Source organism: Anomalospiza imberbis, chromosome 14 (genome assembly GCF_031753505.1).
Source record: "Anomalospiza imberbis isolate Cuckoo-Finch-1a 21T00152 chromosome 14, ASM3175350v1, whole genome shotgun sequence".
Lineage (NCBI taxonomy): Eukaryota > Metazoa > Chordata > Aves > Passeriformes > Viduidae > Anomalospiza > Anomalospiza imberbis.
In genome coordinates, this window is record NC_089694.1 from 15,522,925 (window position 1) to 15,639,968 (window position 117,044).

General features: G+C 56.3%; 10 protein-coding genes and 1 long non-coding RNA gene across 22 annotated transcripts; 8 read left to right on the top strand and 3 right to left on the bottom strand.

The window, feature by feature from the left end:
* The first annotated feature begins 8,720 nt into the window (after positions 1 to 8,720).
* On the top strand, positions 8,721 to 33,881 carry BCORL1 (BCL6 corepressor like 1). Of its 4 annotated transcripts, none has more exons than XM_068205079.1 (14): positions 8,721 to 9,794; positions 17,088 to 17,231; positions 19,529 to 19,619; positions 19,870 to 22,422; positions 22,704 to 22,878; positions 23,342 to 23,422; positions 23,578 to 24,027; positions 26,027 to 26,256; positions 26,319 to 26,549; positions 26,628 to 26,794; positions 26,919 to 27,064; positions 27,930 to 28,007; positions 31,270 to 31,423; positions 32,481 to 33,881. In XM_068205079.1, the coding sequence occupies exons 1-14, from the start codon at positions 8,776 to 8,778 to the stop codon at positions 32,755 to 32,757; spliced, it is 5,796 nt and encodes a 1,931-aa protein (XP_068061180.1). In that variant the 5' UTR covers positions 8,721 to 8,775; the 3' UTR covers positions 32,758 to 33,881. The 4 variants fall into 4 exon arrangements, with proteins under 4 accessions (XP_068061180.1, XP_068061181.1, XP_068061182.1 ...); XM_068205080.1 differs by having other exon boundaries at positions 8,762 to 9,794; positions 26,343 to 26,549; XM_068205081.1 differs by having other exon boundaries at positions 9,657 to 9,794; positions 17,088 to 17,226.
* Positions 27,498 to 31,275, bottom strand: LOC137482612 (uncharacterized). The gene is made up of 3 exons (XR_011004165.1): positions 31,059 to 31,275; positions 30,334 to 30,908; positions 27,498 to 28,793 (listed from the first exon to the last, which is right to left on the bottom strand). It is a non-coding gene; the product is annotated as an uncharacterized lncRNA (long non-coding RNA).
* Positions 33,882 to 34,650: 769 nt separating the features above from the next.
* On the bottom strand, positions 34,651 to 36,558 carry LOC137482623 (uncharacterized). Its single transcript, XM_068205099.1, has 2 exons — positions 35,328 to 36,558; positions 34,651 to 35,187 (listed from the first exon to the last, which is right to left on the bottom strand). The coding sequence occupies exons 1-2, from the start codon at positions 36,055 to 36,057 to the stop codon at positions 35,162 to 35,164; spliced, it is 756 nt and encodes a 251-aa protein (XP_068061200.1). The 5' UTR covers positions 36,058 to 36,558; the 3' UTR covers positions 34,651 to 35,161.
* Positions 36,559 to 36,931: 373 nt separating this feature from the next.
* On the bottom strand, positions 36,932 to 51,963 carry AIFM1 (apoptosis inducing factor mitochondria associated 1). 4 transcript variants are annotated; one of them, XM_068205092.1, is made up of 17 exons: positions 51,830 to 51,963; positions 49,671 to 49,798; positions 47,878 to 47,971; positions 47,246 to 47,275; positions 46,700 to 46,812; positions 46,478 to 46,608; positions 45,820 to 45,910; positions 45,120 to 45,204; positions 44,264 to 44,340; positions 43,768 to 43,876; positions 43,038 to 43,145; positions 42,127 to 42,215; positions 41,906 to 42,046; positions 41,091 to 41,233; positions 38,947 to 39,071; positions 38,234 to 38,430; positions 36,932 to 37,157 (listed from the first exon to the last, which is right to left on the bottom strand). In XM_068205092.1, exons 1-17 carry the CDS (start codon positions 51,894 to 51,896, stop codon positions 37,086 to 37,088), a joined length of 1,800 nt encoding a protein of 599 aa, XP_068061193.1. In that variant the 5' UTR covers positions 51,897 to 51,963; the 3' UTR covers positions 36,932 to 37,085. The 4 variants fall into 4 exon arrangements, with proteins under 4 accessions (XP_068061193.1, XP_068061191.1, XP_068061194.1 ...); XM_068205090.1 differs by lacking the exon at positions 49,671 to 49,798 and adding an exon at positions 50,587 to 50,729 and having other exon boundaries at positions 51,830 to 51,962; XM_068205093.1 differs by lacking the exon at positions 51,830 to 51,963 and adding an exon at positions 51,633 to 51,752.
* Positions 51,964 to 52,019: 56 nt separating this feature from the next.
* On the top strand, positions 52,020 to 55,616 carry MARS2 (methionyl-tRNA synthetase 2, mitochondrial). The gene is made up of 3 exons (XM_068205098.1): positions 52,020 to 52,221; positions 52,374 to 52,708; positions 54,379 to 55,616. Exons 1-3 carry the CDS (start codon positions 52,020 to 52,022, stop codon positions 55,579 to 55,581), a joined length of 1,740 nt encoding a protein of 579 aa, XP_068061199.1. The 3' UTR covers positions 55,582 to 55,616.
* Positions 55,617 to 57,096: 1,480 nt separating this feature from the next.
* RAB33A (RAB33A, member RAS oncogene family) lies at positions 57,097 to 60,587 on the top strand. Of its 2 annotated transcripts, XM_068205084.1 has the most exons (3): positions 57,097 to 57,262; positions 57,303 to 57,572; positions 60,087 to 60,587. In XM_068205084.1, the coding sequence occupies exons 2-3, from the start codon at positions 57,348 to 57,350 to the stop codon at positions 60,543 to 60,545; spliced, it is 684 nt and encodes a 227-aa protein (XP_068061185.1). In that variant the 5' UTR covers positions 57,097 to 57,262; positions 57,303 to 57,347; the 3' UTR covers positions 60,546 to 60,587. The 2 variants fall into 2 exon arrangements, with proteins under 2 accessions (XP_068061185.1, XP_068061184.1); XM_068205083.1 differs by having other exon boundaries at positions 57,098 to 57,572.
* A 244-nt stretch (positions 60,588 to 60,831) lies between these two features.
* Positions 60,832 to 63,090, top strand: RBMX2 (RNA binding motif protein X-linked 2). Its single transcript, XM_068205085.1, has 6 exons — positions 60,832 to 60,869; positions 60,951 to 61,066; positions 61,146 to 61,197; positions 61,265 to 61,394; positions 61,495 to 61,675; positions 62,225 to 63,090. The coding sequence occupies exons 1-6, from the start codon at positions 60,865 to 60,867 to the stop codon at positions 62,638 to 62,640; spliced, it is 900 nt and encodes a 299-aa protein (XP_068061186.1). The 5' UTR covers positions 60,832 to 60,864; the 3' UTR covers positions 62,641 to 63,090.
* Positions 63,091 to 63,418: 328 nt separating this feature from the next.
* SLC25A14 (solute carrier family 25 member 14) lies at positions 63,419 to 70,577 on the top strand. Its single transcript, XM_068205086.1, has 9 exons — positions 63,419 to 63,573; positions 63,665 to 63,812; positions 64,565 to 64,659; positions 66,362 to 66,447; positions 67,275 to 67,370; positions 67,761 to 67,885; positions 68,975 to 69,110; positions 69,475 to 69,555; positions 70,149 to 70,577. The coding sequence occupies exons 1-9, from the start codon at positions 63,510 to 63,512 to the stop codon at positions 70,188 to 70,190; spliced, it is 873 nt and encodes a 290-aa protein (XP_068061187.1). The 5' UTR covers positions 63,419 to 63,509; the 3' UTR covers positions 70,191 to 70,577.
* Positions 70,578 to 73,154: 2,577 nt separating this feature from the next.
* GPR119 (G protein-coupled receptor 119) lies at positions 73,155 to 77,445 on the top strand. The gene has a single exon (XM_068204491.1). The coding sequence runs from the start codon at positions 73,317 to 73,319 to the stop codon at positions 74,355 to 74,357; it is 1,041 nt and encodes a 346-aa protein (XP_068060592.1). The 5' UTR covers positions 73,155 to 73,316; the 3' UTR covers positions 74,358 to 77,445.
* Positions 77,446 to 85,699: 8,254 nt separating this feature from the next.
* ENOX2 (ecto-NOX disulfide-thiol exchanger 2) lies at positions 85,700 to 100,875 on the top strand. Of its 2 annotated transcripts, XM_068205088.1 has the most exons (14): positions 85,700 to 85,837; positions 87,240 to 87,371; positions 88,957 to 89,112; positions 89,804 to 90,010; positions 90,589 to 90,822; positions 91,665 to 91,877; positions 93,348 to 93,454; positions 95,564 to 95,678; positions 96,075 to 96,256; positions 96,812 to 96,919; positions 97,712 to 97,768; positions 98,746 to 98,854; positions 99,115 to 99,200; positions 100,501 to 100,875. In XM_068205088.1, exons 2-14 carry the CDS (start codon positions 87,275 to 87,277, stop codon positions 100,630 to 100,632), a joined length of 1,803 nt encoding a protein of 600 aa, XP_068061189.1. In that variant the 5' UTR covers positions 85,700 to 85,837; positions 87,240 to 87,274; the 3' UTR covers positions 100,633 to 100,875. The 2 variants fall into 2 exon arrangements, with proteins under 2 accessions (XP_068061189.1, XP_068061190.1); XM_068205089.1 differs by lacking the exon at positions 85,700 to 85,837 and having other exon boundaries at positions 87,224 to 87,371.
* Positions 100,876 to 101,013: 138 nt separating this feature from the next.
* On the top strand, positions 101,014 to 114,676 carry ARHGAP36 (Rho GTPase activating protein 36). Of its 4 annotated transcripts, none has more exons than XM_068205094.1 (11): positions 101,014 to 104,374; positions 105,915 to 106,084; positions 108,147 to 108,209; positions 110,043 to 110,299; positions 110,840 to 111,035; positions 111,561 to 111,616; positions 111,774 to 111,924; positions 112,392 to 112,540; positions 112,906 to 113,076; positions 113,523 to 113,620; positions 114,538 to 114,676. In XM_068205094.1, exons 1-11 carry the CDS (start codon positions 104,289 to 104,291, stop codon positions 114,674 to 114,676), a joined length of 1,536 nt encoding a protein of 511 aa, XP_068061195.1. In that variant the 5' UTR covers positions 101,014 to 104,288. The 4 variants fall into 4 exon arrangements, with proteins under 4 accessions (XP_068061195.1, XP_068061196.1, XP_068061197.1 ...); XM_068205095.1 differs by having other exon boundaries at positions 101,014 to 103,688; XM_068205096.1 differs by lacking the exon at positions 112,906 to 113,076.
* The last annotated feature ends 2,368 nt before the right edge of the window (positions 114,677 to 117,044 follow it).

A 117,044-nucleotide genomic window follows, 5' to 3' on the forward strand; every position in this document is an offset into this window, starting at 1 on the left:
TATATAGTTTTTTAAATCTTGGCCAAAGGGGCTTTCTCCCCACCTTGTCATGCTTGGCTTGGCCTTGGGGGTGTTTCTCAGGTCCACCTGCACTCCCAGAGTACCTGCTCAGCCCTAATAAACCTGATCACCTGGAACTGGCTCTGTCAGGTGCTTCTGCTGCTCTGCACATGCTGGGAGCTGGCTCTGTCCACGGGCAGCCCCCACTCCTGCTGCCCACCTCCAAGCCCATGCTCTGTGCCCGGCCCCCCCTCGGAGTGTGACGGTGAGGTGCCTCTCGGTTTGGTTGGTGCATCCAGCACAAGTGGAGGGATGTACCAGAGCTTTACGAACTGGGCAGGGATCTCTCCAGGCCTCTCCCCCCACTTACAACGTGGGGTGTGCTCAGTGCCAGTTGGAGGAGCACTTCCCAGCCCCAGCACAGGAGCTGGAGCTGCTGCTGATCCCAGGAAACGTGTCCCTCGTGTCAAGGACGCCTCCTCCCACCTTGCACTGCAGCCTGCCCCGGGCACGGCCTGTCCCCAGGGCCACCCTTCTCCCTTGCAGCTGTGTCAGACCAGGAAACAGGGGTCGTTCTGAGGAGTTGGGGTGCAGACACCCTCCGTGCTGACTGCCGGTATCTGTGATTCCCCAGGGCCCTCCCTAGGCTGGGAGGGGACTGGGTGCTGGGTGCTGGCTCTCCCTAGGCTGGGGGGGGACTGGGTGCTGGGTGCTGGCTCTCCCTAGGCTGGGAGGGGACTGGGTGCTGGGTGCTGGCTCTCCCTAGGCTGGGAGGGGACTGGGTGCTGGGTGCTGGCTCTCCCTAGGCTGGGAGGGGACTGGGTGCTGGGTGCTGGCTCTCCCTAGGCTGGGAGGGGACTGGGTGCTGGGTGCTGGCTCTCCCTAGGCTGGGGGGGGGACTGGGTGCTGGGTGCTGGCTCTCCCTAGGCTGGGAGGGGACTGGGTGCTGATGTGGGGCAGGTGTCGCAGCTTTGCTGGGGACCCATCCCGAGTGTCTGTGGCCCCTGTAGCACCCGGGACCGGGGAGTCAGAGGGCGCTGGCCCGTGATGGGGCCACGACAGTGTTGCTTGCGGGAGGGGAAAAAAAAAAAAAAAGAAGCGTAGAGCATTTCTGTGCCGTGACACCGAGCCCCCCTCGCGAGGCTGGTGGCCCCAGCAGAGCCTGCGGCCCTCTGCCATGGGAATCCTTCGCCCCGGAGACGTCGTGAAGGATGGGGGGGGTCGTGTTTGTTTCAGTAAAAGGTGAAGCGCCCTGAGGAGGGGGAGGCAGCGTCCCCTGCCAGCCCCTCCACCTGCCTGCAGTCCCCCAGAGCCGCCCCCAACCCCCGGCTACTGAGGCCGGGAGATCCCTCCGACGCTGCTGATCCTGTCCTTGCCGGGACCCTCCCTCGCCTGCCCCGGCCAATGGCTCTGCCTTCCTCCTCCCCAGCCCAGACGGTGTTTGGCTGGACGCGATGGGCTGTCCCCATCCAGCCCACCTCCTGAGCTCCAGCCCCGGGACGCTCAGGGCACCCGGGCAGGGAAAGGTGCGGGGGGGCTGTTACAGCACAGCTGCTTCGGGCTCAGCAGGACCTGCGGGGTGCTGTCCTGCTGTTTGCCTCTCTGCAGGGAGGGGGAACCCCCCACGTGCCTTCAGCCCCCGAATTTGGCCCACCCCACGGCAAAGGATGCTGCTGCCGTGCATGGTGTCACCTGTGTCCCGGAAGAAGGGAGCACTGCCCCGCGAGGGGCACTGCCCCAGCCTGAACTGGGACCTCCCCAGCTCCGATGCGATGCTCCCTCCAGGGCCAGGAAGATGGTGGCATCAGGCCAGTGCTCAGGTGCAGATCCTGCAGAGGACCGAGGCCAGCAGGTGTAACACCAGCTTAGACCGGGAGCAAGCAGATCTGCAACTGTCACAAGCTGGAGCAGCGGCAGGACCTGCTGAGGTGCAGATCCCTGTATGGATCCCTGCCTCACGCAGAGCTGCTGGGTCTGGCAGCCTGAGTGGGGGTGATACTCAGCGTGGGAGAGAACAGCTGTAGCCACAGCTGGATGTGCTTCATCCTGTGAGGAACGGCAGCACTGGACTGGACTGGCTTGAACTGGGGCTTCCAGTACCCAGAGATGCTTCAAAAATAAATGGGGACAACATTAGCATGAACTGGTGGGTTCCGTAGGAGGAACTCTGGTGCGGGGTGACGACTGGTGCTGACATCCTCGCCCCTCCAGGCTCCTGCTACATCACAGGCTCCTCTGGAGCCCTCACATCAAGGCAACGCTTGGCCCTCTGACTTCTCTGCAGAAACGGATTTGCTGGGCACAGGAGCTTGGGGTTTTTCAATTAATAACCCATTCCAGGTCTGCCGCAGGAAAGGGGGACGCCAGGGATGCCCACTGGCAGCCTCCCGGGTCGCCGGGGAAGGGGGTGAGAGCCCTTTGCAAGGGGACAGAAACGGGCCGGGGAACCCAGCACGGCTGCGGGCTGGGGTGGCTCCCTGCGGGGACTTCCCCAGCCTGATCGTCGTTCTCCCCATGACAGCAGGGCCGGCTGCAGGCTGCCAGACAGGATGCGAGTCGAGGAGAACCTGGCAAAGCCCTGTTGTCGCCGGCCACGGCGTGGGCCACGGGAGCCCCGGTGCCGCGGAGCGAACACGCAGCCCTCCCTCGGCCGCCTGAGCGCCGCGTCCCCCGAGAGCCGCGAGCGGCTGCGGTTGCTCTTACTGGCCTACTTTCCGGGCTACGTCAAAGCCGGGCTTACGGAGCAGGGAGCCGCGGCAAGGGCGGCCGAGCTGCTCCCGGTGCCAGCGGGGAGCGGGGGCTAATCCGGGCCCGGGGCCGCCCAGCCTGGCTGGCACACGGGCGGCGGGCAGCGGGGCAGGGCCGGCGGCGCTGCCGTGGGGCTGGGGACGAGCACGGCCACCGCGACTTCTCCCGGGGCAGGGACCCACCCGGGAGCAAGGGCCGCTCCAGCGCCGGGGAGCTGCCGGTGCCGCCGGGCTCCTGCACCCGGCGTCCCGGGAGGCCAGTGGGAGCGGGATGGAGTAAAAGGCAGAATTAAAATCAACAAACAAAAGGCTTTTGGTCGCTGTTTTTTGGGGGGGTTGGGTGGTGGGTTTTTTTTTTGTTTCTTTTTTATCTTTTTTAAATGCAGGCTATAAATAACCTGTAAAATATTTCGTCTGGGCTGTTTCTGCAGCTGAAATCTTGTCCCTCTGGCTTCCCAAGCTCAGGATGTGAATGCGAGCACTGCGGCCGTCATGGAGCCCCCCATGGTCCCTGGGGTGGATCCCTGGGATCCTGCACCTTTGCCCACTGGGATCGGGGAATTTCCGTGTCCCTGAACACCTCCAGCCCCCATGGGCTGGAAACGCTCCTCCCCAGAATGGGCCCGAGCTCCACTCCCCGGGGTGCGAGAGGGGCTGAGCACCGCCCCCCGACCGGACGGAGGAGAGAGGCTCAGCCTGGCACAGTGCGGGACAAACAGGACAGGGGAGGCAAGTCTGAGGTTGGAACGTCAGGCTCAGAAATGCTCTCCCCAGCATATCCCGTGCCGGGGACAGGGGTGGTCCCTGCTCCCCGAGTCTCTCAGCCTCCATCGCCCCGCACCAGGGGCGCGCTCACAGCCCGTTCCTCCCGCCGCGGTACCCGGTGCCCGGCGCATCCCGGCCGCATCCGGGCGCCGCAGCGGTTTCCGTGGAGATGGCATCTCCCAAGCCCGCACCGCCCGAGCCGGGGGTTTCCATGGAGATGCCGTATCCAGCACGGCACAACCTGAGCCGGAGATTCTGCCGAGATGCTGTAGTCGGGACCCTCGCCCCGCAGCGGGGCCATTCCCAGGGACGTGGGTGGCCGGGGCCCTCTGTGGCTTGGGGGTGCCTGTGGTGTTACCCACTGCTCCACACACCAGTTCGGTGACAGCACTGGGACACCAATACCTGCAGCTCTGAACATCCTGGAGGAGCTGTCGCCAGCCTTGTCACCCTCCAGAGCAGGAACCCACTCACTCAGGCTGTGTTGTCACATTCTGTCAGGGTCTCCAAGAGATGGCGGGTGCCTGCCTGTACCCAGCTGCCTGGAGAGGAAAGGGGGAAATCCCCGTGTCCCCCGATGACTTTCTCCCAGCTGCCACCCTGCAGCTCCCACAGAGACACGTCAGGGTGGGATGTCAGTGGCACCAGCTGGGAAACGGGCACCGTGCTGCACTCCTGCACCAGGGGATAAGGTACCCAGCCCCAAACCAGCAGCATCCCAGAGCTGAGGGACACCTGGTTGAGTTCCAGCACAGCCAGCGCACCAAAAACTTCCCAGGGGGACATGAAGGGCCTCAAAGGGCAGGACTGAGGCCAAGCTGAAGGGTGAGCAGAGGCAGATGTCCTCCTGACAGGCAGCTGTGTGAGTGTACGTGTGCCCTGGCCAGTGTTATAATAGCAGCTTCGTTTGAGCACAGCTGCCGCAGAGGTGGCACCTTCCATTCTGCACACGGCAGAGCTTTGGCAAACCCCAAGCTCCCGCTGTAGAAACGGGGGAGAAGCACGGGAATGCCCCTGGGGCACACACTGGGACACGCTGGGACACTCTCCTCCCCACTTGGTGCCATGGGAGATGTGGGGCTGGTTGAGCCCCCATGTCCATCCTTGCCTCAGCCCCCTCCATGCTCCTGCTCCACCTCTGCTCCCAGCTGGACCTTCCTTGGCCACCCTTGTCCTGCCCAAGCCAAGGCCATCTGGAGCCTCCATGGGGGCTTCTCAGCTGGCAGAGCAGCAGCAGCCAGGAGCCTGGGGATGATGCCTGAGGCTGGGCATAGCTAGCCATTCCAGCCTCCAGCTCCTGGGGGGCCTCAAGCCCCCACACAGCCTGGCCACTGCCAGGACTGCCAGCAGCACTTCCAGCATCCCCAGGCACAGGCTGTCAGATGCAGCACTGCGGTCAGAGCTCAGCTCTTTGTCTGCTGTTATAATTAGGAGCCCCTTGGTGGCTACTGAGGCCAGACCTGGGAAGCTCAGGGCTGGGGGACAGACACTAAAGGAGCTGAAATTTGGCATGGCAGCCTGGAAGCAGGGGCAGGCCCTGTTCTGACCACAGCCAGCTACTCTTCAGAGCCTCATACTGCATTGAAAAGGGCTGGAGTGTAGCCAGGGCTCTGTGTGGTCACCCCTCTCACCCCTGCCAGGCCTGCCCTCACCTGATTTCTGGGGCTCCCCTGGCACCCCAGCCTCTGCTCACCCACTGTATTCTCCTCCCCTCCATCACTTTGCCCTTGCCCTGGCTGCCAGCTATTCCTTCCCTTGGCTCCCAGGGACAATGTGTTTCCTCCCTGACTTATCCTGGTGATCCCACATTCTCATCCGTCAGCAGTGCTCTCCCAGCCCAGGGCTTCTCCTGGGATGTGGAGGAGGAGGAGGGCAGCAGAGACAGCGTGTGGCTGCTGACTGCTGTCTGTGCTGCTCAGCATGGGCAATACACACTTCTCCAGCCAGCGTGGAGGCCTGCAGTGGATAAGGAAGGAGAGGCCAGTCCCAAACTCCCTTGGATGGTTCAAGAGGAAGCCACCCAAAATCTCAATCCATGGAATTCCCTTCCCGAGGCAGGAGCAGCCTTGTTTTGGCCCCAGCAGCTGGGTTCAAAATGTCAGCCTCTGAGCTCATAACAGATCCAGTTTCTCACGGAGGAGGTGGGACTCTGTCCCATGTCCCTCCTGAGCGCCGTGTCCCCTGGGGAGCAGGGGGAAGAGGGGCTGCACAGCAGGACAGCAGGCAGCAGCCTGGCCTGTCATGTGCCCCGCAGCACTTGTGGCCTCCCTGCCCACCATTCCCTGTCCCCAACTGCCAGCAGAGAGGACAAGGCAGCCACTCTGACACCGTCACCTTCTATCTGCACTGCCACCCATGCTTCCAGTGTTTGTTGTCGGAGTGGGACAGCCCATGGAATGCGGGAGGATGAGGGCTGCAGGTAGAGGTGGCAACTCTCCACAGTGTCACTGCACCAGCCAAACCCAGGTGAGCTCTGCCCACCTCAGAGGGAGCAGAACGGAGGATCCTTCTTCAGAAAAGTCCCAAGAAACTCAGTGAGAAATCTCCAGACTCCACAGAAATGGACACACTGTTCCTCCCAATGGGACACCCATCCTCTGGCTCCGCAGTCACAGCCCCACCTTCCCAGGGGAAGCTGAGGTGTCCAGGGCAGAAGCAGCCCTGGATATGGAGGTGACATGGAGCACGTGAGGCTGAATCACCTCATTCCTCTTCCTCTGGTGCCAAGAAATACCAGCCACTTTTGCTGCCACCAGCTGCCACCACTCTGCCAGAGGAGAAGGTTCCGTGATCCCAGCTCATCCAGAGACGCCTGCCAGCCCAGCTACTCGACCATGGCTGGCACTAACGTGATCCCCAGAAGGGTCAGGGTCTCCCCACAGCAGCCTGGCAGGAGCAGAGTGTGCCATGCCCAGCTGGTTGTGTTAGCCAACATGTTCTGGTTTCTGGTCAGGGAGGGGGCAGTGAGGTGGAGTCTACCCAAAAAACAGTGGGGAGAGGAGAAATAAATTTTAAAAAGGACACAAAATGGAGCAGTAATGACAAAAGCAGCAGCAGCAGCAGTACTGCAGGCCAGGTCAGAGCTGAGCGCTCAGGCCCTGGTGGCCCAGGGGAGCAGAGCAGGCAGGGGACACACATGTCAGGGGCTGCCCTGAGCACTTGGAGGGTTCATGCGTGCCCTTGGACCTGTGGAGCTTGGCACATGTCCTGCTGCCCAGGAAGGTGGAGAGGAGCAAATGCTGAGGTGAGGCAGCAGCTGGGGTTGCCCACAGCTGGGTGTCCTGGGGGTTGTGTCCCCAGGATGGAGGGGAGGTAAAGGAGCCCCCAGCTCCCCCTGCAGCACAAGGCCCGGCTTGATTCCCTTGAGGAATTACTGATGAGGGCTCTTTATCATATTTTTGCTGCAACAGATCATTCCCATTGGCATTTCTTCTACTTAGTCCACGACTTGTGCCTGATTAGTTCCACTCCCTGATGGAGAATGCCCCTTAATCCCCAGACTTTTCCATTTCCCTGGAACACAAGAGCCACAGAATTTTTCACCACCACCTTTTAAAGTCCTTTGGTGCAAATTATCCCATCCTGAAGATTTTAAAAGTTCTAATTAAATGGGGCAGGAGCAGTGGCGTGTCAGAGGATGCGATGGTGGGATGCAGGGCTCTCTCAGTCAGCACCATGCAACCCTGGGTGCGATTCCTGCAGGGATGGGGTGAGGCAGCTGCACGATGAGGCTGTTACTCAAACTGTCTGTTTTTAATTGCACCAGGATGCAAATAAGGCAGGTCTTTATGAACCTGGGGTCATGTGCCTGTCTCAGGCTGTGCCAGCCTGACTTTCTGACCATCATCCAACCAGAAATGCCTCTTGGAGCACCTCTTTTACCCACAGTCTACCTGGAGGCAACTGTGGGAAAAGGTTCAATATAATGTGGAGAAGTGGAGTAATTCCTCTCTGCAGGAAGAGCTTCCTCCCTCATGGCCTTCCTCCGTGGAGCCCTGGCTCTCTGCCTTCCCACGGTCCTGGCAGCCCCATGTTTCACCCTGCCACCCCTCACAGTGCTGCCTACAATTCCCGAATCTGTTGCCCCACAAGCTCAGCACTCTTCTGCCCACAGACCCCTGCCCCAAACTGCTCTCCAAGCCCCCACAGCCCCAAAAGGGGGACAGGCCCTCTCCTGCCCCAGGCTGCTGTGGCCTTTTCTGCAAAAAAGAGAGCTCAATCTCTGTGTAAGATGTTTTTCTCTCTCCTTAGGCGCTGAAAAGGTTTGGGCTGAGGCTGCAGAGGACTCTCCCGGCAGGTGACACCAGGGTGTGGCCGCCAACCCAGATGTGCCATCTGGGGGTGGCCACACCCTGGAGCCCATGCCGACCTCCTGGAGGCCCCGGCCATGGCAATGCTGAAGAAGAGACTTCGCTATCGGATGGACCAAACCGGGGGAGTAAAAGGGTCCTGCAGGGGCGAGGCCAGCACGGACCCCATGGAGATCAGCAACGGAGCCCACCGGGGTCCGAGCAGCACGCCACGGGCGCGGGACGGTGACATCCTCCAGCCCCCCCCCGCGGTCACCACGCAGGATCGCGGGCCGCGGTCACCGCAGCACCGCCCCGTTCCGAGCCCACCCCGCAGTCCTGCGGGGCCCGGCCCCGGGGAGCCCCCGGCCCCTGCCCGCCCCCGGGGCCGCTCCACGCCGGAGCGCGGTGCCGCCGCACAGGGACGGGGGACGCCGTGGCGGCACCGCGCCCCCCGCCCCGGGACCAGCCGGTCCTGCCCGTCCCCGTGCAGCCCCCGCGCCGCGGGCCGGGGGGGGGCGGGTCCCGCCCTCCCCTCCGGGTCGTGCAGGAGCAGGGACCCCCGCGGCCCCCCCCGGCTGCCGGTACGCGGGGGCCGGGCGGAGGGGGGCGGCGGGGCCAGGGCGAGGGGCCGCGGGAGAGGAGCGGGCACGGGGCGGTGCTGCGCGGGGCCCGGCACAGCCCGGGGCGGCGTGGCCGGGCAGGGCCGGGCCGGGCCGGGCAGCCGGTGCCCGCACGGCGGGGCCGCGCCAGGGCGCTGCGAGGCCGCCGGTCTCCGAGGCCCGTGCGGGTGCCGGGGGCGGCGCGGCCCCGGGCCGGGCGAGGCTGTCAGCGCCGGGGCGGTGCGGGACGGTGCGGAGAGGGCCTGGCCGGGCACCACGGGGGGTGCGGCGGCCTCCGGGCCTGCGGGCCCCAGTGCCGCGGGCGGGGACCGGTGACAAACTTGCGGCCGCCGCACCGTGCCGTGCCGCTCGATGTCCCGCATGGCGCGGGGGAGGCGCCTCGACCCCCGCCCCGCAGCGCTGCGCGCCCCGCGGGGCATCGAGCCGGAGGGGGGGGCGGGCCCGGGGGATCACCCAGCGGCAGCGTCGCCGGGGTGGGGGCCACACGCCCACTTGGGCTGGGCAGGCGGGTCCGCGTTCTCTCAACCGGCCGGCCCCGCTGCGTACGGGGACACCCACCCTCCCGCGGCCGCGCCCGGCGGTGGGCACCGGGCGGGGGGTACCGGGCGGAGGGCAACGAGGCGAAGGGCAGCGGGGCGTCGGGGACCGGGGCTGAGGACTCTACGGCTGGGGACATCGGGACTGCGGGCAACGGGGCTGCGTGCGCCGCGCTCGCCGTGCGCTGCCCGTCCGGCTCTGCCCGCTGTCGGGCGCCCGGCGCTGCCCGGGCGTGGAGCGAGCGCCCGCCCCCGCTGCCGCCTCCTCCTCCATCCTTCTCCTCCCCCCGGTGCGGAGCGAGCGGCGCTCCCCGGTGCGGGAGCCGGTGCCCCGGCGCGGGGTCGGGCGGGTGTGTGTGTGTGTGCGGGGCGTGTGCGCGTTGGGCTCCCCCCGTGCCGAGCCACTCCGCCCCGTGCGGTGCCGAACCCCGGGCGCGGCGGCCTCCCGACCCCCGCCCCTCCCGGGGCTGCGCCGGGCGCGGAGCCCCCTCCTTCCCTCCCCGCGCTCCCTCCCTCGTTCCCTCCCCGCGCCCGCCCGTTCCCTCTCCGGACCGGCCCCCCCGCGCGGGCCGGGGCGCGCGGCACGCCGGGACCCGCAGTCCGCGGGGCGGCTCGGCGGCTCCCGGCCCCGGCGGACGGACTACGGCTCCCGGCAGCCCGCGCGGCCGCGGCTCGCTCTCGCCCTCACACTCCGGCTGCCGCTGCCAGTGTCTCCTCCGCCGCCGCCGCTGCCGCCGAACCGCCGCTCGCAGCGCCCGGGGTCCGACCCGCCGCCTGGGGCAGGGGCCCGCCCCGGCCCGCCGGCCCCCGCCGCCCGCCCGCCTCGGGAAGCAGGTGCGTACCCACCGCCCCGCGCCGCCCCGCGCTGGACCCCGGCCCCCGCTGCCCGGGCACCCCGGGCCCGCGCCGCCCCGCACCCACGGCACACGGGGGCAGGCGGGGGGGAGCGGGTGGCCCGACCCCCGCTCCCGGCCGTCCGGACGGGATCTCCATGGAAACGGTCCCGGGACACCCCCGGGGGCGGCGGTGGGGCGGCGCGGGGGGGGGGGTGTGCGGGCTGGGGGGACCGGCGACGTCCTGCGGCGGGACAGCGGCGGGGGCGCGGCGGGCACTGACAGCGCCGGGCGGGGGGCAGCGGGCGGCGGCGGCGGCGGCGGCGGCTCCGCTCCCCGCCCCGCGACGGCGCGGCGGAGCCGCTGCCCTGCCCGGCACGGCTGCTCCGGCTCCGGCACCGGCGGCACCTGCCGCTGCCGGGGCGGTGCGGGGGGTCCCGCGGCGGGGCGGGGCGGCCGCGCAGCGCGGCGCTCCCGGGGCGGCGGTGGGACGGCGGCGCCGGGCGCTCGTGGAGTTTGGCGGCGTGGCCCGAGCCCGCCCCGGCCGCCGCTGTGCCCGGGGCCGGTTCGGCTGCGGGTGCTGGCCGGCCGGGTGCCGGGCGGTGGCGGAAGAGCCCTCCCCGGGGGCAGCGCGGCCGCCGCCACCTCCATGTCCGGGGCTGCCCCGGTGCGGCAGCGCGGGGGCCCGGCCGCAGCTGCCGGGGCTGCGGGACGCTCCGCCGGGGAGCGGCCCCGGGGGCAACTGTTGAGCCGGGGGCTGCGGGAGCGGGCGCGGGGCAGCACGGCGGGGCCTAGCCCTCGGCAAGGCTGCGGGGTGCGGGGCGAAGCCCCCGGAGCGGCCGCGAGGCCGCCGTGTCCCGGGCGGGGGGGGCTGCCCGCCCCGCGGGGCCCCGGCGGCGGCGCGGGGCCGTGGGCCGTGCCGTGGCCTCGCGGGGCTCGGGAGCGGGACGTGCCGCGCCTCGGGCGGGGGGCTCGCCGGGGAACCCCCGCGGTCCCGGACCCGGGGCGGGCTGCGGCCGGGGCCGGGGCGGTGCCGCTCCGTGCCGACGCCCCCCGACGCCCGGGGCGGGGCGGCGGGGGCGGCCGGTCCCCCGCCCGTGCCCACGGTGATGGCCGGGCAGCGGCAGGACCGGGCGAGGGAGGCGGCGCTTCCTGCCGCCCTCACCGGGGAGGAAACCAGCCCTCCCGCGGTAGCGTGTCGGTACCGGGAGGGGTCCTGGTTCCTCGGCGAGCGACATCGGTCCCCTCATCCCAGCCTGGGTGAGGCCGGTTCAGAGCAGCTCCGGGAGAAGGTCTATCAGGCTAAAATAGAGACGAAGTGAGTTTCTCCTGTCACAGAGCATCCGCTCTCTGGCACCCTCATCCCCTGGAGTCTGGGGATGAGTGCTAGGGCAGGGCCGGTGCATCCCATGCCCTTCGCAGCTCCTCTGCATCTTTTTGGCCCTGTCTGTAGCAGCCTTCCCTTCCCTGTCTTCTCTTGCCTTCCTTCCCTCCCCTTTCCGCTGTGATGCTTCCACTGCCCTGGCCACCCTTTGGGTTTAGGTGGTCCCAGTGCTAGCGCTGGCTGGAGGCTCCGTGGCGCCAGTCGAGGGCACTGGCTGCATTGCTGTCACCTGGGTCTGGAGGCACGTTCCAGGTGTCAGAGCCCAGGCTCCAGCAGCGTTTGGCCTTCAGAGCTGCCCTTGGGACCTCTGGGCTCTGGAGCACCAGTCTGGCTCCCAGGCATGGGAGGCTGCATTCTGCTTTTGGCGTTTTGGATGATGTGCACCTTGTCAGAGGCATTTTTGAATATTATCATCCCTTAATGGCTCTTTTTCAGTCCTTAAAAATTTGTGGGCTTTGGTGGGGGCAGCCTGGTTGTTGCAGACAAGCCAGGGTTTAGTGACACCAGTTGTCCAGCAGCTGGGACCAATTATCACAGCACTGCCCAGTGTGCAGCAAACTTTTATTTTTTTTCTGAAATAGGGAGGGATTTTTTCTTTTTTATTTCCAATTCATCGTGCCGAGGATCTATAATTACGTGCGGTGTTACTGTGTCTTTAAATCAGCTTAAGCAAATGCGTGTAGGCAAAGCCTGGCTCAGCTCTGCAGCGGCCGGGGCGGCTGTGCAGGCAGCGGGGACCAAACCCGGCTCGGGGCTGCCCTCGCTGGGCACTGCTCTGCCCAGACAGCCCCAGAGGTGGCCTGGCCCATCCTTGCTGGATTTTGTGCCACTTAAGTCATTCCTGGTCCATTCTCCTACAGTTTCTGACCTCTGCATGAGTGGTAACATAACATAAGATAGTCTGTTCTCTTTTTTTTAGTTTTCTTGTTTAAATTTTTCCCTCACTGCATATCGTGCCCACTGTGAGTGCTGTGATAGGGCCGTCATAGGTTTTTTGATTTGATTTTTGATTTAATTTTAAATTTTTTTGCCATCAGTTTACTCCACTGGGTTTTCCAAAGTGGTGCTTGGAGCTGAGGTGCTGGGGGCATCAGTGCTCACTCTGGCCCTCTGCAACTCCAATGGACACCAGACCATCCCATATCAGAACACACAGAATTCCTTGCCTGCGTTACTAATGGCAGTGAAGAATTGCCAAAGTGAACAAACTCTGACAAGGGAAGGAGACCTGCCTGTCGCTGCAGACCGTTCCCTTCTGGCCCACCTGACCCCCCGAAGAGCTGCAGGGCACATTGCACTGCATTCTGCTGCTCCCGCTCCTGTCAAAGTGGCCAGCTGTGCTCTGAGCGCTGAATCCCACCCGAATTTCCTGCAGCTGACCTTGTTTTATATTTTGTAGCCATCCAGGGGATAAAACCCCCTTCCTTACAGGTTTTGCTGCTCTGGGAATGAATGTTTCAAAGGTGTCTCCCGCGGGTGTGTTTCCAGGGTCAAAGTGCATTGCTCCCGGCCTTCCGCAGTGTCCCCTGGCCACAGGAGCCACATGGTGCTGTGGGAGGGCACCCAGAGCATCTTTCCCATCTCCTGCTGCTGAGAGATGTGGTAGTCTTTCTCCGTTCCACACCCTAGGGCTGGGAAGTCCTTTTCCTTCCTCTGTGCTGCTGGCCCACTCAATGCTAGCATGGATAGAGGCACCACCGACTGGGCAGCATTTACTGTGTCCATAAAGGCTCTGGAGCAGCTGAGCTGCACCAAATGACCCACACTGGGATTCCTGGAATCAGCTCATGCTGCCACTCATGCAGGGGGAAAGGCAAAGCTGATGTGCTCCCTGGGTGAACTCGTGCCATTGTCTGAGCTCTCGTTGCCAGCAGCAGAGCAGGTTGCTGCCTCTTGGGTCTTTGCTTGGTGCTCTCCCACCTATGTTGGGAATGATGTGCCTGCCAGAGCAGGCAGAGGGGAATCCTTGTGCTGGGGGGGCTGCTGGTGTTTCAGTACCTGTCAGCTCCCACCTGCCTAGGCAGGGTGCAGTGGGACACTGTCCATCTCTTGGTGCGTAGCTCATGTGCTGAGGCTGGCACAGAGGAGAGGAAGAGTAAGTGCCTTGAAATCCAAGTGATTTCAGTACTTGGAAATGCACAGAGCAGGAAAACAGAGCGGAGAGCCTTTTGTGGGGGATCAAGGCAGCATGGTCTCACAGAGGAATGTGTTTGCTCCATGGAGAAGTGATTGGCACAGGCTTTCTCTGGGAGGAGCAGGGAAAAGCCCCTTCCTGCACTGCTAGGCCTGGCTCCACCACAGGTGCCATAAGGTGGATGCTGTAGGAGGTCATGGCTCTGGGTAATCTGATCAAAGTGAGTTAGACCAGGTGGCAATGTAGTTGGAACATCTGTGAGGGCAAACACCAACAGCACCAAACTCCCCAGTGAGAAGCAAACCCTTGGCTATCCATGACTGGCAGGTCGGTGCCAGCCCGAGAAGTTGCTTTATGTGTTTGCCAATGCAAGTACTTGAGGAGCTGAGAGTTGTCAGGTCGGGGACCCGATCGAGCCAAGGGATTGCTGTCACCGGGAGAAGAGGATGGCTTGCAGTGGGATGGCTTCAGAATCTACTTTGGAAGTCCTTAGCTGCATTAACGCTGGGGTGGGAGATGTGACTGTGAGCGGCTGTGGGAAACAGTTAGGCAGCCTCACTTCAGGCAACTCAAGCTGGGATCCCCAGGAGCCAGGGAACAGACAGGGTTTAACAGGGCTCAGCGTGGAGATGGCATGGGCTTAATTCTTGTCAGCAGTGGGAGCTGGTAGGTGAATGCTGGGGGAGCCTGTCCTGGAACCTTTGCTCAGCCTGCCCTGAAATGATGGTTGTCTTGGTGCTGTTGGGGTTTCATTGCAAGGAGGACTTGTCAATAGATAATGGTTAAAAATGTCCATTCCTGAAGAACTTCATCTCTGGACACTTGTTTTATTATTTAGCAATATTTCAGAAGAGTAATTTCTTAATCCAAGGGAGCTTCCACGGGTAGCCAAGTCATCACTAACCTGAGTAAAAGCACACTTTCACTGCAAGGAAAACATCTGCTTTGCTTTTCCTAGAGCCTGGAAGAGGCGGGTTTGCAGAGCAGCATCGTTTCCTTTTGCGAAACGATGAGATGTATTGCCTTAATGAACAAAATCCCCTTTTAATTCGCCATAGTGGTTTCACGGCAACCCTCTCAGAGGGTTTGTCATTGGAGGCGAGCGTGTTCAGCACCTTCCTTGCTCACAGTTCTTGGGACACGCTTTGTTTCGGGAGGTGAAGGAGCTTTAATACCGTATGAGCTTCCCCACGCAGAATGCCTCAGTGTTCTTACTTCATTCTACACTCGTTTTCTTTGGCGTTAATTAGAATTGGCTGAGCACCTATTTAGCTAAATCAAAATAAGACTGTGGTTTCGTATACACTTCCTTTGGCAGACATTGTGGATTAAGTAGAGTCTGTGCCAGGCTCTGCCCTCTCTCCCTCTTGGTGAAGCTGATCTTAGAGCTGGTATGGGTTAAAACCAGTCCAGCCAGGGAAAAAAAAAAAAAAAAAAGAAAAAAAGTGTTTTAAACAGAGATCAACTCCCTGGTCAGGTTTACTGGGATACTGCAGGGCTTCAGTGACATGACTGAAGGGGTGAGGGGAGTGAAGGGCTTCAGCAGTTTCTCAACAGCTTCTTCTGCTTGAAGACAGGCATGTGAAGCCATGCCCTAGTTGTGTTCTCCAAGGGTTTCCTATGAGTTTAATTACATCCCTTTAATGTTGCTTCCAACTGCACCAGTGTAGATGGGAGATCTGCTCGTTTTCCTTGTGCCGACTCGGCTAAGAGTGTTCTGACCCAGGGAGGCTGCAGTTGCTCTCTGTGGTTCAGTGTTGCATCGGGAGGCTGCTCATCCCTGCATTTCCCAATAAACTTCCTGGTCTGCCTTTTTAAGAATGCTGTTGCTCCACTGGTTTGTGCTTGAACCCATGTCTGGTGCTTGGCCCCTGTTTTATTCCTTCTCTGAGTTCATATCTGGATTATTTTTCTTTTCTGTTCTTCGTTCCCTGTGAAATGCCTGTCTTTGGCATGTGTCCCACTTCGTCTGTAGAGGATAGAGGCCAAGAATCCATGAAACAGTGTTGATCTCTGTCGCTGTGTCCTCCCAGCTCTCCTCCTGTGGCCGTCGTTCTGGCCCTTTTGACCAGCTCTTACTTGAGCACTCCAAATGTGCTGTTTCTTCCAGCTCCCCATAGCACCCTATTATCACTCCTCCCTTGCCAGACCTATTCCGGGGTCACGCCTGATCTCTGCTTGTCCCCAGCTCCACATCGTGCAGCCGCATGCATCACCTTCCCCTGTTGCACAGAAGGTCCCTTTTGATTCCTCCTGGAACATCTGTCCTGCTGCTGTGCTTGGGGGCAGAACGTTCCTCCTCCCCTTCTTTCAGTTTAGCCTAAGATGGTGAAATCCCCGCAGATTGTTTGTTCCCCTATTTCCTTTATGTTGCATTTCTCTCCAAGCATCGAAAGACTCCTCCCCTTCCTGCTCCAAGCCACCTCGGTCTCTTTGGGTATGACCTGCTCTCTGCCTTGGCGTCTGCCCGTCTCCCCCATCGCTACTGAGGATTTCTCCTGTCTCACAGTGTGTGTTTTTAGCAGGTTTCCCTCTTCCCCTGACCTCTGATTTCCGTGCACTGTTTGCGCACTTGTGCCCTCACACGTGCAGATGGGTCCGTCGGTTTCTCTTTGGCACACCAGCTGCCTTGCCCCCGTTTCTACCGTGCGCCTGGCCCCTTTTTCCTCCTCCTCCTCGGATCCCCATCGGCACGTTCAGGCTGCAGCGAGGACACCCGGCAGCAGCTGCGCTTGGAGGAGCCGCTCAGCCCCGTGGCTCGTCCCTTGAGCTGTGGCTGGCAGGTCCCTGTGTGGCTCCTTTCATGGCACAAGATGCTGCTTGTCCCGGGCAGAGCTGGTGTCGCCAGGAGTTTGTCAGGCAAAAGACAGCCGACAGAGATTGTGGATCACGTGCTGCTTCCAGCTAATTCCCACTCCCACCGCTGCACCGAGAGCGTTGCCGTGGCTCTGTGCCTGCTTTACCTTCAGGGTTTAGTATTTCCCTGAACCTCCTTGACAGTATCTCTCTCCCTTTTGCAGTCAGTCCTGCTTGGTTTGGCTGAGTCCACTTGTTAGCACAGGAGATCCTCTCTTCCTCCTCTGCCTTTTCCCTGGAGCAGCAGAGCTTCTCAATGCTCCAACACCCAGCACTGCACGATTGGCTGCAACGCTCTCCCCTGAATGCTCCACCCAGCCGACAGTGCCTCATGGATGCTCCTGAATCTCTGGATTCCCTCATGTTTTCCACCCATTACTCCAAAGAAAACCAGCACCTTCCTCATAGAAGGAGGGGATAAACCCTTGGCAGCACCACTGGCAAGCCTCTGCTCCCTCCAGGAGCCCTCAGTTGTGGAGAGACCCTCCTTGTTTGAGCCTTTGCCCCTAGGACCTGCCATGGGCTGCTTTAGGAGAGTCCTGTGCAGCCTTGAGGTTTCAGTGCTGTAAATGACCATCACCTTGTACAGCTCTGCTTGCCGTCTTCTAGTGCTGGAGGTTCCTCTAGAGGGAGAAGAAAAGTGGGGGGATTGTTTCAAAGGATATGTGAGTGTGTGAAAACACTTGTCTGAAACTCTCATGGTAGCCAGTGGCAGTAACACTGTTTAATGAGAGGATGCGTGGATGGTGGATTCTGTCCAAAGGCACTGCTAATTCATCCTAGCCCTCTTCCAGACCTGTGGCATCCCAGGGCGTTGTTCCCCATCTGCCTGGCAGCAAAGCTGGGGATGAGTTTTCTCAAAGGGCAGTTGAATCGATTATCCTGAGGAGAGTTCCCAACCTTCTGTTTCCCTTTTGCAGGCAGAGTGGTCCCTGGAGCCCCAGCAGATCCTGGAGGGTGAGGAGTAGCTGTCATGATCTCTACAGCACCTCTCTACAGCGGGGTGCACAACTGGACCAGCACAGAGCGGATTCGCATGTGTGGCCTCAACGAGGAGAGGTGAGGTGCGTGGGTGGCAGGCAGGGGAAAGGAGGCACAAGAAAGCCACTTAGGGATCTAGAGAGGCTGTAGGAAGGGAGCTGGTGCTGACTCAACCCCGTTTTCACTGGGGTCTAAAATGGCCTGAAGTGCAAACGAGCCACATTTGGATGTACTGGATATGTTGGCATTCCAGGAGGGTCGCCACATCCCCTGCTCCAGTGAGGAGTGTGCTGGAGGTCTCAGCAGAGGATCTGTTGCCCATGTGTGGTTATGTTACCTCCACAGCTTTGATGCTGACAAGGCCAACTTGTCTGCATGTGCTATTGGCTTCAACAGACCTGTGCTCTCAAGGGAAAGAGCTTGAACTAAAAGCTTTTGGTGACCCAGGAGGGTTTGTGCCAACCAGATGATCAGATGGGAGGGTTGTGACTTGCCACCAAACAGGAGATTAGGGAGGATTAGGGGCTGGGAGGTAGGATCGATCAAACCAAGCTCTGTCGCTTTGCATCGCCTGTTCATTCCCATGGCTCGGGGTCTTATTCTCAGAACGGACTAGTCTGTGGCTTCCTCAAGACCACCGCGTCTGTTCCATGCTTTTGCCAAAGCCAGGGAAGTTTAATGTGCACAGAGGCAGCGTGTGGCTGTCATCGCTGGACGCGGATGCCGAGGGTTTTGGCGGGCGTCCCTCGAGGCCGGTGCAGCAGCGGTGGGCAGGGTCGAGCCCCAGGTCTGGCTCGGGCAGAGCCGATCTGCCGCCCGCAGCACCGCCGGGCGCTCTGTGTCCCGCAGATAAGGGCTGCGATGGCGACACCCGCCGAGCGTCTCGGCGCTGCTCCGAGCTTACAATAGGCGTCAAATTTTGAGATGTTTGGGCAGGCCGGGGGGGCCTGCGCCCGGGCGCTCTCTCGTCCCCGATCCTCATCTCATTCCTTGGGCCCCGTCTGTGCGGGGGCATCGCGCACTGCCCCGGGAGGAGCCCCGGCAGGGAGACCACGCACCGCCCTCAGGGCTGCTCCGGGACAGCCGAGAGGAACTGGGCAGGGGGGTCCCGCCGGCTCTGCCGGTAGCGGCGGGCGAGCTTCGGACCGGGAAGCGCCGCGAACCTCCGGGAAGCGCCGGGAGCGCCGTGCCCGGGCGGGCCCCGCGGGGCCGGGCGGCTGCGCTCGGGCTCCCCCTTGCGCTCGGCCCCGGCCCCGCTCCGCGCCGGCCCCGCGACCCCGGCATCCCCGCCCGCTCCGGCCTCTCGGCCCGCTCGCCGCCGCCCGCTCCGGCCTCTCGGCCCGCTCGCCGCCGCCGCCGGCTGAGGCGGCTTGGCCCCGGCCGCCGTCCCCGCCCCGCGATCTGTGACGCCGGGCCGGGGAGCCCCGAGAACGCGGGAGCCCCTGGAGGGACCGACCGGGCTGTCACTGACCCGAAGGTCGGTGGGGATGGCACGGAAACAGCCCCAAGCAGGGTCCCAGCAGCAGGGGTGCAGAGCAGCGTCCTGGGGCTGAGCATGCGGAGCCGGTTCCTGGCGCTGGGGGTACGGAGCGGAGTCCTAGGGCTGAGGCAGCCCAGAATGAGGTCCTGGTGCTAGGCGTATGTAACAGGGCCCCAGCACTGCGGGTACTGAGTCCAAAGGCAAATCGTGTGCCCACAGCTCTGTGTCTGTGACTGCTGTGAAAGCCCAGGACATAGGAAGCAAATCCGTCTGAAATTATGTCATCAACAAAATCCAAACTTGATCTGTTTTGTGCTGGCACTAGCAGCTTGTCCCAAGCAAAACACGGGAGAAATGCTGTCTGGTGAATACCACCGGGGAAGGAGTGTCCCAAAGAGGTCACAGTCCTTGTCCTTGTCCTGTCCAGGCTTTCCACTGAGGAATCACATTCCAGAGATGAAGGGTCCAGACACTGGCCAGCAAGACATGGCACATTGGGGTGGCCCACTGCTCCTATCCAGGCTTCCTGGGCCCAGAGAGCTTTGGCACCAGAGGGAGGTCCCCACTGGCAGCTAGGCTGGGCTGGGGGTCTCAGGACAGGGAGGAAACAGAAGGAATGGGAATGAGGAGGTGCCTGTTGGGGAAAAGACAAGCAGGATGAGACTCAGGGGAGGATGGAAAGGTGTGGTGGGTCAGAATGAGAAATGGAGGGGACAGGAATAGGTGTGTGGCACCAGGCTGTGACACTGGGGAAGGCTAGGCTGGCCCATGATGAGGCTGGGTGGCCATCGGTAAGGAAGGTGTACAGCTGCTCCACTGTCCCACACGGGGACAGGGAGGGGTGGGATTCTGGGAGGGTATTTTGGGGTTTCGTAATGCTGTGTCTTCTTCTTCACCTAGGAGAGCCCCCATTTCTGATGAGGAGTCAAAAACGAGCAGCTCCCAGCATTTGGGGTCTCAAGAGTTTTGTGTCAGCAGCAGCCTTTCCGAGGTGAGTTCTTTGCCTGCTTAGCTGAGTCCAAGAAGGCCATTCCCTGGTGGAATAGGCCAAGCAGAAGCATTTTCCCTAGTGGATTAATCGACTCCTTTTTGAGAGACATGCAGTGAAGCAAAGCCATGCTCTCCTTTGGGCAGAGCTGTTTGCTGCTTTTCCCTCTGTGTCCGGGGTGGGCAGATCCTTCCTGCTTCCCTGGGTGCCCCTTGCAAAGCTCCCAGGAGCACCTTTTCCCTTCTTGCTGCAGGTGGAGCTCACAGCAGTCAGCGGTGGTGGCAGCAGTGCCCAGGGGCTGGATACTGATGGCAAGGTGGAGGAAAAGCTTGGACCCAAACTGGAGGAGCAGCCACCCGATCACAACCCAAACCTGGAGTGTGTGGGAAAGACTGTGACAGATGATGCCCTGGGCCCTCTGGCAGGTCAGGGGGATGGCAGAGGGCAGGAGCCGGCGACCCCCAGAGCTGTGGAGCAGGAGAGCAGTGGTGCTGATGCTGCCTGGACACCAGCAGATCCTCCCAGCGACAAGCAGGCTGATGCTGCCCCCGCCTGCTCCGTGGCTCCAGAGAGTGAGCCTGCTGGGAATGAGAAAACCCCCCAAAGCACTGCAGCACAAGGGCCAGGCGTGCTGGCAGAAGGGACGTTGTCTGTGGTTGTCTCCAGCTGCAACACCTCTGCCTCCAGTCCCGCCACCTTCACATTGAACAGGGTTTGCTTTCCCCCCTCTCAGGCCCCTGCTATGCAAAAGCTGCCCCTGTCCTTCCAGGCTGGGGCTGTGCTGAGCCCGAGCCAGTCGCTGGTGTACATCCCCCCTCCCAGCTGCGGGCAGCCGCTCAGCGTGGCCACACTCCCAGCCACTCTGGGGGTCTCCTCCACACTCACCTTCCCCGTCCTGCCTTCCTACCTGCACGAGCGTTGCCTACCGGGCATTATCGCTTCCCCAGAGCTGCGTTCCTACCCCTACACCTTCTCTGTCACCAGGCCCTTGGCTTCGGATGCCAAAGTGGTGTCTGTGGAGGTGAATCAGCTCAGCTGCCCCCCACCCTCAGGTGGAGGTAGTGCCCAGGCTGCTGCTGAGAGCGCTCCCCTGTCCAGCACCGGCCTGGCCCTGCCCTCCAGCCAGGCTCTGCCGGCAGCACCAGCACCAGGTGGGAGCGCTGCTCCCTCCTCTGGCACGGCTGTGCAGGCCAGAGCCCCGGCAGCTCCCGAGCCACATGCACCGGGGGCTGCCACTTCCCTGTCTCCTCTGAAGTCCCCTCCCCAGCTAGAGCGTGAGATGGTCTCATCCCCGGAGTGCAGTGAGATGCCTCTTGATCTCTCCTCCAAGTCCAACCGCCAGAAACTGCCTCCACCCAGCCAGCGCAAGACCCCTCCCATGCCCATCCTCACCCCCGTGCACACCAGCGGCAAAGCGCTGCTCACCACCGTCCTCTCCAAGTCCCAGCGCGCGGCACAGGCCACGGGCAGCAGCGTCACCTCGTGCCTTGGCACCACCCCACCCTTGGTCATCTTTCCTGAGTTCCTGCGCAACGGCGAGCAGGGCTCCTGGGTGAAGAACACCACGCTCATCAGCACCATTCCCGGCACTTACGTTGGTGTCGCCAACCCGGTGCCGGCCTCGCTGCTGCTCAGCAAGGATGTCGGCGTGAGCCTCAGCAGGGACCCACGCCACCTACCCAAGCAGGAGCCCATCTCCATCATTGACCAGGGCGAGCCCCGCAGTGCCGGTGTTCCCTGTGGGAAGAAAGCCAACCAGGTTGGCACGGAAGGACAGCAGGATCCTGCTAGGAGACTTCTTCATGGTAGAGTTGCTCCAGGAGCTCCTTTGTGTCAGTCCAAGGACATCGCCACCTGGAATCCTGTCCAGGGAAGTGTGTACCCGCGATGCCCCGTCAATGGAAAACCTTCCAATCCTCAACTTCTGCCTCTGGGCTGGTCTCCGTACCATCAAACCCCGCTGCTTTCCATCGGCATCTCCACGGCAGGACAGCTGCCCCTGAACCAGAGCAGCCCCTGCAAGACGGCCGGGGCAGGCAAGCTGCCGGCATTCCCGAGCCTGCAGCCCGCCGAGCCCAGCGCGGCCGCCCAGAGCCTGCCGGAGGGCGAACAAGATGCTGTGGCCAAGAGCAAGAGCTGCCAGGCCTTGCCCAAGCCCTGTGAGGAGCCAGCCAACCCAGCACCACCGGAGGCAGGTCCAGCTTTCCATGCCAGCGCTCTGGATGGGAAAGGGGGAAAGGGAAAGCTGGACAACGCTCCGAAGAGTCAGGAGTGCACTCAGCCAGAGGCTGACTCCGGTCAGGAGAGCAATGCACAGACTGAGGCTCCCCAGGGGAGTTGTAGCCTCAAACAGCCAGATGCAAAACCCAAAAACCAAGTGTTAGCGGCGTATTTGTCACATGACCTGCCAACCGCTGGGCAGCAGGGCCTGCGGATGGTGCCAGAGGTGCCCACAGATGGCCAGCGCAAGGAGCTGGCCTGCAAGGGCTCCCAGGAGCCACCGGCCACGGAGCCTCTCCCGTGCACGCAGCAGGTGGATCTGTGCAGGGTCAAGAAGGAACGAGTGGAGTGTGATGTGTCCTTTCCCTCGGTGACCTGCCTGCGGGCCGGGGCGGCTCCCCAGGCCTTTGCTGAGGCCAAGCTCAAAGGAACGGGGCAAATCAAGCAGGAGGGTGGCACACGCTGCAAGGCCAAGCGGCAGCATAATGGGGACACCAGGCAGAGCCACAAGAGACTGAAGTGCCAAGGCCTGGACAGCGAGGAGTCCCCAAGCAAGTCAGGAAGCCGGAGCGTGCATGGCCGGAAGGTGCATGGGATGGGCTGGGACTGCTGGGTCAGGGGAGAGGAGGGAGCTCTCATGGGGGGACAGCTGAAGGCACGGGGCTTTCTACCTGTGCTCCTGGGCATTGCCTAGCTGTGGGGGAATGTACCTGTGCTGCAGGTTGTCCAGGGCAAAAATGTATCTGGATTGTCAAAAAACCTGTAGGGGACCAGCGTAATCAGTGGAGATGGAGTTTTGTCCTTTTTGTGCTGCTCCAGCTCAGTCAGTGGGAAGCTCCAGCTTCAGCTCTTGTTCTCCTTTCACAGTGGCAAAAACACCACGACAATCCACATGAGCATGGCAAGCAGGAAGGCCGGGAAGGCCGAGGCGGCCCGGGTGCCATCACAGATCACAACAGCCTCGGGGTAAAGCGCAAGCGTAGGAGGCCAGCGAAGACGGAGTGCCTATCTCCGGCTCACCACGGAGACAGCCATGAGGAAGGTACTCTTGGGAATGGCAGTGGGTTCCTGCAGGATCAGGCTGCCCTAGGGGCCAAACTACTGTTCTCCTGAAGCCAAATGGCCTCTGGAGCTGGGTTGGGATCCAAAATAGAGCTCTGCAGCATGATCAGACTTCCAGAATGGAGAAGGTTGGGAGGAACCTTAAAGCTCATCTTGTTCCACCCTGCTGCCATGGGCAGGGGCACCTTCCACTAGACCTGGCTGCTCCTGGTCGAGCCTGCCCTTGGATGTTTCCAGGGATAGTGCATCCCCTACCTCTCTGGAGATCCTGTGCCAGTGTTTTAGCACCCTCATTTTCAAAAACTTCTTCCCTATGTCCAATCTAAACCAACCTCCGTTCATTTAAAGCCTGGGGCCATCACAGCAGCCTCTGCTATGGTGACACTGCACTGCCCTTCCCACATCAGCTCTGTGATCGGCTCACAGTTTCATTTTCCTCACAGGTTACTTGGAGAAGAAGCCCAAGAACAACTTCCGGGATTTCATTCCGGTGGTGCTGAGCAGCCGGACGCGCAGTCAGTCGGGTGAGCTGGTGCCCAGGCTCCCGGTGACAGTCCTGGTTGGACTGGGAGCATTCCCTTTTCACGTCACCTTGTCCCTGCATTTTGTCCTGCTTTGAGGCTTTGCCTTGTGGATCCTCTTGGCTTTTTTGTCAGCTAGAAATCTCACTTTTTTGCAGGAAGCATTGCTGGCTCTTCTGCTGGTGTGACAGGAGAGTGTGATGTGAGTGGTCAGGAGATGTTACCATTGCTGGAGGAGGATCAGGAAGAAGAAGAGGAGGAGGAGGAGGAGGAAGAGGAGGAGGAGGAGGAGGAGACATCCTTGAAACATCGCAAGCTGCGCAAATCCCACAGGACGTCCCGCTGCCACAGCCGCAGGGACAGGGACAGGTCTGTGTCTGAGAGGAGCAGCTGTCACACGAGGAGGACCCGGGAGCTGCCCTGGAGAGCAGAATCACCCAGGCAGGTGTGGGAGCCCAACGAGGAGGAGGAGGAGGAGGAGGATGGCCACATCAAAAGGAAGAAAAGGAGACGGCAGAAAAGTCGGAAATACCAGACAGGGGAATACCTGACTGAGCGGGAGGAGGAGCAAGTGGGATATCCCCACCGGAGGCGGAAATCCAAAGCAGGTACAACCTGGGAAGGGGGTTTGGGTACTAAACTGGGGACCAGCATGAGAATTTTTTGTTTTGTTATGTCTGGAATTTTTGGGGGGAATTGGTTTTTATTATTTTTTTTGTAATGATGAAACTCCCTCACTTTTAATGACTTGGTGGCTGTAGCATGGGCTGCTTCAATTGATCAGCTCTTCTTTCAAAAACATTTACAGTAAATTCCAGAGCAGTAAACAGCAATTTATGTGGCTAATTAGACACTGATCTTACCCTTGGATTAAGACAGAGGGCGTGGGAAAACGAGAACAGGATGAGGTAGCACAGTGGAATATTTCTGGACAAGCAGGGTCCCTGGGAGCCATGCTCGGCAATCTGTGCTAATGCAGGAGGATGTGGAGCCATCCCAATCCAACTAGGCTGCTCTTGGTTTTGTCTTGCTCTGTGAGGGCCACTTGCAGACTTGCACCAGGGAGCACAAGGGCAAGAGGATTAGCAGGGGTGCAGTGTTGGGGGATCCCCCTCTGTGGTTTGTAGGCATGAGGAGGAACACGCTGTGCCTGCCTGTGCCCACCTCTGCTCTGCCACTGCTCCTGCACCTTCCCCTGCCACTGCCAGACCCTCCGTGAAACCTAAATCCATGATGAGCACATCCCTGAGGACAGCAGTCTCTGCGGTCCCCTCTCCCTGTGCAGGGGCAGTCGAGGCTGTGGGACCTGTCCAGCCGTGCACGGTGGCTTGGTGTGTGCTGGAGCTGGGCTGTGGCTCGTAGTCCAGAGTCACACAGGTGACTTCAGGGGGAAAGCTGTCATGAGCAGCACTTGTGCCAGCCTTCTGCATGCTTGGGCTGTGCTCTTGGAGGGCATGAAGTGGCCACAGCCCTGTTGCCTTCTGCCACATTGGAGCTCAGATTGGCACTCCTCAGGTGCTGCTGGGATGCTGTGGGGAGCAGAGGTGGCTGCTGTCCTCCCAGAAGCTGGTATCTGCTCCAGCATGGCATTACACTATCCTGTAGTGTCTGGGAGACTCTGTCAGACCAGGAACAAAGTTTCGAGTCAGCTTCCCGGTCTTGGCAACTCAGGCACTCTCAGGATGCCTCCTGTTCAGGACAGGAGCCTGGAAGGAGCTTTGCAGTGGCATTCAGGAGGGTTTGCCAGCAGCTTTACTACATATGTTAAGCGTGTCTGTCTGTCTGTCCAGCTTCCCTCAGAGGCTGCTCATTCAGCCCTCAGGTAGGGGACCTGCTGTAGTTTGGATTCAGAAGTTGTGGCCTGGAGCCACCTGCAGTGGCAGTAGAGTCTTGAAGTTCTCTCCCTGCTGTGCAAAGTCCTTTCCTCTGTCTCTTTTAAACTGATCTCTTTCTCATTTCATGGAGTGCCTGTAAGTCTCGTGCTGCAGGATTAGGTGAGCAGGATTCCTCCATTCAGGGAAGACAAGGTTGGATTTCCCTTGAGGAATCCTGGTGCTTCCTAACTGGATGCGTGTTAATGAAAACTTAAATATGCTCCTTAAATTCAGGGGAAGAGGGCAAGGCAGGCCTGTTATGTTTAGGCAGCAAGCTCTGAATGTTCACAGACAGCTCCTGCTTGTCCTGCCACTTTAAGACATATCCCAATGAATCCTGCTCCCATCTTTCCTTGTGTGTCCCATGAACATGCTGAGTCCATCCCAGATGGGAGAATCTGTGTGTTCTCTCTGCTTCTCCTTCCTGCAGGGCCCCTGCCCTGGGGCTGGATTTAGACTCATGGAACCCCAGAAAGGTTTGGGTTGGAAGAGACCTTAAAGCTCATCCAGTGAGCTGGCTGTCATGGGCAGGGACACCTTCCAATATCCCAGGGTGCTCCAAGCCCTGTCCAACCTGGCCCTGAACACTTCCAGGGATGGTGCAGCCACAACTTCTCTGATTTCAGTGCAACTCTCAGAGATGGGCAGATTGTCTTGCCTGGTGGCAGAGGTCTGGGTGACCTTCAGTGTGGTACCTACAGAAGCTCCACACTCGTTCACATTTCTCCTTTAGATTGCAGGCACCGGAAGCAGAAGGAGTCTGGGAAGGGCAAAGGCACAGAGCTGCAGCTGAGGAGCAGGCTATCCCCATCCCCCCGGAAATCTCAAGGACGCACGGACTTTCGGAATGGCTTCTTCCTGGAGCACTCTGACAGCTCTCCTGTCCAAGAAGAGCTAGAGAAACCATCAGGAAAACGCAAATGTAAAACCAAACACCTGGCAGGGATCTGTGACGAGGGGAAGGTATGGCTTGAACAGATGAGGGGAGAAGGAGGCTCCCATAAGTCATGACCACATGTGCCAAGGAGTTGTATTCCTTTCTTTCACAGGGGAAAGGCTGCTGCAACCAGCCCAAAATGTGCTCTCCGAAGAAGCCCCAGGACTTGTGGACACTTTGTAAGTCCCATCGGGCCAGCCCGGGGAGCTCCCCTGAGCTGCCCGCAGCCCAGAATGTTCCCCCTGGAGCTCGGCGGCTGATTGTGAACAAGAACGCAGGGGAGACGCTCCTGCAGCGAGCAGCTCGCCTGGGCTACAAGGTGAGTCCTGTGCCCTCCTGCGTGTGCCTCTTCTGCCCCACCCAGGCTGGTTGTCACAGCCGTGCTCTTGCCATGCAGGACGTGGTGCTGTACTGCCTGCAGAAGAAGAGCAGTGACGTGAACCACCATGACAACGCGGGGTACACGGCCCTGCATGAGGCCTGTGCACGCGGCTGGATCGACATCCTGCACATCCTGCTCCAGCACGGCGCCAACGTCAACTGCAGCGCCCAGGATGGCACCAGGTGAGTCAGCACAGCGTGGGGCAGGGAGCAGGGTGGGTTCTTCAGATTGGTCATCCCTAAATTGATCTTAACCCAAACCAGAGCATTTCCTTAGCGAACTCCTGGTCCCTTTCTGCCCTTGCAGGCCTATCCATGACGCAGTAGCGAATGACAACCTGGAAACCATGTGGCTTCTCCTTTCCTATGGTGCTGATCCCACTCTGGCCACATACTCTGGGCAAACAGCAGTGAAGCTGGCCACCAGCGATGTGATGAAGCGCTTCCTCTGTGGTAAGTGGCAGGCCTGGGGTCACAGTGCTCCTGACCTTCCCCTCTGGCAGCATACAGGGCCAAATCTGGGTGTGAAAGGGCCTGAGCAGAAAATTACTCAGTCTTCAGCTCTGTCCTGTCACACAAGCATGTTTTTACCACCCAAACTTTAGTTATAGAATTGTATGTGTTTCCTGTATAAGATAAAAGTCAGTTTTCAGTTTCAGTGTGCAAGGGGATGGTTGCACTGTGGTTACACAACTAAAGACAGTGCTCTGCTTGGAGATGCTGTTCCACAGTCCTTGGTTCTACTTAACCTAAGGGAACAGATTTTTGTGGCCAAATAATGCTGCCTTCTATGGCAAAAGAGCCCTGCCCTAATACTGCTGCTGGCAGAAGGGGCCGTTTTGGATCCCTATGGCCGTGCACGGTGCCATTTGTGTACACGCAAGAGGAGTGTTGTGGCTTCTCCTCAAAAGCAAGGAAGGGACAGCCAGAGGTGGCTCCCAGACAGAGACAAGACAGAAAATCTCCAGTGTTGAAAAAACTCTCTTTGCCCACTGCTGTGTGAGCTCCTCCAGGGTCAACTACTCACACAGGTTTTGGGGATGGTGATTTGGAACTCAGGACTGTTCTACAAATCTTTCTTCCTAAGTCACTTCACACTATCTGTTGTTTTCCCTTTTTGGCTCCCATTTCCTGGTTGGGGGCCTGGGGTGATGCCCACTCCTGAGTGGTGACACCCTTCCTGCAGCTGTGGTTCAGCTTTTGCCATAATGCCCAAGTGGGAAAAGCAGCAGGGGTGAAGCAGCTCCCGCTGGATCTGTGGGTGTGCACATTGGGAAGATGCTTTGAGCCATTAACCCTCTTGATTTTCTCTCTCTAGATTACCTGTCAGATCTGCAGGGCCGCAGTGATGGAGACCCTCAGACAGCCTGGGATTTCTACAGCAGCTCCGTGCTCGGTGAGTGCAGCGCAGGCCGGGTTGGTGGCAGCAGAGCAGGAGGTGGTGCTGTGGAAAACATGTCATTCCCTCGGGTTTGGCCACATCCCTCTCTACTCACGCTTTGGGTAGAGACCTTGCCGTGGTGATACATGCTGGGAGTTGCTCCTGGGAGGGACTTCTTTGGGAAGCTGAATATATGCATCCCTTCGAGTGCTGATTCCTGAGGGTCTTTGGTTGTTGATTCCAAGCGTGTCATTCTTGCAGAAGTTCTTGTTGCTCCCCTGCTAACTGGTCACCAAGCAAGGTGAAGGACACACTCATTCCTTCAAGGTGTAAAAGTCTTCAACTTCCAGGTTCCCAGAGCTGCCCATCCCTCGCCCCTGCTTTGGAGGGGAGATGTTGATCCAGGGGAGGTCCTGTCCTTACAACACCAGGCATTTTTCACGGTGAAGGGCTGACTGCTGCCTTTACTGTCACTTCTTCAAAACTGTGGTTACAATGGAAGATGTTCTGTATCTTGCATGGGTACACTGGAGTCCCTCCAGCCTCTTCCAAGTTCAGTGCTCCCGAGCCCTCCGTAAGGACTTGGAGCATTTACGCTGGCTGAGAGGCTGCTTGTTCATTGTAGTTGTTCAACTCCATAACTTCCAACATCCTTCTAGAAACAAAAAAAAATCTGATACATTCAGGAGGGTGCTCTTGGAAGAGGACTTGTCCTTGGAGGACCCTGATGTCTTTCCATTCCAGAACAGGAAAAATTCTGCACTCCTGAGAGCACTGTTTGTAGGCTGCTGCACCTCAGCCCTGCCAAGGGAACAGTTCAAATCTCAGCCTCCTTCCTCAGAATTTCTCACTCTCAAAGCTGTCACAAGCCTTTACAAAGAAAAATAGCTGTTCTTTGCGATATTTTTAAAGATACTACCCCTTTAGATTTATCACTGATTTCCTGCTGCCCCATCCACGGGGCATTCCCAGTGTTGCCTTTGGGAGGCTGCCTGGCAAGGCAGGAGCTAACCCAGCTGGGAAGTGATCCCTTACCCTGCCAGGTGTGTTTCCAGCAGGCACAGGAAGGGACCCTCCTCCCCATCCTCCTGGGATCAGTTTACAGCAGCAGCAGCTGCGGTGCCAGCCCCGTGTCACCTGTGCTGTGCCTGGCACTGCTGCTGGACACTGCCAGAGCCACAGGAAAAACCAGGGAGCCCAAGCCTGAGGCATGGGCTGGCTTCTTTACAGCCTGTTTACTGTGTGTCCTGCAATGTCCCTTTCTGGCACAGGTACCTCAGCAGTCACCTCGGGTCACCTGAACAGGTACAGCCCAGGGCAGGGAAGTACCTGGTTCTGCTCTGGAATAACGGAGATGCTCTCAATCATCACAGGCAGCAAACAACTCTCCTCCTCCTGTGGATCAGTCCTTTAAAATCTCCCTTTCCATCAGCTCCAGCAGCTGAAGCACTGTATGTCCCTCAGGATACAGGAGAAATCCCAAGCTCTGCTTGAGCTGTTCCTATTCTTTGAGGAAGGAATGCTGTCCACATTTTCCTTGAGGTCTGCAACTCTCTGGGGGCAGAAGGATAATGAAGGAAGCCAGGGTGTGGGATATCTGAGGTGTGGAAAAGTCATCAGTGTCCTGCACTCGGTGCTGCTGGAGCTCCAGACACAAAGTCCCAGTCCGGGGTTTGTCTCCACCTGGGACAGGCATTGTTGTGCCTGATTGTCTCCCTCAGTGGTACAGAATGTTCCTGTCCTTGTCCCAGCCTTTGCACAGGCAGATGGACAGGACTGAGCTTTCAGGACAGACAGTGAGCCCTATTTTTGCCACATTAAATGCATTTAATTTTTTTTTTCCGAGTTGCTCAGGATATCTGAGGTTTTTCAGTGATGGCATCTGAGCTTTGCTAGCAGCAGCGTTGGATCAATACTCACATCACTTATTTTTGTCCTATTCTACAGCAAGTTTGGATGATTTCAACACCCTGTTTCTTAGGGAATTTTTTTCCCTTGGCAGCACTAGGAAATAACTGGTTTTCCCCAAGACCCTTCCTGAGCCAGTGTCCCCTGTCATCTGCTGTTTTCCTCAGTTGGAATCCCACTCGTGTTGGGTGAGCAGCTGGGTGTGTGAAGCTTCCTCGTGCAGTACACCAGAAGATTTGCTTTTTTTCAGCCTTTTCTCTTGTTCATGGGATGAAACTTTTGCATGATTTTGGAGTTCTCCTCACTGAGTATTATCTCAGTGGGACAACACCACTCTGCAAACTTAAGACTATTCACACCTCTTCGTAATAAAATCTAGGCAGCAAGCTTCTCTTCAACTGGAGCTTTTCAGATTGGTAAATAGAAAAATTACCTGGTTTTAAATGGTTTTGGATCCAGCCTGCTGTTCTCCATCCCCTCTGGACACAGAGCCTGCTGGAGCTCAGATGCCTCCTGGAATACCCAGGCAAATTCTCTAAGTCATGGAATCATGCACTGGTTTGAGTGAAAGGACCTTAAAGACCATCTTATTCCACTCTTCTACCATGAACAGGGACACCTTCCACTATCCCACGTTGCTCCGAGCCCCATCCAAACTGGCCTTGGACACTTCCAGGGATGGGGCAGCCACAGCTGCTCTGAGCCCTGTGCCAGGGCCTCACCACCCTCACGGGGAAGAACTTCTGTATATCCGCCTTAAATTCCCCTCATGCTTGTTGCTTGGTTGGATTAGTCTCTGGTGGCACAGCCTTGCTGTCCTCACTGAGATGGGTGCTGGCTCCCCTGGATCACCTGCCAGAGGTTCTGAGGGTGGGATCTGGGTGGAGAAGCTCTTGAGGAGCAGAGTGCTCGCTGTGTCTTCCTTGGTAGGGCCTGTGCAGGCAAAGCCTCTCTACATCCACCTCCCTCCTCACTGTTCCAGGCTCTTCCATGCTGAGGATATCTCTGCTGGCATGGGAGAGGGGCCAAGGTCATTTGGAGAGAGTCTGGGGTCTACCAGTGGGGTGGCTGATGGTGCAGGCTGTGTCCTGTCCCACCTGTGGGACCAGAGCACACCTGAGCTTCCTGCCATGACCCGGGATGTTCTCCTCACCTCACCTGGCCAATGAGCAATCTCTCTATGCAGAGCAGCCAGCACTTGCTCCATGTTCCTCTGGGATGAGGGGCTGGAGGGGAGCAGGAGGGGCGCAGTTCTCACGTGGCTGTGGGAATGTTGTGGGAAGGTGCCCGTGGGGTTGTGGCAGTGGCCAGGGAGTACCAGCACGGGCTGGTGTGTGTCTGAGCTGTGCCAACCTCTGTCCTGTTGCAGAGGGGAAGGACAGCATCGGCTGCGACCTGCTGCTCAACCCTCCAGGGAGCTCAGACCAGGAGGAAGAGGAGCAAGAAGCAGATAACTTCATGTTTGAGTTCTCAGACAAGCCGCTGCTTCCCAGCTACAACCTCCAAGTGTCCGTCTCCCGGGGGTGAGTGCCTTTCCCTGGAGCACCAAGCGGGACCACGGGTGGCTGCAGCCCCGGCAATTGGTTGTTCCAGTGGGGTTAATATCTGCTCGTGTATCTCAGGTGTTGTTTTTTTTTTTTCATAGAATCATCACCATTCCTTGCGAATGGTTTGGGTTGGGAAGGGCCTTACAGCTCATCCCATTCCACCCCCCCTGCTATGGGCAGGGACACCTTCCATTAGACCAGGGTGCTCCAAGCCTCATCCAAGCTGGCCTTGGACACTTCCAGAGATGGGGCAGGCACAGCTGCTCTGGACAGCAGAGGGAAGTTGTGGCTGTGGCACTGGGGAAGTTGGGGAAGCAGTGCCTGGCTTGGCACAGCCTGGAATGTTCTCAGGGAGTAAGGAAGGCTCATCAGGGCTCCTCCCACCCTCTATGGCCAGGCACATCCTGCTGCCCTGAGTGTCCCTGTGCTGTGCCTGTCAGGAAGCTCCCCTCTCTCATCCCTGTGATCCCGCTAGTTCTACCCATGTTTCTTCAGCAACAGCTCACATTTATGGCTCTGAGATAGTTTCCTTTCCATCATGGCTAAATCAGTCCCAGCACTGGAACAACACTCCCACCTGCACCCCCTGTGAAACAGTGGTTGTTGCTGGAGCAGAAGGGTGACTTGGAAGAGGCAGCAACCAAAGCACCACTCTTCTCTGCAGCAAGTTTCTGTGCCTGCCAGTGTTTGCCCATGCAGAGGGACACATGCAGCATGCCCTCCAGCAATAAACCACACAAGAAGCTCCATTTCCTGACCATGTGGCTTATTCCTGGCAGGGAAGCTGCCAGGACCTTGTTGAAGGCAGCACTTTCACGTCGGTGTCCCTGCCTGGCTGTGAGTGTTTTAAAAAGCTGTGACCTGTGAGGCTGTGATCAAACTGCAGTCCGTGGGCTCCTGAGGGGAAGCAGCGCGTGGACAACAGGGCCAGGGCCAGAGGGGAGAGCCAGCATGCCAGGAGGCAGGGGGGAGGGCAGCATGCCTGCAGCCCCCTCCACCCCTATAACCCACCGTGCTCTTGCCATCTTTGCAGGCCCTGCAACTGGTTCCTGTTCTCTGATGTGCTCAAGCGGCTGAAGCTGTCCTCCCGCATATTCCAGGCCCGCTTCCCGCACTTCGAGGTGGCCACGCTGCCCCGGGCAGAGTTCCAGCGCCAGGTGTCTCTCAGCCAGGTGCTGGCACAGGAGGAGGTGCCAGCAAGCCCCGAGCTGGCGCCGGGCACGGCAGAGACTGTGGAGCTGGTGCACTACGAGCCCGAGCTGCTGCAGCTGCTGGGCTCGGTGGTGGAGTACCAGGCTTGGAGCAGCTGACGGGGACAGGCCACTCCCGGCATCACGAGGCAATAATAAGGACCAAGGGGAAGCAGCTCTCTCAGCGCCAGCAGCAGGGACCCGAGTCTTTGAGCAGCCGCTCCTCCTCTCCTCAGGGTCTCCGCCAGCTGGGGAGGGAGGACCCTCGCCTCCAAGGCATTCCCGAGGTCCCCCGCCCACGAGCAGCGGCGGTCGCTGCCGCCGCCGCCTCGTCCAGCTCCGGTGGGAGATGGAAGCCCCTGCACGGGGCTCAGCGAGGGGTGGGAGCCGCCGCCCCTCCCCACCGGACCTTACGGAACTGCGCCTCTCCGTTTGCCCTCCCCGCCCCAATGTCTTCCATAGTATTTATTTAATTAGTATTTAATTTGTAATGTTTTCTTTGTTTTTGCTGAGTCTGTATCACTGTGATGGTGAGCTCCGGGCTGTGGGATGAGGCCGTCCCCCCGCCCCTCTCCAGCGTGCCCCGAGGCCAGCCAGGCCCAGGGATTCCCGTCCCTCCCTTGCCTTTGGAGCTGGCTCCTGCTGCCAGCGCTCAGCCCCAGCCGGGAGCCAGCCCCACTGCTCCATCCCCTGCCGTGCTCCTCCTCCATCTCATTCGTGCTGCTGCTCCCTGTCCCCGGCGGCGCCGCCCGGGCAGGCGCAGCCCGCGGCCCCCAGCGCGTCCCCCGCTTCGGCAGCTTGTGCCCCGCCCCAGGCTGTGTCCCCTGGCAGGAGCCGCCCCCGCGGGGTCCCGGGAGCGGCCTGCTGTGCGGCAGCGGGTGCGGGCGGGCTGCTCTGCCTCGGGGCCGGTACAGTTTTATTGTACAGGTGCTAACAGGACTGAGGTCGGGACAGTCGGGGGATTTCTGGCTCTCCCCGCTCCGCAGCGGGAGCCTTGGGTGAGGTTTTTTTGTTGGTTCGTTTTTTCTTTGTGTTGTGTTTCTCCCCAGCCAGGGCAGGCGTTTCCCCCCTTGGAGCCCCGCTGCCAGCCTTCCCCCGAGGGCCCGGCAGCACCTTCTTTAGGCCAAGGGTTTTTTGCCTTTGGGTGTGTATTCTGGTTGCTCTTTCTGATTTCTGTTTTATTATATGCAGCAACAGGCTGTGGTGTCAAAAACACTGATGTACAGAAAAAACCTGCATCAGGCTCCCTGGCTCCTGCCTTTTTTTTTTTTCGTGTCCAGGCAGATTTCTGTGCATGTCAGCCTGAGTGTATGGCTCAGGGAAGGGAGAGGGGAAGTGGCCTGTGGGACCTGCAGGGCCCATGTGTCTGCACAGCTGGAAAAACAGGGAGACTCCACTGCTCCTCCCAGCTTCCTGCCTGACCCTGGTGCTGGGAGCACTGCAGCCGAGCCCAGCGATCCCCAAACACACATGTCGGGGGAGCCCTGTCTGATCCCTGCACCCCACAGCCTGTCCGTGGGGCAGCCGATCCCTGGCTGGCTTTACTCACCCCTGTGGGAGCAGAGGGAGCTCAGGGCAGTGCTGTAAGCTTGTTATTTGTTTCCATCGGAAGGGCAGCAGGAATGCCATGATGGCAGGACTAAGAGGAAAGCTTTTCCCACACACCACCAAGAGGAACTCCCCAAAGTGGTACAGGAGCAGTCAAGGCAGGTCTTAAAAAGAGAGAGGAGAGGTGCTCCCACACTGGGGGAGGTTCCTCGTGAACCTAAGGAGGTGCAGCCATAGGGAAAACTCACCAAATGAATGATCTGAAATGTTCACTTGGAGGCAGGTGGGTGGGAGGGAGCTGACAGGGTTCAGCTGGGGCACCAGCCCAGGGCTCTCAACCAGAGGAGCTGGAGCACCTGAAGCCTGGCTGTGCTTGGCTGGAGGAGCTCAGGGGCTCTCCTGCTCTGCACGGGCCTCACCTGCAGCTGATTTTCCCCCTGATACACCAGGCACAGGTGGGCACGATTAGAGGAATGAAATATTTTATTAAAACTGGTTCATCTCAATGAGCCATGGCCAAGAGTAGGGCGGCAGTGCCGTCCATCCCCACGTCTCTGGTGTGCTGTGCTCAGGCCGTTGTGGCTGCCTGGAGCAGCGGCTGTCCCTGAGGTCCTGCAGGGCGCTGGCAGCATGAGGCTGTCCAGCCGTGCGGGAGTGCCAGGATGCCCTGCAGAACAGGGAGGGCGGCTGCTGCTGAGCCAGGGCATCAGTGCCTGTGGAGGGGGCAGAGCTGTGGGCCTTGGTCTGTGTCCACTCATCAGTGATCTGAGGAGAAGCTGAATTCTTCTCTTGTGTTGGAGTCTCAGTTTCTGTCTCCTGGTCAACCATGAGGGGAGCAGCTGAATTTTTCTCCTCTTCTGCCACACTATCTGTCTGTGTCCCCTGCTCAGCATAATGAACAGCTGAATCCACCTCTTGTGCCCAGGTCTCAGTCTGGGTTTCCTGTTCCACACGGTGAGAGGCCTTTCTCTGTGGGTCAGGAATTGCTTTCCTCGTGGAGGCCTGGAAGGAGAGTTGGGGATTTGTAGAGGTCACTGGGCTTCCCCCAGCAGCAGCCGCTGGGACAGGAGTGCAGGAGCTGCTGGGCCTGCAGCGCTGTGGGCAAGGAAGGCCTCGTCCGGCCCTCTGTGCTTGGCCCTCACCGGTTCTGGCCCCACCGGGCCGCTGCAGGCCCGGCGGCTTCTCACGGGTCGCTGCGGGCCACGGGCTGCGGCTCTGCTGGCCAGGATGGCCGGCTGCAAGGAGCCACCAGGGCGGGACCTGCGCCCCTGCGGGCCTTGTTCCCGGCCCCCCTCGTCCCGGCTGAGACGGCTCTCGGTACCCCCCCGAGCTCAGGGAGCTGCGGGACGATGTCAGCCGGGACACGGACCGGCCCTGGCTGCCCTGGGAGCTGCGGGGCGATGTCAGCCGGTGCAGGGACCGGCCCTGGCTGCCCTGGGAGCTGCGGGGCGATGTCAGCCGGGACACGGACCGGCCCTGGGAGCTGCGGGGCGATGTCAGCCGGGACACGGACCGGCCCTGGCTGCCCTGGGAGCTGCGGGGCGATGTCAGCCGGTGCAGGGACCGGCCCTGGGAGCTGCGGGGCAGTGTCAGCCGGTGCAGGGACCGGCCCTGGGAGCTGCGGGGCAGTGTCAGCCGGTGCAGGGACCGGCCCTGGGAGCTGCGGGGCAGTGTCAGCCGGTGCAGGGACCGGCCCTGGCTGCCCTGAGGCTGCTGCAGCTGTGGGCGGGAGGAGGAAGAGGTGCGGGATGGAGGCAGCTGCCTGGGCAGGGTGCTGGTACAGCCGGTGCCATCCTCCCGTTGGCCTTTCCCTCTATCTCTCAGCTGGTGCCTCTCCTTGGGGCTCTGGGGACTGGGGTTCTGCTCCTCCATGGCTCCTTTTCCACAGGTGTCCTGGGAAGCTGCCACTTCCTCAGCAAGGTGTTCTGCTTGAGTTGGAACCCCAGAGGGGTTCCTTAAACACCCCACAGGCAGGATGTGGCCCTGCTGTGTCACAATGGCCCCTTGGTGTCATGAGGCCCTGCAGTGTCACAACGGCCCAAGGGCACCATGAGGCCCTGCATCACCCAATGCAGTTTTCAGGTGTGTTGGGTTTGCATGGCCAGGTTTTGGCAGCAATGGGGCTACTGGGGTGGCTTCTGTGAGAAATTGCCAGAACTTTCCCCATGTCCGACAGAGCCAATGCCACTGGCTCCAGGATGCACCCACTGCTGGCCAAGGCTGAGCCCAGCAGAGATGGTGGTGACACCTCGGGGATAAAAGATTTAACTGCAGCCCATGGGAAGGACTCACGCTGGAGAACTTCATGGAGCACTGGCTCCTGTGGGAGGGACCCCACACTGGAGTAGGGGAAGGACTACAACCCCCCTCCCTGAGCAGGGACAGAAACAACGTGTGATGAACTGACCATGGCACTCATTCCCTGTCTCCTTGTGATGATGGGAGGGAGGATGGAGAGCCCAGGAAGGAAAGGGAGGGAGGGGAAGTGTTTTTAAGATTTGTTTTACTTCTCATCATCCTGCTCTGATTTTGATTAGTAATTGATTTTCCCAAGTTGAGTCTGTTTCGACAGTCTGGAGAACAGGCAGAGAGCCTGCAGGCCTGCTTGCTCACCAGTGGGAATTCCTGCAAGGAAAGATGGAGTTCTGCAGGCTTCTCCAAGGCTCACACAAGGGAAAACTGACCCCAGTGGGGCAGCATGCTCCCCTTTCCTCACCAGCCAGGCAGTGGTGCAGGAAGGAGCAAGTGACTAGAACAATCTGACTTTTATTGGTGCAAACACTGGGCTTGGGTGAGTGGAATATTCCCAAGTGCTCCCAGGAAGCTGCCCAAGGTCTGCACCTTGGGCTGGGTGCACACAGCCAGCAGCCCACTCCCTCCGGGTGTTCTTGTTGTGGAGTTCAGTCTTCGTGGATGTTGAAGAGCTTTGCTACTTCGTTGAGGTCCTCATGCTCCTCCCCGTCTTTGATGATCTGGAAGAAGGAGAACTCATTAAAATCCTGCGCATCCTGTAGAGAGCCAGTGCTGCAGGACTGTCACAGCCAATGCCAGGAACTCCTTGGATTCTCTCTGAAGCACCAGACTGAGACAGCCACAACACAACAGCACTTTCTACACCCAAATTCACATGGGAGTCTTAAATGTACCATCACCTGCCTACAGGAACAGCAGGAAAACCAACCTCCTGTCCCTGCGGGATTTGTTTCTGGGTTTCCCTTTACAGCCAGGGAGAAAAAGTATTTTAAAAAGTGATCGAGCTCTGCAAAGATGAGCCTGGCCCTGACTTGGAGCCAGGATTCCTGGCTTGAACCTGCAACTTTTAGACAAGATGAAGAGACCACAGATTTAGGGTAAGGACTGCTGAGGGAGGGAGGGAAGGAAAGGAAAGGAAGGAAGGCTCTCCCACAGGGACGGCAGAAGCAATATGTTTCAATTGCATCTTCAGATTAGATATCAACAAACATTTCACCATGAATAGTTTGTCTTGGGACAGATCATCCAAGGGTAGTGTGGGATCACTCCCATGGTTCAAACAACCACAATTCTTCAAAGGTGTTAAAACCTGACCTGGGTCTGGCTCAGCTAAGCTGAGAGGTCTGGGCCAGGCCACAGGGGTGGGGACACACCAAGCCCCTGCTCAAGGCTGCTCCAGCCCAGCCATGGTAGCTGTTTCTGGGATGGTGACATTTGAAACTTTTTCAGATGCTTGGACATGGGACAAAGCAGCACAAAAATAGGACACTTTGCTCCTGTGTTGTGACTCCAGCCTGTACTACAGACCTGGAATTTCAGCCATGCCAAGGCAAGGCTTAGAGCACACATCTGATTTGAGTTATTTCTGTAAAAAGTTTGCAAACATTCAAAAAAGCACAGGGACAGTTCCCCTAATTCACCCAGAACAGTGCTCCTATTGGATATTGCCCAGCTCTGCACCAGACAGAGCATCTGCCTTTATTTATCCTCACTTTGAATTGACAGATTGATTTTTCCACAAGAAAAGCCCCGCTCTAACACACCCTCCTGTCAGTCATCCTCGCCCTGCACTGACCTTCCGAGCAATGGGCATCCTGTTGAAGATGTTCCACAGCACAATTCCCACCACGACTTTATCCCTGAGGTAGAAAATGACACCTTTGCCGTAATCTTCTCCTTGCTTTGGGACTTGAGGCATTGGTGAAGAGCTTTGAGAGATCTGAACTTCTGAGGCTTCCGCTTCTGTTTCACTCTCAGATCGAATTCCAGTCCCTAGGGCAGAAATAGGAGGAGTCACACACCCAGCGCAGGACATGTGATGATGAGAGCAGACAAAAGAGCATGTTCTGCAGGAGCCTGACGTGTTTCCCTTTGAGTTGTGTTCCCCAAAAGTTAAGTTTCATTAACAAAAGGATGAAACAATCCCAGCATGGAGCATAACACCAACAATCCCCAACTTCCACCCCCAAATGCAAAGGAAAGCAAGGTCTGCTTCCTCCAGGCAGCGGATACAAAATAAACATGCTTGGATCCAGAGTCTCTGTTGTCCCAAACTGATCATTTTGTTGCCTTGGAGGAGATCAGACTTCCCTGAGAGAGTCTGCATGGCAGTATAGGTGTTCCCTGATACCTTCTTGGAGGAATTTTTAAATCACATTTTAATATTAAAGCCAGCCTTTAAAGCTGGGTGGAGAAATGAGACAGCAGACTGCTGTTTCCTCGTGCTCTCAGAGGTCAGGGTGACTGTGGTCCCCACACCAGCACGTGCAGGAGCTCCCCAGTCCCTACCTGACTGTTCTGTTGCACTTTTTGGCGTGTCCTTCTCTGTCGCCTTGGCAAACACTCCCACTGTGGGCAAACTGCTGTCCACGAGGCCAATGGCTTCATACCCCACGTTGGGGCCCAGATCACTCCTAGGAATGAAGTGGGAATAAAGTAATTTGTAGCAGTAGTGAGACAAATCCAAGGCAGTCCCATCCATCCGTGCTCCACTCCTTCCTCCAGCATGGCGTGGGCAATGCTGGACACTGACACACTGAGACACGGAGTCTCCTCTGCACACACAGGTGGAACAAGGAGTGAAGACATAACAAGCCCATGGCCACAAGCTTCAAAAAAACCAGCTCACTGGCCAAAACTTTGAAATCCTTCAGGTCTGCTCCCTGGGAGGCAGCCGGAGGCTTCCCAGCTTCTTGCAGTGCTGTTACCCACACCAGGCTTGGCAGCATGGACAATCATTCAGTGAATATTTTTGAGAGCATTTAGGAAGGACTAAAGAGAAGAAAACCTTGCCCTAACACCTTCTTGAACTGGGCACCTGGATCTGAACCAGGGTGCTGATAGTAGATAAAGCAGATGTGGTTTGGGACCAGTAAGTAGCAGGTGTCTGAAGTGATTCCCAGGATGCTGAGGAAACAGGTGCATCACGAACCATGAATCTATGTACAACACGACCTCCCTGGCCAGAATCCTCCAGCACAGAGTGGGGTTAATGCAAGCAACACCAGTAACATGGCAGCTGTGATCAGCTGGAGCTCAGGAGGGATCATGGAATGATTTGGGTTGGAAGGAACCTCAAAACCCATTTCATTCCACTCTTCTACCATGGGCAGGGACACCTTCCACTATCCTAGATTGCTCCAAGCCCCATCCAGCCTGGCCTTGGACACTTCCAGGGATCCAGGGGCAGCTACAGCTTCTCTGGGCACCCTGTGCTAGGGCCTCATCACCCTCAGAGGGAAGGATTTCTTCCGTATATTGCAGCTAAATTTCCCCTCTGTCAGTTTGGAGCCAGTCCCCCTTGTCCTGTCACTCCAGTCCCTCTCTGGTTTCCTTGCAGCCCCTTCAGACACTGGAAGATGCTGTGAGGTCTCCACACAACCTTCTCTCCAAGAGGATCAGGATCCTGAGCACTCTGACAAAATGCATGAGGAATTCCTGTCATTTCCCAGCTTTGCAGCACGGGGGAAGGGAGTGTCAGTCTTTGAGGGCTGGCACAGTGTGACACCTGCCAACAAACACGGGGCTGCAACTCACAGCCCTTCACCTGCATCTGGTCCTGGCTGAGAGCATCCAGGGGGAAAGCACCCCTGGGAAATGGCTGTCTCTGTCCTTAGCTGCACTTGATGACCTCTGAAGTTTTTCCCAACCTCAAGGATTCTGTGGCTTTATGTTTCTTTTTTAAAAGTGAAGTGAGAAATGCTCTGGGCCCTGAATCCAGGCAGGACAGACCAAGAGTTCAGATAAGTGACAGCAAGTCATAAATAACTATTGCTGTGGGAATTTCCCTGAAAAAACTAAAACTCTTTTACCCATATTTGAAATCCTGTTAATAAACAGGATTTGGGATTTTTAATTGGGCTAACAGCCTTTTGGATTTTAATTTTTGTGAAGCTTTTTGCTTTATTTTTCTGTTCTCATTCATTTTATTTTAAAAAGAACTTCAGGAAAATATAGCAAAATTGCCCATTTTCCTGATACCTCTCTCTGGAAAACAACTTTTCAGTACACCTGGATGCAGCAATGCCTTGCCACTAAAACATCAGTTCAGCAAAATGCAATGCTCAGACCCACAGACTGGGCTGGGGAACTTCAGGTAATCATAACAGAAAAGCTGCTGCTAAATTCAACCTGTAAATCAGTCTGCTCTGAGGAAAGGGCTGTTCTGTATTGCTCCTTGCTCTGCGGAATGGGACTCGTTCAGGGAGAAACTGGGATCTGCAGGAAGGGAAAGCACTTGAGAGAGGTGAGGGCAGAGCAGCAAATGCTCAAACACCTCCCTCGCCCTGAGCTTTAGGAACATGAAGCTGTACAAGGTGTTTGCTGAGGTGATTTCACTCCCCTTGGGAAACAGACACTTCTCAAGGTGTATTCTGTCCAAGCTCCTGCAACGTGGCCACACAAGGAACCCCCAAAGACGAAAGGACTGTTACCAGAACATGGACTGGTGCCAGTAGGGCTTTGCAGCTCCTGTCATGTTTTCTCCAGCCAGTCTCCCGCTCACCACGGCGTGATCATGGTGCTCCACACGCCTGCGGCCCAGTTTGATGTCATAAAAGCAGGCAGCATCCCCTGCCTTGGAGAGAACCAGCCCGTGAGCACCGCGACAGGGAAAGCTTCCACCAGTGCCCGAACAAAAAACATCGGGAAGAGAACAAGTGGAACAAGGAACTGAGTTTTTCTGACAAGCCCCAAACACCAGCACTACCTCATTCCACTCTCTGGACTACACAACTCCCAGTTTCTCAGCATTTTTCCCCAATGTTTGGCAAAATAAACCAGCATGAGGTACGAGGAATCAAAGTATCAACGCCCACCAAGGGACTCTTATGCAAGCAAGTGATCCAGGCTATCTTTAGGTTACCCCAACTCCTCTTACACAGCATAAATATTCCAAACTTGCAGTGGTTACCACGGCAACGAGGTGGCTGCAGCGCCTGACCAGGCTCTGGGCCTGCGCTACAACTGCTCTCCTTGCTGGCTCCTGTTCACCTCCTTCACCTCCTCCTGTCACTCTGTGTGTCCCACTACAGCAGCAGCAGCACTGGGAAGCTGTGCCCACACTCACCACCCAGATGTTGTGGGAGGCTGTGCCCACACTCACCACCCAGCTGTTGTGGGAGGCTGTGCCCACACTCACCACCCAGCTGTTGTGGGAGGCTGTGCCCACACTCACCACCCAGATGTTGTGGGAGGCTGTGCCCACACTCACCACCCAGATGTTGTGGGAGGCTGTGCCCACACTCACCACCCAGATGTTGGAGCGTGCCTGCAGCTCTGCGTTCACCCGGAACCCCCCAAAGTCCGAGTCCACCTCCAGCCCCGCTGACTTGGCCAGTTCCACATTGGGCTCCAGCCCCACTGCGGCCACAATGTGATCTGTCTCCACCTGTTTGGGAATGCATAATTAGGATGTTAATTCCCTGTGTGGCCTTGCAAACATGACCCTCTCCCTGCTTTCCCATTTACCTTCCGGCCGTCCTTCAGTTTAATCACCAGCCGGTTGCCGGAGACAGAGACGGATTTGACCACGGCATTGGGCAGGACATTGACCCCCTCTGGAAACAAGCACAGGACACCTCACCGCCTGCTCAGGGCTGGGCAGATCCCACCTGCAGCAGGTGGTTGGTGCAGACAGATGACAGGTGAGGAACCAAGACAGAGCCCACCCGAGCTTTGCTACATGTGCTAGTGCAGCTGTGGGGGAAGCATGAGGAGAAACCCAGCTTAAAAGTCTGAAAGCTGCTTAAAAGACAACCCAAAGTACATCTCATGTGATGACAAGGCCACATCCAAAAGAATTCCCTAAAACAGGTGTTCAGGAACTGAGGACACTCAATTACCTATTGCTGTGCCACAGCCAGACCCAGAGGCCCAACAGCGCAGCTTCCAAAAAAGAAAGTAACTCAGACCTGTGGGTTATCAGGCCCTGCAATCCACACCCCAGTCACATTCCTCCTCTCTCTCTCTCTCCCTCTCCACTTCCCAATGCACAGGATTATTTTGCACTTACTGCAGGAAATGGAAAAAGGTGTCTTGGATCTTACTGACTTTATCAGCTAAACACTACAGCACCTGGCCTGACCCAGGTGTGTGCATAGACACAGAGATCATTCCAGGGAAACAGCCACAGGGAAGGAAAGCCTCCCTGACATCAGCAAGCCTGTTTGCTCAGCCTTCCCAGAGAAACTGCCAAGAAGCCCAGGATTCATGGCAGCTTTGTGCTGCCCAAGCTCCCTGAACTGCAACTTCCCCTGTGCTGCACCCGGGCCACTTTGCAGGGCACAGCCCTCCCAAGGCTCCAGGGACAGAAAGGAACTGGATGTCCCCAGGAGCAGCTGCCCGGCAGCCACAAGCCCAAACCCGCTCAGCAGCTTCACCTCTTCTGACTTTCTCCGTGGTCCAGTTGCTCAGGTATTCGGGCAGGACTTTGCCCATGTTGCCGTTCTCTGGAAACAGCTGGATCACCTCCAGGCCTCGGGTTCGTGCTGGAAGAGAAGCACGGAGCAGCAAGATGTTGGAACACACAATTTACTTTACACGAGGAGCTTGACAGAAGTTTCCAAATCTGGGAGTTCTGACTCCCAAGGAGTCACAAAGTGACTGACTACTGTTTCACATATACCTGCGAAGTCCAGATAACAGACTTTTAGGGAAAATGCTTGGTATTTTGGCAAAAACTTAAAAAAATTACCATAAAGGCCCTATGCACACGCTGACAGTTAGAATCCAGCTGCTCACCACCTCTTTGAAATCACAGAATTATGGACTGCTTTGGATGGAAGGGACCTTAAAGATCATGCAGTTCCAACCCCTAAATCATAGTTTGAGGGTGGCATTGAGCACAGAGAACAAATGTAACTTTTTAGAGTGGAATGACTTTGCAGCTAGCACTGGCCCTCAGAGCTCCCACCTCTGAGTCATCAGGGGGCTGCTAATGAGGGAGAGACTGGAAAAACCTTGGCCACACAGGCAACAAAACACCCGTGTGTTGTTTCCTTTAGGCAAACACAGAGGCTGTGCAAAAACTGAGCAGCTGGGGACTGAAAAGAAGTTTCTAATGTGAGGCTGCTGCCACTCAGTGCCTGTCACAGCTGGCGACATGCTCACCTCTCCTTCCCAGAGCGCAGGCCAGCTCGCTGCCGAGGAAACCACCACCAATAATTGTGATGGACTTGACTTCCCTGGAAATCTTCTCCAGCCTTCGGAAGTCCTCGATCTGAAAGAACATTTACCCCCATTTCCAATCCTCTCTAACAGGAATGGCAGCATTGGTCATACTCAATGGCTTTTATTCACTTTGGAAGGTGCAACAAAGTCACACAGGAGGGAAAATTTATAAAAATACCTAAACCCCATAATCCCACACACTGTTACAACTCTCAGGCTGAGGCAAGCAGATGAGTGGTTGAGTAGACTCTACCCTGGTTTCCTGCCTGGGAAAAAGAATAAGCAGGCGATGGATTCCTGGGCACCATCTGAGGGAAGCATCTGAGCCAAGGCAGGACCGTCCCAACCCAAAGCAGAAGAGTTTAAAAACTGAAAAGAGTGGTAAGTGGCTCTGATTTATTCAGCCTCACTGGGGCTGGCAGCACCTGGAGGTTACCTTTCGGAACAGGGTCAGCCTTTTCTGCACGTCCTTTCCTGCTCTTTCGATGGCAGGCAGGTTCCTTGGGGATCCCCCTGCGCACAAGAAGGAGAGAAGGGAGACTATTGACACCACAGCCATGGCACTGAATATCCAGACAGTGCAAAGCTGTCTCGGATCTCAAACGTGCTTCCCAAACTGTTCCAGTATGGGAATATCCCAGTATGCTGTTGCTGCCTGAATGTCCCAGAAAATCTGATGATGCAAGGCAAGTGAAAAACCCAGCATGGCTGTCTGCACATCTGTCCTTCATGTGACTGCTCCACATCATGTTCGACACTACAGAGACTTCTCAAATACACGGAACATCACCCCATGTCCTGGCAGAGCATATTTCTGCTTCTAACTGCTTTCATGGAATGGTTTGGGTTGGAAGGAACCTTAAAGCTGATCCAGTTCCACCCCCTGCCATGGGCAGGGACACCTTCCACTGTCCCAGGCTGCTCCAAGCCCAATCTAGCCTGGCCTTGGACACTTCCAGGGATCCAGGGGCAGCCACAGTTTTTCTGGGCAACTTGTGCCCAGGAAGAATTCCTTCCCAGTATCCCACCTAACCCTGCCCTCTGGCATTCCCCATTGTCCTGTCACTCTAGACCCTTGTCCAAATTCCCCCTCCAGCTCTCTTGGAGCCCTTTTAGGCACTGAAAACCTCAAAGATCTCTCGAAAGCCTTCTCTTTTCCAAGCTGGACTCCCCCATCTCTCCCAGCTTGACTCCACAGGGGAGGTACTCTAGAGAATTTATCTCTAGCTAAATGTCACTAAATAAAAAGCCTGGCACAAGACCAGGAACAAGAGAAAAAACACAGCACTTACCAGTGGCAATGAGACATTTGTTGTAGGATATCTGGGTCCCATCATTAAGCTTCACTGTGTTCCCTCTGACATCCATGTGCACAACCTGCAAGGTGAACCCAGCTGAGCTCAAGCTCTTCACTTCATGGACTACTGAGCAGAGGTACAAACTTGGAATTAACATTCTCCCACCTTTAGGTTTAGGGTGGGGGCAGGGGTGGGGAAGTGAGAGGACTGGAAGTGGGAATTGAGACAACTTCTTTGGGAGTCACCGTAACTCAGGTTGATCTTCCCAAGGTCTGAGTGTGAAATGGGCTCAGACACAGCACAGCTCAGCAGGAAGAGGAATCACTGACATTTATCATAGCAACATACAAACAACCGAGGATATAAGTATTTTAGAAGGTTCACCATAAATTTCTCCACCTTCCTGCTGCTTCAGCACAGTGCTCTTGCTCACCTTATCACCCACTACCTCGATCTCTGTGCTCTCTTCACCTCACCCTCCAGCCCACACAGCCCAGTTTCCACTTGTCACACCCTGTCTCTAAGGTCTGCGTATTTTTGTCCCATGCCCAGACCCCAAACTTATCCTTCTCTCTTCCTCATCATCTTCCCTCAGCTCACTGCTATTCCTCCAACTCCAGTGGTTCAGTACCAGCTGAGAGTGCAGGTTCTTTTCAGGAAGAGCTGTAGGAACAACAGCCAGTGCTGTACCCACCTTCTTGCCAGGCAGAACTGCCACCCCACCATTCTCCACAGAAGGCAGGTCCTCGACAGGCACATAGAAAGACGGCGGCTGGAAATAGATACTGAGAAAAGCTCCATTATCAAACAGGTTCCCCTTGCTCTGGGATACCAGAAATCCAGCTGTTCAGCAACTCCAATGAGACAAATACAGCTCTGTGCATCCACAATCAGCTCCACAATTATTTACCTATTTTTAAGAATTAGGGTCTTCACATTGTTGAAGTTCTAGGGTTTGGATCACAGAATCATAGTATCGGTCAGGTTGGAAAAGATCATAAATGCCAACCACCAAGTAAGGCTTAATCACAGAAGTCACAAAAATAAAGTGTGATCCCATGTCCTTGGACCTCTTCTCTAACCTGTGGAGCTTCATCTTTATTAACTGTTTTCCAAGGACTCCTGCCCATAGAGGGGCATATCTAAGGGGAATCAACAGCAAAGTTGAAGAGGTATTAAGTACTGAGCGAGCTCTTGTGGGAAGCAGAATTCCTCAACCCCTGCTAGCACCAACACACCCTTCCCTGCCCTCAGTGCTCCACTGGCTGATGGTTCTGTCCCAAGAACAGTTTGGCCATTGTCACTTTGTCACTAACCACTTCCTTTGCCCCGTCACCCGCAGTGCCATGTACCTTCTCTCCTTGCCGTTCCACTGCTTGAACCGCAACGTCTCTGTCACGTCGGGATCATCAGAAAACCACAGTTCTTTGGAAAGGGGTGGACGCATGTAGGGCAGGGCGGGATCTTCAGACACAATCAGCACCTTTAATTGGCCAGGAAACATCAGCTGGAGCGAGAGCAGGCAAACGGGAGCACACACAGAGCAGGACAGGAATGAGCGGGACAGCTCTTACCCGTGCGCCGGGGTCGCGGGCCCGGATGGATCTGGCAGCAGCGAAAGCAGCAGTTCCTCCCCCAATGAGCAGGAAAGGGACGTGGGATGGGACCTTGGGATGAGTGCCCGGATCTGTAGGTGACAGATGGGACAACGTACTGCAAATACAGGCACACAGCCCAGCCCCATGGCACCGAGTATGTCACCAGGGGCCTTCCACATCCAGACTTCCTTTGGAAATTGTCCTCCTTCTGCCCCAGTACCTTCCCAAGAACCCCGCTGCTGCTTCCCCCAGAGCTGCTCCCTGCAGGAATCAGTCACATTTCAGCAAAATGGTTTTAAAATGTTTTTTCTAAGCAAGCCCAGAAGTCTGCACTGGCCAACCCATAAGCAGCTTATAAGAAAGGGCAAGGCACATTTTTTGGTAATTTTGTTCAAGGAGACAACTTTTGAGTTGCCTGCAGAAGGCACCTCCTCCCACAGGCAGGTCCTGTTGCTGAGAAACATGCGGTTAATCCGTGGGCAGGGACAAACCAGGCAGTTAAGTATTGGCACCAGAACTCACCTGCTGTGCCCTGAGGAGCAGCACCTGCACCTGAAAGGGAAGAAAGACATGGCCTAAGTCAGCGAAGCACAGGCTGTAGTTTGGGAGCTGCAGTTCAGGGCTCACTCCAGGATAACCAGGCTCTCCACCAGCCAGGGAAGGAGGCTCTCTGGAATCAGTGTCCTTGCCAGACTATGCAAAGGTAAAAGCCAGAAGCAAGGCTCACTTTTTTCCTCTTTTTACCACAGAAGGAATAAATGGCAGAAATCAGCCCCAGGAGATATCCTACGTCATCCTCAGGATGGCCTGTAAAACAGCCTCTTCTGGGTCATGGAACCTCATGGGTCACTGTCTTCTGTGCTGGGAAGTCACAGAACAACAGAATCCCAGAATGGGTTGGGCTGGGAGAGATGTTAAAGCTCATCAGTTCCACCCCCCTGCCATGGGAAGGGACACCTTCCACTAGACCAAGTTGCTTCAAGCTCTGTCCAACCTGGCCTTGAATGGGAATTTGAAACAATGGCACACACTGAGAGGTGCAATCCTACAAAGGCACATCTGTCATTCCAGAGAGGCTCTGTTCTGTTTGTTTTGGAGGCCTCAAGCTCATGAAGAACAGAGCCAATCCCCCGACCTGGCAGGCTGGTACCCACCTGAGGCAGAGGACTGATCGTCTTGGGATTGCCTGGTTGTCCTCGCGAGCCGGCTGGCGTATCGCTCTTTGCTCTCCTGCAGTGTTTTGTACACCTGCAGACAGACAGGAGACATTTACCTCCTGCACCTTACAGCACCAAGGCACCATCCTGCTGCTGCCCCTGACAGGCTTTTGTCCATCCCACGTGCTGGAAAGGCCAGTGACAACAGGTGGGGCAAAATACACCTCCCTGGACAAGGTGCCCATTGAGAATGTGCTCAGAAAATGACCTGCTCCACCAGGTGTAATGAGCCTTGGATGTCTGGCTGCTTCCCAGAAGCAATGAACCTTCCTGCAGGTGTTTGGCTGCACACCTGTTCCAAGGGGAACCAGCTCCAGTGAAGGAAATGCAGCCAAACCAGCCCCAAGACCACATGCAAGCTGGGCCATGACACAACACAAGGCTGCAGAAACAGAAGACAAATCCAAAGAAAAAGCATCTCCCAGCTTCCAAAGCCCAGAGCAGCTGGGCAGAGCCAACAACCTGACTGGCTTTCTCTAGGCACACTGGTGGCAGGACAGCCCTGACATCAGCAGGGCCTTGAGCCACGGGAGCGGGGCTGTTCCAGGCACTGGCCCTTCGATGTGGAATCTCTTCCAGCTGAATGCTGACCTGTTTGTTTGACTGTGAAACTCGGGATACAGCATAAGCAGAGACTGCATGTACAATTTACTGGTACAGACAAGGAGGGAACATCTCTTATATCACATTAACTTACAAGAAAAACTGGTAATGGAAGGAGCTGAAGACACTGGGAGTGCTGGGAGCAGGACAGAATCCAGTATTTTCTCCCAAGGGTAAAAAAAATTAGAGGGAAGCAAGGGAAGCAAACCTTTCTTTGAGGCAAAACTCAGCCTTGCTAATAATCTCTATCATGTGCATGACATCAAATTTCATTTGCCAATCCTCACAAGTTGGTGTTTTATAGCAAATAGTTTTAAATAAGAGTGGAGGAATTTAATACCAGGCACAAAAAGGAGCACAGGACAAAAGCCTGTCCAGGGAACTGGAGAAATGTTGGAAATATTAGAAAACAAGAACTTCTTAGTGTTTAGAAGAATTAAGATAAAGGTATTTTTAAAGCCTTTTGCTCAAAGACAGAAAAGCCAAGGTTAACAAACCACCTCTGCTTTTACAGGCAGAATCAGGAAGGTTTTAAGTGAGTCCAAAGGGCAGCATACAATAAATTAAATCAGATCCTTTAGGAAAAAACACTGTTGTGCACAGGCAAAACATCAGATTGGGCCTTAAGGATAAATATTTCCAATGGGACAGTGTCAAGTTCTTTCTAGTTAGAAGCAGAAATATACTCTGCCAGGACATGGGGTGACGTTTCAGTGCTCTTCCATGAGGAAATCACCAAGTTGGACAAGTTTTCTTTCCTTCCCTTTAGCACAGTTATATTCAGGTATTATTTCCTTTTCTTGCCTGCCAACATTACTGATATCAGGAGAGGTGCACTAATTAATAATTTGTGCCCTTACACAGTCACAAAGATGGCTGGTTTGAGTTTAGATTTACTCAATGTGACAAGGTTAATTCTAAGGCAGGTTTCTCCACTAAGAACTGCACCACCTGAGAATATTCAATTTGTAACCTTAAATTATTTGGCAATGTCCCTTGAAAATGAAGTACCTGAGGCCAGGGAGTACAAAGAGGGCTGGAAGTGAAGGGCTATAGGGTGGGAGGTACAGACAGGTGCCCACCCTCCGCCCTCCCAACCCACAAACACCTTTAGTGAAGCATCTTACATAAACTCCTGTCCCAGTGACTGCTCCTCCCATTATTAAGTATAACAAGAGGTTGTTGCCAGCTTTGCCAGGAACACCTGAAGACGTCAGGGATCTAGAAGGGCATCTTAGCTGATGGCATTGCAAAACTGCAGGGGAAGACAGGCAATGGAAGAGAACAGGGAAAGAGCTGAATATTAGGAAGGATTCTTGATTAAACAGGTCTTGGGAAAAGCCGAGTGCGCTTTGTAATTTCAGCTACCTTGTCTGCCAAAAAAAAAACGGGCAGCTGGGCACAGGAAAGAATTATATTTAAAGGAAATTAGAAGAATTATAGTTAAAGGAAATAGGAAAATATTTTTCTTCCGTGCACTGTTTTGAATTTTTTTTTTTCCTCTTTCCCAGGAGCTTCCTTTGGAGAAAATTGGGATTTGGAACTTTTAAAGAATATGATCGTCCTAGAGAAAGAGCTTGGAAACAAAGATTTGTGTGGTGTAAACTTGGGATCTATCTTGTAATTTTCTCTTTCAGTGACACTGCAAACCATTATCTGTTTTAACTAGAACATAAATGCTCCCCCAGCTGGGGGTTGATTTGGTATACTTACACAAGTCAAGCAAATGTTCTGAACTGAGATTTGGCAAGGAATTGTTTGTCCCATACAAGACAACAGATAGAGCTGTGCCTGGTCTTAACAAAAAAACCCAAGAGTGCCTTTAAGTTTAAAAAAAACTTAAAAGGTAACTGAAATTACAGTTAAAACCTAAGTAATCATAAGAAGTTACTTTCCATTTGGCTCCCTTTGAAGTTTTCTGAAGGAGGAAACAGAGATAAAGCTACAGAAATCAAAAGCTGAGTAAAGAGAGCTGGAATACAGCAAATGCTCGACAGGAGAGATGGACTGCAGCTTCTTCCCAGGAACCACCTTTCTACTTACATAGGCACCTGCTCCTAAGGTGGACAAGCCCATAATAAGGACAAAAACCGAATTACTGCCCTTTTGCCCAGGCACGCCTGTGCCAGCCACTTGTCTGCTCAGCTGCAGGTCTGGGGGCACATTCCAGCGCTGCAACAACGTGCCTAAAGAACACAATTTATTGGAGAAACAACACAAAAACACTGTCAATACAAAGGTAAGTCTGAAAATTTAGAGATTAAGTCAGTTCTGAACCCAAACAAGCTCCTTGTTTGGAAAACCCAGCCCCACATCTGAGCGACTGCAGGGCATTATCCTGAGGCACAACAGTGTGCTCCGGGCAGCTGTGGAGACCAAATTATCTGTAAGATCAAGGGGTAACTGAACTAACTGATAGCAGGGGCATCTCTAGGCAGCTGGAAAGGCTGTCTGCAGCTGGAGCCTCCAGGCGCTCTGGGCTGGCCGAGCACAGAGATGTGTATTGGTGGTTCCAACACCTTCTCCAGGCCCCTCCTGTCCGAGGATGCACCTGGCTCCAGCAAAAGCAGGAGCCAGGCCAGGGCGGGCAGCAGGGATGGTGACACCGGCACCAAACTCCCTCTGCTCACACAGCTCATTCCACCGGGATAAACCACCAGCAAGCAACGGGGTTTTGGTGGCAAAAAGGGCATCCCCGGTGGAAATGAGCAGATCCAGGTGCAGGCACGTCCCGCCGCAAGCCGGACGAGGCGCACCCGCGGCTGAGCCGCTGCACCGCGTTTGATTTCTCTATCACCAAATCACAGCCAGCGGCCGGCCCAGTTCATCCCCGAATGGAGCGATGGCGAGGACGGCTCCGAGCGCTGCTCCCAGCGCGGCCGATGCTCCGGGGAGAGGTTTGGGCTCTCTCAATCCCCACCTCCGCCTGCCCCCGCCCGGTGAGAGCAAAACCCGCCTCACCCCTGCCTGAAGGCACTTATTTGTGACAAAAACCGCAGCAAAGCCAGCAGCACCCGAAAAGAGACCCAGGTCCCAAGCAGCTCCGGGTCACTCACGCTGTCCCAAACACGTTCCCGAAGCATCCGCACCTCCGCCGCCCGCGCCCCCTCCCGCAGCGCCCCGGGCGCGGCCGTGCCCGCACCGATCCCGCGGGATGACCGCCCGGCCCGGTGCCCTCCGCAAACCGCGCTCCCGGCCGGGATCGGCCCCGGGCCGCGTGCCGCAGCGGCGAGAATCGCGCCCGGTGCGCCCCGGTCCCGGTCGCGGTCCCGGTCCCGGCACTGACCCGCGTGGGCGCGTCCCCGCGGCGGGGGGCGCAGGGCGCGCGCCAGGCCCGCGCGGCAGCGGAACATGTCGCCGGTCGCCGGTCCCTCGGTCGCGGCGCCGCCGGCCCGGCCCGGCCCCGCCGCGCACGCGCCTCCCGCCGCTTCCGGGCGGCCGCTCCGCGCCGCCGCATCGATGGTGCCGCTGCCGACATGTGGCGGCCGCCCCGCCGCCTCCCGCGCCCGCTCCGCCGCGCCGCCGCCACCGGGCCCGGCCGCCGCCTGCTGCTCTCCACGCCCATCTTCTACGCGAACGGGCCGCCGCACATCGGACACCTGTACTCGGCGCTGCTGGCCGACGCGCTGCTCCGCCACCGCCGCCTGCGCGCCGCCGGCCCGGCCCGGCTCTGCACGGGTCAGCGAGACCCCCGGTCCGAGCCCCCTCCCCCGGGGATGACCCCTTCTGCCGGGGCCGGCCCCCCTCCCCGGGTCCCCAGGCCCCTGTGTCCCCGCGGGGCTGCGGGCTCCGGCCTCTCCCCACGGCCTCGCGGCCTCTCTCCGTTTCAGGGACCGACGAGCACGGGCTGAAGATCCAGCAGGCCGCGGCCGCGGCGGGGACCTCGCCCGCGGAGCTCTGCGAGCGGGTCTCGGGGCTCTTCCGCCAGGCCCTGACCCAGGCCGGCGTCGCCTACACCGACTTCACGCGCACCAGCGAGCCCCGGCACCAGCGAGCCGTGAGGCACTTCTGGGGTGCCCTCCGCGATGCAGGAGTGCTCTACAAGGGCTCCTACGAGGGCTGGTACTGCACGCCCGAGGAGAGCTTCCTGCCCGACAGCCAGCTGGCCGAGGGCACGGACGCCCAGGGCCGGCCCTGCAAGGTGTCCTTGGAGACCGGCCACGAGGTAACGGGCTGCGGGAGCACTGCGTGCTCACCTGCTGCTCTGCTCCAGCCAGATTTGGGGTGTTTAATGCTTCCTGTAGGCTTTTTTAATTTGTGTTGGCTGAGACTCACCTGTATTTCAGTGGAGTGTCAGCTGCCAGACCCCGCCTGGCAGGTGCACATTGCAGATATGTGCAGCGGGAAGGATTCAGCCCCTTCTGAGTCCACAGGCTGTTGGGCTGGGAATGGTGTTCTACAGGAGTGATGACAGAAGTTAGCTGAACAGGAGGATAAGGGTGTATTTTACTGAGGGGTTCTGACTTTCAGACCTGTTTTGTGAGACAGTTCAGTTTGGCCTCTGGACATTTACCCATCTCTTAAATTAGTTTTGGCCCTGCCTAAAGCACTGTAACATCACCTGCCTGTGGTCAGCCAGAATGGGCATGCCCAGGTGTGTGGTACCTTCCCAAGCGTCTCTCTGCCACTGTTTTCTTAGAAGGTGTGCAGTTACGTGATTTAATCCAGCAACTACAGATAATACTGCTCAGAGCTCAGCACAGGTTATGCTCCTGTGCTGTTTGTATGAGGCTGGGATCTAGGAGCATTGGCCCACACAGAAAGGGCTATATTGGCAAATAGTAACTCTTGAGAAAGCACCTAAGATACTTGGGGAAAAGATAAGTTTCCAGGCAAAGTAATAATTCTTTAGACTTAAAACAGTCAGCAGACTTCAAAGTCAAGCATACCCTGAGAACAGTTCCTGGCTTCGCCTGTGTATTGAACTGTCCAAGGAGACAGGAGTGTGCATGCAGCAGAGAAGCTCTTGCACTGTGGTGAGAAAGGATGGGAGGGTTTATTTCCAACCTGAAAGAGGCAGTTGGGCAGTTTGTTCCTTGGATAATTCGTGAAGGAAAAGGGGGAGTTTGCACATGCCATAAACTCCAGACTTCTGGTGAGTGAGTGGGTTCTGGCATCCAGTGGAGCCTGGGGCTGAGGATGTACAGCTTGTCTTTGATGATGCTCTTCAGGTCTTCCTTGTACACTGCAAAATTGCTGACCCAGCCATGGATGCCTGAGTGCCTTACACAGCTCACTCGTACCACATCCACCCACCACGTTTTCACTGGTTTAGCTAAATGTGTCATTTAATGGATTTAAGTGTGGGGGAGAAGTGCTGTCAGTGCTGTAAGCAAACAAAGTTAGTGACTTAGATGCATTAAAGCATAAACTGAGGAAAAACAGGAGTATGGCCCCAGGAGAACAAAGGCAGGCACTAGGAGTGGCAGTAGGGCAGGAATTACAGTGTCATTTTGTCTTTTCATGATTTTCCACTATGATTGCAAAACTACGTTGTCAAGAAGGTGTATTCTCATCTCCCTAACTCCTTTCTGATGTCACATCAGCCTGGCAGGTGGAAAGGTATTCCTTCCCACGGTTACCAGTGTTTTTAGAAGCAAGATGCTTAACCATCCCAGGTGCCCGAGTCCTCAGGTGTGTTCCTGGGGATCCCAAGGAGGCACTGTCTTGGGTAAGAAGGTTGCTGCTAGTCATGGAAAGGTGCTGACAGCTTCCCATGGCATGGGAGGACACGCAGACACGGGCAGTGGGCATCAGCCTCCATGCTGAGAACAGTGCATGTAAATTGTCAGCCTGTTCTTGGGGCCATAATCCTTTCCTGTCCTGCTGTCCCAGGTGCACTGGACCAAGGAGGAGAATTACATGTTCAGGCTCTCAGCATTCCGGGATCCCTTGCAGAACTGGCTCCGGGACAACCCACGTGCCATTTTTCCTGACCCTTTCTACCAGTGCGTGCTCCGCTGGCTGGACGAGGACTTGCCAGATCTGTCGGTGTCCCGTGAGCGAAACCGGCTGCAGTGGGGCATCCCCGTGCCCAGTGACCCCACACAGACCATCTACGTGTGGGTGGATGCCCTGGTGAACTACCTGAGCGTGGTGGGGTACCCCGAGAGCCACGGCGCGTGGTGGCCGGCCGTGCACCACGTCGTGGGCAAGGACATCCTCAAGTTCCATGCGCTGTACTGGCCAGCGCTGCTGCTGGCGGCAGGGCTGGAGCCCCCTGAGCGCATCCTGGTGCACTCCCACTGGACTGTGCGGGGCCAGAAGATGTCCAAGAGCCTGGGCAACGTGGTGGACCCCAGCGTGTGCATGGGGCAGTACGGCGTGGACGGGTTCCGGTACTTCCTGCTGCGGCAGGGTGTCCCGGAGAGGGATTGTGACTACTATGATGAGAAGGTGGTGAAGTTGGTGAATTCAGAGCTGGCAGATGCGCTCGGGGGGCTGCTGAATCGCTCAACAGCCCCCAGCATTAACCCCAGCAACACCTACCCACGCTTCTCACAACCCTGTTTCCCAAAGGTCCTGGATTCCAGGGAGGCAAGAGGCACAGGCAGGGCGTGTGTTGAGGACTACAAGCTCGTGGCAGCAGTGGCCTCGCTGCCTGCGCAGGTGGACAGTTATTTCGAAGGCTTCCATATCTACAAGGCTTTGGAATGTATTGCCCAGTGTGTGAGGCAGACCAATGGCTTCTTCCAGAGGCACAGGCCTTGGAAACTTGACCAAAGGGATGCTGCAGAGCAGCTCTGGCTGGACACCATCCTCCACGTCACGCTGGAGTGCCTGCGTGTGTATGGGACGCTCCTGCAGCCTGTGGTCCCACACATGGCAGACAAGCTGCTGTCCCGGCTGGCTGTTGGGCCAGGAGAGAGGGGTCTCTCTGGTCTGACATTCCTGGCACGCTATGATGGAAAGCCATGTCCCTTTGAGGGGAGGCAGCTGGGACCTGACACTGGCATCTTGTTCCACAGGCTGGGCAAGTTGGAAACTATGAAGAAGAGAAAGCAAGAAGCTCAAGTCCCTGACAAACAGCTTCTGTGAATAAAAACTTCCAGGAATTCCTGGAAAACATTGTTTCTGTTTAAAAGTACTTTCCTCCCATTCCTGGTGGTGGTGTGGAGGGGTGGGAAGCCAGCCTGAGCAGGGAGGATGAAGCAAGCCCTGAAGACAGACAGGCCTCCTTGGTGTTGTGTCCTTGCACAGGGAGATGGATGAACAGTTGCTCTGCAATGTCCTCATCTCACTTTTGGTCCACAGGTTTTTGGCCAGGTCAGAAGTAGCTGGGGGTGGTCAGAAATGGTTCTGTGGGCCCATTGGGTCTCTCAATTGAGCTCCCTTTGTGGGCCAAAACTAGTCTGAGTGAGCCTCAGTGGGGACAATCCTGTGTGGCTGCTCTTTATTCCTAGGGGAGGACAGTGCCATGGTGGGACAGTGTGTCTCATTCAGCAGTGCAGGACCTGCAGGTGTGACCAGAATGGGAAAGGGGGGTATGTATTTCATGAGACTCAGCTTTCTGAGGCTTTTCCACCTGTTGCAAGGCTTAGTGCACCCTGTTTCATGTCCATGCTGCTGGAAGCAGATGAGCACTGACACTCTGGGGTGGTGGTGACCACTGGGGGTCTCTGGTAAATCCTTCCCAGCCTCTGGCTCCTGCAAGTCCCATCAGTGCTGGCACTGGAGGAGTCATCTTCCAGAGGCCTATTTTGGGGGTCTGGGTTATTTTGGGATCACTTGGGCTGTGTGAACAGGAGCAGTGCAACCCCTGGGGTTCTGCCCCATGTTCCCATCGGTCCCCGTGCCACTGTTGCTGTGCCACTGCCTGATGTTGTCCCAGTCCAGCTGACCTGAGTCCCCCCATCCCCTCCTGCCATGGCTCTCCTCTCCTCCTGCAGATTGTCACTTGCTCCCCTCACTTCTGCAATCCTTGCGTGCATCCTTCCTGCTGCAGCCCCCGTGCCATGGGTGCTGGCGCCCCATTGCCCTTTTTCTTGGGGTAGGAGGGACATATCCCCTTCCCCGTCTCTGTGATGCTGGCACACGGGTGCTGTGGCTGCCCAGCTGGACATGGAGAGGGTCATTCTGGCACCGGCGGTTGTGATCCCACTGGCAGCTCTTGGCACTGGGAACGTGTGGGTGTTGGTGTCCCCCGGTGTCCCCCGGTGTCTGGTCCCGCCTCGCTGTGCCCCTGGGTCTCTTGCTCCCTCCCGGGAGGGGCCAGGCCCGCTGCCCGCAGCCTTGCCGGTCCCTGCCGCTCCGCTGGGAATGCCCGCGCCGGCCCGGGCTGAAGGCACTCGGTCCCCGGTCTGTGGCTCGGCGCAGGGCTGGCCCGGGGCCGGAGCTCTGAGCCGGGTCAGTGCCGGTGCCAGAGCAGGGAGCGTAGGGCGGAGCCGCGCGGTGCCGGTGCCGCTACGCGGGGCGGGGACGGGCCGTGCCTTAGCCGGTGCGTGGGGCGGAACCGTGTGGTGCCGGTCCCGGTACGTGGGACTGTACCGGTGCCGGTACGCGGGGCGGGAACGTGCAGTGCCGTAGCCGGTGTGTGGGGCGGGGCTGTGCCGGTGCCGCTACGCGGGGGCTGCGCCGGTGCCGGTGCGTGGGGTGGAGCCGTGTTGTGCCGGTGCCGGTCCTCGGGGCGGGGACGAGCTGTGCCGTAGCCGGGGTGCGGGGCGGAGACGAGCGGTGCCGGTGCCGCTATCCGGAGCTGTGCCGGTGCCGGTCCGCGGGGCGGATCCGGTGCCGTGCAGTGCCGTAGCCGGTCCCCGGGCCGACGCGCCCCTATGAGCCGGTGAGGCGGCAGCGGTGCGGGAGGGATGGCGGCGGGCGGCGGCGGAGGGCGACCGCCGGGCCCCGACCCCGCGCTGGAGCCCTACGTGCAGACCCGCATCTTCAAAATCATCGTGATCGGAGACTCCAACGTGGGCAAGACGTGCCTGACCTTCCGCTTCTGCGGGGGCACCTTCCCCGGCAAGACCGAAGCCACCATCGGCGTGGACTTCCGCGAGAAGACGGTGGAGATCGAGGGGGAGCGCATCAAGGTGGGCCCCGCACCGGCTCCAGGCCGGCTGATACCGGCCCCGGAGGGACCCGCTAAGCCCCCGGTGGGTCCCACACCGTGCGGTGGCCCCTGGCGGGCCTCGCTCCGCCCTCTGTAGGTTCCACACCGGTTCCAGTGGGCCCCGCTCTGTCCCCGGTGGGCCCCGCACCGGCCCCGATCTGGCCGGCAGCAGCCCCAGCAGCGATGGCAGCCGGTCCCCATCCCTGCCTCTTGCCAAACCCCTCCTGGGGGCTTTTCCTTTCATCCCAGTTGGAGGGAGGGAACAGGGCCAGGGAAGAATTCTTGTCCCTGTGTTGCAGAGATGGCCCTGGACCAGTCCCTGCTGCCTTGTCACTATTTCTGGGGTTGGCTTGAGCATGCAGAGATCAGAAGTGATGGCTTGGGGTGAGTCACCGTCACTCTTGCGATGGGCACAGCTGGATCCTCGCAGCATTGGGGTGGCTCCAGCTCCGGACACCGACCAGCGGAGGGGTAGAGCTGTGGTGGGATGGGGGACAGGAGTCTGTGCCACAGCCAGGGGTCTGGGGGACAGAGAGCAGTGGGCTGGCAGTAGCCACAGTGGAAGGTTGAGAGCTCACATGGGCCAGCGGCAGCGGGCTCTGTGGTGGCAGCAGCAGTGCAGGAACCTGCTCCCAGCTGCACCTGGAGCTGCGATTGCAGCAGGATGAATTTTCTTAGGAAGGCTGGTGTGGCACCTGTAAAGAATGATCAGCCCAGACCTGAAGAGCTCTGGCTGGTGTGTCAGAGCAAATCTGCCACTGGTAGGAAACCACCTGGGAGCAGAGTCTGTGGTGGAGCTTGGCCTGCCCAGCTGTGGGGATCAGCACCCACAGCCCCTGAGGCTGGTGCTGGAAGAACAAACATCGCTGCTGTACTGACAGATGGCTGATTGAAAGTTGAACTCACAATGAAACCCGACCTTGTGTTGGTGGGTGAGAGCTTTAGCTGTGCTTCTAGGCTGTCTATGAATGTTTTTCCCTCTCTCCTTTAGAGGTGCTCATTCTCCCTGCCCTCCCTGGCTCTGTGCAGCCCCACGGAGCCGTGCCAGTGTGAGCTGTGGTGCAGACTGGCATGGAGCCTGTTTGCTGCCACTATCCAGAAAATGTTGCCAGGTTTTCTACCTTTGGATATTATTTGAGCTCCAGTGGGCAGGAGTGGGAGGTATTGCAGCAAACCAGCCTTTTCCTGGGATATGTATCCTAGAGAAGAGGTGAGAGGTGGGACAAGGACCCTCCTTCTCTTGCTCTGCCTGGGAGAGACTGGCTCTGAAAGGACTGAGCAGCAGCTCTGCTTTGCCAGCATTTTTTCAGTTGGAAAGACTCCGAGGCAGGTACTGTCTCCATGGGTACAGGGCAATTTGGATTAACTTGGAAATTGTCACTTCCAGGCTACAAAACATTACCAGAACCCAGACTGACCCCTGGGGCATTCTGCTGGTTACCAGTGTTCAGCCAGACTTGGTGTCACTGGCCAGCACCGTCTAGGAGCAGATGACATTCAGCCAGTTCCCAGTCCACCTCACTGTCTGCTCATCCAGCCCAGAGGCCTCCTTGCATCTCTGTCACTTGGGTCAGGAAGTTGTCATCGATGGTGTCCTGGAATGTTCTGGATTGCCTGTGCTCTGCTGTGCTGTCCTTCCATGAGATATTGGGGTGGCTGGAGTTCTCTGTGAGAACCAGGGGCTGCAAACACAAGGCTGCTGTTCACTGCCCACAGAGCACCTCATCTGCTTGCTCTTCCTGGCCAGGTGATCTATAGCCGAGACCCCCTACAATGTCATCCGTGATGTTTGGTTCTTTAATCCTCCCCCATGAGCTCTGTTGGCTCCTCACCCATCCCCACAGAGCTCCTGGCCCTCCCACTGTGCTCCTACATAAAGGGTGGCTCTCCCGCCTCATTTTCTCTTTTCCTCTCTGAAATCGTCAGCGTTCTCATTCATGGCGTAGGATTTGGTGCACAAATAGACACGGATCTGTTGGAATGAGTCTAGAGGAGGATGCAAAGATGCTCTGAGGGCTGCAGCTCCTCTGAAGTCAGGCTGGGAGAGCAGAGGTTGTTCAGCCTGGAGAAGAGGAGCTTTAGACCCCCTTCCAGTGCCTGAAAGGGCTCCAAGAGAGCTGGAGAGGGACTTGGGACAAGGGATGGAGGGACAGGACAATGGCCTTAAACTGAAGGAGGGCAGGTTTAGATTAGATATTGGGAAGAAATTCTTGGCTGTGAGGATGGGGAGGCCCTGGCACAGGTTGCCCAGAGCAGCTGTGGCTGCCCCTGGATCCCTGGAAGTGTCCAAGGCTAGGCTGGAGAGGTCTTGGAGCAACCTGGGACAGTGGAAAGTGTCCCTTCCCATGGCAAGGGGTTAGACTGTATGATCTTTAAGTTCCTTTCCAGTCCAAACCATGCTGGAACTCTCTGAAACCCAGCGAGCAGGAAGCCCTCCTGCATGGCCACGCTCCACACTCCTGTAGCGTCTTTTCTTGTCTGCTTCGCTTCCCAGGTGCAAGTGTGGGACACAGCTGGCCAGGAGAGGTTTCGGAAGAGCATGGTGGAGCACTACTACCGCAATGTGCACGCCGTGGTCTTCGTGTACGACGTGACCAAGATGAGCTCCTTCACCAACCTCAAGACGTGGATCGAGGAGTGCAACGGGCACGCGGTGCCCCCGCTCGTCCCCAGGGTGCTCGTGGGGAACAAGTGTGACTTGAAAGACCTGATCCAGGTGCCATCCAGCCTGGCCCTCAAGTTCGCCGACGCTCACAACATGCTTTTGTTTGAGACCTCGGCCAAGGACCCACAGGAAAGCCAGAACGTGGACGCGATTTTCATGTGCCTGGTGTGCCGGCTGAAGGCGCAGCGCTCGCTGCCCTGCCGGGACACGGAGGGCTGGCCGGCGCAGCCCCAGCCGCACCCCCGGCGGCTGGACGAGGCCAGCGGGAAAGGCTCCTGCCCGTGCTGAGCGGGACCCGCCCGGACCCCAATAAAGGCTCTGAGCCCCCTGCGCTCCGACTCTTGCTTTGCGTTATCGTCTGTGCTCGGCTCGGCTCGGCCACAATCGCTCCGCTTCGGCCTGTAGCGCTCGGCTACACTCGGTCCGATTCGGCTACACTCGGTGCGATTCGGCTACACTCGGCCCTGTTCGGCCGTGCTCGGGCTATCGCGGTAATTATTGCCCTGACTCGGTTACACTCGGCCCCACTCGGCTGCTGTCGGCTACGTCCGCCTCGGCTCGGGGCGGGGCGGTGCCGCGCGCAGGCGCAGTGCGCGCTGCCGCCGCCATGAAGTAGGTGTGAGGGGTGTGGGGGCGAAGGCCGGGCTCGGTCCTGTCCCGCCGGTGCCGGTGCTGATGGTGCCTCGCCCGCAGCCCCCTGACGAAGGTGAAGCTGATCAATGAGCTGAACGCGCGGGAGGCGGAGCTGGGCGTGCAGGAGACGGTGTCGTGGCACGCGGAGTACAAGGACAGCGCTTGGATCTTTGTGGGTACGGAGCGGGCTAGGGGCGGGGGCCGGTGCCGGTGCCGGTGCCGGTGCCCCGTTCCTCCCCTCCCCTCTCCCCGCAGGCGGGCTGCACTACGCGCTGACGGAGGGTGATGTCATCTGCGTGTTCTCGCAGTAAGTGCCGCGGCCCCGGCCCCGCCGCCGCGGGCGCTGCCGCGGTGCTGACGGTGCGTGTGTACAGGTACGGCGAGGTCGTCAACATCAACCTCGTGCGGGACAAGAAGACCGGGAAGTCCAAGGGCTTCTGTTTCCTGTGCTATGAGGACCAGAGAAGCACCATCCTGGCTGTGGATAACTTCAATGGGATCAAGGTGAGTGGAGCTCAGGTGCTGCCGTGGCTCCCCGAGTGCTCGGTCGGGTCGGCAGCGGCCCTGGGAGCCGGGAGCTGGCGGTGACAGCCCGGCCCCGCAGATCAAGGGACGGACCATCCGCGTGGACCACGTGGCCAACTACCGGCCCCCCAAAGAGTCTGAGGACTGGGATGATGTGACTAGAGCCCTCCATGCCAAGGGCTGCGGGGTGAAAACGCCGCCTCACACCTCGTCCGACTCCCCGTCTGAGGATGAGGAGGTGCCTGTGAAAAAGCAGAAAGGTGAGGAGTGTTCCTGGCAGGCTGGATCCCGGGTGGGTGTGCCCATGGTAGGGTTTGGGGGTTGGAGTCTGTGTGGAGGGAAGGCTGGAGGAACAAAAATGGGCACAAAATGAGGGTGGGAATAAGGTGTTGCTAAAGAGTGCTGAGGAGATGCTCAAAAATGAGGGAGAAGAAGGAGAGCCGTGAGGGAAGAGTCCTCAGGTCTGGAGAGGTAATTTCCACAAAGTGGATCACAGTATTACTGAGGAAAGGGAATGAAAGGGAAATTGGAAGAAGTTCTCAGCATTCCAAGTAGTGTGGAAATGCCCAGCTTTGCTGGGAAGAACATGATGTGTATGTTAAAGAGAGAAGTGGGGTGGCTGCAGCTGGAGGAGAAAAAGTTGTGATTAGAAGTGGACTGGGATCTCCCTGAGGTGGAAGCAGGCTGGGAAATTGGGTGGAGGGGGAGAATTTTTAGCGGAAGAGGAGTTGGGATGGTGGCAGGGGAGCCATGGGGAGCAAGGTGCTCCTGGAGTTTGGTCCATCCCAAAATGTGAACCCTAATTCCAGAGAAACAGCGGAGCAGAGCAGAGCGGTCGAAGTCGAGCCCACAGGCTGGGAAGCGGGTGAGCACGGAGGAGCCCCTTCCCAGGATCAAGATCAAGAAGGAGAAGGAGGACCCCGGGTACGAGCGCTATGCTGGCGGGAGCGCCGACAGGAACGACAGGAGCGCCGGGAGCAGGACGCAGCGCGATGAGGAGCAGCGGCGGCACCAGCGGCACTCGGACAGCAGGGGGGACAAGAACTGCCGCGAGCAGAGGGGCCAGAGCGGCTCCTGGGAGGAGCGGGAGAGGAGGGAGGAGGCTGGCAGGAGGGGCGACGGGCACAGCAGCCGGCAAGACGCGTCCCCCAGGGGAGGCAGATCTCGGGAGCCCCATTCCAGGCACAGGGAGCGGGGCTCTGGCAGAGACTCCGGCCGCTGCTGAGCCCTCGTTGAGCGTTTGGGATGAGGGAGGCTCTGAGCCTGCCTAAACCTGCTCCAAGCTCCTGGGATGCTATGGCTGGATCTTTCACCTGGGAGCTTCCCCTTGCCTCTCATCCTACCCTGGGCCAGGGCTCTCCACGCTGCTCGTGCTGCTGGCTGGGACAGGGGTTTGTCCTTTGACCGGGGAGGGTGTCAAGCAGTGAAGGCTGGGAGCAGCAGCAGGATGCTCCCCTTCCCTAAATCCCTTGGGGCGGTGTCCCCCTCTTGCACTGGGGGCAGAGGCTGCTGGGTGTCTTGTCTGGCCTCGTGGGCCAGGTTTGGGCCCTGTGCCCACCCACTGTCATCTGGGATTCCACGATGTATCCACAGGGATACACCGCTGTGTTGGGGTGATTTATCATGGATTTGTTTAAAGGTTTCTTAATAAAAGTTCCTGTTAGGGAGAAGCTGGTCCCGGGAGCAGCGTTCCTGTCTGTGGGCCAGGGAGGTGTCATCTGTTTTTCTTACGCTGATTTCAGGTTTATTTGTCTGGAGAACCGGGAGCGCTGGAGTGTGGGATTCGCAGGGTGGAGAAGGGAGGGGCTTTAGCTGGGTTTGGTTCCTATAAGGGTTAATCCCTGCAGTCCGGGTCCGTGCCGGTTCTACGCGCAGGGGGGAATTTCCTCCCCGGAGCGGCCGGGACCGCTCCCAGAGACAGCCGATGGGGGTTGGTGCGGAGGCGGGCCCTGCGGCTTCCACCGGCGCGGTGCCGCCGGGGCCGGCAGGGGGCACGCGCGGCGCGCCGGTGCAGAGCCCGGTTCCGGTCGCGGTTCCGGTTCCGGTCCCGGCCCGGTGGCGGCGGCGCGCGCGGCGGTGTCCGCCCGCCATGCGATGTCCGCGCTCAACTGGAAACCCTTCGTGTATGGCGGGCTCGCCTCCATCGTGGCCGAGTTCGGTGAGGCGCAGGGGCCGGGCGGGACCGGGCCGGGCGGGACCGGTACATGTGCCGGCGGGCGCTGAGGCCGCTGTCCCCGCTGTCCTCGCAGGCACCTTCCCCGTGGACCTCACCAAGACGCGGCTGCAGGTGCAGGGGCAGAGCACCGACGCGCGGTTCCGCGAGGTGCGGTACCGGGGCATGTTCCACGCGCTCTTCCGCATCTGCCGCGAGGAGGGCGGACGGGCCCTGTACTCGGGGTGAGCACCGGAGCCGGGCCCCTCGGGGCCAGGGCCCATCGGCAGCGGGCCCCGCTTCCTCCGGGGCCCCATCCGTCCGTACCGGGACACCCACCCATCTGCCACGGGTCCTCCCCCCTGCCCGGCGCCTCCTTGCACCCACCCGGGCCCCCCCGGTGCCTGCCCCGGATCCTTCCCCTCTGGCTCGGGCGCTCCCACCGCCTGTGCTGGGCTCCCTCTTCGGCCGCAGCCTCGCCCCGTCTGCCATGTTCGCCCCTCCATCCCGGCATCTCCTTCCGCCCACCCCGGGACCTCTCCTGTACCCCGGCATCTCCCCCTGCCTTTTCCGGGTGTCCCCCACCCATCCCGGGTTCCTTCACTCTGCCCACCCCGGCCCTGCCCCGCCTCTGTCCCGGCACCCCCTCCCCAGCCCGGGTCCCCTCTTCCACCTTCTGTCACGGCATCCCTCTGCTCCCGTGCTCCCTGCCCGTCCCGGGTCCCCATTTCCTGTACACTCCCGTGACCCCCTGGATCCCTCCCTGCCTTGTCCCCCTGAGTGGAGTCTCCCGGTGTTCCCGAGGCGGGGAGCCAGGCCAGGGCTGCGTGGGTGCCATCCCCTGGCACTAGGGTGCGTGGGGCAATCCCGGATAACCGGGGCAGAGCTGCACTTCTCGGAGCCCCAGCGGGGTTGTGCCTAGCCCCGGCAGTTTGAGGGCGGGTGGGGAGTGGCCCGGGCTGGCCCGCAGGGATGCTCAGGGTCCGTTCCCCCTCAGGATTGCCCCAGCACTGCTGAGACAGGCGTCCTACGGCACCATCAAGATCGGGATCTACCAGAGCCTGAAGCGTCTCTTCGTCGATCGCATGGAAGGTCGGTGCTGGGGAAGGGCAGCATGGGCACCTCCCAGCTCCCCCCCTCACACTCTGGGCTGTGTGTTCTGCTTAATCCTTGCTCTGTCCTTCCCATCCCAACATTCCCACAGGAATGGAGCTCCATTACTGGGTGCTGCGGTTTTGTTTGCCAGTGAGAGCAAGGATTGGATTCAATCCCGATGGGAACCTCTCTGTGCTCTGCACTGCCTGTGGTCCCTACCCAAACACCTCCTTCCAGCCAGATTCCTTCCTTTCATGAATCATAGGAGAATCACAGAATCCTTTAGGTTGGAAAAGATCTCCAAGATCACCTAGTCCAACCTGTGTAAAATCCCCACCTTGTCCCCAGCCCAGAGCACTGAGTACCACATCCAGTCCTTCCTTGGACACCTCCAGGGATGGGGACTCCAGACCTCCCTGAGCAGCCCTTTCTAATGCCTGACCACCCTTTCCATGACGAAATTCCTCCTAATGTCCAACCTGAGCCTCCCCTGGCACAGCCAGGCACGTTCTGGATAGGAATTGTGCAGTCCAGCTCTGTGGCTTTGGCCCTGACTGTAAAGGTGAGGTTCCACCAGTGCCCTTGACCTGTGCCCTCTGCAGCTCCTGCCTGGAGAGTGGAGCAGCAAGAGTCTGGTGGATATTCCCTGAGGGAGCATGGAGATGTGCAGGTGAGATTTCCATCCCTGCTGTGATATGAGGGAATGTTGTAACGCTGTTCCAGCCTGGGAAAGCGGGATGGGCAGGTGAAATGCAGCACACTAACGATAGGAAGCTGTGTCAGGGGAGGTTTAGGTTGGTATCAGGAGAAGGTTTTTTTCCCCAAAAGGGTGCTGGGCGCTGCCCAGGCTCCCTAGGGAATAGTCCCGGCCCCAAGGCTGTCAGAGCTCCAGGAGTGTTTGGACAGCAGTCCCAGGCACAGGGTGGGATTGCTGGGGGGTCTGTGCAGGGTCAGGAGTTGGACTGGGTGATCCTTGTGGAACCCTTCCATCTCAGGAGGTTCTGTGGCTCTAGAGGTCCTTTCAGGGCTGCTGTCCTGCTTCAGTAAGGCCTCTCCCTGCCTGGTTCTGTCTGTGTACACAGTCCCCACACCCCCCTCGCTGTTCCAGCCTTTTCAGCTGTGAGCTCCATGCCTGAATGTTTGTCTCCCTACAGGCCTGGGGCAGCCAGTGGCCTGGTGTCCTCTGGGAAGTGTCGTGGTCAGTACCAGCAAAGGCCTGTGTGTTTTCCCAATGTAACCACCATCCTAACACCGGGCCTGGAATCTGGGTTTATTCCCTGGCACTAATCACATCTAACTCCCTGCCTGTTCTTGGTCCTCAGCTGGCTGGCTCCAAGTGGCTGCGTGTAGGCAAATCCAGGGGGCCTGGGGAAACGCTGGGTTGTCCCTCTCTCTCTGCCTCTGTCCTGGCTCATCCCTGCAATGAGAAATCTCAGATAATTGTTCACGATTTTTATGTGTCCTAGGATTTTCTTTCTCATCAGTCAGACCCTCTGAGAATGCATTGCTGATGTTTCAGCTGCCACCTTCTGTCCCTGACAGGTGTGGGGACAGACCTGTCATGGGCTGTGGCACCTGCCCAGGCCCTGCTTCTGCAGCTTCACCGTGTGATTTGAGAACTGAGCTGCTCTACCCAGCCCTTGTTCCCTCCTACTGTGCCACCTCCTGTGAGGGTCTGACCTTCTTTCCTTGCTTGCAGATGAAACGCTGCTCATCAATGTGATCTGTGGGGTGGTCTCGGGGGTCATCTCCTCTGCGCTGGCCAATCCCACAGACGTGCTGAAGGTAAGGGCCGCTCCTGCCTGGCTGCGGGACCTGTGGGAGGAGCAGCTCAGTGCTCCCTGAGCCACCAGTTCTGCTTGTTTGGGTTTTTTTTAATGAATGGAGACCAAAGCCCAGGGTCATTAATAGATATTTAAAAACACAGCTCTTAAAGATCACAGAATCCTGGAACGGTTTGGGTTGGGACAGACATGAAAAACCATCTCCTTCTACCTCCTGCCATGGGCAAGGACACCTCCCACTAGACCAGGTTGCTCCAAACCCTGTCCAGCTTGGCCTGGAACACTCCCAGGGATGGAGCAGCCACAGCTTCTCTGGGCAACAAGGATCATGACATTTGTCCTGGTGAGGGGTGGGAGCTGTGTTATCTGACCTGGCCCAGGTGAGCAGGTGGCAGCCAGCTGCTCCTGCCCCCTTGGTCACGGTGCTGGCACTGCCCCAAGGGCCTGCCTGTTACATGGAGTGAGCAGAGCCCAGTGGGGACTGCCTGGTGCCCTGGGCTCAGGGTAGCCCTGCTCTGGGCAGAGAGAGCCTGGAGAACTTCCCCACTCTTTTCCCTGTGTAGATCCCCCTTCTGGGACTGCTTTCAGGGAGAAGGCCTGTTCCTGTGCCCCCACCCTGCTGCTGCCCCTGCCCTCTGCCTGCTGCTGTCCTTGTCCATGTGGTTTGCAGGGAGAGGGACGTGGAGAACAGTGTGTGCTCTGAGCTGCTCTGTTCCTTCTCCCAGGAGTTCCATGGAGCTGCTGTCCCTGGTATCCTCACCCTGTGGGCAAGTGCTGGTGTCAGGGCAGGTGTTGACTTCTGCCTGCTGACTCTTCCTTTTCTTTCAGATCCGAATGCAGGCTCAGGGCAGCTTGTTCCAGGGTGGGATGATTGGCAGCTTCATTGACATCTACCAGCAGGAAGGTACCCGAGGCCTCTGGAGGGTGAGCACCAGCTCCTAGAATCCCCCACCAGCAGCAGAACTAAGAAAAATCTTAGGGAAGCAGGTGCTCTCCTGCTGTTCTGTAGCAAGGAGCCCCTCCTGGCTCCTTAAACTGCTGCTCTTGTGGGGCAGAATCTTTTCTGGTGTTGAAATTGGTGCAGAAGGTGAGGGGGTGACAGCCTAGTTCCTGTGTGCTGGTGCTGGGAGCAGGGAAGCCGTGTGGAGTTAATCCAGCTGGAATAATGCTGCCAGGGTGGAGACATCCTCCTTGGCTTTGAAGCAAAGCTGGGAAGCAGTTGGTGTGCTTGCAGGGAGGGTACAGGGAAGGCTGTCAGGAGAGGGCCCTGCGGGGGATGTGGCTGCGGTTGGTGACAGTGTCCTTGCTGCACAGGGTGTTGTCCCCACGGCCCAGCGAGCGGCCATCGTGGTGGGGGTGGAGCTGCCAGTCTACGACATCACCAAGAAGCATCTGATCCTGTCAGGCCTCATGGGGGACACCATCTTTGCCCATTTCGTGTGAGTGTCTGCTGCAGGCTTGCGGGGGGTGTGTGGGGCAGAGGAGCCAGGTGGGGCTGCGGAGAGACCATTCATGGAGCAAGTGCTCTGGAGCTGCAGGGAGCAGGGTTAATGCTTCCAGAGGATCTGCTCTGTCAGCTGGAACAGCTCAGAGTTAGCAGCAGGTATGGAATCATTGAGGTTGGATAAGACCTCCAAGACCATTGAGTCCAGCCATTCCCCCAGCACTGCTAAGGCCACCAGTAATCCATCCCCACATCCCAGAGACCTCCTTGGGGAAGGACCTGGCAGAAATCCTTTGGTGACATGAATTTCCGGCTTGGTTTCAGCTGGCTGATGACAGAAATGCTGTTGCCCCACATCTGTGCCCTGGTATGAGCCAGGCAGGAGATCCACGTGTGTGGCTACGTGTAACAATCCCTCAAAAGCTGCTCCAGTCCCTAGTCCTCACCTGCCCAGGCCCTGTCATCTTGCAGCTCCTGCTGGAAGAGCCTTGAGAGAGGAGTAGGCACAAAGCTGGCAGGACCCAGAGCAGTCAGTCGGTGCTGCAGACAGCCTGCTCTGGGCAGGGCTGGCAGAGAGCGCTGAAATCCTTTTTCACCTCCATTCCTCAGCTGCAGGTGCTGCAGTGCTTCCATTGGCTGTGCCAGCTGGGGTGAAGGTGAGGAGCACTAGACCCTCCATGGAGGGAGAGACTGGCAGCTCTGTGATCCTTTCTGGTGTCTTTGCTCTTCCTCCCTCCTTCCCAAAGGAAGCTCTGGTGGGAAGGATGTGCCTTCCAGGGGGTGCCTTCAGGTCTGTGTCACCTGGGCAGTACCTGGGACCCTTGCAGGGCTGCCAGTGCCCTGTGTAACCAGCTGTGGGCTCAGGTGAGGGTCTGGGTTTGCTGAGCTGAGCATTTCCCTCCCCTGAGCTCTGCAGGGTCCTGTGGCAGCCCTGCCGCTGCCCCTTTTCCCGGTAGGAGCGTGTAGTGCAGCTCACGTTCATTGCCAAATGCCTTTGCTGAAGTCCAGTGGAAGGTATTTTGTGCCTGTCTGAGCGGGAGTGGCCGTGTCCGGGGCTGTCCCTGCCCTGATTTGGTGCGTGCAGTTCCAGCTTCACGTGCGGGCTGGCGGGGGCCATCGCCTCCAACCCCGTGGACGTGGTGCGGACGCGGATGATGAACCAGCGCGCCATCGTGGGCAGCACCGAGCTCTACAAGGGCACTCTGGATGGCCTCGTCAAGGTGAGGGGACAGGTGGGCACATCCCTGTCCTGGGAGGCTGGCCAGGTCTCAGCACCACGCTGATGGGAGCAGTGAGATCCTACGGTGACACAATGTGTCATCAGCGAGGCGGGAGAGGGCCCAGAGTCACTTCCCTGAGGCCACTGTCAGCCTGAGCATCCTCCCAGCCTCCTGGGATAAAATTCAGGCCATGACGCAGTGTGCTGGGTTCAGAGGCTGTAAGTGTTGCTTCACACACTGGCACGGGCCAGTCTGCTCCCTGCAGCAGCTGGGCAGGGCCAGCGGGGCACGCGTGGCACTGGGGAGGGAGGTGGGCAGGGCATGGGCCTGGTGTGTCTCCTCATCCATTTGTCTCTCCTCCCAGACATGGAAGAGTGAGGGCTTCTTTGCACTCTACAAAGGCTTCTGGCCCAACTGGCTTCGTCTGGGTCCCTGGAACATCATCGTATCCTCCCTGTGCTGCTGGGAGGTGGTGGAGTGGAACGAGGGGAGAACCCTGCTGGGAAGGGCTGGGCAGGGCTGACACCCCCATGGGGTGCACTGGGGACCCTAATGGGCACTGCTGATGGTTCCTGTAGAGCCTCTGAGGGCTTGGCTGAGACCTTTTGTGGGCTGGGCTGCAGGAGATTGCTGGATGAGCTCCTCTTTGGGAGGGAATCGTGGGGAACATTCTGCTGCTAAGGCAGGTGCTGACTGTGCAGGACCAGCGCTGCTGTGTGCTGAGCCAGACCATTCTGCCTGCTGAAACTGGGTGGGGAGTTCACTGTACAGAGCTCCCAGTCTGGGCTTGGAGCCACCTCCCTCTCCCAGTGGTCTGGGCAAGGCTGGCTTTTCTCTGGGTCCATCTCCCCACTCCTGGCAGCACCTGTGCCCCAACTCTGTTCTACCTGGGCAGGTCAGGTTGTGCTGCCTGGACAGGGAGCTCCATGGGTGGGTTTAGGGAGCTCCCTGGATGGGTGTCCAGCCCAGCTGGATGCTCTGCCCACCCTGCCAGGCAGCTGCCTCTCATCTGTCCCAATTCCTTGACACTCCCTTCAGTTTTTTATCACATACGAGCAGTTGAAGCGCCTCCCCTTCTGAGAGCTGCCTTCATCTCCCCAGAATCATCCTCGGGGCTGGCAGCAGAGCTGTGCTGCTGCCTGCCTCTTCATCCCACTGTCCCCATGTCGTGCTGTTTGGTCCCTGTGGGCTGGGCTCTCCCCACATGCATGGTCCCTGGAGCAGGAGCTGCCTGGCACAGGCAGGAGCCGCATGTTTCCCACTGGAGGTGTCTGCGTGCCTGGGCCTGCAGGAATATCTTCTGTGAAGATCTGTGTGTTCCAGTGGCCTTTGGGGCACTGTGGCTCGTGGCTGGCAGGTGTGGGTCTCCTCCTGTGCCCGTGGGGCGAGGCTGGGGCCTGTGAAGGTGCCATTGTCATCATGTTTCTTGCAGAACTTGTAACTTCATTAAATTATTTATTGACTGGATGGCTTGAGTTTGGGTCTGTGCTCATTCACTGCAGGGCTGACTGCCCATGGAGAGCACAGAAGCTGGTTTTCACCATGCTATAGACCCCTTTTTTCTCCATATATTTATATAAAAACAATTTGTAGGATTCATTTCAGTAGAGATGTTTCTAAACTCAAGTTTGTTAGTGTCAGAAAATGACCCCGTTGCCCTCTCAGCTCAATTTTGCCTCAATCTCTTAAATTCCTGCTTATTATTACACTATTTTTGCTTAAATAAATTGTAAAGCCAGGTAATGTGCTTTAAAGGTGAGCTCAGCACTTGAAAATGGTGGTTCTGGTTCTGAGCAGGATATTTTGGTCATCCTCTTCTGATTTTTGCTTATTTTTTAATGTTTATGGCTACGGAAGCAAATGGTTTTTATGTTCCTGCTCCCTTTCCTCTTCGTGGGGTGGCTTTGGGTGACACAGCAGCATGTCCTGGCTGAGCCTGCTGTGAGCTGAGTTTCTGTGGAAGTCACACAAGGAATGTTCAGCCAAATCCTGCTGGGAAAAATGGGAGGGAATTGGAGTTACCAAGTCAGAGCTGCCTGTAGAAGCTGCAGGGGAAGGGAAGGTGAGTCCACTGCGCTGGGGCTGAAATGAGCCCTGAGCAGGGCTCTCCGTGCCAGGCAGCATGTGGGAACCTGCTCCTGCACACACAGAAAGGTCCGGGGGGGGAACTCCAACGTGGAAGGCTCCATGGGAACCAGTCAGCCCTCCCCAGGTGTTTAAGGTAGAAATACCTGTCCTCCTGATACACGAACGCTAAAAATGGCAGTCAAGCAGGAGAGGGAGGCACTAGCTCCCGCCCGTACTTGCTCCTCACTGCCCTGCCACTTCTCCCTCATCTTTGATCTCATTCCGAGGGTCTGGACTCTCTCCAGCATCAGGGCAAAGGCCCCCCAAATGTCTCCCTGGGCAAATGGAAGTAGAGATGTGTAAGGCCACCAGAACCCCTCCTGTGGCCACCTGCAGTGCAGAGCCCGGGTGTTGTGGAGGGCCCTCCCAGCTCTGCAGCTGCAGGCAGTGCCCCCATTCCTGAGCTCCTGCCCTCCAGCAGTGCCCCTCCTGCCCCACCCCAACTCGGCCTCTCCCCAGTTACTGTTCGACAGACAGACGCTCAGTCCTGCCCCTTTCCTGGCAGCTTGGATTTTTCCAGCTCATGAGGCAGAAGAGGCTTGTGACACTTTGTGTAGGGGCTGGAGCTGTCGGTGTCAGTCCCCGTGAAGGTCAATCCTCCCCGGGAGGTATGAGGGGTGTTGTGGGATTCTGTAGCAGAAGGATGCAGAAACTTTGCTTTCATGAATTTCTTTGTTACAAGTTACTATTAGGTAAATAACAAAGCAAAGTAAGTGAGTGTGTACATAGAAAGATTGTTTTTTACTGTTAGTAGCACTTAGATTTCACTGGAAGTCACAGCGAAGTTCATCAAGCTCCTGCAGGAGGGAGGTCAGTCAATGATGGACAAGGTCTCCCTTTGGATATGACCCGTGTCATGGAGCCTGGAGCCAGCCTGGGGATCTGAAGGGCTGTGCAGGGGGAGCTCCAGGACACAGAGAGGCTCTTTGGGGCAGCAGCCAGTTAGCTCTGCATGGATCCCAGAGTGGGCAGAGGACACCAGCTCTTGGAGGGCCATATCTGCCTTCTGCCTGGATCCAAGGCTCCTCTGCAGGTTGTGGTGGGTTTTTGCCCTGCAGGTTTCAGCAATTCTCTGGTTTCAGCCTCTCCAAGGATACCCTGGGCTCCCTGTTTCCCTGTTGTGCTTGCCGAGGGCACTGCAGGTTCCTAGCTGTGAATGCTGCTGTCCCAGGCTGGCAGATGTTTCTCTGTTTGAGCACACATCCCTCGTCAGTGCTTTTCCCCATTGTAACCAGGTCACCTTCAGGGCTGCTGTTCCAGCAGGGTGTCAGTGGTGTTCCCTTGGTCCCGGCAGCAAGAAGCTGTCCTGGATCTGGCAGTGACCCCCAGGAGCCCCACGAGCTGTGCTGGACATTGGGAACTCTCTGTGCTTGTCCCCATTCGCAGCTTCTGTGTCTCAGCAGGCACTGCTTTGCTCCAGCCCCTGGTGCTGGGGGGGGGGACAGCCACCCCCCATGTGCCACCGTGGCAGCTTCCTGCCCAGGTGCTCCCTGCTCACCTCCTGCTCCAGGGTTGTCTGGAAACGTGGCTGGAGGGGAGGGACCTCTGCAGGCACAGCAGCGAGTCCAGCAGTCCCTTCTGCGGGCAGCTGCTGGCAGAGCTCTGCTCCCCCCTGAGACACCCCTGCTCCCCCTGCTCCTGCTCCCCCCTGAGACACCCCTGCTCCCCCCTGAGACACCCCTGCTCCCCCTGCTCCTGCTCCCCCCTGAGACACCCCTGCTCCCCCTGCTCCTGCTCCCTCCTGAGACCCCCCTGCTCCCTCCTGAGACCCCCCTGCTCCCTCCTGAGACCCCCCTGCTCCCCCTGCTCCTGTTCCCCCCGAGACCCCTGCTCCCCCTGCTCCTGCTTCCTTCCCCCTGCTCCCCCTGCTCCTGCTCCCCCCTGAGACACCCCTGCTCCCCCTGCTCCCCCCGAGACACTCCTGCTCTCCAGGCTCCTCCTTCCCCCTGAGACTCCCCTACTCTCTCAGCTCCTGCTCCCCCCGAGACACCCCTGCTCCCCAGGCTCCTGCTGCTCCCTGCAGAGTGAGGGGCTGTGCCTGCTGCCAAGTTGCTCCTGCTGAGAGGCCCCAGGTGAGTGATGGCTGAGAATCGTGCTGGGGGTGCACCATTGCCGTGGTGGGTCTCGCATGAGGCGGCCACGGCCAGCTGGGCCCTGGGAGCCATCTTTGCCGTGCTGGCCTCGCTCATCATCGCTGCCAACGTGCCCGTGGCCATTGTCCTGCTCTGCCACATCCAGAGGAGCGGCTCCAAGGGGCTCTGTTTTGTCCTCAATCTTGCCTTGGCGGATGCCATGGTTGGCTTCACAGTCATGGGCCTGGCCGTGGATGAGCTTTCCCAGCTCTTTCATCCTTCCCAGAACTTTTGCATCCTGAGAATGGCTTTTGTGACCTCTTCCTGTGCTGCCTCCATCCTGTCCCTGACCCTGGTTGCATGTGACAGGCACCTGGCGATCCGGAAGCCTTTCCACTATTTCCAGCTGGTGACAGGCCCGCGGGTCGGGGTGTGCTTGGTGGGGCTCTGGCTGTTTGCTGCCATCGTCGGCTTCCTCCCGGTCTTCATCCCGCGCTTCCAGAGGGTCTCCAACCATTGGAAATGCTCCTTCTTCAAAGTCTTCCAGCCTTCCTACATGATCACCATGTTCTGCCTCGGCTTCTTCCCCGCACTCTTACTCTTCCTCTACCTCTACTGTGACATGCTGAAAATCGCCTCGGTGCATGTGCAGCACATCCAGGAGGTGGAGCAGGCAGGGCTGGGGGGAGGCTGTCCCCCAGCCCGTGCCACCAGTGACCTGAAGGCCATGCGCACAGTGGCCATGCTCATCGGGTGCTTCACCCTCTCCTGGCTGCCCTTCTTCATCGCCAGCATTGTGCAGATGGCCTGCCCTGAGTGCTTCCCCTACGAAGTCATTGAGAACTTCCTTTGGCTGCTGGGGCTGGGCAACTCCCTCCTGAACCCACTGCTCTATTCCTACTGGCAGAGGGACGTGCAGCTCCAGCTCTGCCAGCTGGCTGCAGGTGTGAAGAGGAGGGTCCTGCTTCACCTGGGCAACAGGCGCTGTTTCCCTGGCAGGGACACCAAGGCTCCTCCTGCTGTGTCCTGCCTGGAGCTCCAGGACTGACTTGGTAAGGAGTGGCTGTCTCTGGCTTGCCAGCTCCCCTCCTGCATTGTGACCATGAAGTCGGGGCCTGCCAGCTGTGAAGGAGATCACAGATGGGTGGGACCAATCTGGATGTTAATCCCCCGACACCATCACAGCCGGATTCCAGCTTGCCCACTGCCCCACAGCCTCCAGCACAGCCAGCTTCACCCCAGCCCCAGGCACCCCAGGTTGCAGGTGTTCTCTGGAGAGTCTCTGCTGGAACATGGTCCATGTCTCCTGGACCAAGCTGTTGCACTCGCTTTGCAGACAAAGACCCTTCTCCCATTGCTTCCCCTGCCAGGTGTGCCCCCCCTGCCCTCCTCTCTGCAGCACTAGCTCCATGGGCAACAAATGCCCCGTTCCTGGGGCAGGTGTGGGCACAGGGAGGGCTCTATCCTCTTGGCCCTGGCAGCAGAGGCTGGGCAGGCTGTGAACATCCCTGAGCTCTCCTGGACCACGGGTGCTTCCCCTCCCTTCCCAAACTCACCTCCCAATTCTACACAGGTCCATCCCTGCTTTGGGCTGTGCCCACACGTAGCAGAGGTGAGGGGGGTGGGTTTGGGCATGGGGGACAGAGAGGGCTCGGCAGCGGCCATGCCTGTGTGGGGGGTGGTGTAACCCTGGGCAGGGGGGCAGCCCCAGGGCAGGGGGACAGCCTGGGCACTGCTGTCACTGTTTACCCAGGCTGTAAAGTGAGTCAATGAGTAACTGGCTGAACAAGGAGAGGGAGGATTGGCTGCCTCAGAGATCCCCACGAAGGAGAGCTGCTGTGTCCCACCCAGGATTTGGGACTCGAAGGGTCCCTGCACACCCACTCTGCCCACGGGAGCCCCCCTTCTGCCCTAGTGGCCAGATGGCTGCCCCTGCCAGAGGCTACGGTGATACTTAATTGCTTCTCATAAAATAATTTTGTTTCATCCACATGGCAAGAAAACTTCCCTTAGAAGAGGTTTATTTACTAAAGAAGTACGCTACTCTGAAAATGAGGGTGCTCTGCATGAAACAGCAGCTGTTCCCACCTCTGCCCTTGCCCCCCTAGCAGAGACAAAGGCTCAGGGCTCTATCCACTTGCCTCCAGAGCTTGCCACGAAGCTAAGGTCTTCCCCATCCTAGGGAAAGAGGCAAAAATGAAAGTGTGTTTAAAAGACCCCAAATAAGAGGCCCTCTGTGGCATCCCCCTCGGCCCGGGAAAGGCCTGGGACCAGGTCCCACGAGGCAGACACTGTTCCTGGCTGTGCCGGGTGGACTGAACCTGGGGGAAGGCTGCCCAGAGCAGGCTGGCTCTGGGGGCTGCTGTAGGGGGATCTGGTGGGTGGATGCAGCCTGAGTCAGCTTGGGGCTCAGCCCATCATCTCCCTGCACCTGCACCGGGGATTTGCTGCCTGTTCTTGGTGATGCCTGAGCTCTGCCAGCTGTGGCTTTGATCATCCTCATCCTCGCTGAGCCTCTGCCTCCCTCCAACGCCTTCCTGCAGCAGGTCCCAGCAGGAACAGGGACACTTTGGACATGGGCCTTGTGCTGCTTCCCGAGCTTTCTGACTGCCGGCTCTGCTGCATGAGTCCATCACTGAACTGGCCAGGCTGCAGGTCTGAATCAGCGTGAGGGACAGGAGCCCTGTCCAAGTGGGATCAGGGCTCAGGCAGCCTCCTCCGTGCCATGAACACGCTGCAGTGGCTTTAAACCTCCAGCACTAGAAGGGAGCCTGCAAGAGAGATGGAGAATGTGGACTTTGAATAGGAGTCTGAAGTGATGGAACAAGGGGGAATGGCTTCCTGCTGCCAGAGGGCAGGGTTGGATGGGGTATTGGGAAGGAATTGTTCCCATTGAGGGTGGGGAGGCCCTGGCACAGGTTGCCCAGAGCAGCTGTGGCTGCCCCTGGATGCCTGGCAGTGTCCAAGGCCAGGTTGGGGCTTGGAGCAGCCTGGGACAGTGGAAGATGCCAATGACAGAGGGTTGGAATGGGATGGGCTTTAAGTTCTAATTCAAACCATTCTGAGGTTCTGTGACACTGTGCAGGTGGGGGACAAGGTGCAGCTGGAGGCAGAACTCCTCCTTCAGTGCAGCGTCCCTTTCTGGGCATCTCACTCTGGCACTGACCCCTCTCCTCCGTCTGCAAGCCATGGGCTGGATGGGGCTCACGGGCTGGCACAGCTGGGGCTCCATCCCGGGATCCATCTCCAGATCCTGCTGGGGTAGCCCGGATTGGCAGCCGTTCCTTGTGAGGCCAGGCCTGCTCCCATCCCTCATCCCGGAGAGCCCCCGCCGCCGTCCCGCTCCAGCCTGCGGTGACCGCGGCACGGAGCACGGCTCGCGGGAGCGGCTGGACGGGAGTGCACGGGGCGGCCATGGAGGGAGGGGATGGAGCCATCCTGCTCCACACCGAGACCGGCAAGGATGGAGGGCGCTGCCCCACTGCTGCCCTGCGCTCAATAAACGCCCTTGTGCCCGGCTGGTCTCTGCTCCGCTGCCGGGGGCTCGGGGCGGCACCGGGGGCAGCCAGGGGCGGCTCTGCCCGAGGCCAGGGAGCAGCAGTGGCGCGGGGGGCGAGCGCAGAACCGGGGCGGAAAGGAGGGCGACAGCAGCAGAGCTGCGGCGGCGGGGCCGGCCCTGCCCCGGTGAGCTGTTTCCGGTGGGATGTTCCTGCTGGGATGTTCCCGGTCCCGCTGGGATGGTCCTGGTCGGTGTGGCCGGCCTCGGTGGGATGGTCCCGGTGGGATGTTATCAATCCCGGTGGGGTGGTCCCTGTCCGGGTGGGATTGGTCCCGGTCTGGCTGGATTGTCGGCGGCCCCGGTGATGCGGCCGGTCCCGGTGCGATGGTCCCGGTCCCGGGGGGGTGTGGCTGGTTCCAGTGGGATAGTCCCAGTCACGATGGGGTGTGGCCGGTCCCAGTGGGATGGTCCCGGTCCCGGTGGGTGTGGCCGGTCCCGGTGGGATGGTCCCAGTCCCGGTGGGATGGTCCCGGTCCCAGTGGGATGGTCCCGGTCGATGTGGCTGGTCCCGGTGGGATGGTCCCGGTCCCGGTGGGTGTCGCCGGTCCCAATGGGATGGTCCTGGTCCCGGTGGGATGGTCCCGGTCCCGGAGGGGTGTGGCCGGTCCCGGTGGGTGTGGCCGGTCCCAGTGGGTGTGGCCGGTCCCGGAGGGTATGGCCGGTCCCGGTGGGATGGTCCCGGTCCCGGGGGGTGTGGCCGGTCCCGGAGGGATGGTCCCGGTCCCGGGGTTGTGGCCGGTCCCGGGGGGTGTGGCCGGTCCCGGTGGGATGGTCCCGGTCCCGGAGGGTATGGCCGGTCCCGGTGGGATGGTCCCGGTCCCGGGGGGTGTGGCCGGTCCCGGGGGGTGTGGACGGTCCCGGTGGGATGGTCCCGGTCCCGGGAGGTGTGGCTGGTCCCGCTGGGATGGTCCCGGTCCCGGTGGGATAGTCCCGGTCCCGGGGGGTGTGGCCGGTCCCGGTGGGATGGTCCCGGTCCCGGGGGGTGTGGCCGGTCCCGGTGGGATGGTCCCGGTCCCGGGGGGTGTGGCCGGTCCCGGGGGGATGGTCCCGGTCCCGGTGGGATGGTCCCGGTCCCGGTGGGTGTGGCCGGTCCCGGTGGGATGGTCCCGGTCCCGGGGGGTGTGGCCGGTCCCGGTGGGATGGTCCCGGTCCCGGGGGGTGTGGCCGGTCCCGGGGGGATGGTCCCGGTCCCGGGGGGTGTGGCCGGCCCCGCCCCACACGCTCCCGCCCCGCCGGGCGCCGTCACGTGCCCGTCCCGGTGCGCGCGCAGCGCCCGCCCCTCCAATGGGCGCGCGCGGCGCGGGCGCGCGGGGCGGGGCGTGCGGCGGAAGCGGCGGCGCGTGCGGGAGCGGCAGGGCCGGGCCGGGCCGGGCCGGGCCGGGCGGGGCGGTGAGTGCGGGGATCGGGGGGCGCGGACCCTGACCGCGGGCAGCGGGGAACCGGGGGCCGGGACCCTGACTGCCGGGAGCGGGGGCGGCCCCGGCCTCTCCTCGCCCCGGCGGGAGAGGCCGAACGGCGGCTGGGGCCGGCCCGCAGTGGGCGGTAGCCGCGGTCGGGGCCGGAGCGCTCCCCCGCCGGGACCCGGGCGTGCGGAGGGGCCGCCCCGCTCTCCATTGCCCTCCGGGCCGCTGTCCGACCGGCAGCGGGGCTCGCCGGGCAGGAGCGGCCTCCTCCGCACCTCCGGCCCGGCCGAGCCTGCCGGGGAGCTTTGCGGAGGGCTGAGCAACCTCGGGGGAGCCGTCCGGACTTCGGGAAGGCTGGCGGGGACACCCGCAGGGCTCCGGGTCCGTCTGAGTGCTGGGGAGGCTGTGTGGGAAAGTTTCTTCCACCTGGCACGTGTCTGGGCCACTGTTTGGGTTCAGTGGTAGTTACAATCACTTCAAAGACGGCATTAAAATTACGTCAGAAAAGGCGGAGATTGTCACGGAGCGGTCTGGAGCACCAGGAGCAGCTGGGAAAAGGGCTCAGCCTGGAGAAAAGGAGGGATCTCAGGGGAAACCTTTTGGCTCTGCACAACTCCCTGACAGGAGGGGACAGCCGGGGGGGTCGGGACCTTGTGCCATGTCGTGTTTGCTCAAGGTGGGAGGAAAGAGGCCTCAAGGTGTGCCAGGGTAGGTTCTGCTTAGGAATTAGCAACAGTCGTTTCCTTACGAGAGCGGTCAGGCCTTGGAATAAATTGTTCAGGGTGGAGGCACCATCTCTGAAAGTGTTCACGAGGCGTTTGGGGGTGTGTTTTAGGGGTTATTGTGGTGGTGCTGGTGGGTCTGGATCATCTTGAAGGTCTCTTTCAATCCCGATGATCCTGTGAAAGTGGCACAAGGAGAAATTGGCTGCATATAAAGAAATGACTCTGATGTTCCAAGTGTGAGCAGCGTACAAAAGGGGTGGGCAGTGAGGGTGGCGGCAGCTTCCCCCGAGGTGGGATGCACCTGGCTGTGCTCTCTCCCTGCGAGCCTCACGCGGTGCTGGGTCTGTGGTGCCACAGCAGATGGTCCGTGGGCAGCACAGGGGGCTCTGGGGACACTCGTGCTGGTGCCCACAGCTGCCGTGGGCTGCAGCTCTCCCACAGCCCTGGACTGTAACGCATATATGCACATGCATGCTCTTATTTGGTTCCTTGAGCGTTTGTATTGAGCTTCTTTGGTTTATGTGCTTCTTACTCTCTTATTTTCCTCATATTTTGGTGCTGTGTGCCGTTCCCAGTAACGTCCATCCAAGTCATGCTGCGTGGAGGTGTTTTTGTTCTTTAGTGCCACATATTTGTTACACAAACATTAATCCTTGGGTAAGCTCCTCGTTAGTCTACACCATCCCTACCTCCCCTGTCTCTTCATTAATTGGCCAGTGTATTTCTCCATCTTTTCCTGCAGAAAGCTGCAGCAGGGCTGTGAGACCATGAGAAAGCATGGAGGTGACCCGGGGTAGGAGTTTGTCCCCCCAGCTTGTGTTCCTTCTTACTCCAGCTGTACTCCTCCTGTGCTGGAAGCCAAGGGGTTGGGTTCTCTGTTTCTTCAAGGCTTATTTGAGGAATTTTGAGGATCTAATTAAAAAGGCCCTTGAGCTGAGTTGTTGAAAGCTGTGTAGGAGCTGGGTTGAGGTCAGGTTTCTGTGTTGAAGGTCATGTGTTTGGAGCTTGTAGCAGGGATGAGGTTCAGTCACCGAGCCATTGCAAAGATCAGGTGTTGCTACTGAGGTATTCTGTATACCTTCCAAAGATGGTGTGAGATTTCTCCCTTAATCCCCAACTTTTCTGCTGACATTATTCCAGTTCCAGCATGTCCATCCTGTCCAGCTGCTCCACTCTCAGCCAGCAGTTCCTCACGTTGATGCTGGCTTTCCACGAGGCTCTCTGGCCATCAATCCAAGCTTTTGCACTGGGATTTTCTGATGATCCTGACTGCTGGCTTTACTGGAGTTTTCTTTGTGTCTTCCCCTTTTTTTCTTCCTCTTTTCTTTTCCTTCTTCCCCAGTAGCTCAGTCTTGTTAGTCATGCATACCTTTGCCCATCAGCTTTCTTCTAGCTTTTCCAAAAGATATTTCTGAAAACAGGAGCCGTTGAGCGTTGTTCAGAGGTGCTGAGGGACTCTGGAAGGACAGAAGGGGATGGGACTGAGCTGCCTGCAGCTGCCTGCTCTGCACTCCCTGGAGCACGAGCAGCTCACCCCCTGGAAATGCCAGGGTTAGAATTCCTCGATGTGTGTGCAGAGGGAGGGGGGTTTGGCAGAGCCTTGTGAGCTTCCTGAAAACATTCCATGGATTATTTAATAATTAGGCATGGTGGGCATGGCAGGTTTCACTGTTAGGAAGCACCGAGGGCTGTGTTAGGTCGCTGCTGGTGACACACATACCATGTACACGTATGCTGGTAAGGAGTTTTTCCCTTTGTTTTGGATTACAACATCGAGTGAAGAGCACAGCTCATACAGGACTTGATCAAACTCCCCTGTTTTTGCTGCTGTGGCTGTATTTTTGTGAAAACTCTGCAGGTTGGTGTCCCTGACTGGGGTTGCTGACTGCTACATTCTCAGGCACAAAGGAGGAAGGGGCTCTTTGTGTCTCTTGGTTTTATAGAGCCCTGCTAGAATAGTTAGCTGCCTGAAATTAATATATTTCTTTCAAATACAAGCTTCCAGAATCAAGGAAAGCGAGCAGTGTGCCTCTTACCATCAAGGATTACCAGGAATTAATCTTTCAGTGCAAAGGCCACTAATCTCGGGCATGCAAACAGGGTTTATTGAGCTGCGTGCCAGTGCTTAGAGCAGTGATGGATGAAATCCCTGGCAAATTCAGATGCTCTGGCTGTTAATTGCCTCTCCACCTGCTCATCCACCTCCATCCCCTGCATGCTGGAATCTGCCTATGGGTGTCAGTCCCGGGAGATGGACGGTGACACATGGAGCTGCCGGGTGCCAGCTCTGGGCCAGCTTGGGCTCTCACGCCTGGGCTGTCCTGCCTGCCCCAGGGCAGTTCTGCTGTCACTGGGTCCCAGCTTTCCTGTTGTGCTGGGCGCTGAGTGAGGGAGCTCAGCCTGGCACTTGGATTTTCAAACACAAAGCCAAGCTGGGAGCAGTGGGAGAACTGTCTGAACTCCTGCCTTACGATGAGCATCTTGCCATGTTCCTCGTGCAGTTTGCAGGTAACATGGTGGGGGGAGGTTCTGGGACTCCCTGCATGGCTCCTGCTGCCCTGCACGATTATCTGGAGTTGATAGAAGTCACTGTCAAAATTGTGCTGCTCTCATCAGGGTGCCTGGCCAGCTCCTGGCTCAGACTGATGTTTGGGAAGCTCCACCAGTGATAATTGAGCCAGGAGTATGGTAGAGGAGCATGCACAAACCCAGCAGTAGTTTTTGAACCTGGGAATTATTTTCCAAAAGGAAATTATTGTGATCAAAATGTAACTTCAAAGCTTTGGTATCCCTCTCCTCTGCCTTCCCTGCTGGTCTCTTTTCTCTCGTGTTCTAATTGATTGCTCCAGATGTACTTCGGTGTCTTCTCAAGTTTATTTCTTGAGGGTTTAAAACCAGAACTGTGTAATCAGTGGCACAGTGTATCCCAGAATCCAGTTTATTCCCAAAAACACAGGTACCCTGCTCACACTGAGCACTGCTTGTTCCCTAAATTTCCCAATGCTGGCAAAAGGTAAATTCGTATTTATAGTAAAGCCTGTGTCAGCCCATTTCTGGAGTTCCCCTGATGCTCAGTAAGAGAAGCCTAATATGTGTTCAGAGGAGTCTAGGGGACCCCAAAATGTCACCTGAGGGGTTCAGAGGGAACTGGGGCACCCTAAAGCGTGACCCAGCATAGCAGAGAGGATTCCAGGACACCCCAATATATGACCATACAAGCACCAGCCTGCACAGGCTTTTTGAGTGTATCATTGAAAGGCTTTTAGGTGTGTGACATGTTGGAGTACCTGGTAATAGATGTAATTTGAGTTTTGGGGCAGAGGTTTATGTTCCTGCTGTTTATTAACTAGTTGGATAGCAGGAAAGCTGTTCCAGTGCCTGGGCAGAGTGAGGCTGCAGTTGGAGCTTGTGGCTCCAGAGCAGTACCAGGCTTGTGGCAGAGCTCGTGCCACCACTTAACTGAATATTCCTGAACCCTGCAGGGAACATTTTGCCCAAATCCCGAGGTGGCAGCCCTGTGGCTGATGTGTTGTTTGTAAGTGGTCCCAGAAGTGTTGCACAGGAGCTGCACAATCCTGTGTTTTGGTTGTGATTTCCAGTGTTTCCAGCTCTTGGTTATGGAAGTGATCTTAAAACAGGCTTTTCAGTTTGCCTCAGGGACTTTCTGGGGTTTATTTTTCCCCTGGTCAGTAAGGTAAATGGCCCAGCTCTGTTAGCAGGATTGGGAAACCAAGTCCTGTCCCGGGTCTGGCACGGGACCCAGTGAGGATGGATACTTCCCTTGATTTATGCCTGGAACATTGAGATCTTTCCTCTCTCCCCAGCCCCTTCCTGAAGCTGTGCCGTGGAAGCTGCAGCCATATTTAGCCCCAGCACAGAGCTGGATCGATCCCAGCCCAGTGGGACAGTGGGCTGTGCATTGTCACTGCTGCTTGGGCCAGTGGGAAGCTGTGGACTCTTCCCATCAGGCACAGCTCAGCACCTGTTTCCAGAGGGGAAAACCACCCACAAGGACCCGCTGTGCTGTGGGAGAGGCCTTACTCAGAGTCGCCTTCTGCTCATCTTTCAGCATCCCCCCCTTCTTTCCCTGATCCGTTTTTCTGCTGAGGAATCTTCTAGCCCAAGCTTTTATTTTTAAATGTTTAGTCACTGCGTTATGGCAATGCCTCATGTCTCACTCTTAGAAATGGACTCTTCTGAAAATCCCTGGAGATAGGAACAGGGAGATGAAGGGCACACTGACACCTGTGCCACATATGGCTCTGGAAGTGCTGACACCAGTTCTGACTCTTGCTGGAAACCCAGATTTTCTTCTCACCCCTTACCTTCTGTATAGCATTTCCCAGCAAATGCAGAAATCTTATTTTGGCCTTTCCAGGCTGGCTTACTACAGGAAAACTGAGCAAACCCCTGTGGTTTGCTCCTGTGCTGGTGCCTTCCCTCCTGAGCAGAGCAGCTTGGAATGGCCAAGGACACCTTGTTCTGGTTGGCACAAAGGACAGAGAAGTGCTCCTGTTTGTGCCTCCTGGCTGTACTGGCTGAGCCTGTCAGCTTTTATCCTGCTCAGTGCCCAGGAGAGAGGATTTTCTGCAGCTTCAGCTTTCTTGTGAGCCCAGTCTCTGTACCCACTGGGGTGTGGCTGGAGCTTGGGCTGCTTGCTGAGATGACAGGAGAGAGGCAGGTGGGTCTGAAAGTTGGCTTCTGTCTATGGCATTTATCCTGTGTAGGGTGGCAAATCTGACATAGTGAGGGGTTTCTTACTCCAGAGTGTGTTGGGAATCTTCTCTCTGGCGTGTTTTAATTTTTGGAGCAAACTGTGCTGCTAGAGAGCAGCAAGCAAGGTCCCTTTCTTACAGCTTCTGTCACCCACTTTCCATACTGCCCTTTTCTCTCCATCCTGGTGCGGCGAGAGCAAAGCTTTCACAAGGAGTTTTCTGCTTGATGTTTGTTGTTAGGTTCTGGGGGATGGTTGCCGGTCCTGTTTTGGGGAGCCCTGAGGACAAGGCTTCTGCTCCAGGTCACATGGGTGCCTCCACCCAGAGCCTTCCAGCTGATGGCTGCTTTGTTTTCTGGCTGTCAGCTGGCCCTGGGGACATGCTGGGATATCTGAGATTCCTGCTCAAACCAGGGCTGGAAATCCTCGGAGTGAGTGGCTGCCTGTGTTCCCCAGTGGGTTGGGAAGCAGTGGCTGCAGCAGTGTCCATTGGCATTCAGGTGCTGGTCAGTGCCAGGTGTCTCCACAGCACTGTCTCCAGCCAGAGCAGGGTGTCTGTCCATGCTGGTGACAGCACTGTCTGGCTATCCCACTGCTTCTCTCCATCCTTCCCTATTCCCAAATGCGGGAAAACTCTTGTTCAAGTTCAATTTTGCCTTTTCTATCACATGGATAATACCAATGTGAGCTTAGAACTGCTCCTTTTCCTTCCTCCTGGTGTCTTCCCTGTGCACAACCTCTCTATTTTTAACCTGCTGCATTCAGATTTGTTTTCCTGAGCCCTCATGACCTCCATGATATTTTAACATTGGAATATTTAACACACCATTGTAGGCATCCTGCGTGGCCGGGCGTGACTATTGTTGTTGCCAGCTGAATAGTCCTTGTTTTTTTGGCTGCTTCTTGCGTTCTCAGCTTTCAGTGGCTCGGAGAGGAGCCCTCCAGGCTCCCTGTACCCACTTGGCTATTTACAGCCAGACCCAGCAGCCATGTTTATTAAGTTCTTGGAAGTGGAATCCTCTGGAACAGAAATCACAACACTGCAGAGGGTCTGGAGGAAGGTTTGGTACAAATGCCTTGGCCCGTCAGTGCCCTGGGATGTGAGAATTGTCATTGTTGCTGCTTTCCTAGTTCTGCTGATTCCCCCGGGAACACAGAGCACCGTAGAAATGTGGTTATTTTTATCACTTTGTATGGGTCCACAAAAATATTTATTTGTTTTTTTCTTTTTTTTTCCTGTATTGGCTGTTCAGGGTGAATTTGCTGAGACAAAGATAAATCAAACTTGATATTTCAATACTCCTTTGGTCTTGCATCCCTGCAAGTGCTGACTGTGACAGAAGGTGGAGTGAGGAACTCAGTGGTCAGTTCAGGGCACTGGACCCATCTCTTCAGCCTGGAGAAAAGGAGGCTCGTGGGAGACCTTGCTCTCCACAGCTCCCTGATAGAAGGGTACAGCCAGGGGGGGTCTGGAGCTCCCCTTTTTGGGATGTGCATCCCAGAGCCCCTTCCACGGCCATGACCAGGAGCAGTTGTGAGGTAGACTCTTTGAACAAAAATTCCAACAGTATCTTCTTGATTTGAAGATGTTCTCAGTTGTGCCTTGATTTTTGGTAGTAAATCACTCCAGGTGAATTATCAACTGGTGAAACTTAAATAACTCCTAACAGTGTGTTCCTGGACTGAAGAAATTGGGAAAAATCCCGTCCTTTGAGTTTCCAGGCTTGAAATGCTGCTCAGCCCAGGAAGATGCACCCCTTGCTTACACTCCCAGGCAGTTTGGTTTGTGTGGGTGGTGGAATTGGTGCTAGTGAGTAATATTTTATTGTGTAACATTCAGATCAGGGAGAGCTGGGGCCAGAAGTCAGGATTCCTTCAAGACCTGGAGCACTGCTTGTGCCCAGAACTGGGCATTCCTTTAGCTGCAGTGATCCAGAAGCATCACAAACCAGTTTAAGTCAAGTCCCTAAGTGTGCTTTTCTCATTCAGGTTTAAACCACCTGTCCTTTGACCCTGCCAGCAGCGAGTCCCTGGGGCTGGGCAGTGCCGCTGGCCCGCGGGTGTCGGACAGCCCGGCTGAGGATGGAAGTGGCCCGGGAAAGAGGAAGAGGAGCAGCATTCCCCCAGGTGAGCTGCTCGCAGCTCCACTGCTGGCAGGACTCAGGGGATCAGTGAAGAGTGGCCTGGATCCAGGGTGTGGCTGTGCAGGGTGGGCAGGGGGAGCTGTGTGCTGCTGCAGCCCCACTGCTCTGCCTGGAGCCGGGCTTGGACTGTGGGATCTCCCCAAGGAGTACATAGTGATAGAACAGTGGGGAATGGCTTCCCACTGCCAGGGGGCAGGGATGGATGGGTTATTGGGAGGGAATTGTTCCCTGTGAGGGTGGGGAGGCCCTGGCACAGGGCAGCTGCGGCTGCTCCATCCCTGGCAGTGTCCAAGGCCAGGTTGGATGGGGCTTGGAGTGTCCTGGGGTAATTGAAGGTGTCCCTACCCATGGTGGGGGTTGGAATGGGACGGTTTTTCATGTCCCTTCCAACCCAAACCCTTCTGTGATTCTCTATACTTGTCCAAATAGATATATTTTCCTAACTGAACAGAATCTCAAGATTAAAATCATGACCTTAATTAAAAGCAATTCTGCTTTAAGGCACCTCAGGCTGAAAGACTGGATACATTCACATTTAAGATAATGTCATAAAAACAAAATGTAAAAGAAGTGTATGATATTGTAATGTCAGATCAAGGAGTCTTGCAAGGAAAACTTCCTAGATGCCAGCTTTGGGATTTCTCACAGAGAATTGGGAAAAAAGGGAACACAGAATAATGTCTTTGCATATTATATTGTGGCTGAAAACTGCAATCCCACCAGTGTGACTGGGGAAATGTGGCACCTGCTTGTGCTATGGAGGTGGGATGTTACAGCATGAACAGAGCAGTCTGTGGGAATGAGTTGGGAACTTCCCTAGGGAGGTTCCAGGTGCAGGGGGGAAGGATGAGGCTGCACCTGAGGCAGAAGGAAGGTGATCTGCAAAGCTGTCAGCTGCAGAAAGAGAGGGTGAAATGCAGCTGTTTTCCCTGGAGAGTTAAAAATCCTTGAAGGAGAATCAGGGACTTTACAGCACAGTTTAATGATGGTTTTGACGAGATGACAGAGCACTTCCAATGGCAGTGGGAAGATCCTGCTGGGACAGCTCCCTTCAGTTCAGTGCAGTCTGACAGTTTATACCCACTGGATGTGTCCTTTGTTCCTAAATCTCTTGGGAAGAATCAGTGTCTCCTTATCTTTAATCAGTGTTCCTTCAAGGCCCCTTAGAGCTGTTAATTGCAGTGGATGAACAATAATTGAGGTGCTTTTAGGTGTTTTCCAGATCCCAGCTGCTCCAGAGGCACAGCACTGGTTGTTTGTTTTTTTTTTTCCTGGCTCTTCCCTGAGGTTTAGCTCTGGTTTTGGGTGCTGACACTGCAGAGCCTCACTGAGCAGAGCTGAGATCTGCTCTAAGCCCTTAATCACTTTTATGTTCCTCTCAACAGATGGTGGCAGAAATCTGAGCCTGGACTCCATTCTGATGGGATTGCCAATGTCTGACCCGACTGCCTGGGCCACCGCCATGAACAACCTGGGCATGGCTCCCATGGGCATGACAGGACAGCCCCTCCTGCCTGGTGAGCCGAGCCTGTCACAGCTCTTTGGGAACAGCCTGTTGCACTGTGGCTGGGTAGACACCCACCACATACACACTGAGCTGTGATTGAAATGCATTCATGCTGCAAGTGATTTGTTTAGAGAACTGAATTGAGAGGAGATGAGAATACATGCATTTTAATGCAAATAATAGTTATTGTGGGGTACCCCTAGATATCCTGCAGTGGAGCAGGAGGAGGAAGAGGGTGCCACACAGAGGTCAGGAAACCAGTGATTTCCAGGAACACGTTACTCTAAACTGAACTGCAATGGCTGGTAAGGAAGGAAGGGAGGAATATGTAGAGGAAAGCAACAAGGTAGCAAAATGGATATGGCAGAAATTAATGGAAAATTCTGCTCCAGAAACGACCACCTTGTAGTGTGAAGTACATGTGCATGGCTGAGTCATCTTGTACTGGATGAAAGAGCTCCTGCAGGAACAGAGCTGAGCTGTGCCTGATTTCCCAGCAGTGCAGGATGCTGGACATCAAAGTCCTGAATGGAACTGACTGTTCCAGTGCTTTGCTGCTCCTAAGGAGAATGCTTTCCCTGCCATAAGACATGCCTGCTCACCTGGGGAGGGAATGTCTGTCTTGGCAGACAACACAACCTTCTCCAGTCTGAACAGCCCCAACTCTCTCAGCAATAATAGAGTTCTCTCCTGTCCCCAAGGCCTTGTTTCACATTTGGCTTTGCTGTAGAGATGGTGTTTCTGTGTCATTCTCCTGCTGACATTCTTCCATGAAGGAAAAATCAGCACAAGCCTATCCCATGGATAAAGATACAATTCTCATGTACTCCTCCACCCATGTTTCTCAGTTGGAACAAGAAGGTTTCTTGTCCCTTCCTCCAAAAATGCCGGTTGGTGGCAGAGGATTGGCCTCAGATCCGTGTTTTTGCCATGACTGTGTTTCAAAATACCGAGGAAATGGCAGGTTCTTAGCTGCTGGATTGCTGCACTTGTCTGCTTGGTGAGATGATGCCCTAAATCCCAGAACCATTTAGATTGGAAAAGGCCTCCAGGATTATCGAGTCCAACCTGTGACTGATGCCCACCTTGTCAACAGCCCAGAGCACCGAGTGCCACATCCAGTCATTCCTTGGACACCTCCAGGGATGAGAACTCCACTCCTTCCAATGCCTGACAACCTTTCCCATGTACAAATTCTTCCTGATGCCCTTAAGCCTGTGTCACAACTGTCTGTGCTGCTGAACTACTTAATACAACCAAACTGGGTCAGGTTTTCCACTGTTCCCATATGTCACAGGTGTCTTTTTGTGGACAGACCTCTCTGGGATGGGTTGGACTCTAGATGGGAGGCAGTGTCTACAGAGGATAGAAGGAAGTAATTTATTTTAACAGAGAAAAGTTAATTGACTGTGGCAATGAGCAATGAAATAGTTTTAAAACATTATTTTAAGGGCACAAATCTAAAGTTTGATGTTGGCATGTTCCTGATTTTCACTGGCATGTGTGGGAGTGTTCCCCATTTGCTGTCAGAGCTCACAGTCACTGTATGACTCTACCCCACCACGCTTGACTCCCTTATTCTCTGCCCCATTTAGATTTTGATCCTGCTCTTGGAATGATGACTGGAATCCCTCCAATCAACCCCATGATGCCAGGCCTGGGGATTGTCCCACCTCCCATCCCTCCGGACATGCCAGCTGTGAAGGAGATCATCCACTGCAAGAGCTGCACTCTCTTCCCACCTAACCCACGTAACTGTCTGCTTGTGCTTAGTCTCTACAGGGTGTCCCTGTGTTTATGTTTATATAAACCCCAGGTGTGTGTGAGAAAAGGGCCATTCCTGGGACTCACTGCTGGCAAGAGGGTGACAGAGCAACAGGAAAAGCCTGTTCTTGTCACTGTTTGCCATTTCCAGAAATAGCCTTTTCAGCTGCTAGATTGATAAGGACTGGGGAAGAAGCCATTCCAGTTGCTGAGTGTTTGAAGTCCTCATGGTTTGATTTGCAGTGTGAGGTGTAGCTCAAGCACACAAATCTGGAGTGTGTGCAGTTGCAGCACAGAGAATAGCACACATTTTTGTGTGTTATTTACATTAGGGCAGTTTTTTAAGCTGTGATTTTGTAGCACCTTCCATGATGAAGTTGGGAGCTCCTGGTGCTGCTTGTGTTCTTTGACACAGCTTAGTGAACCTCCTGCACTCAGGAGAGTGTTTGGAGATCTCTAGACTCCCAAGATCTTCTTTAGGCAAACATGCTGGTGAATGTGCTTAGTTTTATCCAGAACCTCAGCGGTGTTGTGGATCCACTCCATAAATCTGAGTGTGGCACAAACATTATTTGGAGGAAGCCAGGAAAGTGTGGTCATCTCTCAGGAGAGAGGAGCAGGTGGAAGGAATGTGTGCTGGCAACCCAAAACCTGACCTGCTCTGCTTTTTCTCTTCAGATCTTCCCCCTCCGGCCACAAGAGAGAGGCCCCCAGGGTGCAAGACAGTGTTTGTTGGAGGCCTGCCGGAAAACGGGACGGAGCAGATCATCATGGAGGTGTTTGAGCAGTGTGGGGAGGTCATAGCTATCCGCAAGAGCAAGAAGAACTTCTGCCACATCCGCTTTGCTGAGGAGTTCATGGTGGACAAGGCACTTTACCTGTCTGGTGGGTGTGTTTGGCTCAGAGGAAAGCTTAAAATTCTGGGACAGAACTGTGGTGGTGTGTTATAGGCAGAGCAATAGAATTGGGGCAGATTTCTCTGATGCTGTGTCAGTTTGCCTTCTGCTGCCATTGCATTTCTGCTTAAATATATGAAAACAGCTCTTGAGAGGAAAGGCAGTAATGCTTTGTCACCTGAAAACGTTCACAAAACACTGGGCTGAGGTGCAGAGTCTTATCTTAGATGGATAAGTGTCTGGCTAATTGTTTAGATAGCGCCTAAAAAAATGGACAGTTGCTCCTAATTTGCTGACTGGTGGGCTGGACTTATTTGGCTGGTTGGCTTGCCTTAGTGGGGGTTTATTTGGCTGGTTGGCTTGCCTTAGTGGGGGTTTATTTGGCTGGTTGGCTTGCCTTAGTGGGGGTTTATTTGGCTGGTTGGCTTGCCTTAGTGGGGGTTTATTTGGCTGGTTGGCTTGTCTTAGTGGGGGTTTTTTCCCTGTTAGCCGAACTGTCTGGGCTCCTTTTGCCACGGGAGCATCAGGCAAGTCCCTTGCCCTACTGACCACCCTCCTTCCTGCCAGGCTACCGCATCCGGCTGGGCTCCAGCACGGACAAGAAGGACACGGGGCGGCTGCACGTGGACTTTGCGCAGGCGCGGGATGACCTGTACGAGTGGGAGTGCAAGCAGCGCATGCTGGCGCGGGAGGAGCGGCACCGGCGCCGCCTGGCCGAGGAGCGCTTCCGCCCGCCCTCCCCGCCCCCCGTCGTCCACTACTCCGACCACGAGTGCAGCGTGGTGGCCGAGAAGCTCAAAGGTGAGAGGGGCTGGGCAGGCAGAGCTCTGTCTTCTCCAGGGGCTAGCACACAGCAGCTCTGCTGCCATCTTCTTTCTTTTGTCAAAAAAACCCTGCGCTTGAATCGTATTTATAGAATCTCAGGATGGAGAGGACATGAAGGCTCACCTGGCCTGACCTTTCTTGGCAGAAGCACGGTCTAGACCAGATGGCCCAACACTCTTCCTGGCCAAGTCTTGAAAGCCTCTGGTACTGGGGAGTCCAGCACTTTCACAATGCTGCCATTGTGAAAAGTTGTCCCCCAGAGTATCCATTCCCCCTCATCCTTTCCACATGACTCCCTTGTAAAAGAGAGGAGTTTCCATCTTCATATCCCTCCCCAGGACAAAGTGATGAGGTCTCCCTTAAATCTTATTTTCCCAAGGCTAAACAAACCTACTGAATGCAGGAAACTTGTGCAAATCAAAACTGTTCAGTACAAGTTTCTTCCACATAATTTTGGTTAAGGTTGAAAACTAATGTAAGACCTTCTTGGAAGCCTGGGATTTATGTGTGACCTGATGATTTTGGAGCTGGAGGTCATTTCCTCTCACAAAAGGGTCCATCTCAGTAGATTGAAGTTTTCCAGTAAGTTTCTAGTGCTTGTTCCTCCTCTTGCTGCACCTCAGCAGGTGATTTGCTCCATCAGCTTGGTGCTGGACTTGCCTTCCTTTGTAGACACATGTTCAGATCCTTCCCTGCTTCCAGGAGTCGTGATGAGTCACCTGAAGGATGCTGACCTTTGAAGGAGCAGATCACCTCTGAGGAAAGGACCTGAAGGCCACCCCAGAGCTGTGCTGTAAAGCTGTTCTTTCCCGTTGCAGATGACACCAAGTTCTCAGAAGCCATCCAGACCCTGCTGACCTGGATAGAACGTGGGGAAGTGAACAGGAGAACTGCCAACAACTTCTACTCCATGATCCAGTCAGCCAACAGCCACATACGCAGGCTCGTCAACGAGAAGGCAGCTCACGAGAAGGAGATGGAAGAAGCTAAAGAGAAGTTCAAACTGGCTCTCTCAGGGATCCTGGTGCAGTGTGAGTAGTGTCTCCACACTGGATGTTGGTTGTCTGGTGTAGGGAAGACTCCAGAGTCTGGAGAGGCCCCGCTAAAAGGGCTCTGGGAAAAGAAGTGGCAATTGCTTTAGTGCAGGTCCAGCTGATTTAGAATCATGTGGCACGAACCTGGCAAAAATCCCTTGTGGTACTTTTTACTGGAGTAAGAGTCCACATCTGGGGGGAGGAGAGAATGAATTCTGAATTAGTTTCCTCTTAATTATTGTCTGTTATTAGTTCTGTCATCTTTTCAACCCCTCCTGTGCACAGACAAGGTAAGTTCCTGGGAATCTGGTGCCTCAGCGAAGTATGCAGGATTTATTCGCAAAAGGTAGGAGCAGCAGAGTGCTTCCAACACCCTGTTGCACACCCTGGGTCTTTCAAGTCTCAGTACTTAATAAAACCAGGAAATCAAGGAAGAGGCATGGACTGTATTCATTCCAGGATGTGATTTGTAATAGTTCCTCAGACCATTCATTGCCTCTTACACATCCTTGCTTTAGTAAATCTGAATATTTTTACTTTTCTAGAAGTACCTTCTCCACAACTGTACTAATTCTCTTTGAGTCCCTTGCCTAGCTTTTGAACATTCTTAACTTTTGGTTTTGTATCTAGTAATTTTAGCTGTTACTTGTTTTTTTTTTAAATGATTATTTTCTTTTAAATTCTGTTAATGGTAAAAACTATGGGCACACGGTCCAGAGGGACGTACAGTGAGCACTGCAGAGTAAGTAGTAATAGAGACCAGTAAGTCCACTCTCTAAAACCAAGACTGATAGCTACTCTTAGGTTACTCTAAGGAGCAGGGAGCAGTGTTTATTTTGTGAGAATTATGGGTACTGCTTCACAAGCGTAGAAAAAATCAAGTGGATGTGCTTTGTGCTGTGGGTGAGCTCTCAGCCAAGGAGGAACACTTTGTGTATTCCAAATCCTCTAAATTTTCTAGAGAAGCAGGAGGAATAAATCCCAGGACCGAGCATAGCTGATGGCTGGTGCCTTTGCTTTGGTCCTGGTCCTGTTCCTGTAGCTCACACAGGCTGTGGCACTGTCCAAAGGCCAACTCGTGGTTGTAGCTCATCACCCCATTTCAGAGGTGAGTCCTGCCCCTCTGAACTTGCACTCCCAGCCAGCCTCACTCAGCATATTTGGATATTTTTCAGCACCTGTGCTGCCTTTTTTTCCACATGTCCTGCTTTTTTCCCAGCTGAGAGCAGAGCCCACGCCCCAGTTGGTCGTCGCTCTGTGAGCGTTTGGCACTGGCCTGGTGAAGCCCACAAGGCTCTTTCCAGACACTGAGCCCCCTCCCCGAGTGTAGCGTCAGCACAGTGCAGTGTTATGAGAAAAGGGGAGCCAAACCACCTGCCTGATTCCACTTTTTTACTCCTTTACTCCTCTTGTTCGCCCTCTCTGGATGCTATTCGGGCCCGATTTGCTGCTGATTTGCCACTCCAGTCGAGCAGATAGTGGCCGTGTACCATTCTGCCTCCAAACAAAAGGCTTGGGACCATTTCACGAAAGCTCAGCGTAAGAACATCAGCGTGTGGTGCAAACAAGCAGAGGTTGGTAATCTTTTCTTGTGTTAGATCCTCCAGCACGGTCTCTTGCTTGTCAGGATGTTGATGTTCAGTTTGCGCGATGCTCGCATGGATAACAACACCTTCCTTCACAGTGTGAGGTGGGAATCACTCAGGAGGCTCTTGTGGTACAGGTAATAAACTTTCTCTTGGTATTTGTGTCACCAGTAGCAATACATCAAGACCTGTCTGCTGATGGAAGTTGTGCACAACAATAGTCATAATAATGATAATAAATGCTGATTTTTCTGCTGGTTTTAATATTGAAGTGAGATGGATTTCTAGAGATATGTTAAAACAAACCCAGCAACTCTTAAGTTTTGTCAGAATCTTTTATCACATTTTTATGTGATGTTTCCACCTTGGGGTGAAAATAATTGCAGATGGACAGCCTGGAAAGCTTGAAGGAGGATGTTGTCGTGCTTGTGTATTTGTCCCATGAAGTGACATGATGAAATGTGTGGTTTAAAGATGGTGATCAGAAAGGAGCTGATGGAAGAAAGCTTGTCACTCCCACTGCTCTTCCTGCAGGAGGAAGAATAGTTCTTAGTCCAGTAATATTTGATAAAATCAGATAAAGGAGTCAGGCAGAATGTCAGAAATAAAGAAGCTAAGGTAAAGAAAGGGTGTCCATTGGAAGGTGATGGGTGGGGAGATGTTGGTCCTGGGGGCTGTGATGAGATCCGTGCTGCCAGCTGCCACCTTGGGGGTGCAGGGCCTTGCACTTGGCCTTGTTGAGTCTCATGAGGTTTTATCCCGCTCCTCCACCCTGTCCTGCTCCCTTTGGCTGTCATTCCTTACCCCTAGTGTAAATCTTCCTGTGGTTCTGGATTTGTTTGGGATATTGAGTTCCTTACTACAAACTTGGAAAGCAAGTCTATCCCAGCAAAGCAAGGAGGTGTCTTTCAGCTTTAAGATTATTTAACATCCAGAGTGAATCTCAGCAAAGCTAAGAGGCTGCTGATCCATGATCACCACAGGGCAGGGACGTGCAGGCCTGGGATCCCTGTGGGCTGGAGGTGTCCATGCCTATGATCCCTATGGATTGGGGTGTCCAGGCCTGTGATCCTTGTGGATTGGGGTCCAGGCCACCTTCCTGCAGAGCTGCAGCCTGGGAAGACTGGATCATGCCCAGCCAGGGCCCTGCTAGTACCAAGCAGGTGGTTGATCCTCCACCATGCTGGAACACTCTAAATGCCCACTTTGGGCTGGGAAGTTTCCAGCTGTGATCTCCCCATGAGGCTGTACCTATGGGACTTGCCAGATCCCACTGAGTCAAACCCTTGTTACCGCTAACAGAGGAGCCAAGGTTTCTTTTGCACCTGAGAAGCCAAGTGCAATCTGATTCAGATTCACTCTGAGCCCAGTGCTCCCGTTCTTCCCTGCCTTCTGATTGCTGGCTGTGGCTGGGGTGGGAGCTCTCTCTCCTGTTGGAGCTGTCTTTTGTTCCAAGGTAAGTTCTCCCAGTAGGAAGAGGCTGTGAGACCACTGGTGAGGCCTCTTTCAGGAGCACTTCTGCTGCCAGGCTCAGTCTGCTGCTCTCCCCTAGCTTAGGGACTGCTCTCAAAGGAAGGTGGAAGCCACAGGATGCAGCTTCTTGGTACAGATTTTGGCAGATACTTATATTTATAAAAATGCTGCTAGTATATGGTACATTTTTAGGTGTTATTTAAAATGTCTCTTACCTCATTGTAGATATCTGATGCTGGCTAAAGGGTCTCTCAGCCTTTTGGGGTCACCTTGAGGAGGTCCCTGTACATGTAGGGGTGCAGATGTAGCTTGGTTTGCTCTGTCCCAGCTCAGGTTGGGACTTCTGGCTCCAGAGAATTAGGGCTGACTCCAGTTCCTCATGGTTTGCACAGCAAAGCTGAGCTGCCTCATCACAAGAGCAGAAGGGAGATGGAAGAGTCCATAATGCCAGTAGCTCTGGCAGAGTGACTTGTGCTGGATATTGCCCTTGATCTAATAATCTGTGCCAGTTTTTAAGTCATGTCCTGGAGTTGTTTTTGGCAGACCTAGATTTCAGAAACTTTTCATCCAGGCAACCTGTTCCTCAAAATCTGTATTGAAACCCTCCCTGCTTCTGAACCCCAGGAGATCCGTAACATCCACAATGATGAGCTGATGGGCATTCGGAGAGAGGAGGAGATGGAAATGTCTGATGAAGAAATAGAAGATCCATCAGAGATGAAAGAAACGGAGGAGTCAGGTAAAACCCCTTTTTACAGCTCATAACATGCTTCTCTTCAGTGGTTTAACGTGCTTCTCTTCTGTGGTTTCTTTCTGGCAGTAGGAAGCCATTCACCTTGTCCTGCCACTCAGTCCTTTGTCTAAAGTCCCTCTCTAGCTCTCTTGACCCCCTTTAGGCCCTGGAAAGGGCTCTGAGGTCTCCCTGGATCCTTCTCTTCTCCAGGCTGGACAGCCCCAGCCCTCCCGGCCTGACTGCAGAGCAGAGGGGCTCCAGCCCTGTGATATCCCAAACAGCTGGAGCCATTCCTTAGTGTGCTCAGGATTTGCAACCCGAGCTGCTGAGCCCGTGTGCAGGGTGGGGAGAGCATCCAGGGGTTTCTTGCGGTGCACTGTTTGATTGCTGTGCTGTCCCCAGCGCTGGTGTCGCAGGTGGAGGCGCTGAAGGAGGAGAACGACAGCCTGCGCTGGCAGCTGGACGCCTATCGCAACGAGGTGGAGCTGCTCAAGCAGGAGCAGGGCAAGGCCTCCAGGGATGAGGACACCACCAAGGAGCAGCAGATGAAGCTCCTCCAGCAGGCTCTGCAGGGCATGCAGAAGGTGGGCCTGGAATTTTCCATAGCTGGGGCCGTGCTGCAGGGGAAGGAGGCTGGGATGGGTGGCAGAAACACTTGGAAAAACACTCAGGATTTTAGCAGGATCCAAACTGGCAGGGGGGAGCAACTTTGTTGTGTCCAGTGTTGCTAAAAAAAAAACAAAAACCAAAGCAAATATTGATACCAGGGATTGCGTATGAGCTGATAAGTCCCACGGAAGCAATCCAGAGTTGAAGGATTCCTTGTCTGCTCTTTACTGTGACTTCCAAAGTACCAAGGCTGTCCATAACCAGCTGGGTTAGGAAGTGGGAAATCCCATCCATTGGGGATGGAATTACTGCCCCATGTTTACATAACTGTGTTTTTTTCTATGCTAATAGACAAAGGCATTTCTAAGGTGGATCCTTCTTTTATACTTGATCTTGTAATGGTTCTGGATGTGATCTGTCTGGTATTCATGGAAAAGCCCTTCTAAATTTTATGGTCTTTGAACAATAGTTGGTGGAAGGCAGATTAAGAAGGTGGAAGGCAGGTTAAGAGTTTATCTTTTCTCTTTCAGCATCTTTTGAAAGTCCAAGAGGAGTACAAAAAGAGAGAAGCTGAGTTGGAAAAAGTGAAAGAAGACAAACTTAAAATAGAAACATTACTAGAAAACCTGAAGGAGCAGGTATGTGCCATGCAGGTCTTCCTTGTGCAGTCTTTGGGTTTTGTGGTGAAGGATATCTGTCCTTTTGCACTCCTGGTGAGAATGCCCAGCCCTGGTTTTGAACAGTTGTCTTTGGAAAGTGAGGGAAAATTACCTGTCAAATTGCAGGATGTCTGTCAGGAATGGACCTGCAGTTGCTTTGTGTACCTGGGAGACAATCTCAGCAACCGTATAAATAAAATAGGACTGTCACTGAACAGTGGTATCACAGCTGGAATGGGGTTTTCTGCTGCATGATCTTTTAAAAGATAAGAAAAAAGGTCTCACTTACCAGATACTGATATTTACAACTGTGGTTTAGGAGCACGTTTTGGTCTGCCCTCCATAAAACACTTTGGAACTGGAATTTTTTTGCGAGCGTTTTAATATTTTTATTCTTGCTGGGTTTATTCCAAACAAAAATCCGTGCAGAATTCCAAACAGAAATCCATGGTGCTGCTTTTCAGGTTTGATCCCCTCTGTTTCGATTGTGGATCTGACTCTACACTTGCTGGGTCCTTTCCTCTATAGCACAGACATAATTACAAAAGAAGCATGAGGCAGCAGTTCCCTCTTGGCCCACAGAGTCCGATACTGGGTTTATCTCATTTTCCATCTTAAGTCCCACTTTTTTGTGCCAGGATCTAGGGACGATAATGCCCTTCTGTTAACTAAAAACGGTTTTGTGTATTCCTGTAATCATCAGAGCAGGATCTTCAAAACAAAAATAACAGATTATCATCAGTAATCTTTCCTTCCTTTACCCATATATAGCAGAGCATGGCAGATGAAGAGGACAAGGAGGGAGATGCAGCTGACTGCCAAGGGAATGTAAGTCCAAGAGCTGCTGCTCTGGGATATTGGAAGGTGCCCTGCCTGTGGCAGGGGACGGAATGGGGTGGGCTTTAAGGTCCCTTCCAGCCCAACCCATCCCATGATTCTGTGATCTTCAGGAGCAGGCAGGCTGTGGGTTTGCAGTGTAGCTGCTGGGCTGCAGTCCCTGGATCAGCTTCCACAAGACAGAGCTGCTCTTTCTCCTCTGGAAGCAAATGTGGAAGCTCAGGCCATTCGGACACAGCCTTGGCCCGTGAGCTGAGAACTGCACTGGTGTAAGAATTTGAGCAAACCCAGGGGGCCATTCAATTCTGTCTTGGTCACTGGCCTCCCTCCAGCCCATCTCACTGGTCACTGGAAGCTGTTCCCAATTATAGCTGTCCACAGCTCTCAGGCCACTGGAATTCCGCATAAAACTAGGGAATAAAAGCAAGGTCTGCTTTTAGTGCAGCCACCGTCCTTGCATTGTTGTGTTTATGTCAGGGATAATAAATTATGCCCAACTCTTTTAATTCAGTACCACAAACTCAAGTCAGGGACAGTCTGATCCTAAGCCCTGTGCAGCCCCATGGCATTTGATTAATCCCATTAGTGTCAGCGTGGACATTTGAAAAATAAACCTCTGCAGCTTAATCAGTCATGGCAAGGCCATGGTCTGGTTTGTATTTTGTTGTTTAAAGCAAGGCCCTTCTGGAACAGATGTCACGTCGGGGAGCAGGGCTGATGCAGGGTGTGTGGTGGCATCTGCTGAACTTTGTGACCTCTTCATCTCACTTGGTGGATGACACCCAGCACCATGGACACAGCTGGGCTTTGCTGGGAGTACTTTTGGAAATAAGCTTCAGATACAGCAGTGATGGATGCAGTGACTCAGAAAACCTGGAGAACACCCCTGCATGCTCTCTGGAGCCTGCCCAAGCCAGTCCCTGGTGTGCCGGGTTGTCTGGAACGTGCCCTGTGGGTTTGTTTTGCAGGAGAGCAGCATGTCCAGAGTTTGTGTCTGCAGCCAGGAGAAAGAATGTCCAGTGGAGAAGACCTTGAGTAACAGCCCTGTGAAATCTGAACGAGAAGTTCTCTTAGTTGGTGAGTTCTTGCTCAGTGGTGATTCTGGAGACCTGAAATGGGAGGATCTGCTTCAAGGTGACCTTGCACTCCTCCTGCCCTCCTCTGGCTCCTTTGGTTATCCCAAGGGAGGTGGGAGTCCTGGAACGGAGGAAAAACTTGAGCTTTGCTGGGTCAGGGTGTGACCTTGTGACCCCAGGCTGCCTGCAGGGGCACAGGGCTGGTGTTCCCAGCTGGCTTTTGTCTCGTGACCGTGACCTTTGTGGTGTTCCTTTCCCCAGGGATAATCTCAACATTTCTCCACGTGCATCCGTTTGGAGCCAGCATTGAGTACATCTGCTCCTACCTGCAGCGCCTGGACAGCAAGGTGGGTGTGGGCCAGGCTGGGCTGAACAGTGAGGCCTGGGCTCCACTCCCTGCAGAAATCTGCTGGAAGAGGATGAGGGATGGGGTGAATTTTTGGATGACAGGGTGGTTTGTGTTGGGAGGGACCTCAAAGCCCATCCAGTTCCACCCCCTACCGTGGGCAGGGACACTTGCCGCTATCCTATGTTGCCCAAAGCAGCTCAGCTTTGGGGTCCACTGCTAACTACATCCCCAAGCAATCCTGTGTCCCACTGGCTTTGTGCTCCATTCAGAGTAGATGGGAGAAACTGTGCAAAGGCTTCTGGATGTGGGAAGGAATTACATCTCATTCTCCTCTATCCTGGTCTCCAGCTGCCTTCCTTAAAGAGCCCCAGGGACAGGAGGCCCCACAGTCATGAGAATCCTGTCTTGGGATTGGAACTTATCCAGCTGCTTGTGTATATAAATGAATGTTTAATTTACCCTTTCCTAAGAAAACATGGCTCCCTGGCCTTGCTCACTCCAGCCTTATAAAAACAGAGTTAATAATTTTATCTCCTCATTCTAGCTTGGAATTTGTCTGTGGGGCCACCAGCTGCCTTTATTTTGGTTTAGAGCTCCTATAAAACTGCCATCATAGCGCTCAGCTGCCTTCTGGAACTTCCTCTTTGGTATCCACAGTGCAGAGAAGGGCTCCTGGGAGCTTCTGCTTGCGAGAACCTCTGTGCAGAGCCCACCCTTTAACCTGTGCTATGGCATCAGTCTCCTCGTGTTCACTCACACTTTAGGGCTGTTCCCATTGTCCTTTGTGTTCCTTCTGAGCTCTTCTATCTCCTCCTTGACTCTTGTAGGAGCTCAGATTAGTTTGGGAGGTTATTTTTAACCCTGAGCAGATCTTTGGGCCTGAGGTGAGGCAGGGGGAGTACTTGGAAGTACAACCTGGTTTCTTGAAGCTGCCAACAGGAAAGGAAGGGGAATATCTTTCCTCTGTTCCCTGTCCATCATTCTCACCAAGAAGATCAGCAGAGAGCACAAAAATTAAGATCCAAGATGGTTTGGAGCCATGGAAGAGCCCTTCAGAAGTTGCCTGTAGCCCTGAGTGTGGCTTGGCAGCACCTTGGGCTCACCTCAGGTTCCTTCTGCACAGTGGTGCAACCCCAGTCTTAGCTCTTGTCACAGCTCCTCGTGTCCCAGCATTACCTCCAGGAGTTCAGGGAAAGCCTGGATGAACTTCAGCTGTGTACCTGTTTGAGTTTGAATTATCACCAGCCATCAGGGCTTCCATCTTCCCTTTCAGTCCTGTTTTCTTTGTGTCCCCCCAGATCTGCACGGCGGAGGTGGAAGTTCTCATGACACGACTGCAGAACACGTTCCGGCAGGAACTGAGTGGGGTTGGGGCCAGCCTGGAGAAGAGGTGGAAGTTTTGTGGCTTTGATGGCTTGAAAATGACTTGAGCTTTGACTGAACACTGGAAACAGTGGGATATGGATGCTGAGAAAAGCTTGGATGCTCCTCCCTCTCTTCCTGATGATTCCCTCACACCACGGCCTCGGGGTACAAAGTGTAAAAGTGCAACCAAGTCCAGAGCAGCACAGGAAGAACCTCCAAGTTCTGCAGCTGCTTTGATCAGTTATTTGTTAATGGGCAAGTGCTGTTCAATATATCTGGGGAAAAAAGCTCCTGCCTGACCCTTTGAAGCACAGCGTGTCGACTCTGTGTTCTGCCAATGTTGTATGTGCTTGTGTGCCCAAATTCCTCCTCCTCAACCTTCCTTCTGCTAGGAACAGCCATAGACTGTCTTGAGGCAACAACAAAGGGGCATCTTCTGGTTTCTAGATCACCAAAAAGGAAAAAAGGCATTTTTTAGATATTTATATGAGTAAAAACCAAGGTATGTTTAAACAGAAGATTTAGATTGCTCAGGGGCCTCTGAGTCAAGGAATTGTTTCTTTTTTTGCTGTTTTCTCTGTTAGCAGTTAAGCTGAGGTGAGGGCAGAGGGGGATTCTGGCAGTGCCACTCCTGCTCTGGGTCAGTCTGTATGGAATCTTTTACATGGGAGGGGTGTTTAATTTTCTGGGGATGTGGGTGGAGCAGAGCTACATCAGCCTGGCTTTTGGTGATTTTTACCACCCAGTTCCTCCACCTACTTTGCTTTGGAGACCAACCTCAAGCAGCACAGACTCCTCTGCTCCTGATCCTTCCCAGCCCTGTTCTTCATGTTCCCAGTGCATGCCATGCTCTTGCCCAGCTGTGCAGAGGTGCAGGGTAGCACAGCTCAGCCCATCCCAGCCTGCCTGCAGCAGCCCCACGTTCCCAGCCTGGTGTCACCTGCAGAGCTCTCAGCCACCCCGTGCAGTATTCCTGTTCTGCTGGACATCCCAACGTGCTTCCAGCACTGTCCAGGGGCAGTTCCAGCCCCTCCTGCTTGTTCCCCATGCCCCAGGTGTTGGTGCCCTTCACTTGGGCTGTTGATCCCACCTCATCTGTGGGGAGAAGACCAATTCCTAAGTTCCTGTTCTCAGGCATTTCCTGAATGTGTGACACATCCCCAACCCTGGTGTCATCCTGCCAGGTGCTTCTCCACCCTGTGCCATGGCCAAGGTGGTGCCCAGGTGAGTATAGGGATATATTTGGTGTGTTCTGTGTACCTGGCACAGGCACCCGGTGTTGTGTGAACCAATTCCTCATCCAAAACCCCAAAATTCCACTGGGGACACCAGGCTTGGAGCCAGCTATTGACCTGCTGGCTCTATTTCTCCTCTCACCATTCCCTGCAATGGGAAGGATAGAGGAGAGCACTCCCTGTGCTCCTGCTCCCTTTCCCACTCACCCCAAGGCCCCGAGGTCTCTCCAGATCCCTTGGATTCCTTCCTGCTCTTTCATTCCTTGGATTTCATCCTCCAGCCCCGATGAACCATCCTCCTTGTTGTTATTCCCACTGGCAGAGCCTGGCACCAGTTCTCCCTGGGCACTGGGAGGCCGGGGTGGTCACAGAAGAGACACCCCTGCTGTGCTAGGTGGGAATGTGGCACCTGTGCCACCTGTCCCTTGGGGTCAGACAGGTGGGGAGAGGGCAGGGTGACCTGTACACAGTGAGAGCTCTCCTTGGGAAAATCAAGGAGGAAACTTCAGGAATCAGGAGTTGCAGAGCCCTGAGAGCAGCCGTGGCTGGAGCACCCCGGAGTCAGGGAAGGCGTGGGATCAGTGGGGATGAGGCTGGGCTCCCCAGTGTGGCAGCTCCCCCAGCACAAGGACTTGGGGGGTCCCGGCCTCTGTTGGCTGCAGGGTGGGAGCTGGGATGGGGCCAGGGCACCGTGGGCAGCCAGAGCCACTTCCTGGGGGTCTGAGGGGGCTGTTGGAGAGACCAGGCAGGTCGTTCCATGGGGCAGCAGAAGGGAGAGGAGCCAGGACCTGTGGGGCAATGGCTGGTGCTGTGAAAGTGAGTCAGGGCTAGAGCACCCCAGGGTCCTGCTGCTTCCCCTCTCCCAGGGCCTTTCCAGAGAGGCTGAGGTTCCTCCCAGCAGAAATCCATCCTGCAGATAAGCTGCTGAGGTGACATCCAGAGATGGGTGACAGAGACCTTCCCTTGGGACCAGGCTGTTCCCACGTGGGCTGTTGCTCTCCCTGCTCCCAACACTGAGCGCTTGCTACACTGGGAGCAGATAAAAACCCTTTTAAAAATGTTCTGAATAGTTGTGTCCCTGCAGATGAATGCTGTATTTTTAAGGAATAAACATTTTTTATGGGCAAATCTTGGCCCTGCTGCTTTCTTTGTCATTCCAACCCAAACCATTCCATGATCATGGGCCAGGAGCCTGGCTCTGGCCCCCAAAGAGTTCGTGGGTTTTTGAATTTGCCAGGAAGTGCCAGTTTTGGGTGTTGGTAGAGGTTTGGGAGGCTTTCCAAGGTTTGTAACCCTCTGGGAACAACCTGAGCTGTAGATCCACCCCATCAAGTCTGTGAGCTCCTCATCAGCAGAGCTCTGTAGGGACTCTGGATGTGCCAGACCCTGCCAGACACTCTGTCACAGGTAAGCTGCTGTGGTGGAGCACCAGGAAGGTCTACATGGAGAGCTAAGGTGACCCTCCACTGGCCCTCCCCAGGCAGCCCAGGCAGCACGTTCCCAGTTCAGGTTTCACCTGGCAGCACAGCTGATGCTTTGGGGGTGTCCTGGTTGCCCATGGATGGGAGTGGGGAAAGCTGAGGATGGAGGGCATTGAGCAATGAGCAATCCCTGCCAAGGCTCCGTGTCCAGCGTGGGAAGTGCAGTTCTATCCAGCCCTGCCCTCTCTCCACACGCTGTTTCTGGCTCTCATTTCTTTGGCAGAAAATTCACATTCTCATCCCCTCTCTCCTCCCCTCGGCTGTGGCAGCTCCTTTCCATCGCTTCCCCACTTCTCCTCCCGCCTGGAAGCCTTGGAGGAGATGCTGCTGTGAAAACCATTGTCCCAAAGGAAGAGCCGGGAGCTCCAGGAGCTGCTGGTGCTGCTGCGCGAGGACACAGGCAAGGTAAACGTGGGCCCTTTGCTCCAGCTGGGGAGAGAGAAACTGCAGCTGAAACTGGGGAGCAGCCACTGCTCCCTGGGAATGGAGGGGGCAGCTGGACTGAGCTTTCCCCATGAGATTTCCTGAAATAGGCACTAGTCCTGGTTTTGAGTTTGTGAGATTCCTGCTCTGGCATCCCCTCCAAAGGAGGATTTTTGTGGGGCTCTGGCTTTGCCCCGCTGTGGGCCAGCCTTTCCTTCCTTGTGGGGAGCCTCTCCAGGCTGAGTGAGCTCTCCTGTCCCATGGGATTCACAGGGATCACCGATCCCCGTCCCCTGCAGGGACACCCATGCTGCTGTTGTGCCTCTGGCTTGGAGGTGCTGGTCCCCATCTCGGCTGTTCCCAGGGACATAAGTCCACACCTGGGGTGAGAAGCAGGACAGGTGCTTGGGGTTAACTCCTGGAGGATGAGCTTTGGCAGTGCCAGTGGTGGTGGCACGTCACAGGGCTCCTTGAGTGGCGCCTGCGGTTGGGCAGATAAGCAGCAGCTTGTCCGGCCTTCTCCTTCCTGCCTTCCCTCTGCTGCTCCCTCTCGTGCCTGGGATTCCTCCTCCTCCTCACCCCATGGTGACCACATCCCCCAGGACTCCGCTCAGGCTGGGGATGTGGCCGTGGGCTCTGCTGGAGTGTGGAGCTTCACCTGCACAAAGGTAATTCCCTGCAGTGTGTCGCTCTGGGGGTTTGTCTGTCCCTCCATCCATCCACCCACCCACCCATCCATCCACAGCAGAGCTGCTCCCACCCTTCTGGGAGCTCCTGGTGCAGCAGAGGCACAGGAGCTGTGCCTGGCATGTGAGGATGCTCTCATCTGTGATACCCAAGGAATTTCCTGCCCCAGGCCGTTCCAGGGGAGCAGGATGGAAGTTAGAAAAATCCCTGCATTGTGCCTCTTTAATTTGACAGAGGGCAGGGATAGATGGGATATTGGGAAGGAATTCCTTCCTAGGGTGCTGAGGCCCTGGCACAGGGTGCCCAGAGAGGCTGTGGCTGCCCCTGGATCCCTGGAAATGCCCAAGGCCAGGGTGGATATTGGGGCTTGGAGCAACCTGGGCTAGTGAAAGGTGTCCCTGCCCATGGCAGGGGTGGAATGAGATGGTTTTTGAGGTCTCTTCCAACCCAAACTAGTGTGGGATTCTATGATGTAGTTGAATTCCCTTTTCAGTGTCCCCTTACAGGGAACTCTGAACAACTCCCTTATATTTGTTTTCTTCTTTAATTTATATAACTTTCTAAATTCTAATTTCTAAATTTCCAGTTTCTAACCTTTAGAAACTGAAATGTCAAACCTGGCCAGAAGGAGCCAGTCTCAGGGGCTGGAGGGGGGCGGCAGAGACTGACACAGGAGCTCTGTTCTGTTCCTGGGGGTCTCACTGCATCCCTTGAGACTTCCAGGCATTTATTTTTCATTCTTGCCTTAAGCCTCTTTGGGGAGGATCTCTTCAGAGCCCGTACTCTGACCTCAGTCCTATCTTCTCTCTGGGGCTGCTGTTGCTCTTTGGACTGTGCCGGGTGGTGCCAGTGCTGGGGCACTGGTGGCACAGGTGGCACCAGGAGGAGGTGGCACCGGCTGGAGACAGCCAGGTTAGTGTGGGGTGAGGAACCAGGTCCCTGTGTGGGCTCCCCCAGAGCCTGCACACAAAAGGGAGGGCTCCCCAAAGCTCTGGGTGATCAGATGTGGTGTCCAGGGTGTGTCCATGGACTGTGGTCCAGCCTGTGCCTGGGGTGAAGGGCTTCAGCCCCTCTGGTCATGTGCAGTTGCTTGTGATTTAAAAGAGGTAAATCATAGAATTGTGGAATTGTTTGGGTTGGGAGAGACCTTAAAGCTTATCTCCTTCCATGCAGGGACATTTTCCACCAGTGCAGGCTGCTCCATGCCCCATCCAACCTGGCCATGGACACTCCCAGGGACAGAGCAGCCACAGATTCCTCTGGGCACCCTGTGCCAGGGCCTCCCCACCCTCACAGGGAACAATTCCTTCCCAATATCAAATCTAAATCTCTTCTCCTGCTGCCTCCAAGGCCTTTGCTTGGAAGGTTGAAGTGAGATGATGTGGTTGGGGCATCTGCAGCCCCACTGGTTCTTTGGAGAGGTGACAGAGGGACAAATGTGCCCTGCAAAGACTCCCTGGGGTGCTCCCAGCAGTTTCTCTCCTAAAGCAGGTATCGCTGCCATGTGTTCCTTTCCCACAGGTGTGTTTTCCAGAGGACCTTTGGCTCGCCCCCTGTGCCAGGCCCCAGCCCTGGGATGCAGCCCGTGGCCCTGCAGAGCCTGTCTGAGCTGGAGAGGGCCAGTCTGCAGGAGCTGGCGCTGTTCCAGCTGCAGGAGAGGCTGCCCGTGGGGCACCTCAGTCTGGACAGAGGTACAGGGGAGGAGGGACGGGAGAGGGGACCCCCCTCCTGCCAAGGGGGCTGAGGTTGAGCCATTCATGCTGCTCACCCTGCACCACAGCCGGGGATGACGGTTATGGAAAGACATTTGTGACACGTTTTGGTCCATTTTATTTCTCATTCCTGCTTTATTCTGAGCCCCGAAGGCCTGATCAGCCTGTGGAGGGGTTTGCGTGTGCGCAGCAGTGTGAGAACATGACCCTCCAACCCCCAAACCCAAACCAGATGTGACAACTTGGCGAGGTCTCCACTGGGATTGTCTGAGTGCCCTTGGGGTGGGACAGGATTTGCTGTTTGGATCCATGTCCAGCACTAAGTCCTGATGCTGGAAAGGGGCTTATGGGAGAGTGGATAATGCACTGGCACATTAGAGGGTGGATAAATTTAGGAGCTCCGCAGGAACTGAGCACAGAGGCCCTGTCAGGGTTCCCAGGGCTGCCTGTGTCTCCCACTAGCAAACCCAGAGAGTTGTGGTTCCCAGACTCCTTCCCAAATTCACTTCTTATCCACTTGATGTGCCTCCTGTGCCCTGGGCCATATTTTGGCATCCCAGCAGGGCAGGGGATGCCACCAGCTCACCAGGTCTGGGGCTGGGGGTGCAGAGGGAGCCTGGGGGTCTCCAGCCCCCCTTCCATCCCGGCACCCCAGGGCAGGATGGAGGCCCCAGGTCTCTGGGATCCTCTCACAAGGACGGAGCATCTCCCAGTGCCCAGCCTCACACTGAGCACCAACTGCTTGAGGTGACACCCAAGTCTGGTTTCCCATCTTAATATCCCAAAGATTTCATGCCATGAAGAGTCCAGCACATCTCCCCTCTCCTTCCCAGAAGTCCCAGTTGCTCCAAGGCTGCAGCCCTGGAGGACTTTGACCACAAATATCCTGATTCCTTTTCTATTTTGTTTTATTTTGGACTGTTGTGATCCAGCTTGCAGTGACACCCTGCAGCAGCAGCTCCTCTAGGGACCGGTGCAGTGCCAAAAAAAACCCAAACCCCAGTATTTCCTTCCTGGATGGTCAGTGTGCTGCTGGATAATTTATGTTGGCTTCTATGCTCATGTTCCTCATTCCAGCTGTCAGAGCTTTCCTCTAAGTCTTACAAAATAACCCAAACAAGTAGATATAAGCTGTTCCTAGGAAGAGAATTCCTCAGGAATGAAGAGTATGAGCCAGATTAGGGTGATGTGTCCTGGAAGGATTTAGGGTGGGCAGTGAGTGAATTCTCAGTTCACTGCTGCTGGATGTGTGAGGTGGGAGTCCTCCAGAGCAGGATGGGATTTCTGATGGTGTTTTGTACAACTTTTTATGTCTGTGCTCTGTAAAACATTCCCAAAAGCCTTTCTGGGCTTCACTGCTCATGTAGAGCCATGGGGTCCCTCCACCCCTTCACCCACAGCCCATCTCCAGGGCTGTTCTCCAGGCAGTGATGTCCATCTCCAAGGCTGTTCTCTGGGCAGTGATGACCATCTCCAGGGCTGTTCTCCAGGCAGTGATGTCCATCTCCAGGCTGTTCTCTGGGCAGTGATGACCATCTCCAGGGCTGTTCTCCAGGCAGTGATGACCATCTCCAGGGCTGGTCCCTGGGCAGCGATGTCCATCTCCAGGGCTGTTCTCCAGGCAGTGATGTGCATCTCCAGGGCTGTTCTCCAGGCAGTGATGTGCATCTCCAGGGCTGTTCTCCAGGCAGTGATGTTCATCTCCAGGGCTGTTGTCCAGGCAGTGATGACCATCTCCAGGGCTGTTGTCCAGGCAGTGATGTCCATCTCCAGGGCTGTTGTCCAGGCAGTGATGTGCATCTCCAGGGCTGTTGTCCAGGCAGTGATGTCCATCTCCAGGGCTGTTGTCCAGGCAGTGATGACCATCTCCAGGGCTGGTCCCTGGGCTGCCCACTGTGTGTCCCAGGACTCCTGGATCCTCTCAGCGCCGTGGCTGTCACTGCAGTGTCCCCTGGCTGGAGGCTGCAGAGGGATAGGGAGCCTATGCTGAACCAGCCTCAAGATGCTGGTGCTGAACCTTCCCCTTCTCTTCTCCTCCTAGATGGCTCCAAAGGCATTAAATCCATCCGGCAGAAGCTGGAGAGCTTCTCGAAGGAGAGGAAAGGTGAGCAGCCTCACTTTTATCTGGGCTTTGGTCCCTGCTCTCAGGGGGCTGGGTGATTTTTGGTGGGGTGGGGTTGGAGGTGCCCAAATCCAGCAGGATGCTTCATCACAGGTTGTTCTGCTGTTCTTGGAATGGCACGAGCTTGATGGAGCCCGGAAGGCACGGAAAGATGTGTGGAATATGTGCAGTGTGAAATGCATTTTTAAGGTGAACACCTATAAATGTGTCTATCTGCACATTTTGCCCCAGTCTTGCTGCCTCCAGTTCTATCTTAGCATCCCTTGAAGGACCTCAGTGAGAGCCCTGGGGTACACAGAATCCTGGAGCAGAGCCAGGTGGGAATGAGCTTCCCCACACCAGTACAAAGCCCATTCAAGGAAACTACTGAAATGAATGCCTCATATTTTACTTAGAATGTTTAGTAGAATGTTTAAACATATCAATCATTGTACGACACGCTGGTAGCAACTTAACAACTGTTTGATCTCTGTCTAAAGCAACTTAACAACTGTTTGATCTCTGGTAAAAGCATTCTGTGGTTTCAGTCCTAAAAGTTCTCAGAGAGGGAGTGATAACATAGAAGCTTCATCCGCAGCTAGAAACTTCTTCTGAATGCATAATAGTAAATCCTTTAACTCAGATTTTGAAACGTTACATGAATTAGATTTGACCAGATCTTTAAGGTGTTTATAAACAACCTCTCTAGGCAAATTGGACAGCTTGTGTCCTAATGTGTTCCCTGAGGCTTACCTGATGTTGAACAACAGGCAAGTCCTTGTTGGATCTTCGTCCTGATCGAGCCAGAGACGAGGGTAGAAATCCAACTTCTCTCTTCTTGCAAGAGTTATGATCCTGGGATTTGTGCTTCTCTCAGCAACACTTTGCAAAAATGACCTCGGGGCTTTCCGACAGGTTGGACAGTTTAGCCAGGTTATCTGCGTCCTCACACGGGGCACCCATTTGTTGGACAATACTCTTTTCTTGATCTAGAGATGGGGCAACTGAGAGGAGGTTTAAAAACTTTTACTCCATTTTCAGTCTCATGAGAAGAGTGAGACAATACAGATGTTATAATTCATGCCATCACAATCAGAAGCCAACTATTTCCTAATTACAAGATGCTAGAAGCGTTTCTTGGCCTATCAGCTTTTTGCCATGCCATGCTGTAGATGCCTTTAAGCCAATCCTCTAAAACTACCTCTTGTGGGTCCTAATATAATGCATTTCTCATAATTTTATTTCTCTAAAGTATCTAGTCTTATTTGTAAGGTCATCTTTTGGAACTTTTTTCTAGCTCAATTTTTCTCTCAACAATATTAGTCTTATTCTATGGTATTTCTAAGTCAGCATTTCTTGTCTCAAAGTTTGCATACAGAGGTATACTGTGTGGGCCTTCTGTTAGGCCCTGAGAACTCTCTACAAATCCATTTCTCACAGTTAGAATTTGGAAAGGATCTTTTGGTGATTTATGAAGTTGTTGCTTCATAGATGCCATGGCATCTTCATGGGGCTGTAGCCAGTTAAAGGAAGGAAACTCCAGGAAAAACTGAGACGGGCTCCAACAAACCCGCTGATGGAGAGCAGGCCCCTGTGTCTCCTCCCTCTCCCCCCAGCACCCCGTTTCCCATGCTGTGCCCTCCCCCTTGGCTCTCTGGCACCCAGGGTCCCCCCACACCTTTCCTGCTCTCCAGGAGGAACAGCTCCCTTCGGGTTTGCCCGGCACCTTGGGAACGCACCACGCACTCCAGGTGCTCCTGGGGGCAGGAAACACGGGGTTCATCCGTGCAGCTCCCTCACTGCAATGCCTGTCCCTTCCTCCTGTGTCTCCCCCAGACTGCTCTCCCCACACCTTCGGGGTCCCGCTCCCCCAGGTCATCGCCAACGACCGCGCCTGCCGCCAGCTGCAGGAGGCCGTGGGCAAGAGCCGGCGGCTCTGCCTGGAGGTGGAGGCCACGGTGACGAGGTTCCGGGCTCAGAGGCAGAAGAGGTTGGGAATGGGCACCAGCTGTATCCGGGCACCTGACGGGGGCTTCCCAGAGGAGCCGCTTTCCCCAGCTCTTCTGGACAAGAGCTCCTGGAGCCAGCGGAGGGTATGGTCCCCAAAATGGGCTGTGCTGCTGCTGTGGGATGGGGGCATCTGAATTCGGCAATAAATGGGATTTTCCAGGTTCTTTTTTACTGTCTGAGTTGATTGTGTCCCAGGCTGGGCCAGTCCCAGTGTGTCCTCAGGGAAATGGTGATGTCCCCAGTCCCCTCAGAGATGGACTGTGAGGAGTGGGAGTACCTTCACTAGTGCAGCTCTTATGGAGCTGAGGTAACCAGGGTGACATTTAAGGGCCAGAGGGCAGGGATAGATGGGATATTGGGAATTAGGAATTTTTCCCCATGAGGATGGGGAGGCCCTGGCACAGGGTGCCCAGAGAAGCTGTGGCTGCTCCTGGATCCCTGGAAGTGTCCAAAGCCAGGGTGGATATTGGGGCTTGGAGCAGCCCGGGATAGTGGAAGGTGTCCCTGCCCATGGCAGGGGTGGCACTGGATGCTGCTCTTTCCCAGAAACCCACGAGGTCACAGCAGAGATGGATTTGTGGGGTCATTCCTGCCACCTGCAAACGCCCTCTGCTCCATCACAGGGGGCCATGTCCGTGGATTCCATCACGGACCTGAGTGACAATGCCTCCGAGCTGCTGGAGGCCCTGCAGCTCTCACACCCCCACGAGCTGGACCCTCGCAGGAGCCGGGGCAAGAAGAAGCCGCTGAGCCTGAACCCCATCACCTGGCAGGTGCCACGGATTGTGGACAGGTGCTGCACACACCTTGAGACACACGGTAAGGGCTGGAAAAACTCCCTGTGTGTGGCCACCAGCACATCCTGGCCTGGCCACCCTCAAGGTGGGAGGAGGCGCCGGGTTTAATGGGCACCGTGGGATTCACCCAAAGGTTGGACTCAATGGTCTTGGAAGTCTTTTCCAACCTGAATGCTTCTGTGAGTCCTGGGGTAGGGCATCTTCCAAAAAGCCTCCTGTGGAGAGTCCTCAGGGTTGGATGAAGCACCAGAAGGAAATGTCACTCAGGAGGGAATGTCACTGTGTGTGTCAGTGACCATCTCCTGGTGCCTCAACCTCTGCTGCACATCCAGCCCTCGCTCACAGTGACTGTAGGAATGGGATCTCCTCCCTTCACACAGACAACCCAAGGAAATCTCATGGCTCCACAGCCTTTCCTTTTCCTCACTGCCTGGAGAAGGGAAAGCCATGCATGAGAAGCCCTGCCATGGTGCTGAGGTGCTCGCAGGAGCAGCCAGGGTGGCAGGGAGCCATGGGAATGCACAGCACTAACCTCTCTGTCCCCCAGGGCTCCAAACTGTTGGCATCTTCCGTGTTGGGAGCTCCAAGAAAAGAGTCCAGCAGGTAAAGGGGGACATTCACTGCAGCCTCTGGCTGTGCCTTGTCAGGGATAGAGGCTCATGTGGATGGGGATGGATAGAGCTGACACTGGTGTGGAGAGGTCTGAAACAGACTAGAACTGACTTTGATTTTCATCCTTCCCGTTTCTTCCATCTCCAAGCTGAGGGAAGAGTTTGACCGAGGGCTGGATGTTTTCTTGGATGAGCATCAAACTGTTCATGATGTGGCTGCCCTACTCAAAGAGTTTCTCCGGGATATGCCCGATTCCCTGATTCCCAGAGAGCTCTATGGAGCCTTCCTCAGCACAGCCAGTGAGTACCTGTGGAGCAGAGCCTGCACAACTACAGGAGGGTTTGTGCTGGGGGCACCTCTCACTTGGTCAGGTTGCTCCAAGTCCTGTCCCGCCTGACTTTGGACACTGCCAGGAATGGATCCTTCCTCACCACCCTTCCTTTCCAAAGCCTCTGGGCAGCAATGGGATAGGTGTTGTGCTCCCTTGGCACTGCCACACACATTTACTGTAATCAGTGGGTTTGATGGGGGGTTTGTTTGATTTTTTTTTGAACTGGACTATAAAAATCCCTCTGGTCTGGGACAACCTTTGGCTGTGGGGCTGTGCAGTATCCAACATCACCACAGCCCTTGCTGGGTTCTCCATTCCATGGGATGAAGGGTGGGACAGCAGCCTGGCTCCCACCAGAGCTCATTCCCAAGCATGTGGAGGAGGGCTGCAAGTGCCAGGTGGGCTGGGACCCTCACTAACAGCTGCTGTCCCCAGCCCTGGAGGGGCCGGCCCAGCTGGACACCCTGCAGCTGCTGCTGTTCCTGCTGCCCCCGTGCCACAGTGACACCCTGCTCCGCCTCCTGCGCTTCCTGGCCCGGGTGGCCCGGCACGCTGAGAGCTCCTGGGACCCCGAGGGCCGCGAGGTAAGGCTGCTCCAGAGGAGCTGCCCGAGGAAAGGGGCTCGGGCTGCTGTGGCTGGGGCTGAGCAGAGCTGCTGCAAGCCTGGGTGAAGGCTTCGGAAAAAAACAAATCCTTCACGGAATCCCGGGATCATTATGGAAAAGGGGGGAAGGTGAGGCAGGTGGGAATGGGATGAGTGTGTGCTTCAGCACCTCAAGCCCTTTGTGCTGGCCCTGCCACCAGCTCAGAGAGGACCAAACTGCACCCAGACCAACATCTCACCCTCACCTCACCCTTGTGTTCCTGCCCTGGGGTGGGTGAGGATATCCTGGGACATCCCATGCCACTACATCCACAGTCCACAGGTTCCTTTTGTGCTTCCTTGTAGATCCCTGGGAATAAAATGACAGTGTCAAACCTGGCTACAGTCTTTGGTCCCAACATCCTGCAGAAGGAGAAGCCTGGAGAGAAAGATGCCAGTACCCTGAACTTTGAGGACAGTGCTGCCATAATCCTGGTGCTCCAGAGGCTGATCGAGCACCACCACTCCCTGTTCATGGTACGTGGGGCTCCTCAGGGCAGCCCCTCCAGCCCCTCCTTCCCTCTGAACTCTTCCAAGAGCAGCAGGGGAACGATTTTGTCCCTGTTAGAGATGCACACCTCAGTCTGTGCCTATCCTCTGGGAAGGCTCTGGCTCCATCCTCTCTCCACCCTCCCACAGGGCACTTGCAGGCAGCAGTAAGAATCCCCTCAGGTCTATTGGAATGTGACATTTCAGGTCCCCAAAAAGCCTTATAGCAATTTTTGGGGTCTGCAGGGAGCCAAAGGACTGGGGATAGTGTGGGGAAAGCAGGGGCTGAGATCCTGCAGAGCCTGGGAGGTGTGTGGGGTGTGACACCAACATATGCTGGGTCTGTGACCACGTCCTGGGGTCCTTCCTTGGCTGCCTCTGCTCAGCCTCCTGCCAAGAGGAGCCCCACGAGGGGTGTGGCCGTGTCTCCCCAGGTGTCTCCAGAGATGCAGTGTGACGTGCTGAGGAGGCTGTTCCAGACAGACCCCGATGTCATCGAGTACCTGCTGCGCAGGAAGTTCCCTGACGTGCCGTAAGTGCCCAAGGGGCTCCTCAGGGCACAGGGACAGGTGACAGCACACCCTGCTCATCTTCCTCCAGACTGCTCCTTCCTACAGCACTCTGGTCATGAGCTGCCCAGCAAAAGCCCTCCACACTCCATCCTTCCCATCCCCCGGAGCTCCCTGCTGTCCCTGTTTGCTCCTCAGCCTGTACCAGCTCTCTCCAGAGCTCTGGTATCCACAGGGCTCCTGTCCAGCCCCTCTCCTGCTCCTGCCTCTCAGTGTCACACGCTGATTCCTGCTCCACCACCAGCCTTCTCCAAACCTCCTCCATCCTTGGTGTCCACATTTCCCTGCAGTCTTTGCCTGCCCCGTGTGTCTGTGTGGGGCTGCCCATACATCCACATTTCGGGTGCAAGACGGGACAGTCCCACTGAGGCTCAGAACTGGAGCTCGTGCCCTTCCCTAAGGCTGAAGATGGTGGGGCTCAAAGGACCTCGTGTCCCATGAGCTGGGTCCACCATGGCCCATATTGCAGGAGGGGGTTTGCTCCCTGGGGTTGGAAGTAGGGAATGGCTGAAAACAGGGGATCCTGCAAAGCAGGGGATGCTCAAGAGCCTTCAGTAGACCTGGTGACTCTTCAGTAAACATGAATTGTCCTGTGGGAAGGCTTTTCCTGGACCACAGGCCACTTCCATACCAGTTTGGATAGGGCTTGGAGCAACCTACTCTAGTGGAAGGTATCCCTGCCCATGGACTAGATATTCTTCAAAGTTCCTTCCAACCCAAGCCTAGTATTCTGTGATCCATACTACAGCTTCTTGTTTGTCTTCACATTCCTTTTGGGACTGTCTGGAGATCTTTGGGATCACTGCTTGAGCCCATTTGGGAGTGCAGTAGGCAGTAGAGGCACTTACAAACAGCATCTCTCTCTTTTTTGCTTCCTTAGGAGCCCAGAGCGTGAGGATCGTGGGGAGGACCCCGCTCCGTCTGCGCTGCCCGGCTGGACACGCAGCCTGGAGCGAGGCTCGGTCTCCTCGGAGCTGTACAGCAACGTCTCCTTCCTAAACCTGGATGTTGGCATCTAGCAAGCCCTAGCCAGGCTCTCTGGACAAAACCAGGCAGCTTTTCCCAGCAAAACCCAACTCCTGCCTCACTTTGGGGGCAGCCCCTGTGCCTGTGCCCTGGGGGCAGAGCTGTACTCGGGGGTCACCTGCCAGGCTGGCACCTCCCTGCGGGTCCAACCGCTGCCACGTCCTCAGCACGGCCCTCTCCTGCCACCTCGTCTCGTAGGACCTCAGGGAAATGGATTTCCATCCCTAGACCTGCAGGCACTCTTGGGAGGAGAGGCTGAGGAAGCTGGGACTGCTCAGCCTGGAGAAGAGACGGCTCAGAGGGAGCTTATCCATGTATCCAAATGCTTTTGAAAGGGCCTGGAGGGACAGGACAAGGGGAATGGCTTCCCACTGCCAGAGGGCATGGCTAGATGGGATATTCAGAGAAATTCTTCCCCGTGAGGGCGGTGAGGCCCTGGCACAGGCAGGGACACCTTCCACTGCACCAGGCTGCTCCAAGCCCCATCCAGCCTGGCCTTCTGGCCTTGAACGTTTCCAGGGATGGGGTAGCCACAGTAGGGCACTTCTGGGGATAAAACAGTACTTCTGCAATCTGTATTCCATATTCCACCACAGCCTGCACCCAGTCCTGGCCTGAAGGCACCCAGACCTTCTCAGGTGCCCCGCTCAGGGCTGGGCTCTTATTTTGCAAAGGTCCTTTCCCTGCGGATCAGAACAGTCGGAATGGGTGGGGAAGCATTTCCCGGAGGAGCCTGTGCTGTGAGATAGCTGGTGAGACCCCCTGGGAGCTGATAAGCTCCAAAGAGCAGCAGAGCTGTTGTGTCTGGAGGAGCAGATAAATTTGGGACACCATGAGGCTGTGGAAGGTTCCAGAGGCCACCGGAACAGTCGAGTGTCAGCTGTGAAACCAACATTGTGTCCAGCCACTGCTCTGGGTGGGATTGTACCTGCTGCAAGAGCAGCCTCCAGCCTTTCAAATTCCTTCTTGGGGTGGTAAAACACTGGCACAGGTTGTCCAGAGCAGCTGTGGCTGCCCCTGGATCCCTGGAAGTGTCCAAGGCCAGGATGGATGTGGCTTGGAGCAGCCTGGGATAGTGAAAGGTGTTCCTGCCCATGGCAGGGGCTGGAATGGGATGGACTTTAAGGTCCCTTTTAACCCAAGCCATTCTGTGATTCCATGATTCTAGGATGGAACAGGGATGCTGACACAGGAGGCAGCTCTTTACAGTCCTGTTGGATTTCTCTTTCCCAGCACCTTCACGGGGGCAGGGGGAGCTCACTGGGAAGCGCCAGCTTTCTCTGGCTAATCCAGAACCTTCGAAGTCGCCGTAGGGGGTTTATCCCTGGCAGTGTTGATGGGATATTGCTGGAAACTCCGCTTGAGGGCAGCCTGGCCACAGCCTCCTGCGGCTGCACAGAGACTCTGCCTCCCGCGGGAGCAGCCCTGGCGCTGCTGGAGCACACGGGGCTGGCTCGGAGCTGCTCTATTCCAGCCTCAGGAAATAAACCTCCTCCCCAGTCAGCTGCAAATGTCATTCGTGGAGCCTTGGCGTTGCTCTGGACCCGCTCTGGAGGGGCTGGCTGGCTTTTGTCATGCTCCAGGTTCTGTTTTCATGGGCTCTTCGCCCCTGCAAGCCTTGGGAGTCACCTCAGGAACAATAGGGAAGGTTCTGTCCTGATCTTTCCTGATCCCCAGTGCTGGCACAGGAGGGGTTGCTGCTGTTGGGGGTGATTGCTTGAGGGGGGGTGGTTGCTTTTGGGGCAGTGGTGGCTTTTGGGGAGATGGTGAATGTTTGGGGGAGTCTGCTTGGGGGGGCTGGTGGCTCTCAGGAGCTGGTCACTGTTTTGGGGCTGGTCACTGTTTGGGGGGGTCATTGCTGTTTAGGGAGCTGTTGCTGGTTTTCGGGGCAGTTGCTGCTGTTGGGGTGGTTCTGGCTGGTTTTTAGCTCCAGCCCCACCAAAGCCCCCTTGAGCCCCTCAGACCGTGGGGTTTCACAGGCAGAGCCAGGCCTAGGGCTCGTGTGAGGGTAAACAGGGAGTATCTGCAGGAGTGGGGCCGGCTGCTCGCATTCATGGGTGGGTTTAGAGTCCACAGCAAAGAAAGCGGAGCCTGAGCTCCTCTTTTTTTAAGCCCCCGTGTCTCCCCCACGCTGCTGACCAGGATCCAGGGCAGGGCCCAGACACAGAGCTCTGGGCTTGACAGCTCTCTGGGAAACCTGTGGGAGAGAACTGTGGAACCCTTGAGGTTGGAAAAGCCCTCCAAGAGCACCCAGTCCAACCATTCCCCAGCACTGCCAAGGCCACACTGACCCATGTCCCCAAGTGCCACATCCACACGGCTTTAAATCCCTGCAGGGACGGGCACCCCACCCCTGCCCGG

What these genes read in the sequence shown, in the direction of transcription:
- SLC25A14 (XM_068205086.1), top strand. Translation starts at nt 63,510, where the DNA reads ATGTCCGCGCTCAACTGGAAACCCTTCGTGTATGGCGGGCTCGCCTCC. An exon ending in CTCCATCGTGGCCGAGTTCG is followed by an intron (nt 63,574 to 63,664) that starts GTGAGGCGCAGG and finishes CTGTCCTCGCAG; the next exon opens with GCACCTTCCCCGTGGACCTC. An exon ending in GGACGGGCCCTGTACTCGGG is followed by an intron (nt 63,813 to 64,564) that starts GTGAGCACCGGA and finishes GTTCCCCCTCAG; the next exon opens with GATTGCCCCAGCACTGCTGA.
- BCORL1 (XM_068205079.1), top strand. Translation starts at nt 8,776, where the DNA reads ATGTCCCGCATGGCGCGGGGGAGGCGCCTCGACCCCCGCCCCGCAGCG. An exon ending in CCGCCCGCCTCGGGAAGCAG is followed by an intron (nt 9,795 to 17,087) that starts GTGCGTACCCAC and finishes TCCCTTTTGCAG; the next exon opens with GCAGAGTGGTCCCTGGAGCC. An exon ending in AGCGCCCAGGATGGCACCAG is followed by an intron (nt 26,795 to 26,918) that starts GTGAGTCAGCAC and finishes CTGCCCTTGCAG; the next exon opens with GCCTATCCATGACGCAGTAG.
- AIFM1 (XM_068205090.1), bottom strand. Translation starts at nt 51,896, where the DNA reads ATGTTCCGCTGCCGCGCGGGCCTGGCGCGCGCCCTGCGCCCCCCGCCG. An exon ending in GCGGGGACGCGCCCACGCGG is followed by an intron (nt 50,730 to 51,829) that starts GTCAGTGCCGGG and finishes TGTGTTCTTTAG; the next exon opens with GCACGTTGTTGCAGCGCTGG. An exon ending in CACGCTCCAACATCTGGGTG is followed by an intron (nt 41,234 to 41,905) that starts GTGAGTGTGGGC and finishes GTTCTCTCCAAG; the next exon opens with GCAGGGGATGCTGCCTGCTT.
- MARS2 (XM_068205098.1), top strand. Translation starts at nt 52,020, where the DNA reads ATGTGGCGGCCGCCCCGCCGCCTCCCGCGCCCGCTCCGCCGCGCCGCC. An exon ending in CCCGGCCCGGCTCTGCACGG is followed by an intron (nt 52,222 to 52,373) that starts GTCAGCGAGACC and finishes TCTCCGTTTCAG; the next exon opens with GGACCGACGAGCACGGGCTG. An exon ending in CCTTGGAGACCGGCCACGAG is followed by an intron (nt 52,709 to 54,378) that starts GTAACGGGCTGC and finishes CTGCTGTCCCAG; the next exon opens with GTGCACTGGACCAAGGAGGA.
- RBMX2 (XM_068205085.1), top strand. An exon ending in ATAACTTCAATGGGATCAAG is followed by an intron (nt 61,395 to 61,494) that starts GTGAGTGGAGCT and finishes CCGGCCCCGCAG; the next exon opens with ATCAAGGGACGGACCATCCG. An exon ending in GCCTGTGAAAAAGCAGAAAG is followed by an intron (nt 61,676 to 62,224) that starts GTGAGGAGTGTT and finishes CCCTAATTCCAG; the next exon opens with AGAAACAGCGGAGCAGAGCA.
- GPR119 (XM_068204491.1), top strand. Translation starts at nt 73,317, where the DNA reads ATGGCTGAGAATCGTGCTGGGGGTGCACCATTGCCGTGGTGGGTCTCG.
- RAB33A (XM_068205084.1), top strand. Translation starts at nt 57,348, where the DNA reads ATGGCGGCGGGCGGCGGCGGAGGGCGACCGCCGGGCCCCGACCCCGCG. An exon ending in TCGAGGGGGAGCGCATCAAG is followed by an intron (nt 57,573 to 60,086) that starts GTGGGCCCCGCA and finishes TTCGCTTCCCAG; the next exon opens with GTGCAAGTGTGGGACACAGC.
- ENOX2 (XM_068205089.1), top strand. Translation starts at nt 87,224, where the DNA reads ATGTTCCTCTCAACAGATGGTGGCAGAAATCTGAGCCTGGACTCCATT. An exon ending in CTCAGGGATCCTGGTGCAGT is followed by an intron (nt 91,878 to 93,347) that starts GTGAGTAGTGTC and finishes TTGCCACTCCAG; the next exon opens with TCGAGCAGATAGTGGCCGTG. An exon ending in CTCTGCAGGGCATGCAGAAG is followed by an intron (nt 96,257 to 96,811) that starts GTGGGCCTGGAA and finishes TTTCTCTTTCAG; the next exon opens with CATCTTTTGAAAGTCCAAGA.
- LOC137482623 (XM_068205099.1), bottom strand. Translation starts at nt 36,057, where the DNA reads ATGGAGGAGCAGAACCCCAGTCCCCAGAGCCCCAAGGAGAGGCACCAG. An exon ending in GCCCGGTGGGGCCAGAACCG is followed by an intron (nt 35,188 to 35,327) that starts GTGAGGGCCAAG and finishes CTCTCCTTCCAG; the next exon opens with GCCTCCACGAGGAAAGCAAT.
- ARHGAP36 (XM_068205094.1), top strand. Translation starts at nt 104,289, where the DNA reads ATGGTGACCACATCCCCCAGGACTCCGCTCAGGCTGGGGATGTGGCCG. An exon ending in GCACCTCAGTCTGGACAGAG is followed by an intron (nt 106,085 to 108,146) that starts GTACAGGGGAGG and finishes TTCTCCTCCTAG; the next exon opens with ATGGCTCCAAAGGCATTAAA. An exon ending in CACACACCTTGAGACACACG is followed by an intron (nt 111,036 to 111,560) that starts GTAAGGGCTGGA and finishes TCTGTCCCCCAG; the next exon opens with GGCTCCAAACTGTTGGCATC.